At 41.3% G+C, this 144,179-nt stretch overlaps 1 protein-coding gene and 1 long non-coding RNA gene across 8 annotated transcripts; both read right to left on the bottom strand.

Annotated features, from left to right (window-relative positions):
• Positions 1-27,453: 27,453 nt before the first annotated feature.
• CCDC170 (coiled-coil domain containing 170) lies at positions 27,454-129,575 on the bottom strand. Of its 7 annotated transcripts, none has more exons than XM_040627967.1 (12): positions 129,468-129,575; positions 109,118-109,231; positions 92,073-92,201; positions 90,442-90,698; positions 86,246-86,390; positions 79,877-80,062; positions 69,583-69,900; positions 62,538-62,738; positions 56,603-56,776; positions 53,992-54,234; positions 40,954-41,190; positions 27,454-28,696 (listed from the first exon to the last, which is right to left on the bottom strand). In XM_040627967.1, exons 2-12 carry the CDS (start codon positions 109,148-109,150, stop codon positions 28,400-28,402), a joined length of 2,220 nt encoding a protein of 739 aa, XP_040483901.1. In that variant the 5' UTR covers positions 109,151-109,231; positions 129,468-129,575; the 3' UTR covers positions 27,454-28,399. The 7 variants fall into 7 exon arrangements, with proteins under 7 accessions (XP_040483901.1, XP_008693212.1, XP_008693213.1 ...); XM_008694990.2 differs by lacking the exon at positions 129,468-129,575 and adding an exon at positions 107,925-108,849; XM_008694991.2 differs by lacking the exon at positions 129,468-129,575 and adding an exon at positions 107,925-108,054 and having other exon boundaries at positions 109,118-109,163.
• Positions 129,576-134,331: 4,756 nt separating this feature from the next.
• Positions 134,332-143,027, bottom strand: LOC103666907. Its single transcript, XR_569610.2, has 2 exons — positions 140,821-143,027; positions 134,332-134,643 (listed from the first exon to the last, which is right to left on the bottom strand). It is a non-coding gene; the product is annotated as an uncharacterized LOC103666907 (long non-coding RNA).
• Between the last annotated feature and the right edge of the window lie 1,152 nt (positions 143,028-144,179).

Below are 144,179 nucleotides of genomic sequence, written 5' to 3'. Positions count from 1 at the left end.
GTGCAGAGACGAACTGGCGCGAGCACAGACCCCGCTGAGAACGATCTCCGCAGGGCTGAGAAAACACAAGAAGCAGAAAAGGCAACAACAGCCATCCCCTTTATCCACGGGGATATATTCCAAGACCCCCAGGGGATGCCGGAAGCCGCGAATATTACCAAACCCTCAGTACACGATCCTATACGTACATTCCCACCATCAACTTTAATTTATAAGGTAAGAGATTAACAACGGCAACTCATAGTTAAGAGAACCATTATAACAATATGTTGTAACAAAAGTTGTGTAATTGTGGTCCCCCTCTCACCACATCTTACTATACTGCACTCACCCTTCTGCTTGCGCTGATATGCGGTGATAAAATGCCCCTGTGAGGAGACGAAATGAGGGAATGACGTAGGCCTTGTGACGCAGCGTTAGGCCGCTGGTGACCTGACGCCGTGTCAGCAGGCGGGTCATGGGCTTCCAGATCAGACCGCGGTTGACCCGGGTAACTGAAACCGGAAAGTGAGTCCACCCCTGAGGGCGAACTCCCGCAGGGAGAATGGGAGGAGTTACCGCTGGAAAGCTGAGCGGAGCCAGTTCCTAGGGCGCTTCGGAGGCCCAGGAGAAGAACCTAGCTTTTATTCCCAGGGCAAAGCGAGGCCATTCTTCCTTCCTCTGGGATTAGGTTTACCCCCAATGGACTTATTCTATAGCCTTTGGTCTGGGTCTGAATTTACTTGCAACAAACCCTCTTCTCTAGCTCCCATTTCTTCCCTCTTCCATGTGTCCTGCCCCTCAACTTTAAACATGCTTAAAGATCTCCCACGGATTAAGAGAAAGAAATTTCCTTTGATTCTGCTAACTCACACCAGCAAGATCCCTTTGTACTTGTTTTCACTGAACTTTTTAAAAACCATCCTAATGATAACACAGACAGTACAGAGCTTTATGTTTATTAACTCATTTAATCCTTACAACAACCCTATCAGGTGGTTACTGTTATTATCCCCATCCTACAGATAAAGAAACTGAGGCCCAAGTAGTTAATAACTTGCCCAAGTTCACAAAGCTAGCAAGTAGCAACCCATGATTCCAACTCAAACATCCTAGTGTCAAAGTCTTCACTTTTAGTCCAGACTTGTGCCCCTGGGGCTTGCTGAGAACCCCTTCCCTCTTTGGAACCAGACTTTTGTCTCAAGTTCCTCAAGCAATTTTCTCAAGGGCGTCATATCCTTTTCTCCTCTATCTTCCTCAAGTCCTCTGCAGATTTCATATTATCGAATACCTTCTCCACTACGCCTGTGGTTTCTCTGCAGCCCACGTTTAACGGTTCTCCTTCCCCCATGCTGGCATGGCCCCGTTTCCAGAAGCTGGCACCCCAACCCAGATGTCAGTGTAATAGCTTCCACACAGGTCCCACTCCCAGCTCCCAGCTGCCCCACCACTGCCGTGGATCTTTCTGAAGCCCAGCTGCAGCCAACACCCTGTTGAGATACCTGCTCTGATCCCAGAATTCCTATAGATCCAAGTCCAAGTACCTTCTGCCTGGTCACAACCTGCCTTTTCAAATGATTTGCCACAGGCCAGCTTCATGTGATCCGCTAGAGCTGAACGGAACTCCCGCCATTCCCAGTAATGCCAGGTGCTTTTCCACTCACCTTGCTTCTAATTGGAATGCCACCTCTAATCTCTAAATGCCCAAACCCTGCCATTCTTAAAGGCCAAGGTCAAATATCACTTCTTTTACCATGCGGCAGGAGGTAACGTTTCTTTCCTTTTAAAGCCTTAACAAACAGGAAAACCCAGCAGGGGGAACTGACGAGAAAAATGGAATCTCTGTCTTATCCCAGTTCACATCGTTTTTGGTATATTCTCAGTATGTGTACACCTTTCTTCCCCAACCAGATTTCATTACCCTTGAAGTCTGATTTGTCTTCATCCCCTCAGCACTTGCCCAAGAATACAGTCAATAATATTTGCTGACCAAATGAATATACACATACAACAGTATATGCGTATAGATATAATTCATTGCTGTCTCCTTTCCTGGATCATTCTTCCTTATCACTCTGAAGGATCAGGCTTGTCTGTGCAGTGAATTTGCCAACTCATCAACATATCTTCATATCCACAATAGAGGTATGGCAACTTGGTCTTTCCATAGAAATGACTCATTGCTCTCTTCCTCTCCCTGGTAACAAGGACCAGCCCTACCCTCTATTTTATACCACCACACCCCACCCTGGCCCAGTCCAAGGTCCTGTGTAAACAGTCTACCAGGCAGTCACAGTCTGTATTACAAGATCTTCAGCATCTTTACAGACAACATCCCTGTCTTCTTGGGTACCATGTAGGTACAAAGTCATAGAAGACCAGTGCTAGGCTGGGGTGTTGATTTATCAACCTGACCATCTCCTTCATAGTGCAGATGAGGACCGTGCCGTCCAGAAACCTGAAACGACTTGCCCAAAATGCTAGGCTTTCAACAATATTTAGTTGTTTCCTATGGACAGCAATCACTGTGCTAGGTGCTAGGGTCATCATGATAAAAAAAAAAAATAGACCTTTCATGAAGTTGCTGTCTAACAGGAAAGAAAGGTAACAAAAAGCAAACTTAATACAATGTCAACAAGTGTTCTGATATGCAGAATATAGATTTCCATGAGAGCATATAGCCTCCCTGCAGAAGGAAAGCAGATGGAAGTAAAGGGTGAGCAGAGATGAGTCAGTAAAAGGGAGGGAGGAAGTTTCTAGCTAGCTAGTGAGATCTGGGCCAGGTAGCAACTCCATGAACTTTTGTCTTTTGCACTCTGTTTTGGACTCTAGCTCTTTCCCACTCTCTAATTCTCCTCTTCTAGCTCTGAATTCCTATGACACTTCAACTGGTCTCCCATCTTTCCACTGCCTCCCTCCCTTCCTCCTTTCCTGCCTCTCCCCCAGCCCCTCCCTCCCAGCCCCCATGTAGTCCAAGGAGCATGCAGCAATCCCTACACAAAGAGTTAAAGATAGTTTCCGGAGTTGAGGTATTCTGAGCGCTAACGGAGCCTTCTTCCTCTAGCACTTGCAGTCATCACTCCACAAACACTCACTGCCGACCACATGTCTCCTGGGGGAAGTAGAGACCTCATCAGAGTGGATAGGAATCGGCCTATGGAAGGTCGGCTTCACAGTGGCCATGCTTCTGGCCACAGAAGTAGATGTGTGGAGACCAGGAGCCCCAGCATTTTCGAGGAACTCAGAGATCATAGAGCTAGAACAAGTTGAAGACTGCAGTAGGGCTGGCAAGGTCAGCAGAGGTCAGATGGAGGAGACAAGTAGCCCCGGGGCTGTGGGTGCCTCTGTCATATTCATCCACTAGGAACCTGATTATTGCTTCCACAGGACAGCAGGAACATGCAATTTTCTCTACAGAAATAGTTGAGATTATTAACCAAGATGCTCTTTAAAAATATTTTTCAATATAATAACAGCTAAAGGAAGCATGTGTCTCTCCCTCCGCACCAGCTTTGTGACTTTTTTTTCTCACTTCTGAGCCAAAGGGCCAGTATTTGGGATCCTCTGGGCCTGGAACATTTTTTTTTTTTTTTAAATATCTCAAAGCCCAAGATTTAATTTTTTCGATGTAGCTTTTCTTCCCCTCTACAGCTTGAAATCAATTTCAAAATGCCAGTTACTTAGGGCTGATACATTTCAACAATTTTCTATGAAAAGCCCAAAGAAAGAAACTGAAATTAGCCGATTTCTTCTGATCACAATAGTTGTGCTAATGGAATTCTTTTTCAATAATTTCTTAGTTTTTCAATGCAATTCTTTAGGCCCCGACAAAGTAAAATATAATTTTTAAGGGATACAAGAAAATACAGAAGGAAATAACTGTCCAAGAGATTTGGAGGAATTGAAATAAAATAACTGAAATGATTTGAGAAGTAGAATGGTGCAAAAATTCTTGTCTCTGTCTCTTTGGAGTGATAATTTGAGATAATGTCTCTATATCCCTAAAAGAGAATATGGATTAGAATGAAATCACTTCTTAATATGCCATTCCACTTTTGGAAATGTGATAAAACATTTTATGTTAGAAGTCTGAAGTGATTTGGAAATCATTTATTTTTGAAGTATTTGAAACCTTTTATGTCTTGCCACTGGAAAAGGGAGGGAAGATGTATTTTTTTAAAAAAGAAGAACAAGACATTTTAAAAGCTGCGGGGAATGGTGTAAAGAACAGAGCTGGCCTGGGGTGGGGGCGCTAGCCATCCCTGTCCCTGTGACCAGCTGGCTGCCACCCCTTCCCCAGCCCCTTCACCTCCAATTAGGGCATCGATAAAAAGAGGAAACACTAGTTCAATATTTGTCAAAAATCAAAGTTCACCCTGAATATAAAATAAACTGCCAACATGTACTCCCACTATGCTCGAGGCAGGCTGAGAGAGGAGCAACAGGAAGCAAAAGCAGCCCGACATCAAGGATTGCGCCATTAGCAAACCAGCCTGCAGGTCCGACCACGCGAAGCTGCGCCTGCGCAGGTCCCGGGGCTTCCAGCTCTCGAATCCTGTGCTTCCGGGTTCAGAGCTCAGGATTCTAGAACGGCGTTGCCTCTTTAAAACAAAATCTCTCTAAAGCCAGTTTAATGATGACATTAGCAGTGATTTATATGTCATGACAGACACTTCTAAAAAACAAACCACTTAAAAAAAATCAGTGGACTGGAAGACGCTTGAGTTCAAGCCCAATTCCCTGTTACCCTGCTATGTCTCTGACCACCCCGCCCCCCTCCACACCTTGTTTTCTTGTTTAATAGAGGGGGCTCCCAGCCAGGAAAATGAGATCATGAAAGCAACTGTGCAGGGCACAGCTGTGAGCAGGGAAGAACAGTACTTCTGCTAATTCTAAACTACCCCCCTCCACACACACAAAAATGGAATTTGGGCTGTTGGCAAAACTTCATTTGATTTTTATCACTGCTATTTCTGTTCATAACAGTAATAGTAATGCTCCAAAAAATATTTTAGGGACTGCAACGTTTTTGGCAATCAGATTTGGCATGTTTTTTACCTGTTCTACAATTGAAGGGGGTAATTTAGAAAATGCTTATTACTTTCTAAACCCAATTTCTTCAATTTAATAATAAAACAATGATGAGCCTTCTCTTTTTTTTCTGAGACCATTTTAAAGACAAGAGAGTTCTGTGAGAGGTGTTTAAAAGAAAGAGTTGAGGGGCGCTTGGGTGGCACAGTCGTTAAGCGTCTGCCTTCGGCTCAGGGCGTGATCCCGGCGTTATGGGATCGAGCCCTACATCAGGCTCCTCCGCTATGAGCCTGCTTCTTCCTCTCCCACTCCCCCTGCTTGTGTTCCCTCTCTCGCTGGCTGTCTCTATCTCTGTCAAATAAATAAATAAAATCTTTTAAAAAATAAAATAAATAAAGTAAAAGAAAGAGTTGAAGGCAGAAAAAACCAGGCACACCACTGATGCTCAGAACAACACTGGTTGGTCTCTAATGTGAAAAAAAGAAAATAAAAATTTGCATACAGGATAGAGAAATTCAGCGTATTGTTTTCCAAACTTTAAGGAAATGGTGCAGTTTGGGTCAGGAAAAGCAATTTCAGCGTTTTTGTCAGGCAGGTGCTGTGGTTATGAACTTGTTTGGGTGTTCAGTTATTGACCTTTATCAGATGGGCTGCAGAGCAAGGATTTGGGCAGGTCATGCTGTCAAAGATAAATCTGTGTCCGGTATTTTTCTGCCTAAAGAAAAATTATCTTCTCATGTTATCTGAAACTTTGTCTTTATCATAACCTGCTACATTTGAAATAGTTCTTTCTTGGTAATAGTTTTCCAATAAGCTACTGGGTTTAATAGTAGATCAGTTTAGAAACTGTGATAAGATCAGTATTACTTAAGTTCTCTAAATTAATTTACTTGAAAATATGGAATGGTGCCTTGTTTATTTGCTCATACGGAAGTTGACCTTCTCCCAGTAATCCGTAAAAGCAGTGTTCACTTCATCTGGTGGTAATATGAGTTTCCAGCATAGCCTACAATCTAAAATAAATATGATTTTCTCTGTGGGATCTATATTTCCTCAGCTCCAAATCACCATTTTAATCTCCTTCTTTAATTGTCCTTCAAATTATGCTTACCTTTACTCACCTATCAAGAGTGTGATGCAACTGGCAGGGCATCAAAGAATCTAAACCAAAGGGCAGTGGGGAAACTGCTGAAACACACCCACGATCCTTCAGAGAAAGGACATCTCTGAAGAACAGTGTCTGAGGCAGAGAGCGCCAACACAGCCACCGCAAAGAGAAGTCCACACCCAACGATAGGGCTTCAATGAAAACTTACATGCTCCAAGTTCTCTTTTAATTCATTTCACTTTCAGGTTGCCTATTGTTTTGGAGTCGTATTTCTTCATGATCTGGAAGAACTGGTGATTTGTCTCAGACCACAGTCATAAAGCACGCAGAAGCCAAACTTCCGTTACGTGTCGTTCTTCTGTCTTCTGTTCTTCTTCCCTAATTGTTCCATGTGTGAGGCTTTTTGTTGCAACAAGACTGTCATCTCCTTGAATATAAGACTACTTTTTGAGGCCACTCTTAACACATGACACAGGTCTAGGGACACAGTGAAAGCTCTAACTGGAAATGAAAGGAATTGAACAAAGGAGGAGAACAAACCTGATTTTCCTGTCCGTGATTAATAACCCGAAGAAACTGCGCGAATGTTTCAATCATTATGGGCAATTAATGTGAAAAAACTGGAAACACAAGGCACTAACCCTTTGGAGGGATCACAGCCTGCGTGTGTACTCGTCTAGTTCTTACTAAAGGTCCTGAGCCAAGTGCTGACATAGACGATTGTCCAGAACTCTCAGTCGCAGCAGAAGAAAAGGTCTTGAAATAGAAGTGATGAGTAGGTAAATATGAATGGGATTTTGACGCACCCAACCCATGTAATGATCCACAGGCCTTTAATTAATTAATCTCTAAACCAACTCCTTCCTGGAGTGGAGACACAAGTTCGACCCCATGCGTCCCAGACACTGAATAAAACGCTTTCCATTTGTTGCAATACGTACTTGAATAATCACCACAAAGGAAACTGAGGCTCAAATACGTGAGAGAATGTGGCCAAGAGTCCGCAGTCAGGTCCCCTTACCAGCAAACTAGCCCAAGCCCTGTGCTTAATGGGCGGGAATCACGAGGCTCAGGTAGTTTAAGCAGCTCGGCCAGTAGCAGTGAACTAGGGACCGAACCATTCCCAACACCAGGTCCCCTGACTCACACTTTAGGCATGCTTTCCATTCCATAGAATAAACAATGACTTCATTTACCAGCTGCACGAAAGTTTAACAAGAATTTTCCAGAGAAGCATGGGAACACTCCACAAATTTTTTTAATAAACAAAAGTCTTTGTTTTCTAAATACATGCTAAAGACTTTCATTTTATTTTATTTTGAGAGATTGAGAGAGAGAGAGTGCGTGCACGGGGCATGGGGTGGGGGGCAGACAGAGGTAGAAAAAGAAAATCTTAAGCAGCCTCTCGGCTAAGCATGTAGCTTGATGTGGGGCTCGATCTCACGACCCTGAGATCATGACCTGAGCTGAAACCGAGAGGCTTAACGACTAAACCACCCAGGTGCTCCTTTGCTAAAGACTTTCAAATCTATTCTTCAAATCTATTCTCTCTCTCTCTCTTAAATTCAATTTAGTTAACACATGGGATATTATTAGTTTCAGGGGTAGAATTTCGTGCACAACTAATTTTGAACAGAAACTGAGACGTGGTGCACTTGTTACTCATTTCGCTCCACTTCCTGTCCCCTGGGGCGGAGGGCTGCTCGGCAGAAGAGGCGGACCCAGCCTGCAAGCACTTCTCCCCCAGTGGGCGGCTCCGGGGACTGCTGGCGCTCACTCACCTGTGGCCTTCGCTGCATTTCGTGCCATGACCCACGGGTTCGCCGGTGCGGACGTGAGGGACGAGCTGCACGGGAAAACCGGGGGGCGGCAGCGCCCCGGAACAACATGGCACCCACCGCAAGCTCAGCCCAAGATTCACACAGACCCGGGTTTGAAGTCTTCCACTTCCCAACTGATGGTTGGGGCATGTTTTTTTAAATCTGTTTCCTCCTTCTTTAAAATAATGCTTATCCCAAAGGTTGGTGTGAGGATGAAACAGAACAGTGGGTTCTCAACAAGTGTGAACTATGACTATTCTGTCCCAGAACTGGCAGGAAAGCCGTGTTGTGGTCCACAAACTATGCTAGTGGATAAACAATCACAGAAAGGAAGGGTGTAGAACTCGGAGTTCCGTGACTGGTGGCAGTCAGAGCTAATAACAATGCTGTACACACCAGAAAGGCCATGTGGGTTGTTAAATAAATATCCACACCAGTTGTTAAAGGGCCACTAACTCAAGCCCCCCGCCCCCACCCCGCAATGCTCTTTTGTGCCATCCAGCTGCCACAGCCCCTCCCATCTAACGCCACCCAGGAGCCCAAGGGTTTGCACCTGGCCTGGGGGTAGATGAGTGATGGAGGGAGGGGAGACACCCCAGATCCTGCTTATTTGCCACTAGCCACATCCCTGCTAGTCGGTTGGTACCTATACTATGCAGGCTGTGCCTGTAACTATTTCGAATATTGATTTGTGTCTCAAAGAATATTTTGTGACATTCAGTAGTAGTCTTAAGCACCAAAATGAAATCCGTGCCTCTGGGACCTAAGCAAGCAAGCACCTTTGGAAGCTTTGTGTTAACAAGAAAAAGCACTACTTTCTCCCCTTGGAAGCAACCCCACACCAGGAGACACACGTTGGGGAGACACAATTTGGGAAGCTGGCTAGACTTTAGCCAGCACTCACCTTTCATCTAGACACACTGTTGCAAGGCATGGTCTCATACAGCAACTCTCCACTTGCCCCCCTGATCCCCTGAATACATACTTCAAAATAGAAGCAACACTAGGCTGCAAAATCTCTGTATGGAAGTCCAACAAAGTTATGGTTTTTCCCATGATATCTAAATCTGTAATATTGAACTAGTTTAATTAGTGCCTATTGCACTAATTCTTATAAAGTAATTCCAGTCTTGGTTCATTTTAACTTCACATTAGGATCACCTGGGAAGCTTTTATGCAACATATTGATGCCTGGTCCCAACCCCAAATCAATTAAATCAGATTGTTTGGGGCTGGAACCCGAGCATCAGTATATGGGTTAAAGCGCCTCAGGAGTAGCTAATGCACAGCCAAGATTTAAAACCACTGTCCTGGGGCGCCTGGGTGGCGCAGTCATTAAGCGTCTGCCTTCAGCTCAGGGCGTGATCCCCGGAGTTCTGGGATCGAGCCCCATATCGGGCTTCTCCACTAGGAGCCTGCTTCTTCCTCTCCTGCTCCCCCTGCTTGCGTTCCCTCTCTCGCTGGCTGGCTCTCTCTGTCAAATAAATAAATAAAATCTTTTTAAAAAATAAATAAATAAAATAAAATAAAACCACCGTCCTGCAAACGACTACTCAGAAATGAAGCAGCGTATTGGGACTTACCAGTGTGTGTGTGCTTGTGTGTGTGTGTGTGTGTGTGTGTGTGTTCTAGTCCTCTCAGTTGTATTTGTAAATATCTATTGTGAGTGAAACATACGTACAAAAGATCCCATATGACATATGCATGTGTTTTTTAAAATTACAACAGGAAAAAGAACACCCAAAATACTCACCTAGTTGAGTCCACTCAACTAAAGAATTGGGCATTTCAAAATCTTGTAAAGCCTATTTTTTGTTCCCCATTTTAGTATTCTTTCTTCTCTCTGGCCAGGTGACCACTACCCAGAATTTTGCTTCTATCCTTCCCTTTTTACCTTTATGATTTTTTTCATAGATTTTGTACTTCCAACCAAAATATTGTTTGCTTCTGCTTATTTTTAAACCTTTATATACCTGATTTCTACTAGAGACATTCTTCTGTGCCTTATTTTTTGCTCAAAATTACATTCTGACGAATTTTATACATTTTTTATTTAGCGCAGTCCCATAAGTGAGTTTGACAGATGAGCAAATCGAGACTTCAAAGAGCAAGGACTTTGACCAGAGCCACATTCTAACAGGAGCAGAAATGGAGTCAGCCATGTCCATCTCAAAGCCTACCCACTGAACTACCCTGGCTAACCACTGTACTGAACTTGCTACAAAATCATGAGGCATATGAGAAGCCAAGTCTCTGGATAACAAAGTTGAGAATGTAGAAACACAGATCAGGCTATTTCACCATGCCTAAACGATGCTATGTTCACTGAAATCACCAGAGCAAGTAATAAAGTCCTGTGCAGAGTTTATTGGGAATTTTACATCTTTCCATAGAATGGATATGTACATTTCATCTCCCAGGCAAGTGTATGCAAATGATGTCCATTCTGATTTCTTTGAAACTACCGAACTTTAAAGTGTTAAACTGATGACTATATAGACATGTCTATTATTAGGTGGCTATATTGCATATAGATAAATGTTATCAATTCTCTTATTCTTTTTACTATATTAAATAAAGGTAAGTTTTTCCCACAAGCAACTGGGAATAGTTATGTGCTAAAGGCAAATTATGCCTAATAATTCCTTTTGTTTCTATATCGGTTGCCTCCTCAATTTGGCTTAATGATCAGCCATAATCTATCAATTTCAGGGGTAAACAGTATGACTTAATGTGCGTATCACATACATTCTTTTCTGGGTTGTTGTTTTTTGTTTTTTGTTTTTGTTTTTACTTAGTTGAGATTCACACTATAAACCTTCAAACTGTTGTTTTGAATAGAAAGTTCTTGGTGAAGTCGGAGTGTTGACCAAGGAGACAATTGTTTTGATGAATTACTCCAGTCAAGGATCTAACCCCCTAGAGTTTGCCTACAGCTAGGGAGTGGAGACTTCTGTCACAGGCTGGTTTACGAGTCCTACAGATAAACCCAAATACCAATTTATTCCTTAGCCATGAGAAATTCGATGGTAAAAAGTCTGGTACAATTGCATCATTGGGCAAACCAAACAGGAAACCATTTTATGAATGGAAGCTTGCAGGATAAATAATGCAACCAGAAAAGGCAGGGGGAGTTGCTGGCAGATTCTATGTAGGAAAGGCTTGCCACTGGGACTGAAAGAGTGTGGGGTTCGGTCTCTTCGTTTATTGGTCAATGTTTGGCTTAGCATTTCCTGGTTGATATTCCTTGCACTTCCCTTTAATAAGCCCTGAGCTGGCTATTTTCAGGAAAACCTTTTCTAGCTTAATCTATACACATTTGAACTGTAGTATTTAAAATTGGATTTAGATGTGGGCTTGGCTGCTTTGCTAACTTTGTGATCTTAGTTAGACATAAAGGCTTTAAGTCTGGGTTTCCTTATCTATAAAGCGAGAATAATATTCCTTCCTTTCAGGATTGCATGAGGATTAAATGAGATAATAACTTTAATGCACCTAGAACAGTGCCCACGACGTACTAGGTGTTAACTATATGACATCTACAATTATTTTTAAGATTTTTTTTAATTGAAGGAGATATTATTTACAAATATATATTTAATACTGGCATCTAACGTTTTCACAGAAGGGAAAACAAAGCAATGTTATCGGCTCATTGAAATGAACAACGGTCCTTAAAATAGTGCCTTGTGTAGTACTGGGGAATCACTGATTTTTATTAAACAAGGAATATTTATGGACACAATTTTAATAAAAGAAAACAACAACACTAATTTGTTTGTATATAAGGATTATAAAATACTTCTTAAATTCGGAGTTCAGAAATACAGAAAGGAAAAAGGACTCCAGGGTCAAGAGGTGCTTTTGTGGGTCATTTCATCTACATGAGAGAGTATATTTAGAGAAACTAAAAAGGTCAAACTAACCTGAACTCAAATTTTATTGACAAAAGTTTAAGCTACCTTTACCATATGTCATCACACCATAATCAGGACCATCAGCAAGTATTTACTGAATGCCTACAACACTCAAAACATTTATGGTTAAGTGATTTGGAGAATTACTGAGAAGAATACAATAAGGTACATGTCTTGAATGATTACAATCTAATTTGGGGAGACAGAACATAACATAAAAATAAATCTGTAAAAAATAATGTGAAAAAAAACAACCTGCAAAATTTTCCAGTGCTTTTTTAGAATGCGCCTTTATTACTCTAATGTAGAAAAAATATTTTAAAACATAAAGCTTATGAGAGAAATTCCTAGCCGTCACAAATTTTTTTGTCAATAACCTCACAAAAGAAAGATTTTAGATCGGGGGCGCCTGGGTGGCACAGCGGTTAAGTGTCTGCCTTCGGCTCAGGGTGTGATCCCGGCGTTATGGGATCGAGCCCCACATCAGGCTCCTCCGCTATGAGCCTGCTTCTTCCTCTCCCACTCCCCCTGCTTGTGTTCCCTCTCTCGCTGGCTGTCTCTATCTCTGTCGAATAAATAAATAAAATCTTAAAAAAAAATAAAATAAAAAAAAGAAAGATTTTAGATCGAATGATATGAAAAAATGCCAATTTCAACCTTTTTTTTTTTTTTTTTTACATGGGGAACTAGAAATTTTGTATGGTCCAACCTTCATTTCAGTGAGTCATTTTTTTTTTTAAGTCAGATACATATTGGTGTAGCCTGTCCACTCTAAACTCCTGCTTATTTCTTCTGGACCCTTTTCAGATTTGAGGGAAATTTGGGGAGACAAAAATTACATAATGTTTAAACTCAGGGATTGAAAAACTAGCACAAAAAGTTGATCGGTGATGCAGAAAAATTTCATCCAACACATTTCATAAAGAACAAAAACTTAAATGCATATGGTAGACCTACTCCAGTAAACCATGTTAGTGCAGTGGTAAAATCGACCAATCACATTTGAGAATAATTCCCGCCCCCAAAAAACTCATTTTGCTTAGAAGGTTATGCAGATTGTGAACATTTATGGAATACAATAGCCACCCCAAATATTTAACTTCACAATAAACAGTAAATTGTTTCAATTTTCTATATAATGGGAAAAGTTTTATTTTTAAAGGTTCATATCTTCAGAAGTTGTCCAATTTGACCAATGTCCCTTTTTCCACGGTGCAGTGGATCTTAAAATCTGAAATTCATCTATATCTTGCTGTGCATTTGCAAAACAATTTTAAATTCCCACACAACATTAAATTATTTACAACCATAAATCTAAAATCTGAATTTTTAAGAATGACAGGTGATAATGTTACCTGAATAAAAAAAAAATAAAGCGAGCAAGCAAACAAAAGATATTGACTTATTTAACATACTTAAAGAGCTGTTTGGCTCTCATTCCCTGATAATCTAAAATTTTTTCTAATGTGAAAGACTGTCATAATTTATGAACTCTGAAAATCTAGGAACCATGTATCAAGTCCTTGAAGACAGCAACCACTGTGTCCACATATATCCCACATTCATGTCTCAGCATCATTTTATAAGAGACAAATGCTCTTTCTGCTTTATGTGATTTTAACACAATATGCGAGGCCTTGGTCTGATGACAGCTTTTCCTTGCAATTGTAATATTAGATTATCTGAGGTAAATTTAATAACAGAAAAAAAACACTAAAACTTACCTTCTTTGACAGCTAGAGAATACGATTCCTAATCAAATGGATTGGCATCAGATTCTGAAAATATTTGAAGCTACATGCTCATTTATCTGACTGACAGGAACCTTAGAACCTACCAAAATAAGATCTATAAATCAAATATTTTTTTTGGACAAAGCTAACACTGTTTATTTAGGCATTGATAGCATGCCCGGAAGATTCATTTCTGCTCTTAGTTGAATTTTGTTTACTAAAAGAAAGCACAGAACAACTATCTCAAAAAAACACCAGTTTTTTGTTGTTGTTGTTGTTGTTTCAAAAGACAGGAAATGTGCTATTCACAGGGGACAGAGGTGCTGATGGTCACTGGTGCTCATGGTACATACACCACAGGCTAGTGAAAAATTGGAGTAGCAACTAACAAGTATTTTCCATTTGGAGCCTTAGAGATGCTGCAAAATACTAATTATAATGGACAATGGGTTAATATTTTTAATATATATAAAGTGATCTTTAAAAGAGAGAGAGTGCATGGGAGCAGGAGGAGGGGCAGGGGGAGAGGGAGAGAGAGGATCCCAAGCAGACTCCACGCAGAACTTGGTGCCCAACTCGGGACTTGATCTCCCAACCCTGAGATCATCACACAAGCTGAATCCAAAAGTCAGACACTTAACCAACTGAGGAGCCCCTGAAATCTATTTTAAAAATGGAACATGTGAACAGAAAAACTAGCAAAAGATTTACAAAAGACAGAATACCAAAGGCTAAGAAGCATAATTGTTTAAAATTCAACCCCACTGGTAATCAAAGAATTACAAATTTTTAAAGCTGTATGTGACCAGTTTTAAAATCACATTTATAGTTTGATGATGTAGGAAATAGGCAGTCTGGAACACTACTTGTGGAAACACGAATTGTTACAGCCTTCCTAGAGAGAATTGACTTCAGCTCAAAATCTCAACACATGGAAGGGGAAAAAAGCTTTCCCGTTGTCTCATCTACATTTCAAAATAATATAATCAAAAAAATACCTCATTCATGAAAGCAAAAAAAATCCTTTATATACACATATAAAATCTCTAAAAATATACAATGTTATAGACTCAGAAACTTAATATTATAAATGTATTTTTTTTCCAAAATTAGTTTCTAAACTGAGGCCTCATACAGGAATAAGCACATGAGAAGAGCCTAAACATATCTGACAGGGAATAAGAAGAGAGTTACCCCACAAGTTATAGTCAAGCCTTATCGTAAAACTAAGATTGAGGCGGGGGCGCCTGGGTGGTACAGCGGTTAAGCATCTGCCTTCGGCTCAGGGCGTGATCCCAGCGTTATGGGATCAAGCCCCACATCAGGCTCCTCCGCTATGAGCCTGCTTCTTCCTCTCCCACTCCCCCTGCTTGTGTTCCCTCTCTCGCTGGCTGTCTCTATCTCTGTCGAATAAATAAATAAAATCTTAAAAAAAAAAAAAAACTAAGATTGAGGCGGTAAAAGGCAGGTCATTACCGTGAGACCAAATCATAAGTTTGTTTTTGTTTGTTTGTTTTTTAAAGTAGGGCTTGAACTCACAACCCTGAGATCAAAACCTTGAGCTGAGATCAAGAGTCAGACACTTAACCGACTGGCCACCTAGGCATCCCCAAAATTACAAGTTTAAAATGGAACTGTCATGGACTAAATTGTATCCCCCCAAAATTCATAAGTACATCAGAATGTTGATTCTTTTGGGGGATAAGCTCTTTAAATAGGCAATTACTACTTCTGAACTAATAATGTACTATATGTTGGCTAATTGAATTTGTATTTAAAAGAAGAAATTTCGAAACCCCTAAAAAATAATTAAATACATAAATTAATAAATAGGTAACTAAGTTAAAATGAGGTCATTAGGGTAGGACCTAATCCAATAGGACTGACATCCTTATAAGAAGAGGAAATTAAGACGTAAAAACGGGCAAAACCAGAATAATGTCTCTAGTTCAGTTAATAGCATTTTACCAATGGCAGTTTCCTTATTGTAATAATGTGCTATGGTCATATGAGATATTATTGGGGAAAACCAGATAAATGTTACATGGAATACTCTGCCCTGTTTTTGTAACTTCTTGTAAGTCTAAATTTATTCTAAAAGAAAAAGATTTTAGAAGTATACATTGTAATAGACAATTGTGGGGGGAACCAGGAGGCCTGCTTAGCAGCCATTCCTCCTTTCTGAGACCACTTAATTTCCTTTTGGAGAAAAAACGGTATAAATATTCCCTCACTGCACACAAACAGACAATGGAATTCTAAATCAAGGAGCTTTTATATTTCTAAACCAAATGCATCTATATTGGCCATCACATATGACTTCAGCAAGAAAATTCCTCTCAGAGCCAAGGCCTAGAGATATGACCCAAGCTGGGGTCAGACCCTCTCTCCAGGGCTTTTCATCTGGATCAATGATGTAACGAAGGAAAGACAGTCAGAGGTTATTTGTTCCTAAGTGCTCACAGAGCACTTGTTACCCTGGTCTTCCAATGGCTTGTGACCCTGTGATCTACAGAGAATTCTTCCAGGATATTCCCGTTTGAGTTAGCCAAAGCCAGTAAACAAGGAACTGTCACTGAATAAATGGTGTCTTATCCAGGCTTATTTTAAATAAAGAGTTAAGTGAACTTAACTCCTGTGAACTCCCCTCCATTTAGGGACAACTGGTCACCGATTCTCATTTCTTTGAATAAAAGCTCAAAATAAAATATTTCCAACTCTGCCAAAAATTAACATTAGAGTCTTATTATTTGTGTCTCTTGGGTCTCCAGACTGAAACTTTCACCAAGCAGTTTTGCTACCAGATCAACTTTTTGGTCAGACAGTTTTAAGATCATTGGTTTCACCTCAGGAAAATTCTCAACAAAAACTAAAACATTTCAAGACTTCTGCTCACAATTCGCTGGCACTTTGTTTAAGCAAAGGAAATCAATAAATTGATTGCAAGTAAGGCTACAGACTTTGGAATCCAACAGACCTGTTTGGACGTTTATCAATCACCGTGTGCTGGTTTTCAGAGCTTGTGCAACAGACCTGACCTCTTGGAGCTTCTGTTTCCTTCTTCAAAAATGAAAGGTAATGGGGCGCCTGGGTGGCACAGCGGTTAAAAGTCTGCCTTCGGCTCAGGGCATGATCCCGGCGTTATGGGATCGAGCCCCACATCAGGCTCTTCCGCTATGAGCCTGCTTCTTTCTCTCCCACTTCCCCTGCTTGTGTTCCCTCTCTCACTGGCTGTTTCTATCTCTGTCAAATAAATAAATAAAATCTTTAAAAAAAAAAATTAAAGGTAATATCATTACCTTTTGAATTATTTGGATTATTAAGTAAGAGTTTCTGTAATACTCCTGAAACTGTCAGGCACAAAGTAGATATTCCTTAAGCCTTTGGCTGTGCATCAGAAAACTTAAAGAAGAAGAAGGAAGAAGAGGAAGAGGAGGAAGAATGAAGAGGAGAAAAAAATATGCTCCTTCCTGTCCCCTAAAGATAAAAGAACTTACAATGCTTTACATTTTCATGTCACTTTTTTTTTATTTAATAATTTTTTTTATTATGTTAGTCACCATACAGTACATCCCTGGTTTTTGATGTAAAGTTCGATGATTCATTACTTGGGTATAACACCCAGTGCACCATGCAATACATGCCCTCCTTACTACCCATCACCAGCCTATATTCATGTCACTTTATATACATTATCTCATTGTGTCCTTGCAACAGACACATGAAATAAAGCAAGTATTCTTTTTCCTACTGTAACAGGGAGAAACAGAGGCAGAGCCAGGTCCAGAATCAAAGTTCTGACCCCACTTCTCTGATTTCCTCTGCCTGGTCCATATTTTTTTTGAACAATTATTTTTGACACACCTACAACTGTACAGTTCAGAAATATCCAACTCCCATGCCAAAAATCAGGGATAACTGTCACCGGTATTGTGACTTGAACAATTTCTTTGGCTATATGTGTGAAAAACATAGTTTTATATGTGTATAAAGGCAACAGATACTGAAATTGTCCCCTAGTCTAGTCATAAAACTGGGATAGTTATACACAAAATATTTCAGATTATGTTACCTAAAGGACAGAAGCCGCAATGGTACTCAACATGGAGGGCATATTCTATGACGTCTCGTTCTGAGCTGCACCAGCTGTCAAATAGGCAAGGGCATTTGACTGTGAGACAGTACAGGCTAGAACAAAATCTGACTTCTTAGTGCTCCTCTGTTAGAGGAAAGATGGCCTCATAAAAAATTCTTTCTCCATATTTTGTATTTTTTGATTTCAGTAATATCCCATCTGGGGTAGGAAGAGCAGATCATTCTAGCAAATGTATCTTGCAATAAAGTACAGCAATGGAAGGAGACATAAACCATAGACTAGTGGCTGGTTCTCGTCATGATTTCAATAATACAATTAAAAGCCCAGAGTAATTTTTCAAAATGTTTCATCTATAAGTGGAGGTGCAATTCAAGGTAGGCTCATAAAATGTTAGATTTGAAGAAACATTAGAAATTATTACTTTAACTGTCTTCCTCCTCTTCTGTTTTTAGATCATGAAGCTGAAGATCAGAGAGGTTACATAACTTCCAAAGGTAACAAAGACCCAGAGCAGTAAGATGGCGGGAAGATTTTTTCTTTTAAAGATTTTATTTATTTATTCGACAGAGATAGAGACAGCCAGCGAGAGAGGGAACACAAGGGGGAGTGGGAAAGGAAGAAGCAGGCTCATAGCGGAGGAGCCTGATGTGGGGCTCGATCCCATAACGCTGGGATCACACCCTGAGCCGAAGGCAGACGCTTAACCGCCGTGCCACCCAGGCGCCCCGATGGTGGGAAGATTTTAAGATTTGGAATCTAGAATTTGAGTTGTGTTTCTGCTTCATGCCACTTCCATCACCTTTCATGTGTCACTTAATAATCTATACATAATCTGTAATAATTTATATTTTGGCAACTGGGGGAAAATAGTCCAACTGTTTCCTCACAGTAAAATGGTATAATGATGAAAAAAACCACAAAAATAATAACTACATCTTAGGTTATAGTGAGAATTAACCAAAATGCCCTTCGTATTAAAAAGCACTTTGTAACCAATAAATTCCCATACAAATGTTGGTTATTAGTAATAGGATGCTAAATGATGGAAATTTCTGTTACCTCAACCTGTTGGATTCCACTGAGAGTTCCTAAAGAGCCAAGACTATCTTACCCATAACTGGGTCCTAAAAGCCTATCACCGTGCCCAGCATATAGAAAGCAGGCAACAGCTATTCACTAAATCGGTATGTTATCTTTGGAAATTATGTAGTCAGATTGAGATAGAATCAATCTTGTTTCCATAATTCACATTACTAGATAATTCTCTGCCGATTTTTCTTGTTGACATCTGTGTCCACCAGAACAGGTTTTTTAATTAAGTAGGAGGGAAACAAGATGGTGGACTGAACAGCCTCCTCCCAAATACACATCCCTAAAAATGAGGGGAGAAAAAAGGTAAGGTCCAGTTCCTACTTCTTTTTTTTAATGTTCTGTGATCTGCATTCTGAGAAAATTCTTTGACCTGATTTTCTAGGTCGCTAGCTTACTCCTTATCTGCTCTTGGATTGTGTTATTCTTCTCATCTATTGAAGTCTTTTGTTTCCCAACATCACATTTGTATTTTCTAAGGTCTTTATTTTTTCTCTCTTATGGACATGGTATCACTCACATCTCCTTGAAGTGTTTAAAGATATGTGATAGTACCTGTTCTAAAGTCTGGTTCTGTTGGTTCTATTAACTCTGTTTTCTCTATGTGTTGAGATTGAAGCTTTCTTTCTTTGTGGGTGATTTCCCCCTGCCTAGATGTTAATTTGAGCTTTGTCATTAGTTTGTGAATGCTTTGTCTTTTTACCGAAACTTTCTCTTGGATGTGGGAGAGTAGAATATGTTGCTACAGGTAAAGTAATTACTAGTTTTGGGGCAAGATGCTCCCCATTACTCTTAGATGATACCTGATTGCCAGGGCACTTCATGTCTCTCCAAGCCAAGCACCCACATTCACAGTTTCTTCTGGAGGATGACAATTTTGTCACCTGTTACTTGTCTGTTACTTGTCTCTTCCTAGAGCTGTTCCCCAATCAGGCAGCCCCAATCAGGCAGCCTCTTTTTAAGTCCCACCTCTAATTAGGGGCACATCTACCGCCTCTTCTACCCTGCTAGGCCCCCTCCCCTGTACATGTCTTGGACAGCATTTTCCTCCTACATCTTCATCTCAGAACATCTCTTTGGTATGTCTGGGCTTTCTCATAGCACCTGACCTAGCACTCATTCTATCTCTAGCATGGCTATTGATTAATTTTTTTTTGTTTCACTTTTAGGCTAGATCCAAAAATTCAAATATTTGAAAATAGGACTGCCTGAAGGACAGAATGGAGAAAATGGGAGGGAAGAAATACTCAATGCAATAATAGAAAGAAATATTCCAGAACAAACCAAAAAAAAAACTCAAGACTAAATAAAAAATGAATCACAGCACACATTCCTGTAAAAATTTCAGTATACCACATACACAGAAAATCCTGATGTCTTTACAAATGGCTAACAGACACATGAAAAAATGTTCAAAGTCATTAGCCATCAAGGAAATTCAAATCAAAACCACACTGAGATACCACCTTACGCCAGTTAGAATGGCAAAAATAGACAAGGCAAGAGACAACAATTGTTGGAGAGGATGTGGAGAAAGGGGATCCCTCCTACATTGTTGGTGGGAATGCAAGTTGGTACAGCCACTCTGGAAAACAGTGTGGAGGTCCCTTAAAAAGTTAAAAATTGAGCTACCCTATGATCCAGCCATTGCACTACTGGGTATCTACCCCAAAGATACAGACGTAGTAAAGAGAAGGGCCATATGCACCCCAATGTTCATAGCAGCATTGTCCACAATAGCTAAATCGTGGAAGGAGCCGAGATGCCCTTCAACAGATGACTGGATTAAGAAGTTGTGGTCCATATGTACAATGGAATATTACTCAGCTATCAGAAAGAACGAGTTCTCAACATTTGCTACAACATGGACAGCACTGGAGGAGATAATGCTAAGTGAAATAAGTCAAGCAGAGAAAGACAACTATCATGATTTCTCTCATCTATGGAACATAAAAACTAGAAAGATCGGTAGGAGAAGAAAGGGATAAAGAAAGGGGGGGTAATCAGAAGGGGGAATGAAACATGAGAGACTATGGACTATGAGAAACAAACTGAGGGCTTCAGAGGGGAAGGGGGTGGGGGAATGGGATAGACCAGTGATGGGTAGTAAGGAGGGCACGTATTGCATGGTGCACTGGGTGTTATACACAACTAATGAATCATCGAGCCTTACATCGGAAACCGGGGATGTACTGTATGGTGACTAACATAATATAATAAAAAATCATTATAAATAAAAAAAAAAAGAAAATCCTGATGTCTTGCAAAGAGAGGGAAAAATAAAAACAGGTCATCAGCTGAAAAAACAGAATCATATTGACATCAGACTTTTCTTCAGTAACTGAAAGCAAGATGACAGTGAATACACATTTCAGAGGTGGGATACAAACATTTCTAAGCCCAACCAAAGTGTAAGAGCAAACAAACACATCATCAAACTTGCAAGGTCATAGACGATTCATTAGCCACCAACTATCATTTAAAGCATTACTGGAGATGTTTTAAAGAAAAAAATAAATCCAAGACAGAGATGTGAGACCAAAAGCCAATGATAATGAGCATAATGAGAGACATGGATCAACAGAACAGAATTGAAAGTGCAGAAATTAACACATGCAGTTATGGCCAATTGATATTGATAAGGGTACCCAAATAATTCAGTGAGAAAAAGAAGAATCTTTTCAATGGGGTACGTCTAGATAGTGACATGCAAAAGAATGAAGTTGGACAACTACCTTACCCCATATACAAAAAATTAACTCAAAACAGATAAAATACCTAAATGTAAAAGCTAAAATTATAAAACTCCCAGAAGAAATCAGAGGTGCAAATCTTCAGCTTTGGATATGGTGTCTTAGATATGACACCAAAGGAAAACAATAAAATTAAAAATAATGATAATTTGGACTTCACTAAAATTAAAACTTTTGGATTCAAGGATACTAACAAGACAATGAAAGCACAAAAAAAAACGATAGAAGGAATTTTCAAACCATATTTCTGATAAGAGACTTGTATCTAAAGAGCTACAATTCAATAATAAAAGGACAAATAACCCAATCTTATAAATGGCCAAAAGCTCTGAACAGGTGTGTCTCTAAAGAAGATATACAAACGGCCAATGAGCACCTGAAAAATGCTGAATATCACAAGTCCTTAGAGAAATTCAAATCAAAACCACAGTGAGATATTACCACACACACCTAGAGGACTATAGTCAAAAAGATGGACAACAGCAGGTGTTGGAGAGGTTGTGGGGAAATTGGAAGCCTCATGCATTGCTGGTGGGAATGTAGCATAGGCAGTTGCTTTGGAAAACAGTTTGGCAGTTCCTCAGAAAGATAAACATAGAGCTGCCAAATGACCCAGCAATTCCACTCCAAGGTATAGAAACAGGAGAAGAGAAAACATGTATCTACACAAAAACTTGTATAAAATGTTATAGCAGCATAACTCACAATAACCAAAAAGTTAAAATAATCCATATGTTCACCAACAGATAAACAGATTTTAAATGTATTGTATTATCCATACAATAGAATGACATTTGGCCATAAAAAGAGAGTGAAGCACTGATACATGCTACAACATGGAGGAAACCTAAAAACGTTACCCTAAGTGAAAGAAGCCAGTTGCAAAAGGCCACATGTTATTGGATTCCATTTCTATGAAACATCCAGAATAGGCAAATATATAAAGACAAAAAGTAGATTAGTGGTGGCTCAGGAGTGGGGGAAGTGACAAGGAGGGAGGGAACGGTGTTTCTTTTAGGGGAGACAAAAATATTCTAAAATAAGATTATGGTGATGGTTGTGCATGCTGTCAATATCCTAAAAAAATGAATTCCACATTTTAAGTGGGTAAATTATATATCATATGAATTATATCTCAATAAAGCTGTTTTTTAAATAACTAGATAGTTCTATAGATAGTATTATGAGCATTGGTGTATGTTGAAAAGGATTACAAGAAACTATGAAGAGGGGAAAGCCAGGGTGTGCCACTAAAGCAGTATTCAGAGGAAAAGTCAGTGCCTTAAATGTATTCATTAGAAAACCAAAAAGAGAAAGAAAGAAAGAAAGAAAGAAAGAAAGAAAGAAAGAAAGAAAGAAAGAGAGAGAGAAAGAGAGAAAGAAAGGAAGAAAGAAAGACCACAAAGACTAAAAATAAATGAAGTAAGCCTTCAACTCAAGAAATTAAAGAACAACAAAATACCCCCTCCAAAAAAAGTACAAGGAGGCATGAATAATAGAAAGGCAGAAATCAATAAATCTACAAATAAAACTAACTGGTTAATTTTCGATTACTGGCCAACCAGACTTACAGCTTTTTCCCCTTTCTTTTCTTTGAAGAGAACAGGAAAGTGGCATAATAATATGAGGAGGATCTCTCTGTATGACTTGCTTTTTTCCTATTCTCTCACTGCAACCCTCTCCCCGAAGCACTGTCCTCACACAATGTACCCCTCCCCCAACCCTGCAAAATCAGCATCCATGTGCTTTCACCGCCATCTCCCATGATGCTCATGGAAACCCCCTCAGCCAGTGTGAAAGTTCTCCCCCGTCACAATATCCTGAAGGTGGTGAAAGTGCACTGCCCAGAGTGCACTTTTATTTATGAAGAGTTTTAAAAAAGAAAACTATTAACAAATGTGGCTGAGAAAATGTCCTCCTAACTGGCTATTGCTTTTCTTCATCCACAGAACATCAAGATTTAGACAAATGGAGTGCTATCACCCTGAGTTCTACACATTAATTTTGATGTATATTTGCTTGTAATTGAGGCCTTTTAAAAGATTTCATGTTGGTCATCCAAAATAAAACGTCAATTTTTAAAAAGCGAAATAAAGAGGACAGAAAATGTAGAGATTTTGAAAAGAAAGGGCAGTCAAGGCAAAAACTGATAGCAAGAGAAGTGAAAACTATGTATTATGGTTAAACTTCAAAAAAATATGAATTATCAATATTGGTACATGAATAAATAAAGTTAAGCATTGCGGTCATTACAGAATAAATTAAAAAGTTAGTCAAAGTCTATCTCCTAAGGAAAGCACTGGGTCTGAATAGTTTTACACACAAATTCTACAAAAATCTCAAGTAATGGGCACTATAAATATAAACCAATGGTCAGGAAACTACAGCATAGGCTGGCTGGTCACCTGCTTTTTTAAATAAAGTTTTATTGGAACGAGCCACACCCAGTCATTTTGCACATAGGCTATGGCTGCTTTACTGCTACAATGGCAAAGACCTAAAGTACTTCCTATGTGACCCTCTACAGAAAAATGCTACCTAGAGGAAGGAAATCCAATGGTCAACAAACATGTGGCGGCCATGAAAACACCACTCAGATCTTCTGCTTTGGGGAGCACGATTGACAGACATCCTGGCTGCTATGGCTGAATCCACTGTTGTGTGCACACTGAGGCCACGATTCACTTGCACTGCTTCAAGCCAGTGGCTAAGAAAGGCAGGGCTGCTAGGCGCAGGTTTCCTGCAAGGCACAGGCACAGGCTTCCTCTGACAGGTGACTTTGGCTCAAGGGCTCCACATCAGCTTGTTTGAAGTGTTCTTAGAACCACACTGTAGCCTGAGATGCTGCCTCCCCCACCTTCCTTTTCCTTGCCCTCCTCCTCTCCCTCTCTCTTTCATGAGCCTAGACCTGCATGGGCGGTCTGACCACATCCTTTGCTTTCTCCCCTTTTCTCTTCACAAGCATTTTCCCTAATAAACCTCTTGCACATCGAACCTAGTCTTGGTTTCTGCTTCTCAGAGGACCTGACCTGGCATCACCTGTAAAAATTGCTACCCCTGACTGTTCTTGCATCAGGGAAATGCATAATTAAACAACCACACACCATTTTTCACTCACTCAGATTAGCAAAATTTCTAAATTGGATCATATCAATTGTTGGTGACGGTGGAGACACGGATTTTCTCATACTCTTCTGGAAGTAAACTGGTTCAGCTGCATAGGAAAGCAACTTGAGACGTGAGTACACACATTAACCAAGCCATTCTGCATCTCCATGACCATCTTAGAGAAACATGTGCAACGAGCATACGTGAGGTGTTTCACTGCAACGTTGTTGGTAATCATGAAAAACTGGGAATATCCAACAGTATTATCATACAGGTTATGAAATATCTATGTTATGAAATACCACACAGGATACCATGGGAAGAGAGATAGAGCTACACATATTGAAAGACCTGCAGGACAGTCTATTAAGTGATGAAAGTAAGATGTAGAGTAATACATATTATGTAATACCATTTATATTTACAATACATTCAAAAATCTATACCTCTCTCTCCCTCCCCCCCCACTATTTACAAACTGGTATCAGTGATTATATTTAGGTAGAGGAAAGGAACTAAGGGTGGTGGAAAATTTATTCATATATTATTTTCATGGAAAAAATTTTTTTTAAATTCAAGTGATAGCAATTCTTCTCTTCTTTCTCTCCATGTGGCACCGGGCAATATCTGAGGCTCCATAAACACTGCATATAATGGCGTATATTACACATGTAAGATCTAGAAACTTCTTCAAAGATCAAGGTTGCATCGAAACTACATTATCTAGGAGTTCTGCGTCTACTAATTCAACAGAAAAACACTGTGTGTTTATCAGAAAAGAATCCATAGAACACCTACTTCCACCAAACTTTATAATAGGTAAGAGAGGATTAATTCAAGGTAAGTAGGTAGGTAGATGGATGGATAACTAGATAGCTAGCTAGAGAGCTAGCTAGATAAACAAGAAGAAACACATATATTCAATAACTATCTAGTTACATCAAAATATACATTACACTATTGTGTGTAATTTATAGCCAGACTTTTCTTCAGGCAGAAAAACCTGACAGGTCAGGGGCTATAAGAATCACTGGCTGTCATTCTTTGAATGTGGTAAATGCTTCTGTCCTTGAGACTCATAAGTAGATAAAGCATTTGGTGAAGAACAAGCCTGGGACCACAGACCCTTACCCAGCCTGGATGCCAGTTCTTTCTGTGCTTAAGCAGCCTCACTTTCATGGGACTCTTGACCCAAGAAGAGATCATTTATTTATCTGCCCGCAGTTATCCATCTGCCCCTATTATCTCTCCAGTGAAACCTTTTAATACTACATGAGCTGCACATCAATTCCTAATAGCAGCAAAAGCACATAGTTTGGCTTCCTCTGTAAACACATCAATAACTCTAATAGTTAACTTCTTGTCACCCTTAGCACTCTCTTCCATATTAGGCCACAGAGGAAACTGTGGAGCAGGACTGAAAATCATGGAAGTAACAATGTTTTCTTAGTGTTGGGGTTTTATGACTACGGACAGCAACCTAAGAAATCACTGATTATTATGAATCCAACTGAATCCCAGGAGCTGGGGACTCAGGGTCCTATAGGAGCCTTGAGGGTCTCTAAGGACTAGTGGGTCATTGCAGGCTGGCAGTGACTTCTAGGAGCAAAGCTGTATCATAACCTTGTCCCTTTACCCACTCTTGCCCCATCTACAGTTAGAATATGCCTATGCCACAGGAATCCGTGAGTGCAGTGTCCTTGGCCTAATGCCAACTATGATATAAAGAATATGAGCAGAAAGATCTGCTCACCCAGTGCACCCCATACCAAGGCAAGGTGCACTCTTGCCTCCTAACATTTTGTCTTATTCTAACTGTACCTTTGGATTCCCATCCCTACCAGTGAGGGTTGGCATTCCTCCTTCAGCTTGTGCAAACACAATTTTATTATTGTTTATGCATCAGGTTAGTCTATTTTATTTATAACATAATAATGACCAACATCTGTTGAGCCCCTATCATAGGCCAGGCACTTCCCACCATTCATTCATTGCTGGTGCGTTGCAAAATGGTACAGCTCCTTTGGAAGAGAGATTGGCAGTTTCTTACAAAACTAAATATGCTCTTACCATATGAGCCACCAACCATGATTCTTAGTATTTACCCAAAGGAGTTGAAAACATGTCCATACGAAAACCTGCACATGGATGTTTATAACACCATCATTCATAATTGCCAAAACGTGGAGCAACCAAGATGTTCTATGAGTAGATGAATGGGTAAATAAACTGTGGTAATCCAGACAAGGGAATATTATTTGGTGCTAAAAAGAAATGAGCCTACCAAGACATCAAAAGACATGGGAAAATCTTAAATGCATATTTCTAAGTGTAAGAAGCCAATCTGGAAAGGCTACATACCATATGATTCCAACTCTATGACATTCTGGAAAAAAACAAAACTATGGAGACAGTAAAAAAAAAAATCAATGGTTTTCAGGGGTTGAGGGGAAGAAGGGATTAATAAATAAATGGAGCACAGAGAATTTGTAGGGCAGTGAAACTATGCTGTAGGCTGCTATATTGGTGGGTATGTATCATTATGCATTTGTCAAAACGTATAGAATGTACAAAAGCAATAGAGAACCCTAATGTAAGCTACGGACTCTGGGTGAAAATGGTGTGCCGGTGTTGGTGCATTGATAGTAACAAACGTACCACTCCAGGGGGAGATTTTGACAGACGGGGAGGCTGAGCATGGGGGAGGAGGGGAGGAGAGAGTATGTGAGAAATCTCTATACCTTTCACTCAGTTTTGCTGTGAACCTAAAACTCCTCCAGAAAGTAAAGTCTATTAAAAAAACAAAACAAAACTGTTCATTCAAAATTTATTTTTTTAAAATTTATTCTACCCTAGTCGTGGAGTAAATGTATTTTTCCCATAAGGATTTATAATCCTTTCCAATGTCCAAACCACTCAATTCATTTCAGCTAAAGGCAACAAATAAGAGCAATTCCAGAAAGGGAATCCGAGTCATCGAGGCCAGTAGGGTTCAGTGCATGTACCTGAGTCGGCCATGTAGCAAGACGAAGTCACATGTCACATCTCTTCAGCAGCCACAGGACAAACAGGCGCTCCTCCCTTCAAATCCAAGAACTTCCAATATTATTTTGTCAACTTCTTAGAGCTCTCTGGAAATGACCAAGTCCTTACTCTACTCTTCTTACTAACCACATGTTTTGGAAAAACACCATTAGGGTGTAATTGGCACTGATATTTTCCAAATGAAACATTTATTTCTGAAAGTATAAATTGTCTTATTTTTCTGTTGTAAGCACTGGTTTTGTTGGCAAATGGAAATATGAATTGTAATTATTGTGGCAAGGCAGTTGGAGTGCCTGTGGGTTTTGTTTTTTTTTTAATATTTCCATAGGCTGGCAGCCACGGTGATGGCTTTCCCATCAAGCAGGAGTCCTGGCAACTCCCCAGGTGCCTTCTGATAGACTTCTGGACAACAGGACATGAGCCCAGGATGCAGATGCGTTAAGTTCTTTGAGAACTCCTCTCTTCCTTCATAGCCATCCATTTGCCATTGGGATTATAGCATTTGTGCTGTGTTTTTATTACTACAGGTTTGGTAAACAGTCATGTTTCAAAGTATTAGGCATGCATCAAAGAGGGTGTTTCAATCGTGTATTGCTGCATAATGAACCACTCCCCAAAAATCAGTGGCTTGAGACAATACTGATTTGTTATTTCTCTTGATTCTGTGGGTTGTCTGGGAACTCCTTTTGTTCATTACTGGAATCCCCCATGCGGCTGCATTCAGCTGAAAAACTGGCTCAGGTTGGACTCAACCAGAACACTGGGATGGCTTTGCCTCACTCTCCATGTGATCTTAGGATCTCTCTCCAAAAAAACCATGCAGATCCGGTCTTCCTTGCATGGCATCTGGGTTCCAAGAAGGCAAACCCCACAGTGTAAGTGCTCATCACATTTCTGCTTACACCACCCCTGCTGATGTCCCATTGCCCAAAGCAAGTTGCACGGCCAAGCCCAAGGACTGTACAAGGGCATCAATACCGGGAGGTGTGATTCATTGGTGACCATCCATGTAACAGTCTACCCAGAGAGAGGAAAAAATAATTATCTGAGTGAACAGATTTAGTTTAGGAACAAAGGCATTAAATATGAAAACATAATGATTGGACATATAAGGGCTTAATTCAATAATAACTAATATAAAAATGGACAGTTAGGACAAGCCAGGCATTGGACTAAACATTTCATATTTATTATTCCACTTTACCCTCATACCAACTGTACAAGATTGGTACCATTACAAATCCTCATTGTAAGGACAACAGAACCGATGCCCAGACATGGAAACAAGCAGTAAAAGGTAGTGTTCAAAGTGAGAGTCCAGGGAACACAACTCCAAAGTTCATGTTCTTAAGCCGCATATTATCACACTTCTAAACAGATGGTACAGAGGTCCCCACTGTAGTGACAGTGCCATGTCTTTAAAAATTCACCTTCTGCATTAAATTGAAGTCAATCATCCTAAGTCCCAAACTAGTGAGTCAGAATGGCCTCCTGTCAACAAAGCTCTCCACTGAGCAGACTTCTTTTCTCCTTGTCTAATTCACCTAGACTTCTGGCTAATACACAGGCACAGATACGGTTCCCTCTCGTTTAGGGTAGAACACAACCTGGCCAGCCACCCCTCACTTCAGAGCCTGGCAACAGGCTCCTCTGTGGAGGAGGCAAAATAGCCCAGGACGAAAACACTGGTTAGACCACCCAGCAACATGATCTGACGCCAGTCACTTAACCTCCCTTAGACGGTTTCTTTAGCTTTTTTTTTTTTTTTAAAGATTTTATTTATTTGACAGAGAGAGACAGCCAGGGAGAGAGGAAACACAAGCAGGGGGAGTGGGAGAGGAAGAAGCAGGCTCCCAGCGGAGGAGCCTGATGTGGGGCTTGATCCCAGAACGCTGGGATCACGCCCTGAGCCAAAGGCAGACGCTTAACGACTGAGCCACCCAGGCACCCCTGTTTCTTTAGCTTTAAAAAGAGGTTAGTAACGCGGTCTGTCTCAGAGAGTTTAGGGGAAGATTAAATTGAATAAAGCTTACAGGGAACTCAACTGCTGCTTCTAGTACATAAATAAATGGTAACTATTGTTATTAAGATTAAGTGCTTTTCAGAACTTCTTGGAAGCCCCCTTTTCCTTGCCAGTCATATACTTTGAAAGAAGCATCCCAGTGGCTTTATCATCTCTGTGGAGGACCTTCTAAGGACAATCAGCAGAACCATATAGATTATACATTAGCTTATTTACAAGAAATAATCAAAGAAAAGTTTTAAAGAAGCTACTTGACTTGGCCGAGGGGGGGCGGGTAAGAAGGCAACGTGATTCTCCAAAGTATGTGAACCATGTTTCCCCAAGTCGTTTATTACATATCCTGTCTGTTTGTGTGTCAGCTCAAACTCTCTACCGAGGGTAATAAAACCAAGTCACACGGGTGAGGAATCACATTGAAATGCTTTCTTTAAAATCTAACGTTTTACTTAATTTTATGTATTCTTGCTAAAAGGAGAAAAATTCAAAAACAAATAAGAGTCTCATGTTTAAAGATGCATAAACACTTTGTAGATCTTTTCTCACGCATTTTACAAGGTTAGCATTCCTCACATTGCTACAACCGTGCACAGCTAGAGTTCCCCATGTTCGACAGGCCATTGCGTGAAGTTTACAAAATGGAGGTGCCTAGAAGAGTATTTTACGTCACGCACAAACTCTTCCAGTCCCTTTCAACTCCATCAGAAGCAAAAGGAAGCCATGGAAGATACGAAACCAGAATAATGCCCACAAATAATCTTCACAATTCCCTGTTGCTTACAGAAATCGAGGTCCTCTAAAGAGCCAAGGGGGGGTTTAGGAAACTTTCAATTAAAATGGGAAACGTAAGTATCCACTCCAATGTCTCTTTGTCTAAAACAGGAAAATTTCGATCTTCTCAATAAAGTCTGTTTTGAGTGGTTTTTTTCCACTTTCACACACCTGGAACAAATAATGAAAGCAATAGAGACATCCTGGTACAGAAGGAAAAGCAAGAGCTCAGTCGGCCAGAATTGAGTGCAAGTTCCACATTCTTGCACTTGTTAATGACCAAGAGTGAGCCTCTTATCTGTAAAAATGAGAATCATAATTCCTCCTTTAAGAATTAATGTGAGGATTACATGAGTCATTGTAGATGAAAATGCTTGGTACACCATTTGGCACCAAATAGGCATTTGTTAAATGTTTATTTTGTTCTGCCTTCTCAATAGGCTTTTCTTTCTTAATACCAATTACCTCCAAACCTACAGCATATTAGAAAAAAAGTCCTTATGAAAAGACTTAGTCATTGGCAAATATAAGCTTTTACCTAAAAGCTCTACATTAAGGGATTAAATTCTTTGCAAACCTTAACAGCGAAATTAACACTCGCCTTCCAAACATGGGGCAGGTGAACTAATCATACGGTTCACATTCAATACATACCATCATGCTTTTAGAATGAATCATGAGATTTTAAGCCTATGTGCATAACCAGGAACTTAATTAAAGCCAACTAATGTTTGTTAGGAGTGCAACAGTTGATGCACAAGTGCATTTGCTGCCAAGATGGCCTTGTGAGTTTCATCCATTCTCTACAAAAAAATCATGAGACACCAATTACCCTTTCTCTCAATTTTTCCAGGTATGGGTCCAGTGGGTCATTAGGACATGGGGCTATTGCAATGCTCTCAATTAGAGAAGGAGAGACAGCTGCTGGAAGGACTGGAACCCATTCTCTTGATTCTCAGTCCACTGTGCTATGTCATCTCACTAAGTCCCTCTACAAGCAGCCTTCGATCCTTTTTGTTAACTTAGGGGCAGGAGAGGGAACAGCATAGCATAGTGGATATTGTTGATTGGCGCTCGACATCCACTCCTCCCTTCTTGTGGCCCAGTATTCTTTTTTTATTTTTTTTCTGAACTATTAGTTGCCATCCATTAGTCTGTCGTGAAATCAACTTAGGGGGTCAAGACTGGAATTTCTTAATGGAGTGGCATAGCCTAGAGTAGCACTCAATTGCACAGCAAAGACTAGAATAGAATCTATCAGGGCATCCCATTGTCTTGTGAATCTTTTATCTCGGGTAGACATGAATGTGACTGTGTACATGGGTAAGCTGAATTTTAGAGTTTATCAAATAGTTTGAAAAACATTGTTCTGGCATGCCTTTCTGTACCTCTGACACTGAGAAGCTGAATACTATGTTTCCCAAAGTCCTTTCAGAAAAAATTCCAGGAGCAATTTGGGTTTTGCCAGTGAGATGCCCAAGTGTGAGATCTGGAAGATGACGGTGGTCACACCTCTACTCCACAGCTATTTCTGTCGGCGTGTGGTGGACACTTGGGGTTTTCTGTGGCATCATTGGCAGAGGACCCAGCATACAGTCACATGATACTTGGATTCTGAGAGGCAAGGCACAAGGCATCCATTTTCTGCTGGCCCAGATAGCAGCAGGAAATGGAGTTAGCAGCAAGAGGGGAGGCACCGTAAACATGGTAGCTTCCAGATCTTGGTCATATCAATGAAATTCTGGATCCTCTGGCTTTCTGACTACAGAAGTATCAGCAGCAATCTTGGTGGTTTCATTCTATAATGTGCCTTTGGGAATCACTATGGAAAACTCAACCTCAAGTCTATTCTTCAGCCCTCACATGATTCTGCAAGCCACTTAATACCCTATAATAAATCCTTTCTTGGTTAAGCTACTTGGAGTAGTGTCTCTTCTGTACTCTACACTGCTAAGACTAACAGGAAATGGAAAAATAGAATAAAATCTTCTTTTGGTACTCAACACTATACTGGAACCTAGTTATGAATCTCGACAAGAGAATTCTGAAAAGAAGGGAAAACCCAAATCATTAAAGTCATAGATATTTGGGGGTTTTTTGTTGTTCTGGTTTTTGCAGGTCCTATATCATCAAGCAATCAATAAACACTTGTTCATTGATAAGACCACATGATGGAAAAACACCAAATGGCTTCATACTTTCATAACTAGTTGCAAGGAGAATGAATGAATCTGTTTTAGGTTGGACAGACCTAAGACCCTAAAAAAAAGGTCCTGGAAAGGCCCTGAGATGGGAATTTGGAGGCAGGGGTTTGTTGAATTTCACACTTGGAACAAAACCTGTAAGAAAGTAAGAAAGCAGGACTGGGCAGGGGAAGCAGTTGAAGTGTGATACAGTTGCCACAGAGGCCTTGGCTGATTTGGGGGGGGGGGCAGTGTTTAAAATGGGTGGAGAGTGTAGTTCTGAATCTGACATGACCCTTCAGAGTGGTCTTGAAATGAAGAAAGGAGGCCAGGTCTTTGTACCCCCACATTGACCAGTCACTAGATACAAACTGTCTTCGGGAAAAGTCTGTGACCCAGGATGAGGTAGCTCCTTCAGCCAAGTGCAAGTCCTTGCAGGGAACTCAGCTCTGGGTTGTCAAGAGCCAACAGCTCTGGGCAGCTGAAGAAGGAGCACTTCAGTCCTAAAGGGGGGAACCAAGTGGTGAATCACAGCATCTGCTCAGAACCCAGAGAAGTCTGAGTGAGAAGAGATAATGAGGTATAAACTATTGTGGTGTTCGTGTGGAAGGAAAGAGTAGATAGATAAGGGAGAAGACAGGGCTTTGCGATTTATCAGCTGTGGGAGGAAGGAGAGGGACAAGACAGAGTTCCTTCCCCACACCCTGCCTTGGACACTGGAGCAGATGCCAGACCGTTGGCTGAGGCAGGGAAGCCAGCAGAGAAGTAGGTTATTGGTGAGAAGAGGATAGAGGCAGAAATTACAAAGTTAATGTTGCCTGTGTTGAGTTTGAGATACCTGTAGGATATAACAACATTCACTGAGCACTTGCAACATCCATGTTCTAAGCTACGCACCTTGTATACATCGACTCACTGAATCCTTGTATAAGGATTCTTCTATGAGGAAACCAATCTTGCTAGTCCTATTCTTGTCCCAAAGCACATGGGTTTTCAAAGTGGTTAATCACCTGGCCCAAGTCACTCAGCAGAGCTTACATCTGAACCCAAGTCTATTTTGCTCTATGCTTACAGGTGTCCTCTCCACACCATTCTACAGATGAGAAGAGAAGGACAGGGATCTGACCTAGAGAGATAATGGTTCTGTGAGAAGATCAGGACAGGAATCTGATCTAGAGAGATAACGGTTGGCATCATCATTGCATAGATGATAATTAAAGCCACAAGAATAGGTGGAACTAGTTAGCAATATTTACAATAACAGTGTTATTTGCTGACACGCATCAAGTATTTCCCCACACGTCAGGATATCTTCTCAATGCTCTACATTATTTAATCCTTACAGCAATCTTGTAAGATGGGACATAGGCTCCTAGGGCTGTGTTAACAAAGGTCCACAAATTGCGTGGTTTACACAACGTAAGTGTATTGTCACACAGTTCTGGAGACCAGGCGTCTGAGACACCAGCTGAAGCAGTAGAAGCAGAGACAGAGGGAAGTTGAGTTTTCATGGCATCAAAAGAAACCAGGACGCACGGGACACGCAAGTGCACCCAGCCGTGAGAGCCACACTGGAGCCTGCATTTGGCACTGCAGTTGTTGGACCACGACTACATTCCGGGTTTGGAGATGTATAACTGTTCCTCACTGAGTTCTGACTCTGAGATCAAGATTCCCACCCACGTGCATATCCGCACTTATCCTTACATTAAATGCTCATTTCACTTCTGCTTCTTATAACCTTAAAACAATCTGACTCAAGCACCCAGAGAGGCAGGGAGAAAGAAATGAGTTGAATGCCACATCATGGAAGCTAATGCAAAGGAATGATTCAAGAAGGGAATGGCTGCACCAAATATTACAGAAAGATCGAGCATGATAAGCACTTTAAAACCAACAGAGGTTTGCTAACAAAAAATGTGAGAGCTGGGTGAGTGGGGATCGAAGCCAGGCTGCCGCGGACGATGGCAGGTATGGGAGGTAAGACCAGAAAGAGCCCTAGAAACCACACTTTAAAGTGGCTCAACTGTGAAGAAAGAGAGGGAAGTAAGGCCCTGCAAAGAAGTTGCTGCAGAGTAGAGGGACTGATTTAAGATGAACACTTTTAAATGCGGAGGGAGAGGAGCCATACATGAGAGTGAGGTTGAAAACAATTTGGAGAGAGGACAACTGATGGGATGAAATTGCTTGGGTGCAAGCAGCTGGGGGAAGGAAAGAGTCCGAGACAGGAAGAGGGAAGGAGGCAACGAGGGGTGTGCACACAGAGCAGGCTATTTTAGGATCTGATATTGAAGATATTTCCTGTAATGGCTTCCATTTTGTGGGTGAAATAGGAGACAAGATTATCTGCTGACCGTGAAGGAGGAGACAGGTTAAGAGCCTTGAGGAAGAGAAGAAGATTTGCAGGAGTCATTTCAGAAAATGGCAGCGAGCTCTAAGTGGAACACTGTGGAGGGCTGCCGGTTAGTACAGAGGGCTCAGGTGAGACCACAGGCCTGTAATGGCATGCCTACCTGTGAGTTCCTCCAGTCTCACTTGGTGGGGCAGGAAAAGCAGCAGAAACATTGTTAGTTGGGATTAATTGAGGTCTGAGGAGAGAGGGGCAAAGGCACAAGGAGTTCAAGGTGTTGGGGAAAGAATGATTGAAGAAAGGAACCAGAGGATCTACGCGGACCCCGGATGCCAAGGCTAGCAGGGAGAAAAGAGGAGAACCAAGGAGACTCAAAGAATAGCTGTGTGGGAGTAAGAGATGGAAGTCTGTGGTGATAAGAGTTCATGGAGATTTGAAGATCTCAGGGGTGAAGTTGTAGGTGGTTAGAAGATCCTAAATTGGACCATGTGTCAAAGATGTGTGTTGCGTGACTGTCCAGCTTCTTTTCCTTTGGGGAGCTTTCCTTCTGTGATTACATGTGATCCTGGTTGAATAGATCACCCTGGAACCTCACCGCCCCCCACCCCACCTCTGCTACAGGAGTCAGCATGGGATGCAGGCCAATGAGTTCATCCCCTGGCTAAAGAGCTTGGCTCAGGGATGAGTATGTGACCCAGAAGATATGCTCAGACTCTTCTTTCCTGACATTCTTTCCCTGAATGTTGCAGGCAGAGAGTCTCGTTTTCTCAGCTCATGATTTATAAAGGCCATGTAGCTGTTTGTGACCATTCTTTCCTGGTAGCACGGAGGAACCACCTCCAGAAGGAGAAAGTGAGGCCAACGTGCAAAGACAAGCAAATCAAGGGGAAATGAAAGATGGGTAGAAGGGAGAAGAATCCAAATAACAATTTTAAATCGCCGGATTTAACTGACTGAGCCACCCAGACGCCCCAACTGAAGGTAGTCTATATTGGATTACTATAAACTGCAATGTAAGGTTTAAGTAGCTGAAACAAAAAGAGGTAAAGGTATGAGGGCCAAGAAGGCCAGGAAACTAAAGACAGAGTGTGGTATAGGTTTTCCTTACGAGCACTAAAGTCATCCAGGATGAAGGCAGTACTTAACAGGAGTGGAGAAGACATCTAGGAACCATCTGCAAGAGTCTTAAGTAGAAAGAACAGACAGGATATTAGTAGGTAACTTCAATGAAGATGAGAAGAAAGTTATATATCTGTTAGCAGGGGCCTCAAATGAGCAATGGTTTTTATACAAAGGCACAGGCATAACAGTATGAGGCTGCATAGGGGAGAGAGAAGCAACCAGATCCCACTTACTGATGAGAAGCTAAGTGGAGTTGTGCAATAATGTGGATAAGATCACTACTGCATAGACCAGGCAGAGCCTTCCTGATCCAAGGTTATATAACCATGACATGTTTCCCAGTGAAAAACAAACTCCACTTCTAAGTCCTAAGTTTTATTACAATATAAATAATAGAGATACCCTTTAACCACTTTACAGCCCACCACTCCTTGGCCTTGAATCACTCACTGTTCATCTGTAGGACAGACGAGAAGGTAGAACTGAAAATTTAGAGGGCTCAGCTTCCTTCTTTTTCCTAATTGAGATGTTTTATGCATACATTTAAATGTCTCAACGACCAGAATAATAATCTCAAAGGCAATTATCATTCAAGTGTATTTGGTAGAAGAGTTAGTGTTAAATATTTTAAAGCCCTCGTTAGAAAATCTCATCAACCTAATACATTTTATTGGCCAACATAAAATATAGATGGATATTATGGAAGAACAAAATCTAACACAAAAATGTGAGGCTGGGCTGCCAACTCTAGAATGAATGCCACAGAGGGAAAGCCAATGATCAACTGGCATTTCGACAAGGAGGGAAATGGCTTTATTAAGGGATTTCAGTTTGTCCGAATGACAAACAGTGAATGTGCATATGAACTATATACACATAGACAGAACTTCTTTTTCTTATGCCGTGTAATCTTTCCCCCAGAAATGGAAACATATTATTATGCCCGCTCATGTTTTTTAAAGTGATGTTGTTAAAAGTATCTCTGAAGAGTGTCGAAAATGAAATTTACAGAGAAAATAAGTGAAGTTCATTAAGGATTGTATTCGGAGAATGAAAACAGAGGGAAGGTATGAAACAATCCCTCCATCTCTAAACACCCTCCACCTTTCCGTGGCATGGATGAAAGAGAACCGCTCAGCAATTCAGTCCTCTACAGACCCAACCGGTAAAGTTGCCTCTCCCTCTCTGGGTGAGTGTGGGTCCAGAGCAGTAGCCACCATATTTCTGGGGGGTGGGCAGGGGGGAGTGGGGGCTCCGGAGACTGCAGGCCTCCCACTGGGAAAATATAAGGCCGCCTCTCCTGCCTGTTGCAGCCCTAGCTCATTTCCTCAGTCACGGCTTTGCAGGTATACTTAATAGGTCACAAATGCCACTTCATACTGTCCTTGCAGGAGACAGCGAAAGCCAGGCAACCCTGACACATCCCCCAGGGAACCTCCTTGATCACTCCCCCTGTTTGATCTGTCATCTAACCTCTCAGTGTCAAATTCATTTCCTTTCCTCTAGAATTTGCTTTTTTCCTTAATGTTTTATAATTATTTTTATAATACGGTATAATCTATTTCCCCCCTCCTTTAATTAGACACCAGTGCTTTTTCCAGAGACTATTTAAAATTTTCATATGGCAAAAATAAGATAATCACCCAAAAAAGTGAAAGTTTCTCTCAATGAAAATATGGTTTCCTGAAAAATACTTGTAAAATAGAAATTTAAGAAGAGGGCAGAAAGTGATGGAAATTAATAATAAAACCCCAATCCTAAATAAGTACTCTTGCTGTCAGTACACGTGATATATTGGCAAATAAACCTGGGCAGGATTTCTTCATCTTACAGGTTTCACATTCAAGGTTTCATTTTTAAAGGACTGAGATCAACTCTGCTCACACATGAAAAATTACCACCCAATGTGATCTGGCAGCAACATTTAAAACCAGTTCGTTTCTTATAGGACCTCAGACCTAAGTATGTTTTATCCAAATAATTAGCTGTATTGCTTTTTAAAGAAATCATATGCGTAACACTCATGAATCTCAGTCATTTTTTGGGCTTGATTGAATGTATGAATGTTTGCCTTCCTTTATAGGGGCAATTTTCACCAGGATCGCAGGATTTCAGGAGAAACTGGAAGAGTGTGGAGTAGCAGAGAAGTAGCAGAAAAGAGAAGTAGCTTTTGATCCAGAGCCAACGTGGTAAGACTGCTGATTCAATCACTAACCAGCTGTAACCTTGGATAGGTAACACCCTCTCTGACCCCAGAGAGGTTTAAAATAAAACATTAAAGCTTCTCCACATGGCTATTATGAGAATTAAATTAGGTAGTAAAGCCTCTGACTCATAAAAGGAATCCCATAAATGTTTGTCCCCTACTGCCATTGCCCATTCTAGGTATACAATCTACTGCAATTCTTCTGGGTCCCAAAGTGCTAGCAAGTAAAATAATAGGTGCTTTTAGTGTCAAGCACTAATCTACAGCTGGCACCTCAGAGATCCTTTTTTGCAAATGATGGATTCTCGCATGATCATCAAAATATATGGTGTTCACACACTGATCAAATTTCAAAGGTTTGGGGAATTCGTGAAATTGACAATTGCGTCCCATCTCTTAGCTCCACCTCCCCCAAGAGACATGGTATTCAATGAAGGAGTTTTAAGTGGCTCTGTGGGTGCCTATCTCCCCCGGGCATCACATCTTTGAGGCAGGCACAGGTGACAAAGTGATGCTGATGTGAATGGATCAGTCTTTCAAGACATCTGATGATTTCATAGTCAGGAAGCGCAAGACTGGTCAGGTTCAAGCCCAGCATCTGGGAAACCACCTCCCTGAAGTCCAACAGCTGTAATATCAAACACACAGGAAGAGTGAGGACAACATGTATCAACTACCGCTAGTCCAAATGTAACCAACCAACCAACCAAACGAAAAAGCCTGTGGAAAACCCAGGTGTGCATGAGGTACGCAAATTACTTACTGTCTTTAACCTTAGTCCTCTCGTTTATAAGATAAGAAGACGAATCTACCAAGTCACCTCCAAAATGCTTCCATCCCCAACTTCCAGTGATGTCGTAACATCTTTTCTGATGAGCTAATTAGTGTGGCATTGGCTACCAAGTCAAGAATCTCAGTTAGGCAACCAGGAATGAGACCCTGGCCTAAGACACCATGTTCTCACTTCCTGGTGGGGAGAACCTACTTCCCAGGGCTGCTCTGAAATTTGGGTCCAATGAAACAATGACTGTGTTTGTGTTCTATATACTAGGAAGTGCTTGACGAAGGTGTGGTTGGTGTCCATGGGTGATGAGTACTTACCCACTGGAATTTTAACTAGATGTGCAAGCTTCTTTTTTAAAAGATTTTATTTATTTATTTATTTATTTATTTATTTATTTATTTATTTGAGAGAGTGTGTGTGTGTGCATGTGAGGTGGGGGGGCAGAGGGAGAGGGAGAGAGAATCTCAAGCAGACTCCACACTGATCGTGGAGCCCGACGAGGGGCTCCATCTCACAACCCTAAGATCATAACCTGAGCCGAAACCAAGAGTCAGGCGCTTACCCGACTGAGCCACCCAGGCACCCCTGGGCTTGGAACCTCTTAAACTAAAGGAAGAACAAAGGGCAAGGAAGTATGAGCTGATAAAAACAGAAGGACTGCTAAATAATGAGAGGTCACATCACATAAACAGCTTCCTTCACATCCTATAACATTAGACTCTCTGGGACTACTATCTATCCACCACAAAAGGAAAAATGGAGAGGTGGGGAGGTTGGAGACGAAGGATGAAAAGGTGCCTCATTCCCCTCAAATTCTCGTACACTGGCTGCTGTGATTCTGTGCTGACGCAGAAGCAGGTAAGTCAAGGCTGTCTGGGCAACCCCTTACTAGAGGTAGCTTCCATCCGAGGAAAGATAGGCTACAATGGACATTGCCTCTGGGAAAAGTGCCTTCCAAACATTCCCACCATGTCTCATTCACTTCCCAACCACCTTCCTAGGCTGAGTCCAATTTGGGGAACATAATACTCTCTCCAGCCTAATGTCCCTGATGAAAAAGTTCCCCTCAAACTGTTCTCCCCTTTCACATATGGTCAAAGCTCTTCATTCCTGAGAGGTTTCCCTCTGAGAACACACACTTTATAGTTTGGCCTTCCTCAATGTTGCCTGACACATGAGCCAAAGCAGAGGCAGCCAAAGAGGGAAAAAAAAATACCCTACGATCAGAGTCCACTCTCTGCCCTTTTGAGCTTCAGAAAGAGAGGGAGATTAAAGCCAAAAGCAATGGGGGTCAGGCTGCCCGGGCCAGTTTCTTTATGCCTGACCTCCTGATGTGCTCACCAGATAAAACTCTCCTCCCTGCAACCAGTCAGCGAGGGAGCACTGTTTATGGCTTACATCTGGGCGAGATTGGCCATCGAGTCTGGGTGCCACTGTTTGAGAGCTGGGACTGTTTCCTGCCACTGATCTCTGCTGGAGATAAGCTTTCCCTCCTGAGGTTGAAGCCTGGGATGATGCAAACTTCAGAGGCAATCAGTGGACATAATCAAAACCTCTCCACAACCAGAACCTGGCTGTCCACATCCTTTCCACTGTTTTGATGAGAATGTCGTTTTCTTTCCTACGATCCGTGCCATGAAACTGTGAATTATTTTTCTCAGCAGAGTAAATCATAATGGTTATTTTAATGCCAGAAAGATGCTAGAGGGCAAGCAGATACATTGAAACGATAAAGACGCTTTGTAAATTGTTTTTGAAGAAACGTACGAATAATTACCAAGATTTTGAATTGTCCCCTTTTTTCCTAAACAAGATTTCACCCTCAGATTTCTACCCACCTGCTTTTCTCTCGTTTCTGCTTCTTCCAGGGACTTTTTTAGTGTCTTCGTTTCGCTGGTTACCACTTCCATCATATTCCTGGCCCTCTCTTTATCCTCCTGAGTCTCGTGCTCTGCAGTATTCAGTTCCGACTTGACAGACATGAGCTTTTTCTCAGCTTTCTCCTTCATCTTCTCAAGTTTGTCTCTGGACTTATTTAGGTCTTCAATGGCTTTGGTATGTTCCAAACTTTTAATCTATAGAGCCAAGGGAACACTAATAATTCCTTTCATATTTGTTTTGGACAATTGTATCAACAAGATAAACTCGAAGTCAATGGAATTCACTTAATAACTTTTTTATAAATAAAGAATGGAATCCATCCCAGTTATACAGACGTTGCTAAGCATACACACTGGACAAACAGGTCTTAAGGCAGTTACAGTTTATAAACATGTCAGAGTACCATTATTTGGAAAAATCAATGAGACGAATGGTAGATCGCAGGATTCTGGGGTTAAATATTAAAATAAAGGCTGCTGGTTCTTACACACACTCTAATGAGCTCCATAGGCAAAAACAACTTGCACTTTTGGCCCTACAAAAGGGTCGTCCCTGGCATAGAAATACTCGGAAAAGTAAAATATCTCCTCTGCCAGTGGTCTAGGACAAGGAAGCCCACCTAAAATCCTCTTAGTAAGTCTTGATTACTGCCATAAGGAAAATCTAGAACAGCAATATTTCGGAAGAAATGCCTTCTGACTTGACCAATGAGTATGGGAGGCAGGAGGCATGCACGGCATTCCACTGCAAACAAGAGAGAAGGGGTGGGGGGGTGCCTCTCTCTAGGCAGCTGTCCCAGGATCTTAAAGGCAACACAAAGAGCATCCCGGAGCACGAGGCACATTTTCTTTATTAGCTTGGTATTGAAAACTTTGCCAGATCTGCTTACAAAAAGAATTTGAATAAAAAGGTTGAAATTCTGACAAATACTATGACATGGATGAACTTTGGACATCACAACAAATAAAATAAGCCAGACACAAAAGGATAGATATTGTATATTCCATTTATATGAGGTACCTAGGATAGGCTAATTCATAGAGAGAGAATGCGGACTAGAATTCCATCCCCAAGGGAGGAATGGGGAGTTATTTAATGGGCACCGAGTTTCAGTTTAGGATGATAAAAAGTTCTGGAAATGGGTGGTGGTGATGGCTCCATAACACTGTGAATGTACTTAATGCCACTGAATTGTACACTTAAAAATGGTTCAAATGGTAACTTTTATGTTATGGATATTTTACCACATTTTTAAAAAATGAATTGGAGGTAGTTTTACGTATTTGACACAAAATTTTTAACACTGACCGTTAAAAATAAATATGAACGAGCTACTATTTAACATCCACGGGGATGGCTACAGTCAAAAAGAGAGATAGTCACAAGAGTGGGCGAGGGTGTGGAGAAATCGGAACCCTCACGTACTGCTGGTGGGAAGGCAGAATGCTGCAGCTGTGAGAAACAGTTTTCTAGTTTTCAAAATGTTAAATACAGAGTTAACACATGAGCCAGCGATTCCACTTCCAGGTTTATATATCCAAGAGAACTGAAAACCTCCGTCACACAAAACCTGTCCACAAATGTTCACAGCAGCACTATTCATAATCACCAAAAAGTAACAACAACCCAAATATCCATCAACCGATGAGGAGACCAATAAAATGCGTATCCATACAACGGAATGTTACTCGCCAATAAGAAGGAATGACGTACGGATACACGCTATGGATGAACCTCAAAAAATCTTCTGCGAAGGGGGCAAAGCCAGTCAAGAAAGACCGCTTACTGTATTATTCCACTCACATGAAAGACCCAGAAAAGGCCAGACACTGTTGGTAGGGGAGACTGGGGAATAACTGCCAATGGGTTGTTTTTAGGGGTGATGAAAATATTCTGAAATTTGATAACGGAAATTTGCTTTCATCTACTAAAACACACACAGCTTCTTAAGAAATTTAGTTCCTTTTCCAGCAGAGAGGAGGCCGATGGCAGCCACGCCTGGACAAGTTCAAAGCTTTGAACTGGCTCCATGCAGGAGAAAGGAAATCCTCGGGAAACTGACGGCTGCTGTAGGACTTGCGATCAAGGAGGCATAAAAACCACCACTGCGGCTTGAGAAATCCGCGGGCGATACGATGCCAACCACCGCTGGGAGAAGGAACTCTGAGTCAGTTTATGAGCCAATGAAATGGTACTGGAAGACCTAGCACCTGAGCCAAGTTAATGCCATCTACTAAGTGCAGGTCTACAGAGGCGGACCTTGGAGATCATGCATGGATTCCAAGCTATGAAAACCCATACTGGAAAACGAACAGCATATTGGATATAGTATAATAAGAGTATTGCCTCAGGATTGCTTCCTGGGTGTGATGATGTACAGGGGTCACATCGAAGAACACGCCTCTTCTTAAGAGATACCTGGTAAGTATTTAGAGGTGACGTGTCATGACGCATGTAACTTATTCTCAAATGGTTCGGCAAAAATGAAAACTTCCTGCCCTCATTAGGCAAAACAGAGCCATCGGTAAGATGTTAACAATTATTACGTAAATTGTCATGTGAAGAATAAAATACTGTCCATTACACTATTCTTGCAACTGTTCTCTAGATATGAAATTTTTCAAAACAAAATGTCAGGAGAGGGACTGTCCCATGCATGATCAATTCAACGTGCATCCTACCTGTACATGTTTTTGAATATATATTGCATATTTATTTATAAATTATATAAGCAATTGCTCTAAATAATATAGTCTGTCGACTATCAAACATTTTACAAATTGGGGGACAGTATATGAATGAAATAATCTTTATCAATTTAAAAACAAAGTTATCTCCTTTTAAAACAAAGAGATTCCCTTCATGTGCAAACTGTAACACTGATGCAGAGAGACTATGTGGCCGAGTGGGAATTTGCTGGGATTGGGATACTGAATTCAAAAGCTTGTATTAATGGATACGTTCAGCCTTTCTGCTCAGACTGGAAAAACATTTACAGTAGGCTATCTACCAAAAGTGACGGAACACAGCTTGGAGAGCTGGAAGTCCATAAATCAGGTCCTAATGAGAAGAATTCATAGCCAAGAATTTCTGAAAAATATGAGACTTTATCACAATCCTAAAGGCTGCCTCAGTTCTTGTCATTGGGGAGCAAAGGCGAGTCATGGAGCTCTGAGCCAAGCCACCAGAACAGAACTAAAAGCAGGGGATGACAGAGACCTCAGGCTCCTAAATCAAACCCAACAAACGAGATTCCTGGAAGTGGGGGGTGGCTAAACTGGTTTCTTAATCCTCCAGAAGGAGCCTCCTGGACCCAGCTCAGAGTTCAACAAGAGCCTGTGCCCCTAATGGTCTTCGGTGGGGCAGAACTGGTCATCAACAAGACCGACGTGCCGCCCAGACCCCGGCAGGGATGGAGAAGGTTCCCAGTGGGCTTTACACCCGGAGAACACCTTATCTAGCGTCAGCCTCCTTGAGCAAAAAACTGTCAAGTCCAATGAACAATTCTCTCTCATGTTAAAAGGGCCCAAAGCCCTGAAAGAGATGGCGATTGAATTTAAAATCTGATGGGTTGACTCCCCAGAGCATCTAAATTCTCTAACTGGAGGGTTTTCTAGAAGCCGCATTGAAAATACAATCCCGCAGGAGCTAGGCACTGCGCGCAGGCACCCTGAAGACAGGGGGACAGCAAAGTGGGAAGAGTATCCCCGCAGCCCAAATACATGCTGTGCCCCTGCAGGAGAGAACCACAAGGATTTCAGCAGAAGGAACCTGAAGCAGAAAACAGAGGAAGGTGTTCGACTCTGCAGTCTGAGCACACCTCCTCTCCCATCATTCTGCAGCCCAAGAAGTTCTTCCTCATAGGTTCTGCTTGGTGCCCACGTTCTAAGTAGGGAGAGCTCAGACTCAATTCCAATCTACTACTGGAGATCCGCTGAGCCCAAGATGGTAGGTTATAAGAAATATATATAAACAAAGGCTGCACTGTCCACGTTGGAGAAAGTTCTGGAGTGGATAAGGAGCATGAAGGGCAGCTGTCTTGCATGGGAGATGATCAAGAGAGGTAGCAAGAGGGAGAGATCTTTGCTGCTGACTAAAGAACATTATTCCCTTTTGGTGTTTCCTTGAGAAACTACAATGAAGATAACAATGGCTCTTCACTAGTTTTTGGTTGTCTGACTACTGATTTGGGGGCACAGCTCCCTACTAAAATTGGGCCATGTGGTACAGATGGAAAGCTGATACCTTTCCACTAAATATCTATTGTTTTTTTGGTTGTTGTTGTTCTTATTGCCCAGAATAGACCCATTTCTCAGGCTGACTTCATCTAAGGGAGGCCCAGGGACTAAGTTCTGGCCAATGGAGATACAAAACATTGTATTGTTCCTGGAAATAGGCCTACAGGGTGTCCTCCTGCCTTTCCTCCTCGCTGGGGGCTGGAATGAGGCCGGAGCCCCGGCAGCTAGCTTGTGTTAGGAAGCAGCATTGAGGATGAAAGCTATTGCTAGAATAGTGAGGCAGAAACAAGCAGCCAGGGTGGCTGATGACCACAGAGCCATCCTGCTAAGCATGGCATATCCTCTTTTCAGTGAGAAAGGAACAAACATCTCTTCTGTCTAAGCCACTGTTATTACAGAGGTGTTTCAATTTATTTAGCGGAGACTAATCATAACCAACACGGGCTAAGAAGCAGCTGGTGTTATAGGGGTTACACAAAGCATTTTCTGGATCTTCTGGAGTTCTGCCACATGATTTCAGTGCCTGCATTTGCATTTGTGCAAAAACCTACGTTTGTGCCAATTAGTAGTACTACTTTAATTATTCTAGGTTAATGGGAAAAGAGCAAAGGTGGAGTTCATACATAAATAATGTGTTCATGCCAAGTGAAGGCCAAACTATGTCACAGTGCGTGTACAAATAAAATATCTGCAGTGTTCAGTTAAAGCACGGGGTGGAATAAATGGTCTGTCCTTAGATGACATAAACCACAGGCATGCTGGTCAGAGGAACATGTGCCACAAGCAATTGGTACTACACATTCTCATTAATGGTGATTGTAGTGAAATAACATAATCTAGCACAGTGAATTAATATCACTCATGTTTTTAATTTGATTTTTACACTACATTTTGCTTTCTAAATTGGTCTGAATTTTATCATGGTGAAAATGTAGCAAGATTGGGGCACCTGTGTGGCTCAGTCAGTTGGGCTGACTCTGAGTTTTGGCTTGGGTCATCATCTCAGGATCATGGGATCGAGCCCCACGTCAGACTCCGCGCTCAGTGGCGAGTCTGCTTGAGATTCTCTCCCCCTCCCTTTCCCTCCCCTTCTGCTCCTACCCCCCCCATGTGCTCACTCTCTCTCTAAAATAAATAAGTAAAATCTTTAAAATGGTGAAAAAAAATCTGTTGACCCCTTTTTTAAAAATGTAGCAAGGTTGAGAAATTTTTATACAGTGTTGAGTTTGTATACATGAAAGCAATAGTATAATAAAATTATTTTGACTCAACACAGGGAGGGGAATCTATAAAAGAATATTTTTCTTCCCAAAAGAGATTTTCTACAGTAATCATGTTTGCCTGCCAACTTAAAATTTAATAGTTATCTGGAAAGGTCTACATTTTCCTGGTTGAGAATTCAGGGGGAAATGTACTGCATGAGTCTTAAAAAGGGAGACTGGGATAACCTAGGAGTCAAGGTCTTCAAGCATGGTTTTGCAACAGACAGAAATGCGCACAAAAACTCCACACAAATGTTCCCAACAGCCTTGCTTATAATAGCCAAAAAGTGAAAACAATCATAATGCCCATCAAATGCTGAATGCATAAACAATGTGTCCTATATCCAAATGATGGAATATTATTCAGCATCAAAAGGAATTGTGATGGTTAATATTATGCGTCAGCTGAGCTGGCCCACAGAACCAGGATATTTGGTGAAACATGGATATTTCTGGGAGGGTGTCCTGGGGAGAGATTAACATTTAAATTAGTGGACTTTCAGTAAAGTAGATTTCCCTTCCTTAGCGTGGGTGGGCTTCATCCAGTCAGTTGAAGGCCCAAATAGAACAAAAGTGTCTCTCTGTAAGCAAGAGGGAATTCTCCGAGAATTCAACCTTTAGACTTGAACTGCAGCATCGGCTCTTCCTGCCGGCCTATCCTGCAGACTTTGAGCTTCCAAATTCTGTAATCACATGAGCCAATTTCTTAAAATCAGTCAGTCAGTCTCCCTGTAGCCCTCTCTCTCCCCCTCCAGCTCTCCCTCCCTCCCTGTCTCTATGATACAATATATATGAAATATATAAATAATTATACAATATATATGAAATATATAAATATTTATATATAAATATATATGAAATATATAAATAATATTTTTATATAAATATAAATATATAAATATAAAATATATTTTTATAATATTTATATATTATATAATATATAATATTTATAATAATATAAATATTAATAATATTATATATATTAAGCCAGCTCCTCTGGAATACTTGGATGAAATATATATATGAGGGATAGATAGATAGAGGATATAAATAAAGAGAAATCCTATTAGTTCATACATATCCTATTAGTTCTGTTTATATGTAACAGAGGGAGAGGGAGAGAGACAGACATACCCTATTAGTTCTGTTTGTCTGGAGAGCTCTAATTTAGGAATGAAGTACTAACATGTGCACAACATGGATGAACCCTGAAAACAGACCAAGTGAAGAAAGCCAGAGGCAAAAGGCTACACACTGTATGATTCTATTTACATGAAATGCCCAGAATAGGAAAATCCATAGAGACAGAAAATAAATCAGTGGTTTCCAGAGGTTGAGGAAGGGGAAAATAGGGAGTGACTGCGATAGATATGGGATTTGGCGAGGGCGGGGGGAGGTTAGGGGGTCCTGGAAATGTTCTAGAATTAGGAAGTAGTGATGCCTGAACAACCCCATAAATATATTAAAAACCAGTGAATTGTGGGGGTGCCTGGGTGACTAGGTTGGTTAAGCATCTGCCTTCAGCTCAGATCATGATCTCAGGGTCCTGGGATCGAGCCCCGCATTGGGCTTCCTGCTCAGCGGGGAGTCTGCTTCTTCCTCTCCCTCTGCCCCTCCCCCCTGCTTGTGCTCTTTCTCTCTCAAAAAAATAAACTCTTTTTTTTAAAAAGCCAGTGAACTGTATACTTTAAAAGGGTGAATTTTATGGCATGTGAATTATAGCTTGATTTTTTTAAGACACAGAAATGTAGTTCAAAATATTTTTTATATCGATCTTCCATAAGTGGTGAAATTAATTCTTAATTTAATAAGTGTAGTGGGCTGAACTGTTGTCCCTCCCCCTCCCAAAAAAATAAATATATGTCCACCCAGAGCCTCAACACGTGACCTTATTGGGAATAAGGGTCTTTGCCAGTATAATTAAGGTAAGGATCTCACAATGAGATCATCCTGGAATAGGGTGGCCCCCAAAACCAATGGTAGCTGTCCTTATAGGAGACAGAGAAGGAGGGACACATGAGGGGACGGTCACCTAAGGGTGGTGGCAGAGAGGAATCCAGCAGGTACAAGCTGGGGACTGCCAGTAGCAAGCAGGAGCCCAGAGACTGGATGGAGCGGATGGGCCCTCAGCTTCCCCAGAAGGATCAATCTTGCCAACACCTTGCTGTCAGGCTTCTGGCCTCCAAAATCATGAAAGAAAAAAAATTTCTATTGTATTAAGCCACTCAATTTGTGATCATTGGTTATGGCAGCCGTAGAAAATGATATAAAGGCCATCTTTGCTAACATTCAGAAATGTTACCTTATGAATAATAAAGTCAGTACAGGGACGAGCATAGGCAACGTACAAAGATAAATAGTTGGTATCATTAGTCTGCCTTGGACACTAATATTATGTGTCTCTAACAAAAAAAAATAAAAAGTCACTTGTAGCTAAAATCTCTGATAAATTCATGAAATTACCATTCACTGTGTTAGTAAGTTAGAGAGATCTCTGTTCTCTAGTGGAAGGCAGACTTAGCATCCTATTTCCATGGTGAAGGGCCAGAGTCATTCTTGAGTCAGTCAAATTCCACTTCTCCTATACCTTTCCTATACTCTTAGCGATAAAAAGGTTTGGATCTCTTTACTCAAAATAAAGCAAATAAACACACAAGCCCACTCTATCTACCTTCTCAACTCCTCCCCTTTTCATCCAAGTATTCCAGAAGAGCAGGCCACTGACTTTTGTTTCTACTTCTTCATTCCTCGGCATACTGGAATTTAGCCTATTCTCAATGGCCTCACCCCCAAACGCTACAATCTACACTACACGTGCCTGAGTCATAGGAGTCCCAACACAAGTGCAGGGGATAGTCGTTCCCCCTCTACCTTACTGCTGCACGTGATGCTATTGGTCACGGCCTCTTTCTGGAGACGCCCTGCTCTCCCTCCCATGTCTCTCTCTGCTTCCTTTCAGTCTCTTCCTTGATGATTTCACTCTCCTGTCTGAAAGTCTGCAATGGCTCTCCAGGACCCAGAGGACAAATCCAAGCATCTTAGGAGACACACAAGGCCCTGGGTGATCTGGCCCCTGCCCCCTGCCCAGCCTCTTCTTCCACCCACCCGGTCTCTGGACGTCATTATGGTGTCAGCAGCAAGCGACCTAGCTTCTGTTCACCTACTGATTGCATCTGACTATCACTGGTACCATTCCCTTCTCCAACCTACTCATCTATACTTCAGTTACTCCCATTCCACGTCCACAATTTTTCCCATATCCACATATCACCTATGGTCATCATTTTTTTCTTTAACTCAACCATCTTTTGAACTTACCTGAATTTCTTTCTTTCTTTTAAATTTTATTTATTTATTTTATGTTCAGTTAGCCAACATATAGTACATCATTAGTTTTTGATGTAGTGTTCAACAATTCATTAGTTGCGTATAACACCCAGTGCTCATCACCACATGTGCCCCCTTAATACCCATCACCTGGTTACCCCGTCCCCCCACACCCCTCCCTTCTGTAACCCTCAGTTTGGTTCCCAGCATCCAGAGTCTCTCATGGTTTGTCTCCCTCTCTGATTTCTTCCCATTCAGTTTTCCCTCCCTTCCCCTGTGGTCCTCCATGGTATTCCTTATGTTCCACATATGAGTGAAACCATCTGGTAATTGTCTTTTTCTGATTTCACTTAGCATAATACCCCCTAGTATTTCCATTAAAAGGAATTTTGTATGATTTCAGTAGAATTTGCCACAACTGGAAGATGACAATACAGCAAACACTGTACAATGACCGTGAGGAGCGCTGAGTCATGTATGGAATAGTTGATCACTATATTATACACCTGAAACTAATATAACTATATGTTCATTTTACTGGAATTAAGACTTTTCTTAAAATAAGACTTTTCATTTGTACAATGAAAACAAAACAGTATTAGTAAGTACTATTGCTTGTACTCAGCACTAAGCTTAGGGCTTATTGTTTATTTAAAATGTAGTCTAGTAAATGTTCTAGGGGCATAAAAACATAATAACCTCTAATTAAGATTTTCTCCTTGATGTGAAGGAATTGGAAGAAAAAATCCAGGGAACCCATTTTTTGCCTCACGACTGAACATTATATAGTGACCTGTCATGCAGCACCTAGACCCATTTTATATGCCACAAGAGCCATGTGCCCCACACTCGAAAGCGTTGCTTTACCGCACTGACACTGGAAGAAGAAACCATTAAACCTGACACTATCACCAGAACCACCCGTTGCATAATCACATCACCCAAACAGCAAAACTTAATTACAAGAATCAGGCTTGCTTGGGAAAGGTTAAGTGGAAAGACCACTTGCAGACAATTATCATAATCCAGGCGAAATACGATGCAGATGTGAGGCAGATGTTGTCGAGACCAAACGGGAGCATACTCCTCAGATACAGGGCTCCATCTCCACCAGCTGTTTTCCTCCTCTGCTACAGAAAGTGTGGGAATCCTCTCCCCCCAGCACCATTTCCAGCTCACAGGGCTGTCTTGACTAAGGGTCCCAAGTGTTACTCTCAATACACGTGGCCTGGAAGATGCCCTCCTCAGAGCCACACCCCCAAGGGGCCCCACACTGCCGTTCACCAGGTCTCTGGACTCTGGCCCCACTTCCAAAGCTACTCTTTCTCCACTCTCACCCAGCAGGGGCTGGGCCCTGTTCTGGGGCGTCACCGATGGAGAATCCCTTGTTCCATCACGACCTCGTTGGCTGCTGGACGGGGGGCTGCCAAGCTCCATGCAGGCCAACCTTACTCAGGGTCCTGAGCTGTGTGGTAATTCTGAAGGCTCCTCCAGCCCCACAGGACAATGCCACCCTCGGCAGCGACAGAATGAGCTACAATGGCAACTACCATCTGTACCGGGCTTTCTTGTATATTCATTCACCACCGTGTTCTAGTTTAGCTTTACGGTATCCGGCACATGCAGAGAGCTAGCCGGAACACGCAAGTTCACGTCCTGGTCCCGACGGCCCTTCGTCGGGCCCAGCCCACGTCATTCGGAGACGGGACCTCAGGTCCTAGAAAGTGGCACAAGCAAAGCAGGCCTCTAGTATCAGGGGAAGCAAGGAGACGATAAGGGGGTGCGCGGAGGAGAAAGAGCACAGCCGCAACCCAGTCCCGGAGAAGAGGTGCTCAGCCTCGCAAGCCACGCAGATTCACAAGGTGAGCAGTGAAATAAACAGCAAGGTTGAGTCAACCCTGACCATTTAAATCAGCCGCTTAATTTCTCCTGAGGACAGAAGAGCGCACTATATGAGAAAGGGAAAATTTGTTGGTGGGGACCAGTTGTCCCCAGCCACAGGGGGGAGGGAACCAGGGAAAAGAAGCCAGGCAGCTCACACGGTCCCTTCCAGCACCACCGCACCGAAACACAGTGTGGTCTTACTAGGGAATCCTCACTCAATCCTTCCTCTGGGAAGCCAGCAGGCATCAGGCTTCCCCGATGTCTCCCCCACTTAGTCATGCTTAGCAATCACCCAGACGCCTCCAGGTCCTTCTCTTCTCCTCCGGCTTCGGGGAGTTCTGCGAGCTCGGTGTATGAAAATCCCCAGTGCTGTTTACCCTTCCTTCCTGTCACAGATTTCTTGGAGGAATTTGAACTATTCCACTGATACATGCTTACAATGAAACATGTCCCTTTATCACTGAGTTTACTTCCCGGTTTTGAAATCCGAGTTCCCTTTATCATTCCTAGTCTATGTTTTGCTACCTGCCTATTTAACACCAATTATGGGAACCATTTCCATCTCCCCTTCAATGTGAGGAAGCCAATGAATAGAACAGATTCTTCCTGGGCCCAAGGCTAGGTGTATAGCAATAATAGTAGTAAAGACCTAATAACTTCCAATTAAGATTTGCTCCTTGGGGCGCCTGGGTGGCACAGGGGTTAAGCGTCTGCCTTCGGCTCAGGGCGTGATCCCGGCATTATGGGATCGAGCCCCACATCAGGCTCCTCCACTATGAGCCTGCCTCTTCCTCTCCCGCTCCCCCTGCTTGTGTTCCCTCTCTCTCGCTGGCTGTCTCTATCTCTGTCAAATAAATAAATAAAATATTAAAAAAAAAAAAAAAGATTTGCTCCTTGACAATGGGAAGAATTGGAAGAAAAAACCAAAGGGAACCCATTTTTCACGTCAGGACTGAACATTGTATCATGCCCTGTCATGCACCACCTGGAAACACTTTGTATGAACCACAGGACAATTGAAAACCTGGCTTTACAATGCAAATGCTGCCTCAGCACCCCCTGTAGCCCCTTCCAGCCAGGGTGGGAGCGGTGGCTTCCTGACTCCCCCCAACACCTCCCCTAAAGATCAGTCTCAAGGTGTGAGGGGGTGTGGAAGATACTTACCTCGATATTTGCTCCCCAGCTTTCACACCCCATCAGATCCTTTTCCTTGTTTCCTGCTTTCCTTATTTTTAAATATGTTCCCTCCCCTGGCCCGTGTCTGCCCTTTCTTTCCTCTAGGGAAATAAGCCTCAACTCAGAAGGGTTTCAGGGGAAAAGAGGTCATGACTCAGAAGAAAAAAATACAATAGGAAATATTTCCTAAAATACTGTCTCCACCACACATATTTAATTGCTAGCTTAATGCCAGGTTCCTCTTCCTTCCTGGTCTGTTTCCAGATTCAGAAACATTCCAGAAGTCAGTCCAGAGTGCTCATCAGCAAAGAGCCAGGACAATATTCACATCTGTATTCACAACACGCCTATCTGCCAAAAATGGTATGTGCCTGTGAAGTTACATATCCCTTCCAGGGGCACACATACAGGACAGCTGAAGATCCAGATTAAATTCCTCTAAGTTTGAATTCCTTTCTTCTCTGTAGTGATTAGAAGTGGAACACTTCAAATCCAGGAAGCACACTGTCCGGATCTGAGCACCTTCCTCACTTCCGGGGAGAAGGCACCTCACGGAGCTCACGGAACACTGCCGTCTGCCTGACTCTTCTCCATGAAGAGCTATGCTCATTCGCTCGTTTCTTCCTAAGCAAACCCCTATGCCACGGCTCCTTACATGATCACAAATACCACAGTCACCCACCCTGAAGAAACGCTTATATTTTCTGTACTTCACATCACCCCCTTTCTTTCTTTTCTTTTTCTTTTAATTCCAGTAGAGTTCATATACGGCGCTGTATTCCTTTCAGACGTACAATATAGTGACTCTCCACGCCACATCTTACTCGGTGCTCATCACGGGAAGTGGCCTCTTCATCCCCCCACCTACAGCACCCTTTTTTAATGGACTTCTCATGCAGCAACCATGACTTCAACGCTCGAGGAGACGCTCCAGTGACCTAATATGCTGATTTGTGTAGCTTGCGTTTCCCCCACGACTCTAGAAAATCAGAGGAAGCTTTTGTCCCTGTTTCTCTTCTGCTGTGTCTGTTCTAAGACTTCGATGCTTTCACATAAACTAAAGTGGTAACTTGCAAAAAGCAACAAGGGAACCAAGCTGAGCACTTGCCTTGAGCTCGCTGGTGTCAGCCAGCTTGGCTTTGAGCTCCGTGTTCGCTTCTCGACACACACGCAGCTCCTTCTGCAGCCTCTCCACCTTCTTCTGCAACTTTCTTAGGGTGAGATTGGCCTCGTCCCTCTCCACCACCAAGGCCGAACGCACCTGCCTCTCCTCCTCCAGCTGGGCGATTTTCTGCCGCAAGAGGCTCATATGCAGTTCTTTGCTCTCCAGCCTTTCTTGCTGAGTCCTGAGCTGATTTGATACAAACAGGGATTTTTTTTAAATAATCACTGAACAGTCAGTAAATATAAATTAATCACTCAGATCATGTTGCTCTTTACCTACACTTCAATAAGACTAATTTGTAAACCACCAAAAAAAAATATTGGATTCCTTTTCCTGATGCATTTTTTTAATTCCTGTTTTTCCAAGAATTAATTTTGGAGCTGCAAAGGATGAGCTAAAAGAGCCACAGAAGATTCAGAGAGAAGTAGGCTTTCAACATCTGATTCCCTCCAACATTACGTACAGCATAACAGACGTGTAAAATTACTTTTAAAAACTACTGAAATGGGCTTATCAAGATCAAAATAGGGCAGAGAAACAAAATCCTCTCCACTATCCCATGGCAACTATACTTACACTGGTCTTTTCTAAAAGAAGCCAGAGTGCAGGTTAGTACCAAAAACCTAGACGAATTTCAATCCCTTAGAACCACACTGACTGATATCAAACATGAGAGTTGATGTATTTTTAAAGTAAGCTATACCAGGGAGAGTTTAAAGCAAGCTTTGCTTACATGTTTAAAATCTTTGAAACAGAAGGGACCTCAAGAAGGTTTTCGTTCATTGGTGTCTTTATTATCCACCTGGCCTACACCAACCACAAACCAAGCAGAGAACAAGTTCTTCAAACAGCACTTATCACTCACGATCAAACTTGATGAAGGAAATTATAGTGGTTTTTAGAAAAAGATTATGGACTCTAAGGCGGGAAAAAAATCCTCCTAGCCTGCAAATGTCACATTCAGTGAGTAGAATATTAAGTACAGAAACCTCTGTCAACTGTTGTGAACACTGGGAACTGGAATCGTGTAGCATTTTAGAATGTTAGAGCTGAAGACTGTTGCATTTTCCCTAATTATATACTCCACACTTGTAAAGTGTTCAGAGATGGGAAGGGCAGACTGAAACACAGGCTTGTATAGCCTGTGTAACTATGACAGCTTCCATACCCAGATCCGTCTTTAACAAAGCCCTTTCATGTTTCTGTAACCAAATTCCCTCCTGCCTTGAGCTTCTTCATGTCAAATCCAGTCTACTGCAAAATTACACTGGTAAGTTCTGTACGCTGGCAAGTTTAATAATTATACAATACTTAAGAAGGAATGGTGTTGGATATTGGGGAAGAAATCAATTATCTGAGGAGAACTCAAAGACTAGTAGCTCAATTCAATGTCTCTGATGGTAATAGGATTATCTGCTTTTTTTAAATAAAATATTCCTAAAAATCCAGTAAATGGAGAAAGCTCAAATGTAAATAGAGTACAGTCTATAAGCCAAGAGTTTAAACATGAAACATGTATTTTATTAAAAAGGAACAACCTCATGAGGAAGATATTATCCCCATCTTAAATATGAGGAAACAGAGACAGAGTAGCATGTAATTTGTCCAAGGTCACACAGCTTGGTGGAACGAAACTGGGATCCCAGATGTGACTCATTACACAGCCTGAACACTATAATTCCACCACAGAATTTTCTCCTAAGAACCATTACAAGAACACATCTGTGTTTTGCTTTCTTTCACCAATGCCAATAATTATATAACTAATAATTATATTTTTATCCTTTTCATCCACTCATTCATTTCGTCTAAGCTGTTTCTAACTCTTCTGAGTGAGTGAAAAATTAGCTATTCTCCTCGCTTTACTATCTAATACAAGAGAGTTTATCCAGTTGGAGACTGCTATATGTTCCCCAGTTCTCATCTCTCTTAAGAATAGAAACAGTTTCTTAGCGAGGCAAGTGGCTACCCAGAGTAAAGACCACAGTTTCAGCCTCCCTTGCAGCTAGTTTCAGCCATCAGAACCATGGGATTTAAAACAAGTACACACAGAAAACTCTGGAAGCCTCCGTCAAAAGACAGCTCACACAGGCTCTTTTGCACCCCTCTTCTTCATCCCTTTCTTCTCCAAACTTCTATCTGGAACACAGACATGACAGTTCTAGGTACCATTTTGAACCATCAGGATGTGGACCACCCTGGGGATGGGAGATTAGTGAGCTGAAATCAGCTGGGCTCCTTGAAAACTTCACAGAACAGACCTGCCACACTCACCCTGAGCTGCCTACCTCCAGAAATGTATGTGAGGTGGAGGGATCACTTCTAGTCATTTAAGTCACTTTTAGTTGGGGTCTCTCTAACTCACAGTCACACATAACCTTAGGTGATATACTTACCATCCCTCAGACTTGAAACATAGACTCAAATTCTAAATACGTATTTGTATGTTTCCTAACTACAGTGGCAAATAGGAAGGGGGAGTGCATTATTTATCAATATTTAAGTCTCTCCACAACTCCTTCTCTCAACACCAGCAAGTTTCAATATCCCCTACCTTTCTCTGTAAATTGTGGGCGATAGTCTTGTTTTCAATGACTGCGTTGCTCTCGAGACGGACCAGCTGCTCCGTGCGGGCTAAAACTACATCCAGACGCATGTCAAAGCCAAGTTCAGCAGCCATCTGGTCCAATTTCATTTTCTCTGAGAGCTGATCCAGAAATTTAAGATACTAAACCCAAGAACAAAAATAAAAATGAGACACAAAAACAAAGTTAACAGGTGATCTCACGGAATCCTTCTCTTTATCCCAAGCTTACAGATAGGTCTCATTAAACCCAGTCTGTAGCACAGCCCGGGACCCCAGTACCTGGTAATGAATTCCTGAACCACCCTGCCAGTTCCATGTCCTGCTTCTTGTCCAAATTCACTTGACTCTCCTGGTCAGTGATCTTGATGTTCAACCTAACGTTAGACACTCTTCTTCACCCCACCAGTGACCATCCTAACGACATCCACGTGTCTCTGTTTTGGCTACTTGCTGCTACCACGATGCCCCTTCCAAGTTAATCCAGCCCCTGGGATCTACTCACTCACAAACCTTCCATGGCAATTTTTCCCACCTAAGTGGAACCTGGCCTCAAATGTGAAGAAAAAAAAAATACCGACAGTTACCACTCTGATCACTCCAAAATCAAAGCTCTCCATACAAACACATTTGGACAAAGTTCTTGCTTTTTTAAGTTAAAATCCTATACAAAAAACATGTCTTTAAGAGTCTTTAATGTATCATACTTTAAGGAACAACATCGTAAAATACAGCTGTATCAAGGAAATCAAGGTTCGTATTTTAACAGGTTAGTGTTACAAAATTGTTCTAGGATCTTCCTCCATTTGATTTCCTTTTTTTTCTTGCAAGTTTTTATTTAAATTGTAGTTGGTTAACATACAGTGTAATATTGGTTTCAGGAGTAGAATTTAGTGATTCATCACTTACATACAACACCCAGTGCTCATCATGACAAGTGCTCTCCTTACTCCCCATCTCCCATCTAGCCCATCCCCCACCCTCCTCCCCTCGAGGAACCCTCAGTTTGTTCTCTATAATTAAGAGTCTGTTTTATGGTTTGCCTCTCTTTTCTCCCCCTCTTACGTTCATCTGTTTTATTTCTTAAGTTCCACATACGAGTGAGATCATTGAGTATTTGACTTTCTCTGACTGACTTATTTCACTTAGCATAATATACTCTAGCTCTATCCATGTCATTGCAAATGGTAAGATTTCATTCTTTTTATGGCTGAGTAATATTCCATTTTATACACGTGCACACGCGCGGGTGCACACACATACACTGTCTTTATCCATTTATCAGTCAATGGACATTTGGGCTCTTTCCATAATTTGAATATTGTTGATAGTGCTGCTATAAACATCGGGGTGCATGTTATCCCTTCCAATCAGACAGAGTAATGCTTCCTAAGTCCTTGCTGGATGAGTGAGCCAATCAATGAGTTTTCTGCATCATCACTTCATGATTTGGATTCTCTCTTTGAAACTTGCTTCTCATTGCAATAAGTCCTCATCTATCTGGTGTCTTTCAGGCAATTATATGTTTAAATAACTATAATTTCCTGATGACTGAAGCATGCCAGTGTGAAACCCAGAACTACCTATACTTCTAATCATCAAGATGAAATTGTGAGTAATTTCAAATTTTGCTGAGTGGCATACCTAAAATTCAACCTCTTCTTTGGGAGGCACAGTCACGGCAAAATATTGCTTAGTTGCTGAGTTACGAGACCACGGGTTACTGTGTTGTGCTATAAGACCGTAGGTTGCTTTTGTTGCCATATCATCAATTTGTCACTTCTTAATGCTGTGTCAGCTCTCCCCTTGGAATTACTCATTTCTTTTCTTTCTTTCTTTCTTTTTTAATTTTATTTATTTATTTGACGGAGCGATAGAGAGAGCCAGAGAGCACAAGCAGAGGGAATGGCAGAGGCAGAGGGAGAAGCAGGCTCCCCACTGAGCAGGGAGCCTGTTGTGGGCTCAATCCCAGGGGGATCATGACCTAAGCCAAAGATGCTTAACCATCTGAGCCACCCAGGCGCCCCTCTTTTATTTATTTATTTACTTTTTTGAGAGAGAGAGAGAGAGAGAGAGAGAGAGAGAGAGAGACTGAGAACATGCGTGGGGTAGGGAGGGGCAGAAGGAGAGGGATGGAGAGAACCTAAGCAGGCTCCACACCCAGTGCGGAACCCAACACGGGTTCCAACTCACGACCCTGAGATCATGACCTGAGCTGAAATCAAGAGTTGGACGCTTAATAGACTGGGCTACCCAGGTGTCCCTGGAATTACTCATTTCTAACGTATGTGAATAAAAGGAAAATAACTGCTACTGTTTGTTTTGTAAATAAAATAGACTCGGTACATTTCATGTGGGGGTATAAAGCCTCTCTTGCTATGTCTACATTGATCCATCCACTTACATGCAAGGATCTATAACAGGCATAAAGGAATAAAGACAGGACCAAGCCAACACCCCACAGAGCAAGTGCTCATTTCAAGGATCTTGGCTGTGCCTCCGAAAGTAAGGGTTACTAGAAGGATTTACTATACAACTTGTTTCTTTGAGTCATAGATTAGCCTAGATATCTTCTATTCAGTGTGAGCCTCAATTACCTATATCGAAATCTCAACTCTGCACAACTTTGCTTTCCCAGTTTACGGGCCCATCCCCCTCACTAGTATGTGTGTGTTGTAGGCGGTTATCTACAGAAGAGTCACTGGGATGGAATCTGTTTACATAATTCGCTTTCATAACTGAGAGTTCTTTTGGCACAGTCTCAACGAAAATTAATGAGTCATTACAATGAAAAAGAAAGGGGGGGGAAGAGACACCAATCCACCTAAAATTCTTGCCTTTAATTATGTTTCTTCATAATTTAAATACTGTTTATTTAACTCTTCCCTAAGTGCTGGAAAACCCAGAAAAAAGAAAAAAAAAATTCCCCTGGCCTCAAGAAGCTTGGAGTTGACTGGAGAAGATGAATTAAAACCTGAAGAAAATGTCGGGGGTAGAGGGGGTCACCTGGTTGGCTCAGTCAGCTAACCCTGCAACTCTTGGTTTCAGTGATCTCAGGGTCGTGAGATCAAGTCCCATGACAGGCTCCACACTGACTCTCTCTCCCTCTCCCCCTGCCCCTCCCCCCTGCAAACACACTCTCTCTTAAATAAATAAATAAATAAATAAATAAATAAATAAATAAATAAATACATATTTTTAAAAATACAAAAACTGAAGACAATAAAGTTGCATGAAGGAGAACTAAGCCTCTAAGGGACCTCCAGAGGGAGTGATATTGGAGCCAAGTCTTCAGGGGACAGCTACTACCAGGTGAAGGAGATAAGGAGAACATTTTCACAGAGAGAACAGCAGTGGGCAATTTGGGATTCCAAGGAAGCCATCTTTTTTTTCCCCCAGGCAAGTGGTTTTTTTTTACAACGTGAATGTGGATATCTTTGGACTTGATCCCCCTATACCCTTGCAGGGGCCTGTTGGACCCCAGAGGCCTTGAGTTTGCCACTGTGGGCTGGAGAGACGGCAGGTGATGGAAGCCTGGATGGGGAAACTGGCCAGGTCACAGAATGTTTAGCCGTGGCGAGAAGCCTGAGGACCGTAGAGAGCCTGTGGCCAGTTTTAAGACAGAGAAAGGTAAGATCAGACGTGCCTCTTATTAAGACCTCCCCGGCAGCCCTGGGAAGCTGTCAGAATGTTGTTTCTGGAGTCCATGCCAATGACCATAATGCTCGGAGTCAAAGCACGGTCACTAAATACAGAGTCGGGGGGGTGGGTATTTGAGATGGTGAAGGAGATGGAATCTACAGTGTTTAGGAATTGCTTAAAAAGAGGGAAGCATTAAGGATGACTCTAGGGCTTTGGGCTCGGGCACCTGGAGGCAGATGACCTCACCATCCCTGAGGCAGGAGAGGCAAATCTGTGGAGAGGGGATCATTTCCATTTGGAATATGTTTAGTGCCAGGTGCACTTGGGACATCTAGCTGGACAGTCCAGCACTCAGACTTCTTCCAATGTAACATATTCTATTCAGGTGCGACATGTCCTTTCAAACTCAAAATTTCAACCAGCACACCTTTTTCAGATACACTTCACCCTCCCCAATACCTCCAATCTACGTCTTCATTCATAAAACCACTATTTGGTCTAAATATTTATTAGCTTCCAGTCCCCACTATTCTAAGGATCCCCCAGCTGGACACACTGCGTTTAGTCTCTAGACCCTCAGAGCCAGTCTGCTTTCAGAAACTCAAAACCCTTTCTTTCTTTTCTTTTACTCAAAAACCTTCTATGGTGTCCCATTACCTATAGGATGAAGCCTTGGGGAATCAGCCTTCACTGTCCCAATTACTCCTACATGCTTCTAGAGCCTCCTCATGCCTCTGGCCTCACAATGCACCATGTTTGGTCTCCCTGTGCCTCACTGGCCCCCTAAGCAGCCCGGCACACCTCTGTTCCTTCCTCCCTCCTGATGTTCCCTATACCTTGAATCCATTCCCTACCGCTTCTGCCTGACAAATTTCTACTCATTCTTTAAAGCCTCTCATGAATGCCACCTCCTGTGTGAAGAGGGCTCATTTCCTCACACACAGAAATAGGAAACTTTACCCAAGTTCCTGTTGAATTTTATACCTATCTCCATTAATTGATTATTGTGTCCTCGTTTACCTGTCCCATCCACTTAGACTAGGACTTCCCACACACCCCTTATGCACCTTTGCCTAGCCAACCCTCAATGCAGGTAAAATGCTTCCTCGGCTTTTTTAAGTACAGAAAAATGAGAATGAATGAGTTTCCAAGGTACAGATTTTTTAATCTTAGAGTGTTTTCCGTGCCAGATTCTGATCCCATTTGTCTTTTTCTTCCCCTGCACACTCCTGGGACCCACAAACATGTACCTTCCCATTCCACCCAATAAAACCTTTCTTTGATCCTCCTGCTTCATGCCTCTTTTTCCCTGGTCACCAGACCTCATAAGAATCTATTTCTACATCTCTAGCCTTCCCTTCCCACTCACCCCTCAGCCAAGTGCAAACTGGCCTCTGTTCTCCGCCACTTTACTAGAACCGCCTCTTGAAGGCCACGGAAGATCTTCCACAGTCAAACCTTCAGTGGGGGTACCTCCTCGTTCTACTCTCCTTCTCGCCCACTGGGTTAGCACCATTAGCATTTCCGGGTCCGTCCCCACTGTGACGTCAGCTTCACGGTGACATCACGTCCTCTGTCTACAACATCGCGACGCTCCACGTCACTTACTGTGCTGCGTACTCTACAGAGCAGAGAATGAAGAATCTTCGTAATCCAAACCATCCAAGTCTTCTCTCCAGTCACAAGCCATCAGGGGTGTCATTTTGCAGCCAAATGGGAACAAGCGCTCTGCACTCGGACCTAACGATGCACCTACAAGCTTTCATGCCTTCGCTCAAACTGTTGGCCCTACAGGATCTGCTCCCTCTCTCCACTAAAATCCGACTTCTCCTCCAAGGATGAACTGCATTATTCTCTCCCCTGTAAAATTCCTCCCTTATCCAGAAGTTATCATTCCTTCACCGAGTTCCTACAGCATTTCCTCAATCAGTCCTGCTCTTACAACACATACAACGTACTAGAATGTCGGCCTCCTCTGTTGAATGATGAGCCTTTTACGACCAAGAACTGTGTGTTATTCATACCTTAGCCCTCAAACCTTCAGCCTCTCAAATAGCTGATGAGTTTAACTGGATTAATTTGACTCAAGAAAGCCCCTAAGAATAGGAAGACCCCCCAAAACAATATCTGTTGTTCCTTGACATTACCTCATTACTCAGACATAACCATTCTACTGAAGTACTATAAAATTCGGAATATTTTCAGGTAAAATTTTACACTGCAACAGATGTTTCTACCCATGGATATACCGTCAGGTTATTACTTTTTGTTTCTCAAAATTCAAGTGATCTCGCAGAACATCTCCAGAAACCAGCACTCCCTCCAGGTGTGTCAGCTGACCCTGAAGAGTCTCCAACTTGTTTTCTGCTTTCTGGGCTCTCTGCAGAGCTTTCTGGTGAAACCCAGATTCATCTCCCAACTGTTCCACAAGCTCAGATATTCGGGCTTCAAGCTGGGAGACCATCTGGAAACAAAGAAACAGACAAGGATAAACCTTGTTTTCAATGCAACAAAGTGTTAAAATCTAGTGCTCAGCCCAAGCAACATAACTATTTATAACACCAACTTTCAGATTCTTCGTAAAAATTACATTAAAAAACAGGTAATTTGATAGCTGTCTTTGCCTCTCCTTGAAATAATCTGCATTCATTATCTAATAAAATATTTCTATTGGTATTTTTAATTTTTATATAATTCCTTAAACAGGTTACTCAAGAAATATTTATGGATCATATTTACTTACCCCTAAAACTGCAACTAATTTAGGAGTTTCAAAGCTTAGCTAGAAAAAAAAAGTTCAGACCTATGTAAGTGTCATTCTCCGGAGAAACTCTTCCACCAAATATAGTGGATTATAGTTTATACAGTGAGTTAATTTTGATAGTAAACTTATCAGGAATTCAAGTGCAAAATGATATTTTTTCAGGGATGCCTGGGTGGCTCAGTTGGTTAAGCATCTGCCTTCGGCTCAGGTCATGATCCCAGGGTCCTATGATCGAGCCCCACATCAGGCTCTCTGCTCAGTGGGGAGCCTGCTTCTTCCTCTCCCACTCCCCCTGCTGTGTTCCCTCTCGCGCTGTGTCTCTCTCTACCAAATAAATAAATAAAATCTTAAAAAAAAAAAAGCAAGACGACACTCAGGCCATCCTCAAAGATTTTAAAAAGCTATTTTGTGGAAGAATAATAAGGTCTGTTCTGAGTTGCCCTCAGAGCTTAAGTTAAGGAGCAACAGATATAAATCAGAGAAATAATTCCACTTCAGTATAAGGAAGAATTTCTCCTGATCCCCATAATTACAAAGTAATACATGCCCCCTATAAAAAATTCATTAAAGATTTTAAAAAGTGTAAATAAGAAAAAATAATAATCTCCACCCAGAAAGAACAGCTATTAATGTTTTCAAATGGAGCCCCTGGGTGGCTCAGTTGGTTAAGTGCTCAACTCTTGATTTCAGCTCAGGTCATGATCTCAGGGTTGTAAGATCGAGCCTCACATTGGGTTCCATGCCAGGCTTTGGATTCTCCCTCTCTTTCTCTCCTCCTGCCTCCTACTCTTAAAAAAAAAAAAAAAAATGTATTTAAATTTATTTTTTGCACTGTTAAAACAGAGTTGAGACACTCTATTTGCAATTTTATGTCTTTGTGTTTACCTCATACTTTAAGCATCATCCCATGTCTGGCAGTGGATTCCCGGTCCCTGGAAATGGTAGGAAACTGGCCAAGCATGTGTTAACAGTGTTATGGAGAGGGCTGAAGTGCTACCATCAGGAATGTTACACTACTGGATCTCTAAATGCTCTATTCCTGTGCTTCTACGGCTCTCAAGGTCCCAGGCCTATAATTCAATTAATTCTATACTGGTGTGGGTACTTGAAATCAAATATTTGATGGCAAGCTGCTTAGCACCACACCCAATCTCCAAGGTAATTTCTAATTTAATTACAGAATATGAGCCTCTGAGAACCCTCATGTCGTATTTCCTACCGACGGCACTTACTGGTAATAGATGTGATCTTAATGCAAGAGAAAGGCGTGCTTGTCTTGGTACAATATACAAAGTAACCTACAAAACAAGAGCCATCAAACAACACCCTGGGGGAGAAGGGGGTGCCATTTACAGAGATTACATTATCTGCATGTATTTCCCCAAAGAAAGCAACGCCTGCCATTGAGATTGATCAGTAAAGACTCCATTTTGAAGATGACCCCTCAGGCACCTACAGGAAGGTAGACTAAGGCAGTGACAATGACCCTGAAGAAAGACGAGGGCATCTTGATGGAGACCAGACTGTGGCATGGGGTCTTTGGAGTCAGACAGTCCTGGTCTCAAGTTCCCACGCTACTCCTCACCAGCATGTTAACTGAAGCAAGTACTTAACCTCTCTGAAACTCAGCGTCTTTGCTATGACGATCAGATGACAACTTAGAGAATGTGAACAGCACAGTACGGCACACCCAGCTGAAGTTCGACGCATTGCCTGCATTTTTATCATCAGTATTACTGCCCCAGTGTGCTTCAGTCGTCCCATGCTTTTGTCGTAAAGTGTTAAAGGGGCCCATCTCGAATTGTCCCATGTCATGTGTCTCAAACCATTTGCAGCCCATAGAGCCTGTTTTTCAACTGAAAACCTTTCTGGGAAGGACAAAGAAGGGACAATGTGCTAAGTCAAAGATGAAAGGGTTCCTCCTGTATCCTCACCCTGTGTGGACCCAAGAGTGTTCCTTGGAATATGAAGACTCAGCAGACTGTAACTTTTAAAAACCACCAGTATGGGAATGGCTGAACCATAAAACCACCCTGCCCAGATTCTGGTGTCCAGAGAGGAGCAAAGAGCTGAGAAGCTCTCCATATTCTATGCATCACAGAACTAAGCTTATTTAGGTCTTGGTACATATGATACCACCATTTTTTTTTTCAGAGCTAAATTTACATAAAGGTATTCAAATAAATTAACATCCCAATCTGACTCAGTTCTTGGGAACATCAAATGCCAGGGCCTGGGTGAACATATGTGTCTTGCCAAAACTGTAAAGTTATGTTGTGTTTTTCACACCAAGAACTCCAAAGAATGAATACGCTTTTCTTTTTTCTTCTTCTTCTTTTTCTTAATATCCTCTGTTTACATATCTCTGATATTCCATGGGACAAAATGTGCCAGGGATTTCAACACTAGGGATGTAGGGAATTGGGGTGGGGGGGTTATAATAAAGAAAATATACTTTTTTTTTTTTAATAAAAAAGGCACTGAAGTAAATTATACTTCACAAACAAGCAGCCTGGTTTTTGGAAGCGAAGTCATAATGCCCTAAAAGAATTAATTCACTTCCCAAGGACAAGTAGTTGTTGATTTCACCAGAGAGGCACTTTTGCCCTAAGATTAAACCAAATGGAAGGACAAGAGTTCTAATCTGAGGGAAGAGCCACTTGGGTCACTTAAGGACCAGTGCCTTTTGGACATAAAACTCTTTTCTCCTTATTCAAGCTGTAATTTTTACTTAGGCAATATATAAACTATGTTGTCAGGAACCAGGAATAAAATATCAATCAAATTCTCCTTCCTTCTTATCAGTTTGTGCAGCCAACCCTAGGGACTGGCTATGCCCACTGCCTCCACCTTTGTGCATGTCCACATTTGTTACAGGTTAAATGGGGTCCTCCAACAAAGAGGTATGTTCAAGGTCCCCAGTACCTCAGAATGTGACCTTATTTGGAAATAGAGTCTTTACAGAGCTGAGCCCTAATGCAATATGACTGCTGTCCTTATAAAAAAGGAAAAATTTGGATACACATAATAGAGACACACATAAATAGAAGGAAAATAACGTGAAGATACAGAGAGAATGCCATCCATAAGCCAAGGGCTACCTGAGGCTACCAGAACCTAGGCAAGAAGCCTGGAACAGATTCTCCCTCACAGCCTCAGAAGGACCCAATCCAGCTGACACCATGATTTCAGACTTCCAGCCTCCAGAACTAGCAGACAGCACACCTCTATTGTGTAAGCCACCAAGTTAGTGGTACTTTGTCATGGCCATCCTAGGAAATTACTATGCTATAGATCTGGGAGAGCCAAAATCTCTACCTTTTCACTCGCCCAGATGGCCCTGTTGCCAGGGGTGACCATGTAACAAAATTTGGGGCAATGAAATGTCAGTGGAAGTCGGCCAATGCTTCTGGGTAAATGTCTGGTTTAGTGTATTGGAAGATTAAGAAGAAAGCAGAATGATTAGACCAGATGAGGGTGCGTGGCACAAATCTCAGGTCCTTTAGGGCATCGGGCTGGATCCCCATGGCTCCCACAGAGCCACTGGACCAAGAAACTCTCCAGTGGAGGAAATAAAGCCTTATGTGTGCCTAGAGAAGAACACAAGAGCTGTCTAGATAAACGTTTGTGAGCTTATTTGAATTGTCTTTAACTTAGGAAATGACATAGAAATCAATCATGGTCATGTCCTCTCTGTACATAATCATTTCTCATCCAGATATCAGCCAGTTAGGAAACATCTAAAAGTAAAGGGAAATGTTTGCCTCTACATTTCACACTAAAATCTGAAAATGTTGCAACTTTCTGTCATTGTGCAAGACATCATTATCTCAAAAACACCTGTTACGAGGGTACTGAAATTTCAAGGCTAGATAACATCCACACTCATTTAGAATTCCTAGGAACCCAACAGTAGGGCATTCCTCTAAGAGAGCGGTTTCCAACTGGGGGTAATCTTACCCTCCAGGGACATTTGTCTAGAGACATCTTTGGTTGTCACAAATTGAGGGGGGGGATGGTGCAACTGATACCTTGTAGGCAGAAGCCAGAGATGCTGCTAAATGCCCTACAATGTACAGAATGGGCCCATAACCAAGGGTTATCCAACCCGAAATGTCAATAGTGCCAAGACTGAGAAACCCTATCCCAAGGTCTGGTAAAGCTTTTAAAAAGAGATTTTGGTTTTGCTCTAAGCAGAAAAGCAAAGAACAAGCAGAAATGACTTACTAAAAAAAAAGTGTGTGTGGTGTTCTGAATTCTACAGAGAATTGCAAACAGGAGAGTCAAAATGAACAGCAACAAGGTAAACAAGAAAACCAAGGCTCAGAAAGTAGGAGTCGACCTGAAACGGAGAATTTGCCAGGCCCAGCCTGAACCCACCCTTGGGCCTTCCCATGGGTATTACTCAACTGCTGAGTGTGTGTTTAACCAAGGCAGGTGGCAGGGGTGCACAACCTCTTCAACAAACAGATTCATCAATTTGTAAATCTCCCATTCTTCAGAAACATTTCTAAGACAATATATGAAATCCATTTTCTCCTCATTTTACTTGAAGATGAGTCACACAAGACCCCAGCTATACGCTTGATTTCAGGCTTTTAAATAGTGAGAACAGCTATTGAAAAAAATTACAGGGTAGAAAAGGCAGACAAAGGCACTAAAAAGACTGAATCATTCTGATTTTTATGGGGGGGAGGGGGAGGCACAGCCAGCTTAACCAATTTACATCATTTTGCTTTAGAAAAAAAACATATACATCATGCTGACAATTTTATGTCATGTTTCACATGCTGAATTAAAATAGTTTGGGGAAAACATTTGGGAAAACAGAAGAGGAAAGCAATAAAACAAAATGGTAAAGAACCATTAGCTTTTGAAGTACACCGACGGCTAGTCAAAGTAAATAAATGACTGAATTATTTCTCAGTCCTGGAAATAATTTTCTTCTCCAGTCTAGTACCAATTACGAGAAAAACTGAGTTACTCTCAAAGACATGCACATGTCACAGGATGAACGTTTTATATCCATGAAGAGAACCCTACACTTGGACAAAGGGGTTGTTTGGGTTGCTCCTAAGAACACAAGTGAATTTTGGAGAATTTTTTTTTAAGATTTATTTTTTGTTTGAGAGAGAGAAAGAGAGAGCGCATCGGTGCACACATTGAGGGGAGGGAGGGCAGAGGAAGAGGGAGAGAGAGCCTTAGGCAGATGCCACGCTGGGTACAGAGCCCCACTTGGGGCCTGATCTTACAACCCTGAGATCACAACCTGAGCTGAAACCAAGAGCCAGATGCTTAACCAACTGCGCCACCCAAGCATCCCAAATTCTGGAGAATTTTTAAAGGGGATTGAAAATGTTTGATCATTAAAGGAGACTGTGAAATGCAATCTTGAACTCTGAGTTAGTGATTGTTCTGGGTATTTTAGAAACATCAAAAGAGGGAAAAATACAATTTCTCCCTCGGACCAGCATGAGCTCACGGAAGAAATAGATCTCAGTGGAATTATACCTAGATTTTGGATATTTACTTTAAAACCTCTTTAATTAGGACTTAAATAATTTGAATTCGATGGTAATTTAAACAGAGTCAGCCTGAAGTTGACTCTGCGAAGCAAAGCTACGTAGTAAAGGAGAATTGTCAATAGCATAAACAAGATGACAAAATTAAACAATCGTCAATCATATACGTGAATTAAAACATCTTTCTCTATGTATTAAATGAGTCCCTTAAGAGACCGTTGGGCCACCATTATGAAGAGAAGGACAGAGAGGAAGAGAAGCAGGGGCAGCAAGAGTTATTTATCACCGGTATTGGCCAGCAGCGTGTTAAGGACTTCATAACCATTATTTTTCATTCAATGCTTTCAACAAACAATAACCTTATGAAGCAGATACTCTTCCAGGTCTAGGAAACCTTGTCTGCAATTCCAAAATCCCAAAGCATCTGAAAACTGACAGCTTTTTTCATAACTCACTTGCTGATAAAGCTTGACCTGACGGATTTGGCAGCAAACCCTCACCCAAAGTGACAGGAAGCTCCTCCCGGTCCTGGTGCGCTCCGTGTGACGGAGCTGCCGCGGGTTTTACTGCAGAATGATGAATGTGGTTGATTATGGGGTGCAGCCCCAGACCCCACTGAAGAGGGATGTGTATGAGCGTTCTCTCCATTACCGTTCTGTGTTACTATTGTACCTTTCAAAACCCCAAAATGTTCTCAATTCAACACATCGGGCCCCAGGGGGTTCAGATGAGGGGTGCGGCCCCAGAGCCTTCCCTGTCCAGTGGCTGAGAAAACAGAAGCTCAGGGGCTGTCATCTTAGGAACCTGCCCGCGTCACACCTGGAGCGAGCGAGTGTGCAGCCGAGACAGGGCTGACCACAGGTAGCTCTGACTCCAGGACCCACATCGCAGTCCGCTGTCACTTAAGTGACTCTCGAGGCTCCCAAAGTATGACATATAATTGAAAGTAATAAAAACCACATTTAAATGATTCAGCAAATTACTATCCTCCAGAGTCTTACAAGAGGCCATCTCCCACTCACCCTTTTCCTGCTCTCTTCCTGGCTGGTCACTTCTCGGATCCTTTCCAAAATGGCGTCCTCTGTGGGCCCCGTCGTGCCCCAGCTGCCTCTAAGCAGGGCTGCGACTTTCTCCCTGAATAAGGAGAGCTGGCTTCGCGAGGCTGCAGCCGCATCCAGATTGGCCTCCAGACTCTTCTCCAACTCACAAGAGCTTTTCTTCAAGAGGCTCAGCTCTCGCTTCGAAGCATCCCAGACCCGCTGGCCAGCAAGCAGCCTTTCCTGGAGGATCCTGACTTCCCTTTCAAGAACTTCTTTGGTCTCCACAGCGCAGAGCAAGTCCTGAAACGATTACAGACAGTGAAGACAGGAACCTTAGCAGCCACTGAGGGACATCTGCACTTGCTTACAGACTTCATGGAGTGAGGATTAATTCATGACATTCCCTGTTTAACCCAGTTCCCCACCATCTCCTCATAAAGTTATTGAATTGTAAAGGCTATGTCAGGAAAATTTAGGGGTCTAAAAAAGGGAAGGGGTATAAAGCCAGAGCGAGGAAAAGAAGGAAACTGACCTATAAGCCTTTTCTGTGTGGACCCTGAGAAAGAGTTAATAAAAACTAATTGCTGGCTAGCACCTGGTAGAGGCAATCCATAGATAGAAAATGTTTATTTACATTATTATCTGCTCTAAAGCTTGATGTACATGGAAATTGATTCTGAATAAACAGTAAACTCTCAGAGTCCTACCTACGAAAAGTCCTACACACTAAAAATTGTCTGAATAAAGATGCCTCCTTAATACTGTTCTAAATAACAGAGTAGAGAATCAGATCTTTCAATATTCATTTACTGTGTATCTCCTTGTCTTATAAAACAGATAGAACCTAAAGAAAAGAGACAGAAATATCCAGCCATTTGCTGGGTGGGAGAATTAAAGGTAGAGGGAAATAAAGCACCACACTGAGAATAATAATTTGAAAGAATATAATGTGTATTGTTAGGTTCACAAAAATAAATGAAGGGCATAAGGGAGGGTACCTGTGCACCTATTTCTATTTACTATAATCTAGAAGGGTCCAAAGAGGCAGAAAAGGGGCATCTTTAAAAGTGATGAAAAAAAAAACCAACCCGTTGACATGAATTTCTAAAATACATGAGTTCATGTTAAATAAGAAGAAGCAACTTATTAACCAGCACTGCTACAGTATTGCAGCTTAGGTAACTGGCAAAAAAAAAAAAAAAATTGTTATTTATTAAAAATAGTATGTTATGGTCGAAAGCAACAAAAAAGAAACACTATCTTTGAATAAAAGATTCTACATCCAAACAGGCCAGTAACATTTCAGGCTGCCAGTTAAAAATCACTCATCCCTTTTGCACCAGAACCGGATTTTAAAAGGAATTTATCTCCACCAACAGCTTGGAGACAAGAAAGATGTTCCTTGAAATGCTACTTCTTTACTTTTAATAAAAAAGAGAACATCTTACTTTTTTTTTCCTTCTGGTGATTTTTTTTTTTTAATCAAGGAAGTCCCTGGCATCAATTTGAAATAAAAAGTCATCAAGTGTGGGGGCGCCTGGGTGGCACAGCAGTTAAGCGTCTGCCTTCGGCTCAGGGCGTGATCCCGGCGTTATGGGATCGAGCCCCACATCAGGCTCTTCTGCTATGAGCCTGCTTCTTCCTCTCCCACTCCCCCTGCTTGTGTTCCCTCTCTCGCTGGCTGTCTCTATCTCTGTCGAATAAATAAAATCTTTTTAAAAAAAAAAGTCATCGAGCGTGGACAGGTAGGTAGAGAAGGCTGGCCTTTTCAGAAAAGTAATGGCTAAACTAATTGTGGAACCTATTTTGTGAAATGCTTTGCTTCTCCAGGTCCTGGCAACAGCCTCATTTCCCCACCCCCTCTCGATACTGGTCCTCTTTGTGGAGCAGCCCCACCGCTGCTAATTAAATTATGGCCCTTATAAGGTAGAGTCAAGGACACTGAATCACAAATGCAATATTTTAACACTTTAGACATTTCTTTTCGGAGAGTCATACAATAGCTACTCAATTAGGGTAACCAGTATCAGCACTGGTGATAATGAATTAGGCCCATATTTTACTGAGAAATGACCATCTAACGTGCAGTTAAGAGGGTCCCAAATTCAATGATGCGGAGATGAAAATTAATTCTAATCCCCTCCAAGCTCTAAAACCCTCTAGAATATTCTATGTTAACTTTGATGTGGAAAGAAAACCCCTAATGCCAAACAGGGGCGTTTCCATGACCCAGAGAGTGATATTTTTAACCACGTACAAAAGGTCCTCAAAATACACACATAAAAATATACCAGACGCTTGAGTACTTCAGACTTACTGTCAGTTTAGAGTGTGCTAATCAACTAGCAGCTTGCGCCAGACCAATAAACACAGTTAAAATATTCCAGCTATGAGGAATTTTTTCCACCCCAATATCAGACTATTGTCTCCCTGCCTTCAAGACAAGAGCCCAAACAGTCCCTAATAAATCCAAAGCACCAACGTTTATGACTGGTAAAAAATCGGAAAATTCAATTTGTGGTCATAAAATACAGTGGCACGTGGCGGCAGGCCAGATTTCTTTTCTGGCCACATTTCAGCCCCGTGAACTATATGGTGTTTCTCACATGAAGCACAGGCCTGGGGAGCCAGTGGCAAGGCCTTTCGGCCAGCCCCGCCCTCAGTGCTCTGATTCAGTGCTTCAGGGTTTAGGAGCACTGGGCTGATCTGCTGGAAACAGATGTCCTCAGACTACAAATGCAATTACCCGCAGAGCTAGCAGAGACAGAGCTGGAGTGGAGTCTCGTTGCGTGGCTACCTCAAGGATACACTCAAGTAATGTGACATCGGTATCACTGGCCAGGTCCTGCGGACTGCTGTCAGACCACGCTGACACACAGAACGAGAAACAAGTAGTTCCCTCTGAGTAAAATCAAGGCTGACCTCCACAGAGGAAATCACATTTGCAAAAGAGGACTTCCCCTAGAGAGACAGGGAGAGGGATGACTTGTTTAACAAAATTTTTTAACTTTTCATGAGTCCTACCAAAGCCAGAAATGGATAATGACTCCTTCGCAATCGCTTTTCACAAAAACAGTTGTAAATAGTATCATTAAGGCATTCAATTTACCTTCCCAATTAAATGCACGTCTGTGTTAATTCCCAATTAATTCCCAAATAATGCATTAAGTGATGAAACCATTCAAAGGTTTGTTTTTAAAATGCAACTGTTTCCTATTTTAATGTTGCTAACTATTATATGGATTTGGATATGCATGAGATCAAACTGCCTCTCAAAGATACAGGACTAATTATCATCTGGGTGGAGAACCTCTGGCTTGAGTTTAATTCATCCAACCCTACACGAATTTTGTAAAATGAAAAACCAGTTGATTACTTCTACCTAGTGCAATTAAAACTAACAAACTCAAAAATTCTCCGCATACATTGCTGGTGGGAGTGTGAATAGGTGTAATTCTGATATAAACATCTAACAAAATAGAATATGCACATACCCTGTGGCCCTGCAATTCCAGTCCCAAGAATAGATCTGTAGGATAGATTACTAAATATGGAAACTGACATATGCGCAAAGTTATTCCATTACAACTAGAGGGTATTACGCTAAGCAAAATAAGTCAATCACAGAAAGGCAATTTTCATATGATCTCACTGATATGTGGAATTTAAGAAACAAAACAGAGGATCATAGAGGAAGAGAGGAAAAACTAAAGCAAGATGAAACAAGAGGGAGACAAACCATAAGAGACTCTTAATCATAGGAAACAAACTGAGGGTTGATGGAGGGGAGGGGGACGGAGGGATGGGGTAACTGGGGGATGGACATTAAGGAGGGCATGTGATGTAATGAGCGCTGAGTATTATATAAGATTGACATGGATGGAACTGGAGGGGATTATGCTAAGTGAAGTAAGTCAAGCAGAGAAAGACAATTATCATATGGTTTCACGCACATGTGGAACATAAGCAATATCACGGAGGACCATAGGGGAAGGGAAGGAAATCTGAAGGGGGAAAAAAATCAGAGAGGGAGACGAACCATGGGAGACTATGGACCCTGGGAAACAAACTGAGGGTTTCAGAAGGAAGGAGGGTGGGGGGAGGGGGTAACAGAGTGGTGGGTATTGAGGAGGGCTCATGTTGTGCTCAGCACTGGGTGTTATATGTAACTAATGAATCATTGAACACTACATCAAAAACTAATGATGTACTATACGTGGCTAACTGAACATAATAATAAAAAAAAGACTGATGAATCACAGACCTGGACCTCTGAAACCAATGATACATTATATGTTAATTGAATTAAAATAAAATATTTTTTTTAAGTTATTCCATTACAATACAGCAAAAGATTAGGTACTACAAATATTCACTGATATGTGAACAGTATGAGACAGCTATACCATAGAACATATGTACTTCCTAAAAAGAACTGAGGAAATTTTTTATGTACTGATAGGGAAGATTCTCCAAAATACAGTCAGTGAAAAAAGTAAGGTACCTAACCATGTGTCTAGTGCCATTTGTACCGACATAAAAAGAGCATCTCTCTAGAAATAAGCACAAGCAACTGCCAGTTCTGATCATCTCTAGAGAAGGGACCTGTAGCTGGGGGGCTAGAAATGGGAGGAAGATATGACAGAACAGAAACAACTAAGAAAACACCCAGGAAATTCTGGCCCATTTAAAGTGCTGAGTCAATAGTGATAGGAACACACATACACAACACACACATACCCCTTATGCTGTCCCGCTGACATCATCAACCTCGGAAAATAATAAGAATTCAATGTAAATTTGAAATTCTCATTATTGACAAACACAATACAAGTTGACAATGAATTTAGCAGCCCGTGAGGCCAGCGTGTTCCTGGGCTTCACTATATACTGCAAACTGGTCAGATTATGCCTGGAGGACCATGGACAGTTCCCAGCTGGAAATTTTAAGAGGGACATTGTCAAAATGGAATGGGTTCAGCATCACCTGCTAGCATTAAATCTGTAATAAAAATATTTATGTAATTGTGTTATTTAAAATGCTGTTTTAATTTATTTTGAATACATAGAATGAATCTAAAGGCAAAACACGGACAACTTAATTATAGAACAATATTACAAACCTTGACAATGTAAATACAATAATAAAATAAAACTGGGAAGTAGAAAAAGGGAAGTAAAAAAGTAAAAGGCATTAAATTCCTCCACATTGTTGCAAAAAGTCTACAAATACGATCTCCTGTTGGTGAATCAGGAATAGAAATGTATTCCTTTAAAGTCTCAATGGTAACTATCAGAAGCTAAAATAAGAATGCCCCAGTGAGACTAGAAGTGGAAGAAGAGAGGTTTTTAATTTTACTTCAGAGCCTTATGAACCGTTTAATTTTTTATAATATGAGCAGATATTATTTTAGTGTTTGTTTTCATTTTAATTCCTCGCCCAGAAGCTAGAATTCTCCCAACCTCACAGATGATAAGAAAGAAGTTTCAAAGTTTGAGAGATACAGGCTGTTTAGCCTAAATAAAAGACTTAGAAATCCATGATAAATGTCTTCAAATGCTAAAGTTAGCCATAAGAAAGAGATTTCAGTTTATTCTATAAAGTTTAATTAAGATAGAACCAGGATGAGGATTTAAATTACGGGGATTCTGATCCTGACTTGCTATAATGAAGAACTGTCAAACAATTAGAACTCTACAGAGAGGGGTGCCTGGGTACTGCAGTCAGTTGAGTGGCTGACTCTTGATTTTGGCTCAGGTTGTGATCTCATGGCTGTGGGATCAGGCCCTGCATCTGATTCTCTCTCCCTCTCCCTCTGCCCCTCCCACCTGTTCTCTCTCTCACTCTCAAATAGATCTTTTTTTAAAAAAAAAAGAACTATACAGAGAATATGGACCTCCTTGTTCAGCAGTGAGTTCCCTGTCTCTGGAAGAGTTCAACAGAAGGCTGGAAACTAGCTAGACAGTGACATTTTAAAGCTGATTCTGATTTCACATAGAGGGTTACATGATCTAGATTCTAAAAGGCCTTAAGGTCACTTCCAACATCCTTATTCTAGGACTGTAAAGAGAGCTTCCATTTTTTTAGTAATTTATCCTAATAAGACCTCACTTCCAGAAACTTATTTCCACTTGCCTATACCCTGAAAATAATTTTCTTTCTTTGGATCCCTGGGTAAAAGTAAATAACTAGGAAAAGGAAATAAAAACACTGAGCATCAATTATGTGATGGGCGTGTCCTGAGTATTTCATGTATATTATGTCATCCAATGCTAAGAATAATTGTAAGAGATGGATCCTTAAATTATTTTTCTATTTTACAGACAAAAAACTGAGGTTCCAAGAGGTAAGATCATATGCCTCAGATCACATAGCCACATGACTCTGGAGCCCAGATAAAAACCGGAGATCCTAGCCTCTTAACCACTCTACTCCCCGTTAACTGTCTCGTGCTATTCTCTCTTCCATTCGCTACGTCATGGTAACAAACCAAAAAAGCAGAAGGGACATCCTTCCAAACCAGACCTGCCTGACTCCAAAACCAATATTCTTCCTTAGCTTCGATTCTAGCTACCAGAATTAAAGGAAATGTGAACAGCATGAAGGAAAAGAAGCTGTTTGAAATCCCATAAGTAAGTTTAGTCTCTGAGCCGCTGATCTGAACTTGTACTGTCTATAGGAAATGCATGTGTGGCTTGTGTAGGGAAAGTGCCTACTCTTTTCAACACTGAGTTATTTCAAAACAACCGAAAGAAAAAGTGCCAGTCTTTGGTAGCTGTTAAAACATACTTCAATATTAACTACTCGAGATTTTCAAATAATACATTTTCCATATATATAATAAATCACCTGGACTTTTATTTGGGAAATTTTCATAAAGTAAAAGTCATAAAGTAAATAGAGTAATTAAGAAAATAAGACAAGTTGAGTTTTGTAAAAACAGCACCCCAGCCTGCAAATCCTACTACTTCTACAGTCCTTCTGGGCTTCACTAATAAAGTAAGTTTCCTACCTCAAAAACAGAGCTTTAGAAAGCATTATGAAGACTCTTCCTGAGGCCATTAATGTGTCAGTAAAACCACCTGACAGTATTTTTCAGTAGTAAATCTTTGGAGTCATAATCCTATGAAGGAGCACTTTATTAAAGACCTCAAGTTTTTTATTGCCCATATTTTTTTTTACAATTTTTATTATTTTGGCAGGAACTTCATCCCAAAACGAATGTGTTTCCAAGTCTGAACAACATTGCATCATTTACAAGTAAAGAGAAATATAAGAAATAAGTTCTGTTTTTTTTAATGTGCTCTTATAACACATTTTCATTTCCTCCTGTTCATCTTCAGAAATGCATTCTTATAGGCAAATATTAAATTCTTCCTAATTTTCAAGGGCTTGATAGTTTAATAATTACTATTTGTAATCGAATTCAAGTTATCCATTCACTGAGGAAATTTGCATAGCTACTCACCGTTGTTGCCCCACTGACAAGTAACTTGGCATCAGACTGATATGTAAGATATAGCTGTGCTTATACATGGAAAGGGATTACTGACGATAGCAAAATAATGTAATGACCAGGGTTCAAATCCCAGCCTTGCCACTTACGAGCTACGCGAACTTGAGCAAAGTATACTTAGCACAACGACTGTGTTAATGGTAAGTGATCGATGAACAGTGACTATTATAACAATGATTGCTGATAGTATTAATGTAAAAAATCTGAGAGCCTGAAACTTCACTCAGAAGGCTCACTGGTAGGTAAAATATTAAAAGCGTAATTTTGAAATAATTTTATGTACATTATAAGGCAAAGCAAATGAGTAGAAATTATGATTAAGATTCATGGGGCGCCTGGGTGGCACAGCAGTTAGGCGTCTGCCTTTGGCTCAGCGCGTGATCCCGGCGTTGTGGGATCGAGCCCCACGTCAGGCTCCTCCGCTATGAGCCTGCTTCTTCCTCTCCACCTCCCCCTGCTTGTGTTCCCTCTCTCGCCGGCTGTCTGTCTCTGTCAAATAAATAAATAAAAATCTTTAAAAAAAAAAAAAAGATTCAAACGATACTAATATAAAACACAAAGATACTAAGAAAACTCTTAATATCGCCTTAATTAAAAATACCCGTATTAGCTTATTACTAAAAATGTATGTCTAGCTCTGTCCACCAGAAGAAATGACAGCCCAATAGCAATGACCACACCTCCAACCTAAATCTTGGTTTGAAGCACCATTCTCCAGTCAAAGGAACCAACGCTCCCGACAGCACAGGTTGATTTTCGTTCTGTAGTCTGAAAATTCTAAGTGATCCTAAGATGCCATGTCTTCTGTCAGAAAAAGCAGGGACATGTTAAAAGACTAGAGGCAGGTGACAAGGTCACAGAGACCATCCTGAAGGGGCTGCTGCTGGGCCAACATAGTGAATTTGGAGCACCAAAAAAAAAAAAAAAAAAAGTAATTGATTGCAACACAGTGAGTAAATAAAAATCCATGTGTCCATAGAACTGAAAAGAAAAGAAATAAGATGCTTTTCTGGGGGCGCCTGGGTGGCTCAGTCGTTAAGCATCTGCCTTCGGCCCAGGGCATAATCCCGGCGTTATGGGATCGAGCCCCATATCAGGCTCCTCTGCTGGAAGCCTGCTTCTTCCTCTCCCACTCCCCCTGCTTGTGTTCCCTCTCTCGCTGGCTGTCTCTCTCTCTGTCAAATAAATAAATAAAATCTTTTTTAAAAAATGCTTTTCTGTACAGAAGAATGAGAGCTAATAAGCAGAAGGAATAGTAAAATTAGATTACCTTTTTGCCACCCATGTTGTAAATTAATCCAGGCAAGAATCAATGATGATAACACCTCTCAGTAACGTCAGTGGGGAACAGGAATAACCTGCCAATTATGGGAAATAATCTGCCCAGAGATACCTTACTTAACTGCAGAAGAAAAAAGAAAAAAATATTCCTTTACGCTAAAGAGATGGGCAAACTTAGTGTCAGCAACAAGGAACAATCTAGCGTGACTTGCCTGTAATATGAAGTCGACAGCTTAACCTTTGAAATGCCCTTGCCAAAAACATTTAACCTGAATCCAATCCAGTCATTACCTAATTTTGAACTACATCTCCTTTACCACTTAATTGTCTCCTATGTATTTTGTTAACTGATTGCACTGGCTTACTTTCGCTTTTGAAAATTCACCATTATTATTAATCCCATAATTAGTTTCTTTGTTACAAAAATATAAAAATATAATTGAAAGATTATATAGCGCTAAAAAACATATAGTACTAATTGGCATGCTCAAACAGGGCTTTGGGTAATTTGAAAAGATCAAGCAATTCATTGTACAAATAAAGGTCTAGCATTGAGGCACTTCCCTTCGACAGTCTCTTCTAAGTAACACCCATCTCCTTCGACTCTGCAAGTATACTTCTAGGGTTTTGTCTTACTGATACATTCTCATGCATGAAAAATAATATAAGAGCATTCATAGCAGCCTTGCTTATAATAGTGTGTGGTATATTACCATTTTGTATCAAAAATAAATGAAAGAAAAAATATAAAGCAGAGCATGTTGCCATTTGTGTTAAAATTAAATTTAAAAAAGAAGAAGTATACACATCATAGAACATTTCTAGAAAGGTATATAAAAAATAATTGTTGGGGCGCCTGGGTGGCACAGCGGTTAAGCGTCTGCCTTCAGCTCAGGGCGTGATCCCGGCGTTATGGGATCGAGCCCCACATCAGGCTCTTCAGCTATGAGCCTGCTTCTTCCTCTCCCACTCCCCCTGCTTGTGTTCCCTCTCTCGCTGGCTGTCTCTAACTCTGTTGAAGAAATAAATAAAATCTTTAAAAAAAAATTGTTAACAGAGGTTGCATCTGTGGAGAACAACTGCGTGGCTGGTGGGACGGGTGGGAGGGGTGGGAAAGATTTTCACCGTATACCCTTATGTCTATTTGGAATCTTGTATCTGGTGCACGCATCACCTATTTGTTCAAGAAAACTTAATGTTTGAGTTTTAAAAATCCTTAGAGTCTAGCTAAAGCAGGACATAATTCTCTACAAACTCTACTTTCAAATGTGTTATATTTCTTTCTTTCTAATTAGGAAAAAACTATGTATCCAGCGGCCTGTCCGGGTCACGGAGTCCCATGCTGCCCCCAGCCCTCCTGCTGACAGCAGCCTTTTGAAACTGTGGTCGTAATGCCAGTGTGCTCACCCACATCTGGTTTTCAATTTCTGCTTCATACACATGATCACAGATGCGCTCGCACACTGCACATACTGTACCTGGTTCAGCCTGTCTTTTTCCTCGGTGCAGGAGGCAGCTTTTTTCTGCTCTCTGTTTACTTCTGACACCAGCCTCATGATGGTTTCTCTGCTGGCTTTTGCTTCCATCTCATGGACATTTATAGTCTCTTCAAGAGTAACAATCTGTCCTTTCACCAAGGCATTTTCCTCGCACAGCTCTCTAAGCTGAAGAGAAAGCAATGACAGCTATCCTATAAAAATTAACAATTTCGTAAGGCTTCCTCGACACAGCTCTGATCTACGTATCCCGCTGACTGCATGATCACACGGAATCAGTGAAAGCCCTTTCCCTCCATCCACTCAAAAGAACACATTTTCAAAAGCAGCCTCTCAACTCCGTTGTTATGCGCAGACCCAGTGATCAAATTAAAATTAATCAAAAGATAGCCCCAGGCAACACTGCTGAGAGTCTCGCCAAATGCTTCCCAACAGAGCAAGCATCAGCAAGCCCCTGGCTTCAATAATTGAGGAAAGGTGGTGCTCTACAGAGATTACAGCAGGAGAGGAAGCAAGGGACTTCTTTTCTGCCCACGTCCACGGGCGCCAACTGCATGTGAGGCCCTACCTGGCACAGGGGGGAAACACAGAGAAGCAAGTGGGACTCTCTTTTTAAGAAGAAAATCCTTCTAATTAATATAAGTGTAGAAAACTCCTGAATAACAGGCTCAAACAGTGGCTATCACTGGGATTAGCAGAGCTTTTCACTCTCTATGTTGTGCATTTAGGTTGTCAGCTGAAAGCACGCATAAGATTTGTAAGATTTACAAGGAGGGAAAATGAAGTCAGACGGGCTCGTTGGCCCGGGGAACCAGCCCTGCAGACAGCTCAGCCTGGAAGGCCACAACGACGCCTACAGGAAGAGCTGAGATCCCACATTACAGAATTGGTATCTGTGTTATGATGCTCTGGGGAAGTGACACATCTTTCAGCCTCAGCACCTGGCCAAGATGGCGCCCTGCTCCCAACTCAGGGCTGTTCCCACTCTCCTGAACACTTTTCTGCATATGTGTGTGCTCAATTCCCAACATCTTTCAAAAGTCCCCACCTCAGAATGCAAGCTGGTACAGCCACTCTGGAAAACAGTGTGGAGGTTCCTCAGCAAGTTGAAAATAGAGCTACCCTATGACCCACCAATTGCACTACTGGGTATTTATCCCAAAGATACAAACATAATGATCCAAAGGGGCACCTGCACCCCAATGTTTATAGCAGCAATGTCCACAATAGCCAAACTATGGGAAGAGCCAGGAGGTCCACTGACAGATGAATCGATAAAGAAGATGTGGTGTATATATACAATGGAATACTACTCAGCCATCAAAAAGGAATGAAATCTTGCCATTTGCAACGACATGGATGGAACTAGAGGGTATTATACTAAGCGAAATAAGTCAGTCAGAGAAAGACAAATACCATATGATTTCACTTACATGTGGAATTTAAGAAACAAAACAGGATCATAGGGGAAGAGAGGGAAAAATAAAACAAGATGAAATCAAAGAGGGAGACAAACCGTAGGAGACTCTTAATCATAGGAAACAAACGGAGGGTTGCTAGAGGGGAGGTGGGTGGAGGGATGAGGTAACTGGGTGATGGACATTAAGGAGGGCATGTGATGTAATGAGCACTGGGTGTTATATAAGACTGATGAATCACAGGCCTGTACCTCTGAAACTAATAATACATGTTAATCAATCGAACTTAAATTTAAAAAAATAATTTAAAAAGAAGCCCCCACCTCAGAGGGGCACTCCTCAGCCAGTCTGCCTAAACTAGCCTGTCATGCCTCTAACCTGCCTCACTCTCTATCCCCACATCCCTGTTCGTTTTTCTTCACCTTTACTACATGGGATGATATTGGATATTTGTTTATTTCCTCGTTATCTTTACCTCACAATAACAAAACTTCAAGGAGAGCAGATTTAGTCTTATCTCCTTCACTGCGGCAGGCCCAGCTCCCAGAACCCTGTCTAGCATTATAGCAGTCACTCACTAAATATCTGCGAAATGGATGTCAAATGAGTCCTTAGGAATGCCTCCTTGGTGTCTTGGGGGGGTGTGTGCACATGTGGTTAGGAGAGCTGTAAAAAGGAGGAAGTGGTTTTGAAATTGAAGGAGTGGTTTTGTTCCACTTCTCAGGAGAACACCTAGTGAGTTGTCATCAATGCAGCAGCCTTTCTGCTCTCAGCCAGTGATTTTTCTGTTCTCGGCCAGTGATTTTTTTTTTCTATTTGAGATGCGAAAGCCCTGGAATCTCAGTATCTGTTTTAAAATATTTGTTGTTCAGGTATGGTGCGGTGAACAGATCTGGAGAGAGCTGCTCCCAGTTCTCCAGAAGAGGGGGGGCACGCCGTGCCACACAAGGCCATGCAGGGAGGCACCAGACCTGTCAGGAAACACGGACAGCAAAGGAAAACAGAGGCAAGAGTCTTTATTGTGGTTTCCACAGGAGGGAGTGAGCAAGGCGAGGTACGCAGGTTCGGGACTGGCTAGTTTGAGTCATCTGAGGCGTGTCAGGGCTGTCCCTAGCTGTCTGGTACCTAGCGCTGTGGTGATGAGGGAAGGCGGGCCGTGGCCCAGAGCCTGATACAGAAAATGGCTGGGATGTGGGAGCAGCTGGTTTGCCTGTGAAAGCCATGCTCCCAGGAGAGTCGTTTACAGGAATTGGCTAACCCTCTGAGTCAGTCTCTCCTGGGTCAGCAAGGCCTCAGATGTCAAAGCATTTGAAATACAGAAGATAATAAGGCATAATTAATACAGTATCAACTTCCAGATTAGCACCTGGAGCTAGTCTCTGATGGGGGGAAAGGGTGTCATGAAAGAAGAAGGTTCTTCATTCTCTTTTTTTTTTCCCCATCACTTGGCTTTAAAAACAACCGCCCAAGCTACATTGCACTGGGGACTTTCACAGCCAGGCTCCCGGTCACGGGTGTGCAACAGCGAGGAGGAGGAGACCACATCCTCGAGGCTATCAGGCCTGAGCTATCAATACCGTCAGTGAAATGGCACACTTCCTGAAGGTAACTGAAATGATTTTGCAGCTTCCCGGAAGCACAGCTGGGAAGCTTACTAATCAAACTCTGAGATGGGGCCTTTAAGAATGGCTGCATGGATTAATGAAAGAAACTGAAGAAGACACAAATAAATGGAAAGATATTCTGTGCTCATGGACTGGGAGAGTTAATACTGTTAAAATATCCGTATTACTCAAAGCAATCTATAGATTCAATGCAATCCTGTCAAAATCCCAATGGCATCTTTCAGAGACATGGAACAACAATTATGTTTATATGGAACCACAAAAGAGCCTCAACAGACAAAACAATCTCGAGAAAGAAGAACAAAACTGGAGGCATCATGTTCCCTGATTCCAAACGATATTACAGAGCTATAGTCATCAAAACAGTATGGTAACAACATAAAAACAGACACATAGATCCACAGAATGGGATAGAGAGCCCGGAAGTAAACCCACGCGTATGTGGTCAATTAATTTACAACCAAGGAGGCACAAATATACAATAGGGAAAGGACAGTCTCTTTAAGAAGTGATGTTGAGAAAACTGGACAGCGACATGAAAAAGAATAAAACTAGACTACAATCTTATAGCACACACAAAAATGAACTCAAAATGTATTAAAGACCTGAATATAAGACCTGAAACCATAAAATTCCTGGAAGAAAACACAGGCGGTGAGCTCCTTGACATCAGTCTTGGCAATATTTTTTTTGGATCTGACTCCAAAAGCAAAGGCAACAAAAGCAAAAATAAACAAGTGAGACTACACCAAACTGAAAAGCCTCTGCATGGCCAAGAAAACCATCAACAAGATGAAAAGGCAGCCTACGGAATGGGAAGGAAATATTTGCAAATCATATACCTGACAAGGGGTTAATATCCAAAATATAGAGAGAACTCATATAGGAAATAAAATCCAATTTTAAAAAATGGGCAGGGGTGCTTGGGTGGCTCAGTGAGTTTAGCATCTGCCTTTGGCTCAGGTCATGATCCCAGGGTCCTGGGATCGAGCCCCGCATCAGGTTTCCTGTTCAGTGGAGAGTCTGCCTCTCCCTCTCCATCTACCTCTCCCCCCTGCTCGTGTGTGCGTGTACGCTCGCTCTTTCTTTCTCTCTCTCTCTCAAATAAATAATAAAATCTTTAAAAAAAAATGGGCAGAGGACCTGAATAGCCATTTTTCCAAAGATGACATACAGATGGTAAACAGACACATGAGAAGATGTTCAACATCATTCATCATCCAGGAAATACAAATCAAAACCACATGAGGTTTCAGTTTACATCCATCAGAATGGTTAATATCAAAAAGATAAAAAGCAACTATTGGAGAGGATGTGGCAAAAGAGGAACCCTTGTGCACTGTGGGTGGGAATATAAACTGGTGCAGCCACTGTGGAAAACAGTATGGAGGCTCCTCAAAAAATTTAAAATAGAATTACCATATGATCCAGCAATTCCACTTCTGAGTATTTATCCCAAGAAAATAAAAACACTATTTAGAAAAGATACATGCAGAGTGCCTGGGTGACTCAGCCATTAAGCATCCAACTCTTGATTTCAGCTCAGATCATGATCTCAGGGTCGTGAGATGGAGCCCTGCATGGGGGCGGGGGAGGGGTTCCTGCTCAGCAGGGAGTCTGCTTGTCCCTCTCCCTCTGCTCCTCCCCCCACTCATGCTCCCTCTCCCTCCCTCTCTCTCTCTCTCAAATGAATAAATATAATAAAAAAAGAAAAGATATATGCACCCATATGTTCATTGAAGGATTATTTACAATAACCAAGCTATGGAAACAACCTAAGTGTCCATCACTAAAGATATACATATATTATCTATAATTCATTATTATATTATTAGCTATAATATCTTTAATTATCTATAATTTATTATTTACTATATTATAAATTATCTATAATTTATATATAAATACTGCTATACTGTAGTGTGTGTGTGTGTGTGTGTGTGTGTATATAAATACTACTGCAATACTATATAAATACTGCTGCAATACTACTCAGCCATAAAAGAGACTGAAATGGGGCGCCTGGGTGGCTCAATTAGTTAAGCGTCCGACTCTTGATTTTGGCTCAGGTCATGATCTCTGTGTTGTGAGATCGAGCCCCACGTTGGCCTCCATGCTGGGCATGGAACCTGCATAAGATTCTCTCTCCCTCTGCCCCTCCCGCCCTTACACTCTCTCTCTCTAAAAAAAAAAAAAGAGAGAATGAAACTTTGCCATTTGTGACAACATGGATGGACTTTGAGAGTATTATGCTAAGTGAAATAAGTCAAGAGAGAGAAAAATACTCTATGCTTTCACTTATATGTGGAATCTAAAAAACAAATGAGCCAACAAAACAAAAACTCATGAATATGGAGAACAGAGTGGTTGTTGCCAGTGGGGAGGGGCTTGGGGGGTATAGACTTCCAGCTGTGAAATGAATAAGTGATGGAGATGTGGTGTGCAGCATGGCGACTATAGTCAATAGTGTCCTAGTACACATTTGAAAGTTGCCAGAAAAGCACATCTTGAAAGTTCTCCTCCCAAGAAGAAAGTAATAAATTTTTTGTAACTTTTCATGGTGACAGATGGTGACCAGACTTACTATGGTGATCATTTCACAGTGTATCAAGTGTCAAATCATTACGCTGTACCCCTGAAACTAATACAATGTTGCATGTCAATTACACCTCAATTTTAATAAAAAAGATTGGCTGCAAGGAGATCTGTCAGGAAGCAAGAATACGAAAGGTGTGAAGTGAGCAAAGATATGGTGAGAGCTCCAACACTGTCAGGTCCCCTAATGAACCACTATGTGCCAAGTGAATTATTCACTGGCTATAACTAATTTCTATCTTACTGTCAACCTACCATTAAAGTAGAACCTTTATTATTTGATTTCAATGGAAAATTAAAAAGTACTTCAGAACCAATCTTAACCTTATACTCAGTAAGTATCCCAAAAATGACACAGCTGATTTTGGTTTGGGTAGCGTGTGTGTGTGCTTCTGTCTGTAATTAAAACAAAAAAAACTCCCTAAAACACATTGTTAAGATGAATAATTAATTGTATTTGGTATCCCAAATATATTTTAGACAAAACAATTAATCTCTTCTGGAGAGTAATTAATCCCAAATAATGTTAGAAAGGATTTTGAAATTGAGCTCAGAGAGGTGATAACGTTTGTCCCGGATCACACAGTCAAGTAATGCTATACTTGGGCTACTGCCCCATTCTCCTGACACCCCCAGACTCAACCACAGCACTTCCGTTCACGGCATATGTTAGAATGACCGCTACGTTTATCGTCTTTTTCATGTGCATATACCTTTAGAATTAAATCTTCATCTGATGCCTTTTCATTCTTCTTCTCTGGATCTAAGCAGTCACCAAGTTGAGCTAGAAATTCCTCATGTTTCCTGCAATTCTTTGAGACTTGGTTCTTATTCTCTTCATTTTCCTTTAGACACTTTCTATAGGGCAAATCACACATAAGTCAAGTTGTAACACCATAGAAGAGATCATTCATCAAACAAAGTTCAGAACTTAAGTTCTCTGATCCAATCATCACTTTCATCGCCAACACAGTTTCCCAGACACAGAGCACATCATTGTCATCCTAGCCCTGAAAGGGAAGGAGAAAAGTCAAAGCCAGGCACCTACACTTAGCAGAAATGTACAGAAATCTTCATGGCGTCTTAGATCTAGTAACAGCAAAGGAGACAGACTCTCTGCCTCTTGTCCTCAACTGTTTACGATCTGCAAAGTGGTGGTAAATCTCTAGATCACAATGGATGTATATAGTCATGGGTCTCTGCTGGGTCCTCAGGAGGAAGAAGGACAGTGCTGCTGTATTTCTTCTAGCATATCATCCTTTGTTTTATTTTCAGACATTATGCAGTGATCTACAAGGGTTACTTAAGGCATACCCTGGTTCATGGTCAAGCATAACTATAATAAAAAATATATCAGGAGCAGGGGACGTTCCCCCTCTAGAAGAGAGAGATGTTCAATCACCAGCAAAGACCATTATTAGTTTTCATACACCCAGAGTATTTAAAGAGTATTGAAATGGGCCAGTCAAGGAAAATCTGTTGATTATGCTCTGCTATGAATATTTCATTTCAAATCTCAGATAGGTTTGCTGAAATAGCATGGTCTATTTCTAATGCTTTAACTGTTAGAGACTAAGAGATCATCAAAAAATAGACATACTTTAAAGGCAAATTAGAATCATTTCAGTAATTTGGTATCATTTTTTCAGTACCCTAGATAATAAACATGATTATTGCTTTCCCTTTTTACCATGTTGAGTGTTTACTGCAAATTCTTTCCCTCTATTCAAAGATTAACAAAGCATGTAATTGCATACACTCAAAAGCATATCATATTTCTATTTAGAAAAATGTATAACAATAAAAGACTGACATCAATATATCTCTAAGTTCTTATTTTCAGCATATAAAAGGTAAAATTTATTCAGTCTGTCTGACTCATGAAAAGCACGGTTAATGCTATGATGCAGATGGACTGATTTACGTGCATGATTCCACCCACTCACTCCAAGACTTCAAACTATTCCCACTTCTGTTTGCATTTCACTTGGACCCAACAAAGTTCTAGGAATCTACCCTAAGGACATAATCACATAAATGTGAAAATATGAATACACATGAATACACTTGGTTTATAATAATTTTTTTGAGTGGAACTAACCTGAGTGTCTACAGAAAATAACAAAAAGAACTAGTAAGTAAATTATGATATTTCAGGCAATGAGTACCATGGGCTATTAAAGATGATATAATGGGGGCGCCTGGGTAGCGCAGTCGTTAAGCGTCTGCCTTCAGCTCAGGGCGTGATCCTGGCATTCTGGGATCAAGCCCCACATCAGGCTTCTCCGCTGGGAGCCTGCTTCTTCCTCTCCCACTCCCCCTGCTTGTGTTCCCTCTCTCGCTGGCTGTCTCCGTCAAATAAATAAATAAATAAATAAATAAATAAATCTTAAAAAAAAAAAAAAAGATGATATAATGAATGACTTTTAAAATATCTACAACACAGGGGCCCCTGAGTGGCTCAGCTGGTTAAGTGCCCAACTCTTGATTTTGGCGGCTCAGGTCATGATCAGCGCAGAGCCTGCTTGAGATTCTCTCTCTCCATATCCCTCTCCCCCAGCTCCAGATCCATAAATAAATTAAATAAATAAATAAAATCTTTAAAAATATATGTTTGTAATATATTAGTCAGTAAAAAAAAATAATAATTCATTACATGATGTCAACTACCTGAAAATCTGTTCACCAAAATTTGAAGTATAGCTTTTCAGGAATCATAAGGTCTTGAGTAATTTTAATATTTTTGGCAATTTTCTAGATTTTAAAAAAGTTTTTTTTAGTTAGTACATATCATTTGTATTACTCATTTATTTAGTAAATATTTACTGGATACTCACTATGCACCAAGCCCAATTAAAGGTACTACAGATACAGTAGTGAACACAACAGATGAACATCCTTGCCCTTATGGAGCTTACATTCTAGTCGGGAAGATGGACAGTAATCAAAATCAATGTATGCTAAATGTACACTGTTATAAAAACAAAAAGCTGGAGAGAAAAAATTAAGCAGGAAAGGTAGGAAAAAATATTTGAGGGGGAGCAGAGTAAAATTTTAGATGTAGTCACTCGTGGAAGCCCTAACTGAGAAAGCGACTTCTGAGTGAAGACCTAAAGGGAGCAGAGGGGCAGCTATGCAATATCTGGGGGAAGAGCTTTCCAGGCCAAGGGATTAGCAAGTGCAAAAGTCCTGAGGCAGGAACACACCTGTTAAGTTTGAAGGACAGCAAAGAAGCCAGTGAGCTGCAACGGATAGAATAAGAGAGAATGGAAGCAAAACCAGGTCAGGATGAGCCTTCTAGGTCATAGAATATTCTTTGTCTTTACACTGAGAGAGAAGAGAAGTCACTGCAGGCCTCTGAGCAGAGGACCAATAAGATCTAATTCATGTTTTTACAGAATCAGTCTGGCTGCGAGGCGCACAGGCAGCAGTAGGAAAATCACTTCGGAGGCTACTGCAAAAATCCCAGAGAGAAATGGTAACCCCTTGAATCAGATTAGTGGAACTGAGGGTAGCAATGGGAAGTGGTCAAAGAGTAGATTGATTCTGAAGGTAAAGATGAGAGGACTTGTTGAAGGATCAGACGCAGAGTGTGAAAGAACAAGGGGACCAAGGATGATGACCAAGACTGTTGACCTGATGGACTAGCGGAATGGAATTATCACTAGAGATGAGGAAAGGAATAGGAGGGTTCTGTGGGAACAGCAGGAGCTCTGTTTTGGTCATGTTAAGTGTGAGATGCCCATTGGACATCCATGTGACAATGCCTAGTAGGTAGTAAAAATAAGTGGGTCTTTTTTGAAGTCTGAGAAGAGAACCAGGCTAGACACAGAAATGTGGGCATCACTAGCACGTAGATCATATTTAAAGTCATGAGATCACCGAGAGACTGAATTTAGATAGAAACGAGAAGAGATTCAAGGACCAAGCGCCAGGGCACTCCAGTCTTTGGAAGTCAATGAGATGAGACGGGCAAAACAAAAGAGATTATGGCAAGGCAGCTAGAAAGGAAAGATACAAAGCAGGCATGTGTAGTGTCCTGGCAGCCAGAAGAAGGTGGTTCAGGGAATGAGACCAACTGTGCCTGATATACTGGTAGGTCAAGTGAGATAAAGACTGACCATTTCATCTGCAATGTGTGGTCACTGGTCACCACAGTGAGTGGTTTCAGTGGAGGAGACCCAACAGAGAATAGAGGAGAAGAACTGGAGACAGTGAGTCTATACAAACATTTTAAGGAGTTTTGCTGTAAGTGGGGGGAGAAAAAGAGGACAAGAGTTGGAGGTGTCGGGTTTTTTTTTTTTTAAGATGGAATAAGTAAAGTAAATATCAAGTATCTTATTATTAAAGTTATTTAAGTTATTACACGTAGAATTTTTAAAGTATACTTTTGGAACAACTAGTTCCCAGTTTTGTCTCAATAATTACGTTTTGCCAGAACTAAGTGTGGAAAACCCAGATTTCGCGAATTTTCTGCATAAACGGGCAATAAAACCTAATAAGGAGTGTTCGGGGTGGTCTGAAGTGGTCTGGGCTTCCAGCGTATTTTTACAGCTAGCTTTTGAAGAAACACCTCCCTCTGTGTGCCACTCCACCCCCTCCGGTTAAGCCTGTACTTACAGAAAATCTTCCAAATTCTGTATATGAGCCTCCGCAGCCCTAATCAATCTGACGTAAGCATGCTTAGGACAATGCCTTGCTTGTTAAGATTCCTGGTAACATTTGCAAATGAGTTTGAGAAAAATTTTCAAGACTCCAAAGATATTTGAGGTTCAGTATTTTTTTCTTTCAAATTGAGTTTCAGGGCCAAATAAGGGAACAACATGCCAATACCTTCAAGGGCATATCCTGCTATCAAGAACTAGGATTTTAACACGAATGACTACGGAATATATTGAAACATCCTTACTGTACGTTCTCATCTAGTTCTGCAACTTTCTTCTTTAACTCCTGGTTCTCCTTGGTTGCGGTGTGAGCTGTGATTTCGGCTCTAATTTTAGAAGCGGTAAGTGCTGCGGATTCTTCTTCCAGCTCCTGAACTCTGTCTCTCAGGGAGGTGAGGAGAGATGATTTTCTAGCATTATTTTCTTTGTAATTCTCCATTTCAGCTTTCAACTCTTGACAGAAGGCCTCTTTCGAAAGCATCTTGGATCGGAGGTCTCGAAGCTAACGTGGAAAAGCCGTAAAAAGGAGGAAAAAGAGTTCAGTGGCGTAAGTGTGGAGTACTTGTAAGAAACCCAAAACCATAATTTCAAATCTCACTCTTTTGTTCACGACTTAATCCAACTTTCCTTTCTTTCTTTCGTATTTGTATCTACATCACCAGATGGGAACTTATGCCTAAACGATGGACTTCATATCCTATCTCTTTCGAAACTGAGCAATTGAGCAATGTCTCAGGGTGATTTAGTGTCACTCAAGAGACATTTGTGGTGTATTTTGCAAAAAGCCATAAAATATTTTTCAGTGGTAACTCATTTTCTAAATCTGCATTGCTATTATTGCTGCTGACAATGACACAAGAAACTTACAAGCTAAGATATTTGTAATTTCATGGCCACAACTTATTCCTAAGTAGATACAGACTATTTGATATGTCACTGTATTTCTCCCACTTGCCTTCTGGATCCTTATTGTGGGCAATAAAAATACATTAATAATAAAATAATAATAATAATATTCAAATTTCTGGGGAAAATGCGGAAGAAAAGGAAAATCCTTATAGGATTTATACAAAAGAAACATTTTAATTTTTATGAATTCTGCGGCATCAAGAAACTGAACAACACATGTGCCCTATTAAGATGTCAGGTCCACCCTATAAGAAAACTTTATGAATGCATGTACTCCTTTGGAACTATGAGTACACATGCATACTATTTTTCACACACACACACACACACACACACACACACACACACACACACATACACATGGTATTAAATCGTTTCTCAGTGGATTCCTGGCAGCCCAGCAAAAAGGCTAGTTATCTCACAGGCAAGCCTAGGACCCCTCAGGGCCACCAGGCTGTGAGCAGAATGGATCTAGAGAGACTCTCTCAGAAACTCTACAATAAACCTGACCCAGCCCAGAGGGAAGATGGATCCCAATCATCGTCCTAGAATTTCCCCCAGCCAATCAGAATGAGCAGTAGGGAGGGATCCAGCATTCCATTCTAAGACCTCCAGATTGCAAGCTAGCCACGTTAAAGGTACTTATTCAGGAAGAGGCTAAAAAGGCCCCAACGCCAAGGCAGCTTCAACCCAAGTCATCAGGTGCCCCCAGGTCTCTCGGCTGTGAAGCTCCTCTGACATCTAGGAACCAGCCAGTGTCACCTCCCTTTGCATCACAGCAAATGCATAACCTTTCAGGAATTCTCTGCAACAGGGGGGTAGGCGCACAGGAGGAATAAGTATCACCCTTGCCAAAAGGTGCAAAGCTGTGTCCTCCCGTCCTAGTTCTCATCACCTCTACACTCTGCTTCACTCTCTAAGTAGCTAAAACAGCCCATTTTTCAGTCACGAAAATGCGTCGTCTTACCTCAGACTGAGAGCACTCAAATTTGACCAAAGTTGCCGCCAGTTCACTTCGAGCGTTTTCGGCCACATTCCGATAGTGGTTTAATTGCTCCCGAGTGACCGGGACTTCCAAGGGACGGTCATAAATTTCCTGACAGCAGTCCCCCAAAAGACAAAATATAAAGAAGAGTTTTAAACAATCTTTTCTGTGCAGCTGTACAAAGCAAGATGAAACACAGAGCATTCTTTGTAGTCCCGGTGTCTTGAAAATGCTGCCCAGAATGCGTCTCATCCAGACCATTTCACTCTAGAAATTCAGAAGGAGGCGGGAGCCAGCCCAGGAACAAATGATGTGCTCTCCCAAGAAGCCATTTAAGAACTGGCCTTTGCCAGTTCAGAGAGCTTCCTTCCATCCAACTCAAATGCTACCTGACCTCTGACCAGAACTGATAGAGTCCCCACAGAACTGTCAGAAGAGACGTAGTGTGACAAGGTCCACAGCCAAGAGGCAGTTTTCATTGTCCTTCTGTTTCCAGACTACAAAAATTACCTACTTACCTCAACTTTTGAATAAAGCGTCACTTGTTTACTAAAGAGATCGTGCGAGTTGAAGGCAAAAGGCTGTCTCCTTCCTAATCATTCACTATAGCATTTATTCTCAATCTCATAGCCCATCTTGGGGTCATGAAGGTGACACACAGATGAATGCAGGACACCGGCAACAGTGGGGCGGTGCCTGAGGGTCCTCGCCCCATCCACCCACCCGCAACTGCTCTCAGCTCCACGGACGGCGGCCAACGCAGAAATGTGGATCCCAGCGAGGCCAAATTTTTCCAATTTTTCAAGACAAGCCGTATATCTGAACCTTTTAAAGTGAAAATTCCCAGTGTTTGCAACTTGGCAACTAATTTCAACGTTTAAAGAAGAAACACCATATGATCCAAATAAACACATCTGCAGAGCAAATTGGATGGGTTTGGCCTGTGGGTCACAGTCTGCAACCTCTGGTTCTGTTCCTTATGCCATGAGGCCTGCCTCTTTCAAGAATTATTCCTGAGCTTGGACAGATAGCTATGCCTACCTCTGTGAAGTTTCCAAGGCCTGTGGTCTTTGTGAAAGACACACAGGAAAGCCATTCATTTTTGAAGGAATATGAAAGAGGTCACATAAAGGAGGGTTTCCTGGAATTATCTACGAGGCCTCAGGGGACACACTAGGAAAACTGGTTTACGGCTGCCCAGCTACTGAACTGCCAAAGACTACTGTTTGGAAATACTCATGAATGCAAAAGTCATCTCAAAGCCCTTAACTTTATAACAAGCGTTGTCATGACTAGTGCGTTTCGATGCACAAAACGCCAAACAAAACCTTCATGCGCCTAGTAACAGCCCGTGTTTGCCAATCACAACACATCCAAGAAGATGGTAGGTATGTGCTCCTGGGGAGAAAGCATAAGACGTTTAACTACATCTAATGAGAGAACCACATCCTGTTCAGCCTCACTTTATATTCAGAAGTGACTTCCCCACCCTAACCACAGCAAGATTTCCTAAAATAGGCCACGTAAGGACTTTGGTCACTTATGAGAGGTAGGAAGTAGAGTGTGTATGGAATATCATTTTGTTTGATGTTTTTAAAGATTTCATGTGTTTATTTATTTAAGAGAGAGAGAGAGCAAGCAGGGGGAGCGGCAGAAGGAGAGGGAGAGAGAGAATCTCAAGTAGACTCCACACTGAGCGCGGAGCCTGACTCGGGGTTCAATCTCACGACCCTGAGATCGTGACCTCAGCTGCAATCAAGAGTCAGACACATAACCGACTGAACCCCAGGCGCCCCTGTATGGCACATCATTTTATAAAATTCATTAGGAAAATGAGTTCTTCAATAGCTATGATTATTTCTTTCAATGGCTAGCATCATTTTCAGGAAATGATGTAACCATTCTATAATGTTATAGCTCCTTCTTATGAAAAAGTAGTGTCCTTTGGACATAATAATAAAAGCCACACAGGACAGTTCAGATATGGCCCTTCATTTTAGGAGGTTACAATCGAAAGCAGCACACTACCAAAAATCATTTACATCTTCAGATGTGCATGGGTGAAAGAAACAACACACTAAGATCTCATTACTACGGACACCAGGACAGGGCCCACATTAGACAGACTCCCGATTCTGAGTTTAGAAGACAGTTGTTGGGTCTAAATCACCCTTCAAAATCCAGCAGACTGGAGATTATTCATCAACAAATATTTATTGGAAACTTACTTAAGGTCAGGCACTGAGCTTACACCCTACTAAGAAAAAGAGCGTTTATCAGACAACCACACTAATGATTACATAGTTACAAACTGAAATGCATGCAAAAAAGAAAAAAAGGAGAAAACAAAGGAAAGTGACTTAGGATCAGAGACTTGAGGAGGAAAGATTTTCCTAAGGAACTGATGACTGAGTAGGTATTAAATAGGCAAGAGGTAATGAAGCAGGCTCAACATACATCATTCAAATAGCCAAAAGTCTGAGCAAGGGTCCTGTGGCAGGAACATGCTGTGTGGTCAAAGATCTGAGCAAAGGCAGTGAGGCTGAGAAACGAGCAATTGAAAAAGTGGCTTGAAAGGCAGCTCTGAGCTCATTCATATATGGTAGTGCCAGTTAGGGCTTCTTTTTCAGAATATTCCTGACTATTCTCACTTGTGCGTTCCGCCATATGAAATTTAGAATCCGCTTATCAACTTCCCAAAAATCCTGTTCGTATTTTTATTGGGATTGTGTTAAGTTTACAAATAAACTGAGAACTGACATCTTTTAAATACCAAGTCTTCCCACAAAGATCCCTTTTTTTCCCAGTTGTTCGGGATTCTTCTGTGTCTCTTAGTAGCTGTGATGATTAATTTTATGTGTCAGGTTGACTGGGCCACAGAGTGTCCAGATATTTGGTTGAACACTATTCTGGGTGTGTCTGAGTGTGTTCCTGGTGAGATCAGCATTTGAAATGGGAGACTGAGTAAAGCAGATTGCCCTGCCGGGTGTGGGTGGGTCTCATCCAATCCCCTGAAGGCTTGAATAGAACAACAGGCTGAGTATCCAAGGAAGAATTTGCTCTCTCTCTGCCAGGCGTGTCTTGGAGCCGGGACGTCAGTCTTCCCCTGCCTTTGGACTCAGACTCCGACAGCAACTCACACCATTAGCTCTCCCGGGTCTCCGGCTTGCTGGTTGCAGACCTTGGGATTCTCAGCCTCCATTCTGCACAAACCAATTCCTTACCATAAATTTCTTTCTATAGACATATAGGAAGAGAAAATAATTATATAGAGAGAGAACCCTTAGCACTAGACCGTCTACGCCGAGAGGGCTCCAGAGTGTGCACAGAAATCCATTCCTTCAAGACGCTCCGAGGTAGCCTGACTGGGAAGAAATGAATGACAGCAGCAGGAGAAGGTTATAGGGACAAGGAAAGACAATCCAAAAGCTGAAAGAATACATGAACGTATTTCTTTATGACTAAGCTCTTCCGTCTTAGCCCTTCAGCCACCCACCAGATCTCTCTGAAGTGTTCGGACTATGTCCTAGATAACTCTGGCTTGGTTTGGAATTCCTCTTTCACCTGAGTTAAGAGCTGTGTTGTTGCTACGGCTCTTTATTTTCGGGTTTGTCATGGACTACTACTTCACCGTGCTCAGAGCACACTGTCTGCATTCCGGGCTGATGCTCACAGGTGCAGTCCAGTGCTGGACCAGTGTCCACTCGGCACTGGATCTATTCAGACTGGGCAGTCCCTTTGCTCTACGAGCCATTATCTATTTTCCCCATCATCCTTGTCTCCGGTTATTTCTACTTCAGGGAATTTATTGAGGTTTTCGTGAACGCTCAGTTTTATGAATGTCTTACAGGTACCTGAAAAGAAGGTGAATTCTCTGTCTTCGGGGCTTGGAGTCCAACATCTATCAGTTAGTTCTCCCTTACTCTTTATTTTAATTGGACACTTCTAGCCAAGCCTCATTTCTGTCCTTTACTCTGTCATGAGCTGAGAGGTGAGTTTAACCAACCATCACTGCTGTAAATCTCTATCCCTCTGTGCCGCTTGTTTTCTTGGTTTAGGGGCTGGTGCTGTTTGACTTGGTGCAAAGGTTCAGAATTTTATCTTCATGGGGAGTTGTACCGGGTAGCGTCCTAAGGTGCTCGCTTACTGCCTTCTGCTTTGAATCCAGTCTTTTCTCATATTGAGACCGTAATCCCTGATTTCGTTTTGTTTGCATCTGACTACATATACCTCTGTTTCGTATTTTTATCTTCAACCTTCCTGGATCCCTTTGTTTTTGATATCTCTTATGTAATACAGCTGGGTTTGTTTGGCATTGCGATCAATCCTAAAAATTTTTTTCCCAATCTTGATGTCTCAGCGACATTCACACCTATTCGCGTGATGGATGAACTTGGCCTTAGCTCTGCTGCATTATCTTATGTGATGCTTCCTGTTTTGATCGCTCTTCCAAAATCTTTCACCACACATCTGTTTACTTTGCTTTGTTTGGTCGGATCATTGGGAAGGTTTGTATTTTTTGTTCTAGCCGTGAGTTTAAAACGGTAACTGTAAATAATACCTTTTAGACAACATCCGCTGATTCACTACAATAGCCTACCTTCCCTTCCTTGCTCCTCTCGTCCCCTCCCTTACAACTTCGGCTTTATATTCTCATTCCAAACACTTGCCAGTGCAGCAGCAAAGTTATTAGATGGAAGAAACCAAAATGCTTTTGCTACCTCTCCCCTTTCTTCCTCTCTTACGCTGGCTAGTCTTCTTTTCAGGGGATTCTAATAATAATAACACGCTTAATCTCTTCTCTGTGTATTCCATTTCATTCACTTCTTCCCTGTTCCTTTTTAATTCTTTATTTCCATTCCATCTCTCTTATTCTTCCTGCTTCTTCTCTATGCTCGCCTGCCTCCCTGTGCCCCTTTGGGTCTTGCTATTATTTCTGTGATGTCTTTTCTCTCCTGAGCCCCACCAGGTCACACTCCATCTCCTCTCCTCGCCTTGCTGTATCTTTCTTGAAGTCCTGTGTCACTGCTTTCTGAAAATGCTTCGGGCATGGGTTGGCTTTATTCAATTGTTTTATTCATGATGAATATTTGGTCACAAGTTTTCCTGTGTTGTTTCCTTTTTGAATCCTTATTAGAAGGTGACTGCTCGCTGGGCCAGCTGTGGAAGAGGTTAGTGGGCACACAGAGATGGGAAGGTAAAGTCGCTCATGTTCCAGCCAAGCACGAGTCTCCCTAAGACACGGGATTTGTGTACACCTTCATCGGACCCATCTTGCGTTCCAGCCCATGGAGAGGGCTTATCACAATGCAGACCTTCCACCAGCCCCCTGCTCCACAGATGCCTACAAATCTGGCTCGCGGTGTGATTTTTTACTTGGCTCTCCCTCTCCTAACTTTTTGGAAGACAGGTAGGTCCAGAGAAGCTCCCGTTGCCCGTCCACACACCTGCATCCTCTCTTGTAAAAGAGAGATTTTGGCTCGACTCCTCTGAGTTTGGCACTCATCTCTGTGATATAAGCTTCCCCAGCCGTTCCTACCCTCTGCAGCCGCCGTGCCTCCCACATGCACCTCCCCTCTACCTCGGCTGCTTGGGAAGGGCTCACCACCGACTTTGTGTCGCAAGACTTCAGCCATCTCCTGGATGGGCCAACAATGGAACTTGTTTCTCATGTTCTTCGTTGCTTGTGGCTAATTTCCAGAAATAGAAGAAAGAAATGCTATCTGTATGTCACCACTTTTAAACTAGAAGTACCTAAATAGATTTTTTTAACTAAATGGCCCTTTGGTGGCTTAGAGGCATTAGAAAAACTGCCCTTTTAAAAATTTTCATTTTGGAAAAAAAAAAATCTAATTAAAACAATATGGTACCCAGCAGGAAATCAACAGAAAGACCAACAGAAACCCCAGGAACAGTCTTTAGTCTCTAGAGCTCAGAAGAATTTAGTGTATGAAGAAAGAGATTATGCTATAAATATTGGAGGGAGAATATTGGTCAATAAATAGTGAAGCTAATTACTAAAGGAAAAAAAAAGAAAGTTTAGAGCTGTATTACACATTATAAGCCAAAGTACATTTAAGATAGACTTGAAGCACGGAATATTAAAAATGCAATCATAAAAAGTACTATCAATTTATATGTATCTTATCTTGAAAAGGATTTTCTAAGCATAGAAGCAATGAAAGAACATCAAGAAAAAACTCACATATGACAACAACATTTTAAAACTTCTATATGTTAAAAATATATAAGCAGAATTTAAAGTGAAGAGCAAACTGTAAAAATATTCGCAAAAGTAATATAACAAGTCAAAACTGTAATATGCAAAGAACCTACTCAAGACAATAAGAAAACAAATACCTTAGAGAAAAATTACATAAAAGAACTAACTATTATCAGAAGAACTATAAATGGCTAATAAATGAGAAGTAGCCTTCTTCACTGGTCATCAATTAAATATAAATTATACTATCAGTGAGATATTATTTCTGATCTTTAAAACTGACATTTTAAATATAGTTAATACTCAAGTGTATTAAAAGATAGTTCTAAAGAGAGAGAGAGAGAGAGAGAGAGAGATTTCTGTGAGAAAGACATGCTGACACACTACTCATAGAAAGATAAGTTGGTACAAAATTTCCAGAAAAAAATTTCACAGTATGTATCAATGAAATTTAAATTAATGCATTTGCCCCAATGAATTTCCTTCTTATAATCTTATCTAAAGAAATGGAAATACACCCAAAGACTAAATACAAAGATATTCAGAAAAGCAATCATTAGCAAAATTTTCCAAAAATATTCAATAGCAAGATTGCAGACACAATTAGAGATCAACAACAGAAGAATATTAACTTGAAGAAAAAAAGAAAAGAAAATGTTACATTTACACAATAAAGTTATATTCAGTTATTAAAAATCATGTTGTTGGAGAATCTTTAAAGATAGGGGAAAATGCAATATAATTTTAGTGAAAAAAGACAAAATATAAAATTGCACAGTTTTGTCCCAGTCATGTACAAAAATTTATAGATATAGATCACTAAATGACAGACCGAAAGAAATTGTTTTATATGTATCAAAGGATTAAAACATAGAATATATTTTTTTAAGATTTTATGTATTTATTTGACAGAAAGAGAGACGGCCAGTGAGAGAGGGAACACAAGCAGGGGAAGTGGGAGAGGAAGAAGCAGGCTCATAGCGGAGAAGCCTGATGTGGGGCTCGATCCCAGAATGCCGGGATCACGCCCTGAGCTGAAGGCAGATGTTTAACGACCGAGCCACCCAGGCGCCCCCATAGAATATTTTTTTTAAAGATTTCTTTATTTATTATTGGGGGCAGAGGGAGAGAGAGAATCTCAAGCAGACTCCCCACTGAGCACACAGCTAAAACCTAGAATATTTTGAATACCTAGAAATTAATAAGAAAATCACAACCCAATAAAATGAGTATACATATAAATAGAGAATTTGCATTAAGAGAAAAACAAATGGCCAAAAAATACATAAAAAGATCTTCCAACCTCCCTAATAATCAGGTGAATAAGAATTAAAACAAAGACACACCATTTTTGGTACATCAGTTTGGAAAAAATAGGTTTGATAATAACAAGTGTTAGCAAAATATAAAGAAAAGGTTATCTTCATATGTAGCTGCCAGGAATATGAGATAGTTAAACCCTTTGGATGCTCTCCTGATTTGGCTGTATTAAAATCAATGTACTAAGGCATCTGGGTGGCTCAGTCGGTTAAGTGTCCGACTCTTGATTTCAGTTTAAATCCTGATCTCAGGGTCATGGGATCAAGCCCCGTGTTGGGCTCCACACTGAGCAGGGAGCCTGCTTGGGATTCTCTCTCTCCTTCTCTTTCTGCCCCTCCCACCCCTCATGCACGTGTGCATGCGTGCACTGTCTCTCTTAAAATAAATAAATAAATAAATAAATAAATAAATAAATAAATAAATAAAGGAAACAGGAGTTTAAAATAAAATAAAATCTATGTATTATATCTACTAAATGAAAATACCATCTGACTGAGAAGCTCTACTCTCCAATTATCTCCCCATGAAAAATACTCATACATGTGCGTAAAAATATGTATAAGGATATTCATTATACCATTATTTATATAGCAAAAGAGCGAAGGGGGGAGGGCTAAAACCATATCAATTCCCATTGACAGGGCAATCACTAAAACTAGGCATTTCCACACTGTGAAATACTATGCAACACATAGTGTGAGCTAGATCTCTATGTTTGAACATAATAATATCTCCAAGATATGTCATTAAACAAAAATGAGAAAGGGTAGATCCATGGTTTGATACTCTTTGTCATAAAACATAAGAAGAGGTTAATATACTATTTATTTTCTATAAATAAATGTAGAGAGAGAAAAAAAAGAAGAAGGTCTGAGAGCATACACATCACCTCAATAACAGTACTTACTTCTGGGGGTGGTGGTAGAATTGGAGCTGGGGGTGGGGAGAAGGCAATGGTTTAGTTTTTTCAAGAAAGATGTATTTATGCATTATTTGTATAATTAGATATAATTTACAGAAAAGGAAAATATTGAAAAGAAAATGTTAACTGTAGTTATCTTTTACAGAACTCGATTTTATTTTCCACTTTATTCTATATTTCTATATTTTCCAAATCCTTTACAATGACCATGTATTACTTTCATAATCAGAATAAATGTCCCCCTTAAATTCAGAAAAAAAAAAAGAAAACAAGGACAAGGATAGACAAAAATCACAAACCCTGTGAGGAAGTGTCTTTACGAGGAACACGAGCACAAAGAAGCAACCCTAGACAGCAAAGAAGACTCAACGCACGTGACAGCAGACATTTCAGGGGGTTTGCGCTCCTAATAAGCCTTTGTATACTTAGCAAAATTTTTTGAAAATTCTTCAACTTTTTCTACAAGTATTAAATAATCTTCACTTCTAAAAAAACTAATTTACCCTATTCAAAACAGCAAGATTAAACATTCATCCATTTGTCCTCATGTGAGGATAATCTAAGTTATTAGGTATCTCTCAGGTAAGCCATGAAGCAATTTTATATTAATTTTAGAAAGCCAACTACGTATTATTTGATTCTGCTACTGATATTATTATGATAATGACTGAAATTGACTCACAGGGTGGCTCATAGTATGTTCAGAATAAAGGATGGTTTCAAAGCTCAATGGCATAGAGGAGACATAAATTTATTCATAATTTAGTATACAATGTGCCCAATTATCTGACCTGGGGACAATGTCTTGGGCCAGTCTTGCTACTATGGTATTTAGTTGTCTTATTATCCTGTGGACAAAAAAATGAGAAGAAAATCACTGTCTGCCTGTGACACACAAAATCTCCTAATCCATTCCTATCTCCCTGCGCTATAACCTATCTTCTCTTTGTTCCAGCATTATTCACACTGCAATGCACAAGTGCATGACCAAGGCTCTCCCAGTATGGAGTGCTTCCTGTAGCCATTCTCTCTCTCTCTCCCCCTCCCCCTTCTTCAAGCTTCCAGGGCTGTCCCAGGGAGCAATCCCTTCTATGACCCTCTCCCCTACTCTCCAACAAATAAAGTTTCTTCCCTAATTTACAGTGCATAAATTAAGTCCTGCAAATTGTATTTCTCCAACATAATAAGTGCTCTAGTCAATTTTTGACCACTCATCAGTTCTTATCCCTAATTTGAGGGCCTTTCCTGGTCCTCCTGCTTTCATTTCTTTGTATGTGGATTTGGTTTCTGGGGCTCACCAGTGCCTGCAGGGCACAGCGGGATGTGTGCAGAATCCAGGAAATAAATCTTAGCCGTTGTGGGAAAAGTTTTAGAAGACATTTGTACACAAAATCAAGTTTTGTGGAAAAGCTGATCTATTATTTTCATATTATTTTCCCATTTCTTGTCTTTTGGATGCACTCTTATTCATTTAAAAACTCTTCTAAGAAAAATGGCAGAGTACGAAGACCCTAAGCTCACCTCGTCCCATAGATACAACTAGGTGACAGCCACACCAGTGTAAATAAGCCAGAAAATGACTCAAAGACTGGCCAAACAGATTCTCCACAGTTAAATGTAGAGAAGAGGCCTCATAGAAGATGGTAGGAAAGGCAAAGACAAAGCTGGGAGGAAACAGACCTGCATAACTGTCCCCAGAAGACAGGGGGGACACCACAGGTGCAGAGAAGGGAGAGAAATAGACTCCTACAAGAGGGAGCCTGCATAGGGAAGATGAATCCCCATGACATTTGCCTTTGAAAACCAGAGAGACCAAATATTATGATTTCTTACAATTATTGGGGCTTAAAACTTGGAACTTTAAAAATAGCAGGCTTGTGGGAGAGCCAGGAGCACAAGAGGAAACTGAGTCCCTGCACTTAAAGAGACAGTGCAACAAATAACCCCATGGAGCTATAGCATGGAAGCAGGAATTTGAAAAATGGCTGAGTTACATGGAATGGAGATTTGTTTACTAATCTCAGAGCATGGGTTAGTGGGGCAGGGACCACTGGGAGACTTCTTCAGGAACACAAGAGCTAGGTGACACCATTTCCCTCCCCTTCTCTTCACCATAAGCACACTAACACCTGTGGGAACCATCCCTGAGCCAAAACTCACATCATAAATTGCTAACAGCATGCCCTGCTCACACGTTTTCCTGTGGAGCCAGGCCAGTGTAAACCTCGTTAACACCACACATCCAGCCACCACACTCTTCTACAGGTCCAACCCAGCTACAGGTCCCCTCCCACCAGTGCAGACCTTGCTGGCACTGGCCCCCAACCCCCACATTTTCCTGAAGTTCAGTGGTACTGTATCTCTGGTAAACACCTTGTCTGACTCAGCTTAAGCCCAAGGTGGCCTCAGACTGGCCCACTAACACCACAGGAACCAAACACTGCCCACAACAGGCAAAAAGAGCCATTGCAGATGACCGGACTAATGGCAAATGGGGCTCAGCCACAATAGTAGGGTGCATACAACACACATAGGAGATACCCCTGCAGTGCCAGGTGCTGGCGAATAGGCGACACTGAAACACAGGGCACTACGAGACATCTTCTTTATAATGCCACTATTTTCACTAGCAGAAGACATAGCTGACTTCTCAAAGACACAGAAACAAACACAGAGAGTTAGACAAAATGAGGAGACAGAGGAATACGTCCCAAATGAAAGAATAGGACAAAAATTACAGCAAGAGACCTAAACAAAACTGAGGTAAGTAATATGCCTAATATAGAATTTAAAGTAATGGTCATAAAGATATTCACTGGACTTGAGAAAAGAGCAAAGGACCTCACAGAGACCCTGAACAAAGAGATAAAAAACATTAAAAAAAAAGAACCAATCAGAGATGAAGAACTCAATGTCTAAAATTAAAAATCCACTAGATGGAATAAATAGTAGACTAGAGGAAGTAGAAGAATGAATCAGTGACCTGGAGGACAGAGTAATAAAAAGCAATCAAGCTGAACAGGAGAGAGAAAAAAATAACAGTAAAAAATGAAAACAGGCTTAGGGAACTCAGTGACACCATCAAGTGTAATAACATTCACATTATAGGGATTTCACAAGGAAAACAGAGAGAAAAGGGGGCAAAAAATTTATTTGAAGAAATAATAGCTGAAAACTTCCAAAATCTAGGGAAGGAAACAGAAACCCAGATCTAGGAGGCACAGAGAACCCCCAACAAAATCAACAAAAAGTGGTCCACACCAAGACACATAATAATTAAAATGGCAAAGTGTAGTGATAAGAGAGAATTTTAAAAGCAGCAAGAGAAAAGAAAACGGTTACATACAAGGGAAACCCCATAAGGCTATTAGCTAATTTTTCAGCAGAAACTTTGAAGGCCCCAAGAGAGTGACATGATAAATTCGAAGTGCGGAAAGACAAAAACCTACGGTCAAGTATACGCTATCCAGCAAAGGCTATCATTCAGAATAGGAGAGATAAAGAGTTTCCCAGACAAACAAAAGTTAAAGGAGTTCATGATCTAGAAATGTTAAAGGGGACACTGTGTGTGGAAAGGAAAGACCATAGTAGGAGTAAGAAAAGTGGGAAACACAAAAGCAGTATAAATAAGCATACCTATAAAAATCAGTCAAGGAATTCACAAAATTAAAAGATGTAAAGTATGACATCCTATACTAAAATGTGGGAGGACAGGAGTGAAGAATGGATTCAAACTTAAGCAACCATCAACTTAACTGCTATATGCATAAGATACCATATATAAACCTAACGGTAACCACAAATCAAAGACCAGTAATTGATATTCAAAAAATAAAGAGAAAGGAATCCAACTATATCACTAAAGAAAGCCAGCAAACCTTGAGAAAAGAGAGCAAGAGAAGAAAGGAACAAAGAAGAACTACAAAACAGCCATAAAGCAAGTTACATACTTATCAGTGGCAATAAGTACATACTTATCAATAATTACTTTGAATGTAAATGGACTGAACACTCCAATAAAAAGACATAGGGTGATGAAATGGATTTAAAAAGGCAGGAACCATCTATATGCTGCCTACAAGAGACTCATTTCAGACCTAAAGATAGATGTAGATTGAAAGTGAAGGGGTGGAAAAACATTTATCATGCAAATGGAAGCAAAACGAAATCCAGGGTAGCAGTAATTACATCAGACAAAACAGACTTTTAAAGAAAGACTAGCAAGACACAAAGAAGGACATTATTTAGTCATAAGGAGAACAATCCAACAAAAAGATATATCAATTGTAAATATTTATGCATCCAACATGGGAGCACCCAAAAACATAAAGCAGCTAATAACAAATATAACAGAAGTAATCTATAGTAATGCAATAATCATAGGGGACTTTAACACTCCACTTCCATCAATGGATAGATCATCCAAACAGAAAATCAACAAAGAAACAGTGGTTTGGAATGACACATTGCACCAGATGGATCTAACAGATACATTCAGAACATTCCATCCTAAAACAGCATATACTTTTCAAGTGCACAGGGAATATTCGCCAGAATGGTCATGTATTAGGGCACAAAACAAGTCTCAACAAATTCAAAAAGACTGAATTCATACCATGCATCTTTTCTGACCACAATGCTATGAAACTAGAAATCAACCACAAGAAAAAATCTGGAAAGAACACAAGTACATGGAGGTTAAGCAACATGCTTCTAAATAATGAATGGCTCAACGAAGAAATCAAAGAGGAAAAAAAGAATACATAGAGACAAATGAAAATGAAAACACAACAGTCCAAAACCTTTGGGATGCAGTAAAAGCTGTTCTAGGAGGGAAGTTTATAGCAATACAAGCCTACCTCAAAAAAAAAAAAAAAAAAACTCAAATGAACAATTTAACCTTACACCTAAAGGAGACAGAAAAAGAACAAAAAAACCAGCAGAAGGAAGTAAATAATAAGATTAGAGCAGAAATAAATGAAATAGAAACAAACAAACAAACAAAAAAACCAAACAGATCAAAGAAACTGGGAGCTCGTTCTTTGGAAAGACCAAAAAAACTGATAGAACTTTAGCCAGACTCATGAAAAAAAGAAAAAGAGAGAGAGAGAGAGAGAGAAAGTCAGGATTCAAACAAAATCAGAAATGAAAGAGGAGAAACTACAACCAACACCACAGAAATATATAGAAATACAAAGGATTATAAGAGAATATTATGAAAAATGATGTGCCGATAAATAGGATGACCTAGAGGAAATGGATAAATTCTTAAAAACATATCACCTCCCAAAACTGAATCAGGAAGAAATAAGAAATTTCAATAGACCGATTACCAGCAATGAAATTGCATCAGTCATCAAAAAACTCCCAACAAACAGAAGTCCAGGACCGGATGGCTTCACAGGTGAATTCTACCAAACATTTAAAGAAGAGCTAATACCTGCTCTTCTCAAACTATTCCAAAAAAATAGAAGAGGAAGGAAAACTTCCAAATTCATTCTCTGAGGCCAGCATTACCCTGACGCCAAAACCAGATACACTAAAAAGAGAGAGAGAAAACACGAAATATAGGCTAACATCTCTGATGAACATACATGCAAAAATCCTCAACAAAATATTAGCAAACCAAATCCAACAATACAGTAAAAAAAATCATTCACTACGATCAAATGGTGATTTATTCCTGGGATGCAAGGGTGGTTCCATATTTGCAAAGAAAATGAAAACACGAATTTGAAGAGATATACACACCCCTACGTTTACTATAGCATTATTTACAATAGCCAAGATATGGAAGCAACCCAAATGTCCATCAACAGATGAAAGGATAAAGAAGACGTGGGAGGGGTGTGCGTGTGTGTGTGTGTGTGTGTGTGTGTGTGTGTGTGTGTAAAGGAATATTATTCGGCCATAAAAAAGAATGAGATGTTTGTCATTTGTGACAACATGGATGGACCTAGAGGGTATAATGCTCAGTGAAATAAGTGAGACAGATATAGACAAATGCCATATGATTTCACTTATATGTAGAATCTGAAAACAAAACAAGCAAACAACCAAAAAAACAAACAGATTCTTAAATACAGAGAACGAACTGATGGTTGCCAGAGGGGAGGTGGGTGGAGGGATGGATGAATTAGGTTTTACCTAATTTGACTAAGAAGTACAAATTTCCAGTTATAAAATAAGTAAGTCATGGAGATGAAAAATACAGCATAGGGAATATAGTCAACAGTATTGTAATAACATTGCATGTGATAGATGGTGACTGTACTTACTGCGGTGAGCACTGAGTAATGTACGGAACTGTCAAATAACTGGGTTGTGCACCTGAAACTATTCTAACACCGTATGTCAACTACGCTTCAATAATAAGTATTTTCTAAGGACACAGTATTTATGTATAGGAACAGTACTATAAAGAAATGTACCAAAATATATCAGTAGCATTTCTGATTGGTAATAATGTGGGGGACTTTTTTTTAATTGATTCCACAGAGAATTATCGAGCAGAATAGATAAAACAAGACGAGGATGAGCAGGAGTGGTAATCGGAATAAAAATGTCTGCCTGGGTGTCCCATGAAAGCTCCGCAGAAAAGCCAATTCCAACTCTGGTCAAGTAGAGAAGGAGCCTGGGAAGGAGGGTAGAAGGCACCACAGGCAAGAAACAGTTATGCTTAAAGATACATGGCAAGCTTGGACAAACCTGAATTTTCCATGTGACTGAAGGTTTGGCTAGATTTTAGATACCGGTAATGTGTTTCGGCTGACTTAAGGAGTCTGTCTATTCCTCACCCTGTCGACAGAGGACAGCGTTTGTCCACCGGGGGAGGGACCCCATCAGGTCTGCATGTCATCACATCTCCTCTGCGGTGCTGAAAAGGTTAGATCAGTACAAAGGGAGAGGGAAGGAAGGGAGAACAGCCAGAAGGCAATTGCATCAGCCTACATTTATTTTTGGATGAAGTTTTGGCAAGGCCGTTTTCAAGCCCCATGTTGAAATGCCTTACAATTATTACATCAGTTTAGAATTTATGACATTTCAAGGCTTGCTAAGTTGGGGTTAGATAGATGAGCCCTCCACCCTCGAGTGACAGGACATGATCCACTGGTCGCAGCAGGCAGCTGGACCCAGATGATGAGGAACGCAGTCTTCGTACCCAGACCAGAGGTTCAGAAACATGTTTCTGATATTAACCAAATTAATGGTGGCAAATGATATTCAGAGGATTGGCTGAAGAATGTGCTGTCATGCATTCTATGCTCGACTTCAAAATTATCCTTGAAAAGCCAGAACCTCAGAGACATGTCCACTTGGACCCCATTGGACTCTGCTATAAAAGTGCTTTTACTGAACAAGGGCTTACCTTAGGCCATTGAATTGTTTCGTGGGTCTTGAAATTTGTCATGGTTTCCTGTAGTGAATAGGGGTGCTGTTACCGAGCCACTTGTTTGCGTTACCCTGTGGTCCTAGTGGATTGTGTGACTTCTGTGGATCTACTTGGAAGAGCCAAGTCAGACGGTTGGGCCCCCTCGCACCAGCGCACAGCCCCAACAGCACGTGCATGATGCTCTTTCCCGTCCTCTCAACCTTTCCCTCTTTCAATATTTCTTTACTGCCATTTACTTTCTTTTCTCTTTTTGACACTGGATGAGAACTAAATCTGAAACTTGGGAGGGACGTTGGAAGCTATTCTCTGAGATCTAGACCTTTGGTAACCTGCAAGGATGATGGGAAACACCAGCAGTGTGGTGACCGGCTTTTAGTTCATAATCCTGCCATAGCGTAGAAGCTATTCGGTACACAGTCAACAGGAAGGCAACTTCGGTTTGTTAATGCTAGTAGAGAGGGACAGGCTGAAATGGGATATGCTGCAAGGATCTGTGGGCTTCCTACATCAGCCTGCTGCTGGGGGGGGGGCGCTCAGCAGAAGTCAAGCAGCAGCAGGGGCTGATGGAATTCGGTACAGGATTTGGCAGATGAGAACGGGATGAGATTGTAGGGTGAATCAGACGGGAGGCATAGGGTACTGGTAAGAGGAGTGGTCATCCGTCCATCCATTCATTCACTTATTCCACAAATAATTACTGAGCATTTCCATTGTGAGGTTCTGAGTAGCGCTAGGGACGACTTAGGAACATCACAGTCTTCTGAGGCAGGGAGATGTTAAATACTTAATTACACATGTAATTTGCTATTGTGTTAAGTGCTGCGAAGGAGAAGCCTCGGTTGCTATGGAGAATAGCTGAAAGACAGCACTGTGGTCAGTGGGAGTTTTGATTGGTCAGGTTCTGCAGAAAATTAGAGGAAAAATGGATTAGGGAGACTCTGAAACTGCAAATATGAGAAGAGGGACAGGATTGCTAGGAAGGCGCGTACACTGTCCACGAGGTGATTTTCCTCCTTGGCTCTGATCCCTCCCTCCTCCTTGCCCAGCTATCCCCTGCTGTGCTCTTGCCGAGCTTGCACTGAGGATGCGAGGCCGGGCCTGGGAGAACGCAGGAGATTATCGGCTCTCTGTTGCAGAGGGAAAGGCTTCCGGAATGGAAGTCTACTCACTTTTGTCTGTCCTACAGAGCGTGCCGAGGACATCCTTATCCTGTCCTTGATCAGCCAGAGAGTAGCTAAGCACTGAGGGTTAAGGTTTGAAATCTGCCGTTAATCCAATGTATCCTGGACACAAAAGAGAGAAAAATTAATTCTAAAAACTTCATTGTGGATCTTGCTTTGTCTCCCTGCAGGGATTCTTATGGGAAGGTGAAACGTGATTTGATTTCTTTCTAAAGTGAAACTGGAGGGATTCCATATTGCGAACATTTCCCTGCCATCTTCTTCTTCATTTTTTTACGAAGCAGGCCTCTGTGGAGGCCTTGCTGCTATCAGGAGTGTGTGGGCTGGACGTCACGGCTTCCTTCTCACAGAACAATGCCGCTAGAAGTGATGAAGCAGCAGCGTTTTTACTGAGTTTTCTTTGGGCCGAGCTAAGGGCCAGCCACCTTGGACGAGCAGCACAAACGCTATGTAGGTCACCTCCTCCCTCCAGCTTCTCCTCCTTTAGCTGGAGATCTTTTTACAGCTATTGAAAACATTAGAAATCATTAAATTCCTGTTTTAATCCTTGAAGACACTTACTATTCTGGCTATAATATTATTTATCTTCCACTTATTTTCATGATGAACTTCCTGTCCCAAATGTACTCGAAACGTTGTACTTGCATAACGAATGCGTTCCAAGTATTGCTGGGAACTCAGTGATTCTGCTTTCTGCCTCTCCCTTCGTTCTGCACACTGAGGTTCAAGTTTGGGGTTTCCTGTTGCCTCTGCAGCCAGGAAGAAATGCACAAACACAATATTCGGTTTCCTAAGTCTGAAGATTAGGATGCGAAAATTGAGAACCTAGTAAACCGGACTCTTGAAGCATACTTTCAATGGTCTTTGACTTAATTAAGAAATTAATCTTAATATTAAAATTGGAGTCACTTTCCTTTTAAAAATTGGAATATCACAAATGGAGCTACAATTTGCTTTCTCTGTGATCTCTAATTTTGACCCTCTTCCTCCATTCCAGAGGTAATTACTAGGTAAGTTTGGCGAATATCCTCCAGACCATTAAAAAATTTTGGAGGGGGTGCCTGGGTGGCTCAGCTGGTTAAGCGTCTGACTCTTGATTTTGGCTCAGGTCCTGGTTTCAGGGTCTTGGGATGGAGCCCCACGTTGAGCTCCTCACTCAGCGGGAAGTCTGCTTCGTCCTCTCCTTCTGCCCCTCCCGACCCCCACTCCCTCTCTCTCTCCCTCTCTCTCTCTCAAATAACCTTTTTTTTTTTTAAGATTTTTATTTATTTATTTATTTGACAGAGAGAGAGGCAGTGAGAGAGGGAACAGGAGAGAGGGAGCAGGGGGAGTGTGAGAGGGAGAAGCAGGCTTCCCGCTGAGCAGGGAGCCCGATACGGGGCTCAATCCCAGAACACTGGGATCATGACCTTAACAACTGAGCCACCCAGGTGCCCCTCAAATAAATAATCTTTAAAAGCATTTTTCCATTTTTACGTATACCTACAGAAGATATATTATTCTAACATATATTCTTAACCATAAATAGTATATTTGTTCCTCTTTTACTTTATTTTAAAAACAGTATGTTTTTAAGATCTACTCATGTTGCCCTAAATAGACTTAGTTTGATTCCTTTAACTGTTTTTTAGATTCCCATCTTACAAATATACTATACTTGACCAGTTGCTGTATTAATGGACACTACAAACTATGAACATTTGTGTAGAATTAGAATTGCACCCCTAGGCTATACACCTGCACCAGCAGGGTCATTTCCCATGTCCATGCATTAAACCGACTTAAACGTATGTTTTAAATCGTCCACCACAGAAAACCAATCGTTGCCTCCAGATCTACTTCCAGTTGTTTTTATTTGCAAATAGAATTTGCTTTTCAGGCCTTAATTGCCTCATTTTCAGATGAGGGGATAAGAAGGGTCCCCACTCACTTGTGATGAATTGTAAAGAGTGAACAGAGGGGTGCCTGGGTGGCTCAGGGGGTTAAGCATCTGCCTTTGGCTCCGGTCATGATCCCAGGATCCTGGGATCGCAGCTGGGAGTCTGCTCCTCCCTCTCCCTCTGCCCCTCCCCCCCACTTGTGCTCTCCATCTCTCTCTAATAAATAAATACAATAAAAAGAGCGAATGGAAATAGTTCCTGGCTCAGCAAATATTAGTTAGGATTATATATACATCATATATATATATATATATATATATATGTATATTACACACACACACATTTTATATATATACATTTTATATATATAATCATACGTTATGTATATGGGGATTTTTTTAGAATTACCTCAGCATGATATATATATATATATTAGAACTACATCAGGATTAGTGCTTGAAGCAAATCTCCCAAACGTTTGGCATCTCAGTTTTTCTAACTCTGCTCCTCCCCACCTAATGAAAAGAAGACTCAATTTCTTTTAAGAGAGCACTAGTATTAAGGGTATTTTGGAACACTGTATTTTTTTCAATAGAGATTCTGAATTAGAAAGGTTTTTACTTTTTCATTTTTATTTATTTATTTTTTATTCCCAGTATACTTAACATACAGTGTTATATTAGTTTCAGGTGTACAATATAGTGATTCAACAATTCTGTACATTACTCAGTGCTCCTCATGGTAAGTGTGCTCTTCACCCCCTTCACCTGTTTCACCCATCCTCCCACCCACCTCCCCTCTGGTAACCATCTGTTTGTTCTCTATAGTTAAGAGTCTGTTTTTTGGTTTGTCTTTTTCTCCTTTGTTCCGTTCCTTAAATTCCACATAAGAGTGAAATCATATGGTATTTATCTTTCTCTGACCGACTTCACTTAGCTTAATACTCTCTAGCTCCATCCATGTTGCAAATGGCAAGATTTCAGTCTTCTTAATGGCTGAGTAATATTCCACTGTACCTACGTACACCACATCTTCTTTACCTAGTCATCTGTCGATGGACGCTTGGGCTGCTTCCACAATTTGGCTGTTGTACATGAGGCTGCAATAGACATGGGCTACATACATCCTTTTGAATTAGTGTCTTTGTATTCTTTGGGTAAACACCCAGTAGTACTATTACTGGATCATAGGGTAGCTCTATTTTTAATTTTTTGAGGAACCTCCATACTGTCGTCCCAGTGCCTATACCAATTTACAGCCCCACCAACAGTGCAGGAGAGTTTCCTTTTCTCCACTTCCTTGCCAACACTTGTTGTTTCTTATATTTTTTATTTCAGCCATTCTGACAGGTGAGATGTGATCTTATTGTAGTTTTGATTTGCATTTCCCTGATGATGAGTGATGTTGAGTATCTTTTCATGTGTCTGTTGGTCATCTATAGGTTTTCTTTGGAGAAATGTTTGTTATGTCTTCTACCCATTTTTTAGTTAGATTATTTGTTTTTTGGGTGTTGAGTTGCATAAGTTCTTTATATATTTTAGATACTAACCTTTTATCAAGTGTGTCATTTGCAAATATCTTCTCCCATTCAGTAGTTTGTTTTGTTTTGTTAGTAGTTTCCTTCACTGTGCAAGAACTTAATTTGGTATAGTCCTAATAGTTTATTTTTGCTTTTGTTTCTCTTGCCTGCAGAAACATATCCATAAATATGTAGCTGAGGCTGATGTCCAAGAGATTACTACCTATGTTTTCTTTAAGGAGTTTCATGGGTTCAAGCCTCATAATAGGTCTTTTATCCATTTGGAGTTTATTTCTGCATGTGGTATAAGAATGTGGTCCAGTTTCATTTTTTGGCATGTAGCTAGCTGTCCAGTTTTCCCAATACCATTTAATTAAATTGTGTGGGTTTCTTTTTTTAATCATGTGTTTAAAAAAAAAAAAAGAACTTAATTGGGGTCATGCTATAACCATAATTTTATATCCTATCTTCTTCACTAAATATTAACGTTTCCCCAAGTATTCTTTAAAAATATTAAAACCTGCACAATATTCCATCATAAAGTTGCAATTTAACTTGACTATTCTCCTATATTTGGACATTAAGTTATTTTTTCCCGTCACTATTATAAATATATTAGAATTCTGATTGTTTCCTTAGGATAAATTTCTGGAAGGGAAACAACTGCGTCAACATAAATAAAAATTTTAAGGATTTTGGTACATAGTGCATACAAAGTAGCACCAATTTACATTCCCAGCAATAATTTATAACAGTTTAATGACACTGGGGTCTCAGCTTAACCAGTCCCTTCGCAAAGTTTTCTATATCACTTTGAAGATGCCTGCATTTTAATATTTGACATGAATAATAACAATAGTAATATTAGTCATCACTTTTTTGATACAAACAGACATAATATAAGCACTTTACTAACATTATTGCAGTCAATCCTTACAACAATTCTTACAAAGGATGCAGAGTTCTGGCTAGCCCAAGGACCCACACGTAGTTAAATGGTGGAAACTGAATTCAAACTCGTAAGTCTATCTAATTCCAAATCCATGTTTTCAGGGCGCCTGGGTGGCTCAGTGGTTAAGTGTCTGCCTTCAGCTCAGGTCATGATCCAAGGGTCCTGGGATCGAGCCCCACATCAAGCTCATTGTTCAGCAGGGAGCCTGCTTCTCCCTCGTCGGCTGCTCCCCCTGCTTGTGCTCTCTCTTTCTCTCTGATAAATAAGTAAATAAAATCTTAAAAAAAAAAAAAAAAAGACTTTACTAAAAAAAAAAAAATAAGGAGAAGTAATATAGGTGGAATTTCACTCACCTCTTATAAAAATAGAACATAATAAACCTCATATTTTTAAAAATTAGTCCTGGCTAGAGATCAACCTAGAACAAAGATATGAGCTTTAGAAGAATCTGGAGAGGACAGGAGATAGTTGACCAAGATATACTGAGGAGGAAAGGCCATGAATTGTTCATCCACATCCTGTTAGATAAGGATAAAAAGCATAAAACATTTATAAAATGCTTCCCCTGAAGGAACCAAAATTAGGAATCTTAATCCTTGGATGAGGCCCATTCCTATTTAATTTATAATTTATAATTTTTCTAAATCTTGTGAAAATATCTTAGTTAATAAGTCTGCAATTATTTCTTTAACTCGTCCTGCCTTTAGAAGCTTGTTAGGGCCCGAGCAACAGCCAATCTTGATCTCAAGATTTTACAGACTAGATGTGCAAGGTTTTATACATGGGAAATTACATCAATCAACTCTTTATAACTTCAGTATCTTTATTCTGTAACCTCGCTGATTTATGCCACTTAAATTCACTCATTAGTCAGAAAACATTAAGATGTTTTGTCTTGCCTTTTCCTTCAGCTACGACTGTAATAAATAACTCATTTCTAAAATTAGCATAAATGTGGAATTTTTCTCTGAAGCTTTTTAAGCAACTATCAGCCCTTCTTTGCTCATTTCCATTCCTACGGTGGATATTACACCTCACCTGAATGTAAATACTTTTCATGCTAGGTCTGTAGTAAGCATGATTCAAATGCAATGTTATTTAATTCCAAGAGCAACTACGTGAAGCTGTTACTACTATCTATAACAAGGAAATTTAGATTCAAAAAGGAAAAAATCTGATCAAATCTTACAGCTGTATTTTCTGATCCTTCCCCTCCCCTCCTCTCTCAATCTCTCTTACTCCGGCTCCCTCTACCCAAACACCTTATGGCCTGTTTTCAGTCCTTATATTGGCCTTCCCAAGCCTCAATCTGTTATTTGATTTCATGGCACCCAGTCCTTATCCTTCATATTATAACTATTATTTATATGATTATTTATTTCATATCTACTTCCCCTGCTAGACTATGAGGTCTACAGGAGGCAGGAAAATGCCTGTTTTGTTCACCACTATGTCCCCAGTGACTGGGTTTCAGATAAAGACTAAAAAATGAATGAAGGACCGAATGAAATGGCACAGCCAAAATCAAAATCAGGGCTGTCTGACTCCAAAGCGCAAGCTCTTAGTCACAATGTTGTTTGCCCATATATATCTGGTTAAATGTTGAAACAATCATTTCTCCCTAAACTGAATTATTTTCTCACTCTCAATATTGTTGTCTGCGAATCTGGCCGTTATAATAATGAGTTGCATTTCCATAGGTAATGTTATGTTCAAAGTTTTAAAAAGTATAAATTCATAATTAAATTTTCCAAGAGAATAAATTTATAATTATATTTTCCAATTACTTTTTGGAAGGTGTGTTCTACTTTCTACAAGTTCATAAATGTCGTACGGGTCAGGTCCAGCCAATTTAGAAGCTAATATTTTAGTTCGATACAAAGTTCTATGAAGTTTTTTTTAATCTGTGTACATTAGCAAGATAACTTCTCAGACTGGATGCAAGGAAAATCACAGGAAACTAATTAACTTCAAGCCAAATTTTAAGTGCTGGCAGTTTTTCAGCATTCATATTGAATATGGTCCCATGGGAGGTACTGGGTTCGGCTGTCAAGGCTAATAATGAATGCGGATTTGAAAACATGTCATGTATGGAATAGCTTCTGTGAGAGAAATGGTGGAAACAAAAATCTTCATTGACAACTAGATGGGGTATTTTATTTGTCATTGTCTTCTATACATCTTTTCACATGTTAAAGATTCTAGAACTCTTCCCAAATGGGATTTTTCCACTCCATGTATAATAAAATTGATACATGTAAACTTGATAAATTATTGTAAAGTGAAAAAATTTTCAAGATGCAATATTTTAGCTCCTATGCTGAGCAGTGTGCTTCAAACTTTAATTAAGTTGTTTACTCAAAACAGGCTCCTCAGAAATATTTCCCTTAGAAGGGACCTGAGATACGGTTTATCCCATCTTCCAAAAAAAGTAATTCTCTAGCACCGTAATTATCATGAGGAGACTTAACTCCTGTGGGACTTCATTTCAGTACTGAACAGTTCCACGTCAACCGACAAAAGAACAAGCAATATTAAGATAATTTTTCCATTACCTATCCCTGAGTATTACCTCTTCTATTACTTACCAGTGCTCTCTAGACAGTGTTTCTACAGTTTCATCTCCCTAATGTCATAAACACCTAAAATGTCATAGAAATATTCTAATATTGCTTTTAAGGAAATGCCAGCCTACCCATTTGCCTTCATGAACAGAAAACCATTCTCCTCTCCTCAGGCAGCACGATCTTAAAATCATGAACCAAAAATGGACTTAAAATACTTGGCTAATTATTGGGGTACCTCATGGCTCAGTTGGTTGAGCTTCTGACTCTTGGTTTCAGCTCTGGTCATGATCTCAGGGTCCTGGGATGAGCCCCATGTGGTGTTGGGCTCTACACTCAGCAGGGAGTCTGCCTGTCTCTCTCCCTCTGCCTCTCCCTCCGCTTGTGCTCACTCTCTCTCTCAAATAAATAAATAAATAAAAATCTTTAAAATAAAAAAAACCTTGGTTAATTACTATCAAAAAAAAATTTAAGGGGCGCCTGGGTGGCACAGCGGTTAAGCGTCTGCCTTCGGCTCAGGGCGCGATCCTGGCGTTCTGGGATCGAGCCCCACATCAGGCTCCTCCGCTATGAGCCTGCTTCTTCCTCTCCCACTCCCCCTGCTTGTGTTCCCTCTCTCGCTGGCTGTTTCTATCTCTGTCAAATAAATAAATAAAATCTTTAAAAAAAAAAATTTAAGAGCCAATATGGCCAAACCCATGATCATTGTTTTTGGCAGCTATTCCCCAAAATTCTAATTGTCGATTCTAGATAATTCCATCCTGTAAGTCAACTCATTCCATTACTTGGGCTATATTGTGTGAGTAAATACTGCTGGCCGGTCCAGGAGGGTGTGGCTCAGGCCCCTGTTTAGAGGATCAAGGATGCTATCAAGAGCCATAACACCCTGGATTTTCAGAAGGGGGCTTTCTGAAAGAGAATGATTTAAAATACTTAAAATACAAAAACATGGCTTTGCATATAAATAACAAAGCCTTGAGGATTCACAGCACAGAAAATTATTCCTTTAAATTGTAAAGGAGAGAACAGTGCATGCTGGAGAATCATTTTCCCACCTGAAAGGGGATGTGTGGCTCCAGTCCCTGGAAAAAGGAGGCAGGACCCTTAGGCGTCTTGGACCTAATACCCAAAATGAGTGGGAAGGACAATAAAAACTCCAGCTCCCTCCCTGGCTTCCCACAATGTGGCCCCTGGAGATGGATGTCGCTGGAGAGCCCTACAGGCAGGAGCGCAGCTCCTGGGAGTGGAACGAGTACAATGATTGAGGGACATGCCCATGGGGCCCGTGGGCAGCTCTGCCTCCTGTATTCACTTCTCAAGCAGGGAAGGGAAACCCTACCCTGGTTCCCCACTTCCCCAAGGAAAGCAAAAAGGGGTATATAGATAAGACTACAGACATAGAAGGACTTGGGATGGGAATAAGGATCCTGCTGCCGGGCTGGACCTTCAGAAGCCAGAGCAAAGCCAAGGACTTCAGCAGACACGATGTCTAAGTCCCCGAGGGAAGTCGGAGCCAAGTGCTCCCCACCCCCACCCCCAAGCCCCGAGAAGCTACTCAAAACCACACCCTCCCTACCTGCAGAAACTTGGTTCACTTGGTTCACCTAAGGGAGAGAGGGAGTAAGGAAAACAATTGGAGTCAGTTCCCCTAAATTGACAAGATGGTCTTTTTCTTCTAAAGGGAGGAAACTGTCTCCTGAGTTAAGCCCAGTTGTTCCAAAAAGTTTCCTGGTTGCCAGCCTCAGTTACACACATTACACCCACTCCCTATGTCGTATCTGTACTTCAGGCCCTCACCAGAGAGAGCTAGCTATCCTCCGCTCAATACCAAAATACAAAAAATTTAAATTTAAAAAATATCCTGATATGAGAGCAAGAAAGTAAGAGAAAAGGTCAACTCAATATTGCTCAGGTTCTATCAATTAGAGGGGCAGAAAGTATTTCTCCAGAGAAGTCACCTCTTTAAGGCACAGATTAATGTGCTTCAGGGATAAATGTTATGAGAAACCTTCATGTGAAGCAAGGGTTAGGGTTAGGCTTAGCATTGAAGACACTGTCCGTTGTGTACCATCACACATCTTAGAAAACTTGAGGTGGAAATGAACCTAACAACATAAAGAAACCAAACCAGAGAGATTAAGTCGGCTCATTTCAGAGTTAATAATATCTGGGTCTCTTCACTCCAAGGTTAATATTCTTTTGAGGCCAAGAAATATTTTCTCAATAAATGACTAAATTGATGAGTAAACAATTTTATTAATAGGTGCCGATAACAAAAGAATTTATTCCCTTCGGATCTTTTCAGTTTTCCTGTCTGCTCCCCTCAACCACCGCATGGTCAAATTCAATGTTTTAAAAATTCTCCTCACACTCTCCCTGGAACACCTCTTATTTCTCTGGCCTTCCTTTATTCGTGACTTTAAGAACCATCTATGTGCTGAGGAGCCCCAAGTATATGATGATCCCCACCCAAAACCTCTCTACTGGGCTCAGGGTCTACCTCTAACAGCCCAGGTGATATCACCCAGATAGCGCAGACACCCCCCACCCAACACGTCCAACACTGAACTCATGCTACTCTCCCCCAACCTGCTCTTTCTCCAGCTCAGTGAATGGCAGCAAACACCCAGCCAGTTCCTTGAGCTGGAAGCCCATATTTTATAATTTCTCTGTCTCTCCTTCCAGTTCCAACACCTCTGTCTTGATTCTCACACCTAAGTAACTGTTCACATTCAACGTCCGTGCCTAACTACACTAGTCTAGATTACCACGATAGCCTCCAGAGAGTCTCCCCGACCTCAGACTTATCAACCACCCTCACCCCTCCACCAAGGTGCTAGCCCATTGGTAGCCAAAGGAATCTTTTTGTTTTTATTTATTTTTTTAGGTAGGCTCTAGCCCAACATGGGGCTTGAACTCTGGACCCCGAGATCAAGAGTCACTTGCTCTACTGAGCCAGCCAGGCACCCCCTAAAGGGATCTTTTTAAAATGCAGAACTGTTCAATATACCCCAAGACTTAAAATTCTCCAGGGGCATCCCTTGCCCTTAGGGCAAAATCCAAACTCCTATAAAGTCCTGTATGATCTGACCCTGGCCTGCTTCACCAGCTTCCATGCCCATGACTCCTTCCCTCCCTGTACGCTCCAACCACACCCCAGCCACACTGGCCTTCTGTAGATGCCTGAGTGGACTTTGCTTCCTCCTCTCCCACAGCCAGCACCCATGCTTTGTGCTGTGGAGAAGACTTACCCAACACAACCACCCCGGATCCTTTGCCTCGCTGACTCTTACCTTCCAAAGCTGGGCTTAAAATTCACTTCCTGGAAGAAGACTGCTCTGACCACCAAATCCGGGGAACACTTTTTTTTTTTTTAATTAGTTTCAGAGGTAGAATTTAGTGATTCATCGGTTGCATATAATACCCAGTGCTCATGACATCACATGGCCTCCTTAATGCCCATCACCCAGTTACCCCATCCCCCCCACCTCCCCTCCAGCAACCCTCAGTTTGTTTCCTAGAGTTCAGCATCTCTTATGATTTGCCTGCCTCTCTGTTTTCATCCTAATTTTCCTTCCCTTCCCCTGTTTTCATGTTTTCCTTCTCTGCATATAAGTGAAATCATATGATATTTGTCTTTCTCTGACTTATTTCACTGAGCATAATGCCCTCTAGTTCCATCCACATCATTGCAAATGGCAAGATTTCATTCTTTCTGATGGCTGAGTAATATTCCATTGTGTGTGTGTGTCTGTGTGTGTGTGTGTGTGTGTGTGTGTGTTTGTGTGTGTATCACCTCTTCTTTATCCATTCATCTGTTGATGGACATCTAGGCCCTTTCCGTAGTTTGGCTATTATGGACATTGCTGCTATAAACATTGGGGTGCAGGTGCCCCCTCGAATCACCACGTTTGTATCCTTTGGATAAATACCAACTAGTGCAATTGCTGGGTCATAGGGTAGCTCTATTTTTATCTTTTTGAGGAACCTCCATACTGTTTTCCAGAGTGGCTGCACCAGTTTTATTCCCACTAATAGTGTAAGAGGGTTACTGGGGGACACTTTTGCTCCTCACCTGCCTTGACCTCCCTCTGGCATGTGCCACCCAAAGCACACTGTCCCTGAACTCTCCTTACTCATCTCCCTCACCTCTCTGCATTGCTCCCTTCTCTGACTCACCTGGCCCTCCCCACTCAGTCCCACCAGCAGCTCATCCTCCTTTACCACTCCTTAACTTGATATTCTCTGCGGTTCTGTCCTCAACCCTCTGTCACTGGAGACACCTTCTCTGGCCAACTTCCTGCCCTGCTGAGATTTCAACCATTCCCAGCGTCTGGTGGCTCCCAAATCTGCACCTCAAGCTAGAGATTCCCATGTCCAGCCATCTACTGAACATCGCCTGCACGTCCTGCTGGCACTTCGAAGTCAACATCATCTCCCAGCCACCACCGGAAGCCAAACTTGCCCACCTCCATCCTTGTCCCTGGTCTACTAGAGCACCCTGTGTCATTGTTTCTGTATTTCCGGCTAGATCCTTATCTGACAGCATGTCCTTACTCCAGGCATGCTTTCTGCCCTTCTTTTTTAAACGTTTATGTATCACCATTTATTATGTACTGAATTCCACTGCAAGCTCAACAGCTAGAAACAGTGTCTTCTACTTTGTCACTCCATTTGTTGCAGGCACATGTTTCTTAAGTTTTATTTCAAGCTGACAGAGAAGTTTCAAGACTAATCCAATAATCCCAAGTATATGCTTCACCTGGATTCACCAGCTGTGAGAACATTTTGCCACATTTGACTGATTCCTTTCTCCATGCGTTTATTACAACCACGATTGCTGAATCATGGGTAATTTGCCAACATTATGGCCCTTCACCCCCAAAAACTTTAGCATGTATCCCCTAAGAGCAAGAACATCCCTTTGCAAACAGTCAAATTTAAGGAATTTCACAATGACGTCATATCATTCACCAATTATCTCAGTAATGTTCCTTGGAGCAACTGTAACCGCGTGGCACGTGTTGTCAAGTACCTTTAGTTTGTCTGACGTGCAACAGGTCCTCAGCCTCTCTTTGACTCTCATAACAACAGTGATGAGACGAGCTGACATACAGCTCCTCACATGGTGCACTGAGAGCCCATCATCGCTCCTAGAGAATTACTGTAAATGCCAGAAAGGATTAAGCTGAATCTGTGAGACAACACTGGACATACCCCAACTGAGGGATGTTCTACAAGCTGGGCTCTTTTTAAGCACATTGCCCTCCCTCCTGCCTAAGGGAATGTAGCCTCCCTTGTGATTACTGAGAACATTCCTTCTTGGGATCCCTCACAACGCAGCACAAACATCATCTCCTTAGGGAGCCCTCCCCACCCACCCTATCCAAAGTAGACCTCACCCTTTACCCCAGCCGATCTCGATCCTGGTATCCTGCCTTAACTTCTTGTTACAGCATTTACCACTCTCTTTTTTTTTACCATAAATTATACCTTGCTTATCTATTTCTTTACTTTGTTATTATTTATTTCCCCCACAAGAATATGACTTTTATGAGAGCAAGACCTTACCTAAAACAGCGCCTGTTTGGGATGCCTGGGTGGCTCAGTTGGTTAAGCATCTGACTTTGATTCAAGTCATGATCCCAGGATCATGATCCCAGGGTCCTGGGATCAAGCCCTGCATTGGGCTCCCTGCTCACTGGGGAGCCTGCTTCTCTCTCTCCTCCCCGCTCCTGCTTTCTCTCGCTCTCTCTAATAAATTAAATCTTAAAAAAAAAAAAAAGGAAAGAATGTCTGTATCTTCCATGCCTAACAGAGAGCCTGGGATTCAATGGGAGGTTGCCAAATAGGTGACTAACACGACGTGTGATTCACTAAGCAGAATATTTCTGATTCAGATTTCCTCCCAACTGCTCATTTTTGCCTACTTCAAATGTTCACAAGATGTCAACATCAAGTCTTCCTTCTTACATTCTCCTCTGCTATCCATTTCTTTTATCCTGAAGTAGAAGAGACTGAAGGAAATGTGACAATTACAGTCAAATATGAATATAGTCTGAAAACTGTTCCCCTTTGCACTGATGCTGAGGTTAGGCTCTGATGGCCTGACTATGCTGAAACATGCATTTCTGTACAAAGTTAACAGGGAAGATTCAAGAAGGAAATCATAGGGTAAGTTCAATGAAAAGGAAGCTATTTCAGTTACTCAGAAATACAAGGCAAGTGTTTGTTTTTATAAGCAATATTTAAGATATTTTACTCAAGCTCTAACTAAGCATGTAAATATAGAACCCACAATCAATAGTTACGTTGGTATCAGTAAGAAAAAGAGTACGGTACTACTGGTCCACCTCAGCAATGCCTCTGAAGTTCTCTGCCTTAGATCTAAGCCACCAAAGTACCAATTTCTAAAGGGGGGAAAAAACTGGAAGCAAAACAAAGAAAAAAAAAAACACCTTGGGTAAAGTACATAGCATAAATAATTCCTAGTGAGCAAACGTTACTCCCTTCTTCAAGTAAATGTTTTTAGGTCTCCTTGAACACAGAAAAAGAAAGTCTTTATAATGAGTCAACTGAATTTGAGTACAAACCAAGGAGCTCGCTATTGTTTCAAATGTACTACACATTGTATTTGGTAACATTAAGTAAACACACCCATATTTAAAAATATGCAAAGAAAAACTTGCTCTGTTTGGTGTTCAAAAAGCTCTCCTACTTGTCCTTTGAACGCTTTCTCTCACGCTGCATTCTGAAGCCAGGCGGACAAAGAATGATTAGGTAACAGGAGAAACCAAGTGTTGTAGTTAAAATCAACAAAGTTACATATACAAATAAATTAACTGGTTATCATTTTTTTTAAACATTTTATTCTGAAATTATCTTAGACTTGGAGAATATCTGCCAAATTAGAACAGAGTTTCTGTATATCCTATACCCAGCTTCCCCTAATGTTAGTAACTAGGATAAGCAACCAGGAACAATAGTGTTAACTAAGCTACCAGTTTTTCCACTAATGTTATCTTTGTGGTCCAGAAGCCAGTCTAGGTGCCCACATCGCATTTAGTGTCGTATCTCCTTAATGTCCTTGACATTTTTAAGTCCTGTCAGTTATTTTGTAGAAAATCCTTCAAGGTGGGTGTGCCTAATGTTTTCATTGATCGGACTGTCATCATTACTTTTGATAGTAGAAAGTCCTTATTTATTGACAAGGGAAAAACATCTAATTACTGATCTAGTTCAATCCCTACCAATAGAGTACATTTTCTAGAATTTCGTCCAATTGATTCCTAGTCTAAAGGTGTTTTTTTCCCTTGGACAAAGAGAAAAGGTCGTCCTGTTAACTTTCACAACCATATCCCAAATATCTTATACACTTCAATTCTTCACAATGACTTAACCAAGTTTGTATCTTTAGTTTTTTTAGTAGCTCTCTTACCAAATTTTTGCCTGGTTGCTATTTCAGATAACAGAGGTAGGTTGAAAAGTTCTGCTCTAGTTTGGATTTGTCTATATGTCTTTATAGATTTTTGTTTCTGTCCATTCTTATTTTGAATATTTGAATACCAATTGTGATGCCATGTTATTGCATACACATTTAGAATTCTTACACCTTCCTGTTGAAGGAAAAAAATTTTTTTAAAGATTTTATTTATTTATTGATAGCCAGCGAGAGAGAGAACACAAGCAGGGGGAGTGGGAGAGGAAGAAGCAGGCTCCCAGCGGAGGAGCCTGATGTGGGGCTCGATCCCAGAACGCCGGGATCACGCCCTGAGCCGAAGGCAGATGCTTAATGACTGCGCCAACCAGGTGCCCCGAAGGAAAATTTTTATTATTATGAGATAGTGATATAATTTGTATAATGACTCTCTTTACCTCCAGTAATACATTTCTGCCTTAAAAGTATTTTGTATATTATTATAGCTAATCAGCTTTCTTTTGCTTATTTTTTTCCTGATGAATCTTTTTTTTTAATTAATTTATTTATTTTAGAAAGAAAGACAGTGGAGGGGAGGGGCAGAGGGAGAGAGAAACATAAGCAGAATCCATGCTGAGCCCGGAACCCATGTGGGACTCAATCTCACGACCCTGAGATCAGGACCTGAGCCAAAACCAAGAGTCAAAGGCTTAACCAACTGTATCACCCAGGCGCCCCGTGCCTGATGAATCTTTTTATACACTTTGCTTTCAGCTTCTCCATATACTTTTGTTTATGTCTTTCATAAATACCATATACCTAGATAAAAAAACTCAATCTGACAATTTGTCCAGTTAACCGAGCATTTCATCCATTCTCCTTTACGATAATTACTGCTATATTTGTATTTATTTCCATCATCATTTTGTTTTTTTCTTTTTTCTCCACTTTTTCTGTTTCTGTTTCTCTTTCTTGCCTTTTTTGGGAGATTTAGGTTTTTTCTTTACACCTCGAATAGAGAGGCTTCTAACTTGAATTCATATGAAGACAAGGGATTAGAGTTACATCTTTTCTTAAACTTGAGTTTGATTAAAAGGCAGAGGAGGAAACAAAAAAGCAAAACCAGAAGAGGGAAGAAATGATTCTTAAAAAGTAGAAACAGAGGGGCGCCTGGGTGGCACAGCGGTTAAGCGTCTGCCTTCGGCTCAGGGCGTGATCCCAGTGTTCTGGGGTCGAGCCCCACATCAGGCTCCTCTGCTGGGAGCCTGCTTCTTCCTCTCCCACTCCCCCTGCTTGTGTTCCCTCTCTCGCTGGCTGTCTCTCTCTCTGTCGAATAAATAAATAAAATCTTTAAAAAAAAAAGTAGAAACAGAGGGGCTCCTGGGTGGCTCAGTCAGTTAAGCAACTGCCTTCAGCTCAGGTCATGATCTCAGGGTCCTGGGATTGAGCCCCACATCAGGCTCCCTGCTCAACAGGGAGCCTGCTTCTCCCTCTTCTTCTGTCCCTCCCCCTGCTTGTGTTTCCTCTCTCTCTCTCTCTCATTCTCTCTCTCAAGTAAATAAATAAATACCTCATTTTAAAACCTATTTTTAAAAACTATAAATGGATACTACTTCATACCCATTAGGATGGCTACTATGAAAAGAAAAAAGAAAAAAAAAAGGAGGGAGGCAGGGAAGAAAAATTTGAGTGTGGAACAGAATGTAGAGAAATTGGAACCTTCAGGCATTGCTGATGGCAACGTAAAATGGTCCAGCTACTATGGAAAACAGTATGGTAGCTCCTCAAAAAAATTAAAAATAGAAACACCATTATCATCCAGCAGTCCCAAAAGAATTGAAAGCAAGGTCTTGAAGAGCTATTTGTGTACCTATGATCAAAGTAGAATTATTCACTAAAGCCAAAATGTGGAAACAACCCAAGTGTCCAGGCACGGATGACTGGATTAAAAAAAACATGACATATACATATAATGGAATGTTGTTCGGCCTTAAAGGAAATTCTGCCATGCTACAACACGGCTGAGTCCTGAGGACATTACGCTAAGTAAATAAGGCAGGTGCAAAATGATAAACAGTGTATGTACCCCTCACATGAGGTACCTAGTGTAGTCGAATTCAGAAACAGAAGATAGAATGGTGGTTTCCAGGGCCGAGGGAGAGAGGGGCACGGGGAGTTACAGGTTAGTGCGTACAGAATCCCAGTTTTGCGAGATGAAAAGCGTTCTTTAAAAAAAAAAAAAAAAAAACAAGAAAAGAGTCTAGACATGGATGGTGGCAATGGTTGCAAAATAATATAAAAGTACTTACTGCCACTGCACTGTGCATATAAACACAGTTAAGATGGTAAAGTTTATGTTACGTGTATTTTTTCATAATTTTTTGAGAAGTGGAAGTAGTGGGGAAATGAGGGGAAAACTGACTTTACTTCCTTTATAATTACAGCTGACCAGTTCCAGGTCCTTTGCTCTGAGGACCTACAGCTGTTGATAAACTGTGTTGCTATTTATATTTTCTTCTCAGAACAACCCTATCAGACAGTTAGTTAACCTGTTTTACAGAAAGGAAAGAGACTTGCTCCAAGTCCCAACAGTGCTATTTGCTGGAGCCTCCACTCGGGTTCTAGGTATGTGAAAACTCGGACAGAGCAAAACCACCATATGTCTGTGGCCTCTGAGCCCACATCCAATCACTTTTTCCCAAACGACTGCTGTAGCTTCTTGCTCGCTGGTATTATTTTAATAATTTGGTAACATTTTTCGGCTTCCACACCTTATTTCTTTTTTTACTCCATACCTTATTTCACATGCACGGCAAAGTGACACCGTTCTGCTCAAAGCTGTATTTATGAATTTCCCAGACGCATGTTTCCATCTTCCCTGCTTGAGCCGTTATACTTGAAGTCACATAGCATCACATTTTCTAGCCTAGTAAAGCTCTGCTGATGATCTGATTGGAGGTAAACCCAGCTTGAGAAAAAGTCGCATTAAACTTGGGTCACGGGTGACACCGACCCAAACCATCTGTTCATGTGTCTGTTTTTCTTGATTGTGAACTCTTGATTCTTCCCTGAGAGCAGAAACTGTGTCAAATTCGTTTTTTTACCCTCAGTACCTCACACAAATCCTCAGTTACTGATCGTTGAGGTGGGGACTGAGGTATTATTAATGGAGGTGTCAGTGATGACAGTAGTGGGGTAGATGCCACGGCAAATTCCAAAAGTTACAGAGAATAAAAATAACTAATATTAATAAGCACTTACTCTATCAGTTCGGATGGATTAGATATATTAACTGTGAAATCCCCAAACTACGCTCTGTGGTAAGGACTCTGATCCCAGGTTGCAGATGAAGAACTACCGTTCAGAGACATAAGTCATTTTTTTGCCCATGTCATCACAGATAATAAGGGGTATAAATCAGGATGGCTTGAACCCAAAACTAGCAGCTTTGGTCTCTGCGGTGTTCTATGACCTCATACGGTCGCATACTGCTGTATTTTCGTCTGGTTTTCAGACCAAAGGATGGTGTGGTAGGAAAAGTACTAAACTTCCAAAAGATCGATATTTAAGTCCCAGCCACAGCAGCTGCTAATCGAGCAAGCCATTTTCACTTCCATATAGTGGGAAATTCTTGCCTTGCCTACCTGAAGTGTAAGATTGTCTCAGATGAAGTAGTTAGCAAACTGAAAAATCCACTTTAATAAATGCTGCTCTTTCCGCTTCTACTTTTAGTCTCAGTAAAATTTAAGTCCTTCGGGTCAATTAAAGTCTTAGGCTTGGTGAATATTTTCCTTTTTTTAAATAAAGATTTTTATTTTAGAGAGAGAGTGTGTGCGCTTGCAAGGGGTGGGGGGCACCAAGGGACAGCCGACTCCATGCTGAGCATGGAGCCCCGTGCAGAGCTCAATCCCATGACCCCGACATCATGACCTGAGCCAAAATCAAGAGTTGGACACTTAATCGACAGAGCCACCCAGGTGCTGTGAATAACATAGGTAGTAGAATTTATCCTAAAAATCTCAATATGAATTAAAAAGATTACTCAATACAATCACTTATTTATTGCTAAAGCTTTTTTTTTTTCACTTTTACAGTGGAAAATTCTGGCAAATACCACCAATCAGGATCACCAAAAGTGGGACAAAGTGACACCATGTACCTCCTGGTGTGATGTACTGAGACATAACACTTTATAGTATTTCTACTAAAAATCTAATAAAAAACAATCAAACAAACTTATTCTGCAAGACAAATGACCTAGACTCTGTAAAAATATCAGCATCATCAAAGACAAAGAAAGACTGAGAAACTATTCCAGGTTTACGGCAACTAAAGACACATAACTAAATACAATGCATAATCCTAAAATTAAAAATATTCTGCAGGAAATGGCATTATTGGGACAACTGGCAAAATTTCTGTAGATAGTGTACATTAAATAAAGTTACTGCAGCTATGTCAAACATCCTGGATTTGGGGCGCCTGGGTGGTGCAGTCGTTAAGCGTCTGCGTTCGGCTCAGGGTGTGATCCTGGTGTTCTGGGATAGAGCCCCACATCAGTCTCCTCCACTAGAAGCCTGCTTCTTCCTCTCCCACTCCCCCTGCTTGTGTTCCCTCTCTAGCTGGCTGTCTCTCTCTGTCAAATAAATAAATAAAATCTTAAAAAAAAAAAAAAATCCTGGATTTGATTATTGCATTTTGGTTGGAGAATGCCCTTGCTTTTAGGGGATACCTACTGGAATATTTGGGAATAAAGGGCCATGATGTCTATAATTCACTTTCAATTGTTTCTCCAAACAAAGATAAATAACATAAAAATACTACATACTTATGCATGGGCTATCATTCTTTTTTTAAAGATTATTTATTCATTTATTTATTTGAGAGACCATGAGCGGAGGAGGGACAGAGGGAGAGGGAAAGAGAGAATCCTCAAGCCGACTCCTGCTGAGCACAGGCATGTGGGGGCTCCATCCAGGACCCTGAGATCATTACTCAGGGAAATCAAGAGTCCCAGGCTAAGCGGACTGAGCCACCCACGTGCCCCTGGGCTAACATTCCTAATTCACAGAGGATACCATATTGGGATAAAATTTGCAAATGTCTAATGGAAAAAAAATCGCTTTTATTTGTACAATATATTACTAATTTTCCACAATAAGCCAGGAATCAAAGAAATCTAAATATAGGTCAGATGTAAGGCAGCAATCAAAACTTCTAAATATTGGAAGAATTCCTATAACATGCTGGAGAATCCACCCCATGTTTTGAATCTAAGAGTGTCCCCCAGAGATTTCTGCGGTCAGTATGGTCAGGCTGAGGACACTCTTAGGTTAGCAGTTCTGCGGAACACAATTCCCTCCCTGTCTCTGGCATCACCCTTAGCACACCATGCCTGATGGGACCCTGATGCCAGGTCCAAAAGGGGATACTTCACCCGGGCTGAGCCAGCCCTAATTTCGTGTGTGCGTGTTTGTGTTACAGCATATCTGATGCCCCAAAGTCCCCAGTGCCTAAGTAATTGGGTAAATGGATTCAAGGACAACTGAATGATTGTTTCTAGGGTGACCAGCAACAAAAAGGCCAGCGACTTTGCTCAGGACCATCATTAATCCTACCACACCAAATTTTGAAGAAATTGCTCTGACTCACTTCTTAGGCGAGTAGTGTAAGTTAAATGGGGGTCGCGGAGGGTCTGCAGGAGCTGTCTTTAGAATTTCACCCGTTTAAATGGTCAGAGAAGCAAACTGGTACCAACGAAAATTCAGACGCACTTCACAAACTCACGACCTGCGCATAACTTCCTAAAATTAACCGGCCGCTGGCAGTCCCAGGCCGCTTCCGAGGCGGAGCCATACCCACTACGAGGCACCCACGCACTGGGAAGAAGTTTGCAAATACCGAGCTCTCTGGGGGCGCCCCGCGGCCGTCCATCCCCGGTGCTCGGCGGCGGTCCGGGAGGCCGCCGGGACCACCCCCGAGCGCGGCCGGCGGGCTGGGACGTACCTCGGGCGCGGGCGGCGAGGCGCTGCGGGCGGCGGGCGTCGCGGGCCGGGTCCGGGCGCCTGGAGCCGGAGGAGCGGCCGCGGCTTCCTGGGCGCTGCGAGCGCAGGCGGGGGAGAGCGGCGGGTGCGGGTGCCGGTGCGCGCGCGTCTCCTAGGGCAACTCGTAAACACGCGCGGACGGCGCAGCGCGGACGCTGGCGGCGCTCGCGGGACCTGACCGGCTGCGCACTCGCGGGGGGCCCCGCAGCCTTGGCCCTCTGAGATGCGCCGGGGCCGCGGACAGACCCCGATCGGCCCGACGGTGTCCTCCCGAGCGCGGGCGGCGCAGAGCCGCGGCTTCGGCGGCCCTGGCGGCTGGGTCTGGCCCGGCCTAGGCTTGGCTGAGCGGTAGACGCTCGCCGGAAGGCTGGGGGTCCCGGTGAGAGAGGCCGGTCATCGCCGTAGGACTCCCCCGCGAGCGCGATTCCAGGTCTTGTCCTTCTGCCAGGCAGGCACAAGTGACAACGAATGGTCAGTGTTATGGTCAACGTTACCTTGCTGGCGCGCGTGAGCTGTAGGGGCGTGCTGACACAAAGGTGAAGAGCATTTATTTAGCACCTACTGTGTGCAAACGCTCTGCTCCTTCAGGCTTCAGCGCTGGCTTTGAGCGCGTCCAGCCTGTGCGCTTGGTTTAATGTTCAGCTGTTCCAGCCTTGACATTCTTAATGACTTTTGGACACGGAACCCTACATTTGCATTTTGTACTGGGCTCTGCAAATTAAGTAGCCTGTCCTAGTGAGCGTTCCTGCATTTGCCTTCTCAACAACCTGCAGGAAAATATGAGTAAGAGTAATACTAGTGTTAGTAGCAACCATAGCTTCTAGTTATGAAATACTTGTGTGTTCTTTTAAGAACTATTCTAAGTGCTTCCCAGGTGTGATCTCATTGAATAAAACAAGATTATCAAGTAGATATTAGAATAATCCATTTTTAAGATGAGGAAACAATCACAGGAAATGAAATAAATTGTTCACGAGTATACAGCTGGTCAGGGGCAGACTCAGGATCAGACGCCAGACCATAAGACTCAAGCACAGAGAAGGTGAGTATCCTGCCTAAGGCCCCACGCTTTGTGGCAGAAACTTGTTGAGCCCCACTTATCTCACTTGAAGGCCCTTGGTGGACCTGTGTGGTGTTCTAAAATTAAACAAAATCGGAAAGATAGCAGCAATCCTTGGATTCCATCCAGTTATCCTACATGCATCCATTATTGGCTGAGAATTTCTTGGCCTTGACAATGGTTTCTGTTTTTACAGTTCACATTGCCACATATCCAATCCATAATCACCTCAAAGGCTTTCACTTGGAGTACTATTTTAAAAAAAAGCCTTAAGGGAAACTAAGGCTTTCAGAAATCTATTAAAACATAGTATCATCTGTAGTAATCATGTTTTCAAGCTGCAGTTTTTCCTTGCAGTGGAATTACTACACACTTTCAAATTTTTCGGTAAAAGGACACTGTCTGGGGAAACACATAATGTGATGAAACCCCGAGGCACCTGGCAGAGAACCAAGCTGAGAAAGTCCCTTCTCTATTAACTCTGCCTCCAGTTGTTTCAGAATTCAATTTTATGAAGTCTAATTCTGGTCACTGTGGTCAACTTTGTAATTCTTCTTCTTTACAACACAAGATATGAATTCCCACAGTCTTTTTAAAAGTCAGCATTGGTTGGGGTGCCTGGCTGGCTCAGTCGGTAGAGTGAGCGACTCTTGATCTCTTGGGGTTGCAGGTTTGAGCCCCATGTTGGGTATAGAGGTTACTCAAAAATAAAAATCTTTAAAAAGAAAAAAATTTAAAAGTCAGGGGCACCTGAGTGGCTCAGTCGGTTAGGCATCCGACTCTTGATTTCAGTTCAGGTCTTGACCTCAGGATCATAGGTTCAAGCCCTGCATTGGGCTCCACACTAGGCATGGAGCCAACTTAAAAAAAAAAAAAGTTAGCATTGGTGATGGATGCATTAATTAACTAGACGGGAGGAATCCTTCTACAATGCATACATAGATCATCACTGCACACTTTATATATCTTACAATTTTACTTGTCAATATACCTCAATAAAGCTGAGAAAAACCAAATATGCGTAATAAAAAATTTTTCCTCGGTGTTAAGCAGATTTTCTCTAAGTGACAGCAATGCACTTTTGTGTAAGTGGGAGCAGACAAAGTGCTTGGCTGGCCCCTGCCTAGGTGCCTTTGAACCTTCTGGGATGTCAAGACATGAGCCAAGTGAGTCTTCAAGGCGGCACCTGATGATGTGTCTTTGAGGGTTGAGAGGGAGGACGGAGTCTGGATGTAGGTCTGAGCTGGAGCCTGGAAGGGACGAGCTGGCATGATGGTGATAGAACATGTAGGCTGGGGGTGGGGGCCTGGGCGTGATGATGGTTTAAGCAAGGGACGGAGGTCCAAATGCACAAAGCAAGGTCCAGCCCAGATTCCTCACCAAACTGCAGGCCTGGACAATATATTATGATCCATCCTGCCTCAGTACAGACTTCTAGTTCTCTTTGTAACATCAAGAAAGACAGAAAGCCACCAGCTATGTGACCTGGCACATCTCATATAACTGCTTCTTCCAGATTAGATGCCAGACTGAGTTTGGGCCATGGTGTGTAGGAACTCTTCCGCTCCCCAGAGCAGAACAGCAACATCAGGAAGCTCGCCCCCAGAGGAAGACAACAGGGAACAAGAGGCAGGATCCGTTGGAGGAGATGGAGGCAGAGCAAGAAGCTCTTCCAGAGGGGCTGTCACAGACCAGCTGAGAGCTGGCACGCGTGCCGCTGGGGGGTGCAAAAGGGAAGGAGAGGAAAGGTCTGGAGTCTGAGCTTCCAGCCAGGCTGGAAGTGGGGTGAGGCCTGAGAGCCAGCAAGGAGATAAAGCCGAGGAGGGAGGAGGAGAGAGAGTTCAGCTTGGGACAAATTTAGTGTGAGGTGCTGATAGGGGAAGGCAAACATTTTGCAGTTTGGGAACAGGAAGTCCTGGGCACATCCAGCTTAAACCAGAATTTCCAGCTCATTCTGCTATAATGTTAAATTTTATCCTGAAATGTGTTTATAAACCTGGCCCTGCTGAGGTATATGTTAAATAAACAGGCTCTCAGAGATGAGATAAAAATGCCTCATAAGTAGCTCCGGGAGACAATGAAAAGCTCTCTCTCTCTTCTGGCACCTGGGGTTTTATTTTGGGGGTTTTTTTGTAATGTCACAAGTGTATTGCTCTGGTTTTTCCTTTGTTAGTTTGCTTGTTCATCTGCAAATAAACATGCTTCTCATAGGAAAATTTGTAATATGATAATAACTTTGGGGGCTTTTGACTTATATTTCGAAACCTGTTGCTGAAACCACTCCTATGACATTTTAGTTGTCTGAAGATTGTTTTAAAAAACCATATTAGACTTAAATATTTCTCTAAACAACGGAATGAAACATGGCCAAAGGCTGCAAACAACTAGTGTAGTTGAAAGCATCAGATTGTGAAATTGTGAACGTCTCTGAAGAAAAATGAAGCAATAATGCTTAGAAAAATATTTGGGCTGTTGTACAGCAATAAAAATCTTTAAAAGAGAAGTTTACAATATTGAAAGAATATCACTGCTGTATTACTTCAGTAGATGTGTTACTGAAAAATTAGAACTGATCTATAGAGTTGGCAGATTTTTCCCAGACAAAAGTCAGCCCTCCTTGGGAGCTGGAAATAATGACCACCAAGCGATAGTGTTGTTGCGTCAAGCACTTCCCTTGCTGTAACAAAACTGGCAATCAGTGGATTTCCCCCTTAACTGAAATCAGATTGTAAATGAGATCTAGTTCTTTTCATATCTATTGGGGGGGAGCACCGTAAAGTATAAGCTTGTGTGAGAGAGCTTTTCCTTTTTAAAAATAGTAAAAGTCCTTGGGTTTATCCCTGGACTTGGCAGCCCTCAAAGAGAGGTTAAGTGGACACACTCTGGAGCCAGGCTGCCTGGGATGAAATCCTGGCTTTGCCATTGCCTGGCCTTGTAATCTTGGGTAAATTTCTCCACCTCTTCAGGCCTCTTTCCTGGTCTGTACAACAGAGGTAAGAATAGTACTTAACCCATGGCCTTTTTGTAAGAATTACATGAGTTAATGCATGTAAAGTACCCAGTACAGAACCTGGGACGAAGTCCAGAGTGTTAGCTGTTAGCACCGTTCTTTTAAAACACAAGAGTAGGAAATTCCCTCACAAAACACTGCAAAAAAGGACTAGGAAAGCAAAATTGTTTACTCTTATTCTAAATTGCTTAGAACTTTGGAAGATCATAATTTTTTTTTTTTTTAAGTTGGGAGAGGGACAGAGAGAGAGGGAGAGAGAGAATCTCAAGCAGACTCGACACTTAGTGTGGAGCCCGCTGCCGGCGTTGATCTCACAACCCTGAGATCATGACCCGAGCCAAAATCAAGAGTTGGGACGCTTAACCCACTTGAGACACCTTGGAAGATCACAGCCTTAAAAAAATATTTTTTTAACTACTCAGTATATACGAATTTTTTTTTTTTTTTTTGACAGCGAAAGACAGTGAGAGAGGGAACACAAGCAGGGGGGAGTTGGAGAGGGAGAAGCAGGCTACCAGCTGAGCAGGGAGCCCAATGCAGGGCTCGATCCCAGGATGCTGGGATTGTGACGTGAGCTAAAGGCAGACGCTTACCACTGAGCCACCCAGGCACCCCTATGAACAAATTCTTAAAGCACTTTCTTTACTGTGAAAAATCAGGTAGAAAGGGTCTGCAGGTAGCAACTGGCAGCAACAAAGTGCCTTATCTCCAAGAACTTAGAAATCAATTGGCCTCATTCGATTAAACCGAAACAGAGAGATGCAAGACACTTTATAAAAGACTGTAACTTAATTGAATACATTAACACACATGAAGAGGGAATGTGGTTATTACAATAGAGGTTATTGTACAAAGGGAACTCAGGGGAAAGGCCCCAGACCTCAAATGTTAATGTCTTGTCCACCTGATACTTTATTTCCCATTGAAATTAATAAATAGGCTTTGGAGATTTTAGAAGATCCAGATTCCACCCTCAAAGCCTGCAAACCTGTGGCTGTAGTCTCCCCATCCATTCACAGGACGTGTTAGGAATGTTCCAGGAACAGGACCCTAATGTCACAGCATGCTCTAAAACAGCAATAAAAAAAAAATGAATGCAATTCTTCGGGTTCTTTTTGCTCCCACAAGTTGGACCAATTGGTCTTAAATGACCGATGTTAAAAATTCCACCAGAAAATATGATAATTTGCCAAACATTCCATTAAATTAACCTTCAAAAGCAAATGTGGTTTCTAAATTAAGCAAAATCCCAGCCTCTTCTGGATCTTTAAAATGTCTTTATTATTTTGGAAAATCTTATGGCTTTGGGTGGGGGAGTGTGGGATTTTCCTGACCTCATTTTAGACACGCTTTAAATTTCTTTTAAAATAATGCCAACTTTCTTTCAAAAAGCAACAAATAATTCTTGTTAATAAAACGTTCATAAAAGTCGAGGGTGAAGAGTTTCTCATATGCACTGCTCTGGCTTCTCAGGATTGGTCCTGGCTTCCTGCTGAGGTTTTCACAAAAGTAATCAAAAACATTTTTATGATTTTTCTGATTCAGACCAGGCTAGATTTTATTACCAACTGAGGTTTAACCAACTATAGTTCATGTAATATATATTAAAACTGTAATATATAAATAAACCAATCCTCATCTACTCCTCTCAACAATATCATAAAAATAAATTAACCTAATTTTTGAAAAGAGATTTTTATCTTCTCCTGATTCAGAGATTTGGCGTCAATTAAAATAACCTCTTTATAAGTTCACAGTGCTAGTCATAAAGGTCTATAAAGCTTCTTCTAATAAAAGAGAAAGGAAGCAAAATACAAAAAGCTGAGCACTCAGATAATCAACTTTTTTAAACGAACGCCTTAGCCTTCCCAGGGACAGATATCGCTTGAGGTCGTTCCTCTAAGTTTCATCATTGATACAAAACACTAACTTAGGCAGGTAAACTGCCTTTATTTCTTTGGATAAGGCAGCCACAATTACTTAATACCTGCTCCATACAGAGCAGCGATCGGAAAGCACCGTGAGTTAAAAGAGAGGAAAAGGTATTTTAGTCTAAGGTCCAGGACTTTCAGATTAATGAGGAGCCGTGAGACACGGAAAAGAGGAAAACCATAGAACATAATCGCAAACAAAAGCCGTCACCGAGCAATACTGCAGACATGGTAAGTCATAGCTGGAGTAAGAGTACCTGATGATAGCCCTCGAGGCACTGACTCTTAACCGTAACTGCAAAGATAAAATGAAAAAAAAGCAAGAACTTCTCTGACTCAACACATGGCGCTTCAGGGGCTGCCATTCTATAACAGGTATGTGAAAAAAACAAACAAAAAACGCTCTGAATCCACATAGTCACAAAAACTCAGACACCAGTGCAGCCTGGCTTGCCCCACAGCAAAACCAAATCCAGGGCCCAGGCTTGTGTTCCTGTTTTGACATCACAGTCATCTATGTGGCAGAGACTGGTTAGCGGTTCACTAAGCCTGGTTAGGGGTGACCTTGAATTCTGGCCTTTGGTATGTCGGTGGAAGTAAAGGGCACGGTTTCCAGGTTTGGCCCCTAAAAACCTCTTGTGGGATTCTGTGTGCCTCTCTATTTTTCTGTCTTCTGATGAGATCCTGATTCCAGAATGACCTCCACATATTGGAGGTGGTACAGGCCCCAACAGTCTGGATCCCTGAGTGTCTGCCCAGAGCAGATAACGCCATTGCCTCCCACACAGCTATCCTGGCCACCTGCACGTCCAAGACTACGTTCTGTTCTGTTAAACCCCTGGGCTCTGGGTGTTTACCTGTTCTAACAACTAGCATAACCTTAACGATACAACGTGCCATTTTTAAAACACAGAAAACTAAAGCAAAAAGACGAGTCACCCTGCTGAATTTTGTTGGAGAATTTTAGATATTCATGAAAAGAGATGTATTATGACTTCATTTTCTTTTCTTTTTTTTTTTAAGATTTTATTTATTTATTTGAGAGAAAGACAGAGAGAGAGAGACAGAGAGAGAGCATGAGCAGGGGGAGGGGCAGAGGGAGAGGGAGAAGCAGACTCCCCGCTGAGCAGGGAGCCCGATTCCCTATTTGGGCTGGATCCCATGACCCTGAGATCATGACCTGAGTCAAAGGCAGAGGACTGAGTCACCCAGGGCCTTTTCATTTCTTTAAAGTAATAAAGCATTTGAATAGTGAGTAAAACTAAACCTGTAAGTATAGATATCATTAGAAGAAAACACGGAGAGAGAAAATTATTGAAGGGAAATATTTTTTTAAAACAGATCCGCCATACAAGTAGCTGTGTGTCGTGTCCCCCCCGACCCCCGTCCACCCCGCCCTGCCCCCATGCTGTGCGCCCAAAGAGGGGAAAGGCTCTTCATTCATCAAATAAGAAAGTTTTCAGTGTATGGTTTCCCACAGTCACCCTCCCTCCCTTTTTTCTGTGTAACACTTCACTCCAGTGAAATTTTACAGGGAAGCAAATATATAAAACAGATCATCTTGGCACTGCTCTGGTTGAAGTGGGGTTGAAAATGTGGCTCCAGCCCCAAACAGTTCCAGGCATCCCTGGAAACAACTTAACAAAACCCCAGGGGCACTTAGGAGTATAGTTTAAAACCCACAATTTATATTAATTCCATCACGAGATGCAGGTACAATCAGGCTAAACATCCTTAGTCTCTCATAACTTAAAATGATTGCCTTGTCATCTACCAGTTTAATTTGCATTTTTGGAAATTATTTAAATTTTCAACCTGTGTAACATCTTACATAATAAACTCCATTTTCCTTTAAAATATTTTTTCACATTCATCTTTCTTTCATTTTTTGCTACCATCGGCCTAGTGCAGGTTACATGACTCCTTTACCTGAATTTCTCCCCAATCCCGCAATCCATCCTGCACACATTCTCTCTCTCTTTTTTAAAGGCTTTATTTATTTATTTGAGAGAGAGGGAGCAAGAGCAGGGGGCAGGGGCAGAGGGAGAGGGAGAGAGAAACAAGCAGACTCAGCGCTGAGCGTGAGGCTTGACATGAGGCTCGATCTCACTCACGACCCTGAGATCACAACCTGAGTGGAACCCAAATGCTAGACGATTAACTGACTGCACCCCCCAGGTGCCCCTGCACACATTCTCTTGAGTCTGTTCTCTACCCAGCAGCACAAGTGGACTTCATGAACTATGAGTCTGAGCAGGTCACTCTTGCTGAAAACATTCCATTGGCTGCATCATATTTTGAATAAAAATCCAAAGGCTACAGGGCGCCTGGGTGGCTCAGTCGGTTAAGCGTCTGCCTTCGGCTCAGGTCATAAACCCAGGGTCCTGGGATGGAGCCCCACATCGGGCCCCCTGCTCAGCAGGAAGNCTGCTTTTCCTCCTCCCTCTGCTTCTCCCCCTGCTTGTGCTCTCTCTGTCAAATGAATAAATAAATCTTTAAAAAAAAAATCCAAAGGCTTTTCAGTAGCCAAGACTCTACATGACCTGGCCTTGTCTCCACTCCCCTGCTACTCCATCTATACTTCCTTGTTTTTGCTCAAACATGGCAAGTGTGATCCCAGCCCGGGGGCCCTTAAACTCCACTGTCCCTGTGCTTGCACCTCTCACTTCCCAGATGACTGCGTGGTTCACTGATGTATTTCATTCAGGTCTGTGGTCAGATCTGACCTGCTCACAGGGCTTTTTTCCCTGACCATCCTATTCTGTCTTAACTAGTCTCTTCTTCTACCCTGCTACCCAGAGCATATCACTTCCTGACATTAAATCATACATGGACTGGTTCGTTTCCCCTCACGGGATATAACCTCCTTGAAGATGGAATTTTTATTTTGCTCATTACTGTATCCCCAACACCTGGAACAGTAGGTAGCATGTATTTGTTGCTCGGTAAATAATTCTATAAACGAATAAATGAACACCCCTGGAGAGTGTGTAGCGCCTGATTATTACTTTTTTCTGCTCAAAAACATTCAGACCCCAACATGATCAAGCTATGCTTCCCTTTTGCAGCCTTCTTTCCCATCTCAGAGTCCCATGGATGTTGATACAGCAACATGGATGACATTTAAAGGCATTGTGCTGAGTGAAAGATACTAATCTCAAAATGTCCACATTGTATGTTTCTATTTATGTGACGTTCTTAAAAGGACAAAACTATAAGGACAGAGAACAAGATCGGTGGTGCCAGAAGTTATGGGTGGGGATAGAGGTGACTTTATAAAAGAATAGCAATGGGGGGCGTGGATTTGGGGGGATGATGGAACCGATCTGGATCCTGATCATGGTGTTTGCCAAGGATCTATACATGTGTTGAAATTCATAGAATTGTGCTCCAAAAGAAAATAGTCAAGTTTACCATGTGATAATTTAAAAAATAAAATAAAAATAAATATGTAAGAAAAAATACTTTTTAGTCCTATGGATCCTAAGACCCAGAAAATTTGAGTTTTTGCTGTCCCCCACTTCTTGCTATGATTTCCCTGTCCCTTCCCCAACCTCTCCTGCTTCTATCCCCTCTTTGTTAAGTCTCTCTGTACTGGACTCTCCACATTGAAAGTCTTTTACAACAGAACTGCCAGACTGATCTTTCTAGAACACGACTTTTACCATTTCTCTCCTCAGAAACTTTCAGTGGCTCCCTATCACCTACAGCAGTGGTTTCTAAGCCTTTTTCCTTTTAAAGCCAATGAATCTTTGTTCAGCTGGCGTCTTCCTCAGGAGCCCAGCAGGCAGAATAGACCAGTTTGGAGATTTCCCTAGTTCACCTAGTTGACTAGGGGAGGGGTGCTAGAGCCCCCCTAAACGGCCTCCCCATGACCCCCATCTTACACACCACCCCAAACCCCCAAAGAACCTCCACAGAATCCCAGAACTCCTAGAAGCACAGGTTGAGAACCAGTCGTCAATAGGACAAAGCGTAACTTTTTAGAGTTGTGTTTCTGATCTCTGAGATCTTAGTACTTGTCCTAAAGAATTTATGGGACCATGGAAAGGGCAGAGGACTTGGAAGCTTTGGGGTTCAAGCCCCAGTCCAGCCACTGCCTAGCTGTGTGGATCTTGTTGAGCCTCTGTTGCCCCAGAGACCAAGTTAGGGTAGTAACAACCTCTCTTACAGTGCTCTTGTGATGACAGGACATAGTACGTTAATTCTTCTGTTTTGCAAAATGTGCGATAGAGTCTTATTATTATGGGAGGCAATGTTAAGTGGTGGCAAAAACTGTGGGTTTGGGCCCTTTTGACCTTGTTTAAATACAGGTTCTGTCACTTGCTACTATTGGAGTTTCTTATTCTCTCCGTTTGTTATTGCTTGTATAAATGGAGAAAATATACTATCACGTTAGGACATGAAAACCTTCAGGGGGCGCCAGGGTCGTTCAGTCAGCTAAGCGTCTGACTTTGGCTCAGGTCATGATCTCCAGGGTCCTGGGATCGAGTCCTGAGTGGGACTCTGATCAGTGGGGAGTCTGCTTCTCCCTCTGCCTCTGCCCTTCCCCCTGCCCATGCTGTCTTGCTCACTCTCTCTCAAATAAATAAAATCTTTAAGAAGAAAAGGAAAGGAGGGGAGGGGAGGGGAGGGGAGGGGAGGGGAGAGGAGAGGAGAGGAGAGGAGAGGAGAGGAGAGGAGAGGAGACCGCCAGAGAAAGAAGAGAGGTCTCTCCTTCCATAAGCCTTTTTTCCCTATCCTGTGCCTTTTATTCCCATGGCTTATTCATTCCATCACTGGAAGCCTGTACCTCCTGCTCCCCTTCACCCACTTTGCCCATCCCCCCTTCCCTCTGGCAACCATCCATTTGTTCTCCACATTTATAGGTCTGATTCTGCTTTCTGTTTGTTTGCTTATTCATTTGTTTTGTCTTTTAGATTCCACATGTGAGTGATCTGTACGGTATTTGTCTTTCTCAGTCTGACTTATTTCATTTAGCCTAATACCCTCTAGGTATTACCCTTGGAGTCCTGTTGCTAAGACAGGCTCCTCAATGTAATAAAATATTCCTCCATTCCATGAAGAATTTCTGTCTACAGTCCTACAGTCTACAATGTGGAATATTTTCAATCAATTATTTTAACTGAAAATAAATTGTAGTCCTTTGGTTCTTACTTAACAACATAATTATATCTCTAGCAACCTATCTGTAACATTAAGTAGCAGAATAATTGAACACCTAACTGAAAATCACATAGTTAATTAGTAACAGAGTTGGGATGGGAATTCCCATTCCTTGCCCCAGTTACCAACTCTTTGAACAAGAACCCACCTCAGGAATGGAAGGTGACTGATAGGTCTTCTCTAAGATCACCGTTATTGGGGCTTCAGAAATTCACATCACATTCTATTTGGGAATTGATGAGGAAGGAAACAGAAATATAGAATTAAGGCATACTTTCACAGATTAGTATAAAACTGTGCCTCATTTAATTTGAAACAACTTATCAGTACTGCTATCAAAAAACCAGGCAAGAATTGAGATAATTTACGCAAACAGATTTTGGATTTTCACCAAGATAGCAAAACAACTTTTATATCATCCCTCTGGTTGGAAGAACCAGCCAGTTCATTCTTGTCAAATCACTTCCATCTGTTCACAAAAATAATTTCCCTTCAAAATAACTACCCACTTGTTTTCAGCTGGTTGGTGGCCTGAAACATGAGAGGCTCCCATTTCATTACTGGATTTGCTGATGTTTAGCCCTGTGAACCAAAGATCTTAGAGAAGACTCCCTTTCTCAGTCTGGTGTTCAGCCTGTTGTAAAATTCCGTGAATCGTGTGTGCCCAAAGATACAAAATGGAATGATACAGAAAAACAATCCCTATTTCTGCCCCACCCATTCTAGATCATTATTCTAAAATGTATCGTTGATATTTAGAGCTGAGGTTTTTTTCTGCTTCTACTGAGACTTCAACATGTTAATGATGGATGATATGGCTTCTGATCCACATCATCCCATGACTCAATTTCCAATGATAGTATATTTACTCATTTTTTAAAAATTTAATGGTTAAAATTATGCCTACGGCATAATAATTTCAATAAAAGCCATAAATTGAGTTTTGGAATCTAGCAGATTGGAGTTTAAATTTTGGCTTTGTCATTACCTGAGTGGCCTTGTGCCTTGCTACTTGAAATCATGGCGCCTCAGTGCTCCTGTATGTATAATGGATATTTGCCCCCAGGGTCTCTATGAAGATATCATGCCACATTAGGAGTAAAGCACTTAATACCATGCTTGGAACATAGTGCTCCATAAATGGTATCTATTCTCATTATAACACATTTATATATGCTTGATAGTCACTGATTGTCAACAATTATCATAAAATTGAAAATATACGTGAAAGAAATTTTGTTGAATTTTACTTCTTGCTTTACATTTTAATACTTTCTGGTTTCCAATTATTGGGATCTTTAAAATATTTTTAAGATAAGAGTTCTAAATAAGAAAAAAACATTCCAAGCACTTTTTCATCTCTTAAAAAAAATCTCCTAATGATAAAGTTAAGGATGACTCAACCTATGTGCGTGTGTCAGATTTTTCCACCTCTTTTTTTTTCAGGACCCCTGGAAGGTACCAAGCTGGATAACAGATGATTAGCACTAAGTGAAGGCTGAGATGGGAAGAAAAAAACTACAGTATAATGTGTTTCCTCTTTGACTCAAAAAAATAATAACAACATAAAACAAACAAAAAAAATCCAAACCTACAAAAATAAATCCAGTCATGTCTTCCACCAGCTTTGTGAAAGGGAAAGGAGAAAAATTGGAGGGAAAGGAGGAAAATAAGAGCGGGAGTTCTTAACTGTTTTTGTGCCATCAACTTCCCCCAAATAAAGTGTCTTAATTTTTAACATAATGACGAAATAATAATTCAAGATGGCTGAAACAACTGTTATGTAATACGAAAAGATCTGATTTCCACAGGTGACAAAGGGACAGGTACCGCTAATATTGCTGAAGTTTATGGCTCATATAAAAAATTATACAAAAGATAATTGTAAATTATCTTTAGGAAGCCGTGTAAAAACCTAAAAATAGGCTCATTATAATTGCAACTGTATAAATACAGAATAACATGAAAGGGAATAAACTGAAAAATTGAGACTGAATTATGGACCTTTTAAAACTTTTTTGCCAATATTGCTGCAATTACAATCATTAAAAATCATCAGACCATTGAAAAATTTACAATTGACATAAAACACTGAAGGAAAAACTAAATTTCAATTCAGGATTGAAGAAAATGAAGATGAAACCTTCTCCTAGCCAAGTTTACAGACTGCCTGGATATGTCTGATTGAACCCCTTGGACACCACTTGAAAAATTCCTGCATTGAAGGCATACCATGCCCAATTTGTATCTTCTTCTTTTTTTTTTTTTTTTTTTTTTTATCTGAGAGAGAGAGTGTGTGCATGGGGTGGAGCCGGGGGCAGGGGGCAGTGGTGACAGAAGGAGAGAGAGAATCTCCAGCAGACTCCCGACTGAGCACAGAGCCCGACCCAGGGCTCGATCTCACACCCCCGAGATCATGACCTGAGCTGAGATCAAGAGTTGGTCACCTAACTGACTGGGCCACCCAGGCACCCCCCAATTCGTATCTTCTTAAATGTAAGGTACAATTGGAATATTAGTTCCTTTAAAATTTCTGAATCACAGTAAAAATGAATTTGCTATATTAAAATTAACCAAATAAGTAAACAAATACAGTAGTGCTTTTTCTCTTCAAGTAAAGGTTAAATGAATGGAAAGCAATTATTTTTATTTTCTTACAAAGTTTTTTCTAGTGTGACTTTTCCATATTGTTAACAAAATTTTATTTTTTTTTACTTTTCCTGAGTTTTAATTTTATTTTCTCATCTATTTTGATATACTTCTATGATAAACCACTATAATATTTTGTTGCAAATATTACACATATACATAAAATTCCAGCCGAGAAAGGAAATGAGGACATAATTTTTTTGTCATTGACCTCACTGCATTTTACTGTGGCAGACACCAGAATCCTAGCTCCACTGTAATGATTTTAAAGCTGAAACCACAAGAATGTGTGCAGTCAACAATGAAAATTATACTCTGCCAGTTTTTCTTGCTGAAATCTCAGTGCTAAATAGTACGGGAGGAAAATCCAGCCACTTTACTATGCTAAAGGATCTCCCCCTTGTGCCTAAACTTTGTATTGAACTCAAAAGGATTGAAAGTCATGATCTATGGCATAAATTAAAAAAAAAAAAAAAAAAAAGTAAGGAAAAGGGAGACTTCCCTTCTCCTATTAAGCAGTTTCTCAATATTGAGGGTTTAGGGCTATAAGTCTAATACAAACACCATTTTAGCAGGACCAGAATGATTGGATAGCTTCAAATAATTTGCAGTAATTGAACACTTGCAAATCTTAATGGGAGTTAGTCATCCGAAGATATTCATGCAGCCTCTTTTATAATAGCAAAAGTTTTGAACAATCTACATAGCAAAAGAGAATATGATCTAGCTCTATGATATAGCCATTAAAAATCACATTTTTGAGGCAAAGGGAACAAAAGCAAAAATGAACTATTGGGACTTCATTAGGATAAAAAGCTTTTGCACAGCCAAGGAAACAGTCAACAAAACTAAAAGGTA

This window comes from Ursus maritimus, unplaced genomic scaffold, assembly GCF_017311325.1.
Source record: "Ursus maritimus isolate PB19 unplaced genomic scaffold, ASM1731132v1 scaffold_13, whole genome shotgun sequence".
NCBI lineage: Eukaryota > Metazoa > Chordata > Mammalia > Carnivora > Ursidae > Ursus > Ursus maritimus.
Note: the sequence above shows the minus strand (reverse complement) of the source record. Positions and strands in the feature narration are given on the sequence as shown.

Bases quoted from the DNA above. Each gene is read 5' to 3' on its own strand.
- CCDC170 (XM_008694987.2), bottom strand. From the start codon at position 92,351: ATGGTCTGGATGAGACGCATTCTGGGCAGCATTTTCAAGACACCGGGA. The intron at 56,777-62,537 runs GTAATAACCTGA...TCTTGGGTTTAG, and splicing joins TGAATTTTGAGAAACAAAAA to TATCTTAAATTTCTGGATCA. The intron at 41,191-53,991 runs GCAAGTGCTCAG...TTGGCTCTATAG, and splicing joins CTGACACCAGCGAGCTCAAG to ATTAAAAGTTTGGAACATAC.